Genomic DNA, 121,896 nt, shown 5'->3' with positions numbered 1-121,896 from the left:
CTGGGGGCGGCCGGGCGGCGGTTGGGCACAGCGAGGCGGAGCCGGGGGGGTGGGCGGGAAGTGGCTGCGGTGAGGCGGCGGGGGCGGAGTCTGTGAGGGGGCGGCCTGTCAGCAGAGCCGGCCCGGCCGGTTACCCCCGCGCCGGGTGAGGGCCCCGGCCCCGCCTGCTGGAGCAGAGGGCGCCGGTTGGGCCGGGGCGGGGGGCCCCTGAGGCGATGGGAGGCCCTGACGGGGGGGAGGGGTTGCTGCCTGGCTCCGCCCCCCTGGCGCGCCCGGCTGGTGGGGGTGGGGCAGCCGTGTTCGGGGCTCCCGCAGTGTGGCCGCCCCGCGCTGCGATTGGCCGTCCGGGCTGCCGCTCAGTTTCTCTTTGGGACTGAGAGGCGGGGCTAGAGTGTGCGGAAAGGGGCGGGGCCGGGCTCGGGGGCGGGGCCTGTGTCGGCGCTGCCCCCCCCCCCCCACGCCGTGGTCAGTCGGAATCGGGCGGCGGCAGGAGGCGGCTCCGCCGGGCTGAGGAGCGGTCGCAGCGCGGGATCCTGGTGCGCAGCGGGCGGGCGGGCGGACGGGCACTGTGCGGTGAGTGGCGCGCGTTGCTTCGTGCAGCTAGATGGGGAAGAGGGAGCTGGGTGCGGGGAGTGCAGGAGCTGGGTGCAGGGTGGGGAAGAGGGTGCGGGGAGTGCAGCGTGGGGTGGGAGCTGGCCGCAGGGTGCGGGAGCTGGGTGGGGAAGAGGGAGCTGGCCGCAGGGTGCGGGGAGTGCAGCGTGGGGAAGAGGGAGCTGGCCGCAGGGTGCGGGGAGTGCAGGGTGGGGAAGAGGGAGCAGGGTGCGGGGAGTGCAGGGTGAGGTGGGAGCTGGCCGCAGGGTGCGGGGAGTGCAGGGTGGGGTGGGAGCTGGCCGCAGGGTGCGGGGAGTGCAGGGTGGGGAAGAGGGAGCAGGGTGCGGGGAGTGCAGGGTGGGGTAGGAGCTGGCTGCAGGGTGTGGGAGCTGGGTGGGGAAGAGGGAGCTGGCCGCAGGGTGCGGGGAGTGCAGGGTGGGGAAGAGGGAGCAGGGTGCGGGGAGTGCAGGGTGGGGTAGGAGCTGGCCGCAGGGTGCGGGGAGTGCAGGGTGGGGAAGAGGGAGCAGGGTGCGGGGAGTGCAGGGTGGGGTAGGAGCTGGCCGCAGGGTGCGGGGAGTGCAGGGTGAGGTGGGAGCTGGCCGCAGGGTGCGGGGAGTGCAGGGTGGGGAAGAGGGAGCTGGGTGCGGGGTGAGAAGGTGAAGGCTTGGGGGAATGTTAGAGCTGCATACGGGCTGGTGGGGTGATCGCAAGCTGCTGCGGCTGGGGAAGCTGGATGGGTTTGCTGGGGTGGGATAGGAGCCAGAGGCATGGAGGGGTTTGATGTTTAAACAGGTTGCAAATGGGGTGGGTGGGCTGGGGATGGAGCTATGTGCCTGTATGTGGATTGGGGGCTTTAGGAGCATTCACTCTACTGTGATGGGTGAGGGAGGAGATGGATAGTGTATGTGCTGAGGCAAAGTATGTCTTCCACCGGGTTTAGGCTGTATGCATTATAAGGACAAAGCTGGGAATGGCTAATAGCAGGGACAAGCAAGGGGAGGTAGGTTCTCTGCTGACCAAGGGAAACAAAGGGAGGTTTTTGGAGACTGAGCTGGATAAATGAGATGCTTAATATTTGCTGCTGAAATTGAATGAGATCTTTCTGTGGGCATCCTCACTGCAGGTCAGGCTGGTCTAGCTGTGATTATTGAAGCTCTTTCCATATTTAAAGGTGGGATGCTGTCACAGCTAAGTGGCTCTGCTGAGATTCTGAATGGGGGGGAGATTTCTGAAAAGTGTCACTGAGCCTTTAAACGTCTCATTGAACACACAGCAGAATCTTTCTCCCCAAGAGAGATGCAATAAAATATTACGTAAAATTAATTCACAATGAAGGCTTCCTATAGATAAGTGAGACTTGGCAGGTTGATTTCTGACTTTTCTCATGGAGGAGAGAAAGAGAACGAGTGTCTCTTTAAGAAAGAAAGGACTATGAGGTGCAGATTCATAAACTCCGAGAGTCCAAGGCCAGAAGTGACCATTGTGATCTAGTTGGCATTGTATAAGGCAGGCCGTAGAAGTTGCCCAAAATAATTCCTAAGCATATCTTTTGAAAAAAACATCCAATCTTGATTTAAAAAATTGGACACACACATGGTAGAAAGACTAGCCTTTTTTTCCCTGTCCATCTTTCACACATGACTTTTGCACTGCTGTTTGCTCATGATGATGCATTCTGAGCCATACATACATCAGGCTTAAGGGGTGACATAACATATATTAGTATGTGAGAAGAAATCTGATTCTTTTGTTCTTCAAATTGTTGACTACGTACAAGCGGAGGTATTAGTCAACACCACATAATGTGTATGTCACCCTGTGGAAGGCTCTTCTCTCTCCCCCTAGGACATTACACAGCAGCAGCAGCAGATCAAGTTCCTTAGGCTTGTTTTGGTGTAGTAGATGTCATGCCATATTGATGCCTATTCTAAATCCTCTTGAAAGCTAAGGAAAGCACAAAACTATGTGAACAGTATCCTTTGGGTTTGATTCCCTTACCAAAAGGTACTTTCTGTGAATGCTGCCAAGTGACAGATTGGAATTAAAGGGGTGTCAGTTGTTAGCCCCAATTTCTGCTTTTTTGAAAAAAGTTTCTACAAAATTAAAGATCAATAGAAATATTTCCAATAAATCAAAATACAATAGCTACCATTTTTAAACAAATACACATTCCATTGTCGGGTTTCAGCTGCAGACAATGGAGTATTGTGACAGTGCATGAGAACCTGATAAAGAAATGGACTAGAAGCTGGCTGGAAACAAAACTAAAAATGATTGGTGCACTTATTGTTCAAAACAATTGACGTGATTTTTTTGTATTATTAATCTAAAGTTTCAATCCTGGAAATGCATACACGAGTAGAGTTATTGGAACTATGCATGCAGGTTTGCATAATCAGGCCTAAGAGGTTAGCAACACATAAGAACTTGTTTTTGAAAACTGTTAACTGGTGCGGCCCATTTACTAATGCCAGTCCTTGCTTAGCCGTTGGATGGGTTATAGCTAAACTATTTGAAGTTAACCTCTATTTACATACACGTGTAGAGAAGAGCATGATGGTAGAAGCCATGTGTGTACAGTGCAGTTTGGGGAAAGCTGTGTGAATTGACACAGTGCCTGCCATAGGAATTAAATATGCCCATATGTAATAGGGATGTGTGGCTAGAGAAAATGGCAAATACCTTAGTTGAAATGCTTTCATGCACCAAAGAGAACATCTTGTTACCACCAATATTCATGTTTGCTAAAGGTTGTGTGCACGCTACAGAGGTAAAAGATCAATTACTGTTGTGACAAAGCCAAAGCAAGTTTATTTTTTGTGTATTTGCAATAGCAACAGTAAGACCCAGTACCCCATAATATGCATGTGGGAGTATGTGCCTTGTGTGTGTTTTTGATATCACTCTTCATAATGGTAAATTTTTAATGGTCATTTGTAGCCTTGCGCACTGATTGCTTTAATCAGCATATGTGTCTCCTTTTTATGTACTGTGTTGGGATTACAGTACTCTGTCTTCTAGTGAGCTGCCTTTCCAAACATCATTGGGTTTTTCAAGTTAAATCTTCATGCTTATTGCATCTGTCACTTCTGGGATTCACTCCAAGCACGAGGCAGATATTCAGTGTAATAGCAATGAAATGGAATGCTCGAAAGAATAAAATATCTGCTTTCCTTAGTGATATAGCACAGAGAAGTATGAAGGATATATACACTTAACAATCAGTTAACTTAAAGATTTTAATGGCGACTTCATGAAATGTCCCATTTAAGCACAATATGGCATTTTAGTTGCAAGAGCATGTAAGTGACTGTTTTCAATTTCACTGTTGCCTCCGTGGAATAAAATGAGTTTGAGTGCCGGCTTCCTATTTTGAGGACATGAGCAAAACACTTCCTGGCCTGAGTTTTCTGCTTGGTGAGGTCATCAGTGCACCACTCCCAGGGTTAAGAATGTTGTTTCATGCAAACTCACAAGCACATTTTCCTGATATTTAAAGAAATTTTTGTATGTTTATGCTTAATTTTTTTAATAAATATTTCAGTCCCTCCTTAAGGATGTAGTAGAACAGTAAGTCACTGAGGGATTTAAGTGCCCTAGTTTAAAATCTTTAAGTGTATATGAACAAAATTTTAATGTACAGTGAAAAGAAAAGGAGGACTTGTGGCACCTTAGAGACTAACCAATTTATCTGAGCATAAGCTTTCGTGAGCTACAGCTCACTTCATCGGATGAAGTGAGCTGTAGCTCACAAAAGCTTATGCTCAAATAAATTGGTTAGTCTCTAAGGTGCCACAAGTCCTCCTTTTCTTTTTGCAAATACAGACTAACACGGCTGCTACTCTGAAACCTGTCTTAATGTACAGTGTTTCTCCTGAAGTCCCCCTCTCCCCGCACCCCTCCAAAGAAAAAGCTTGAACCTACTTGCCTTGTGGTGACTATTGAGTCAGGCTGGTTAGAACTGCTTGTTTAAAATCTACCACCAGATCAACTATTTCAAGAATCAGAATGTCCAACTGCTCCAGGCTGGTGAAATGTGAACTGATATTTCTTTGTAGTGCTATAATTGATAAGGGCAAGTGATGCTGAAGTTATTAGGATTAGCTCTTAATAGCAGAACTAAAATAGTACAGACTTAGGTTAAATGAAGTGACTCTGGCCGGCTGCTTTTTGAAAGTTGGTTATTCTAGGCGTATATTTACATGCCATTAGGTAGTTCCTGTCTGTTCTCTAAACTTATCCAAAAGAGGATTCAGATTGGTCAATTCATCCCATGCTCATATTGACAAACTTAAATAAAACCATTTAGATTTTTTTAAAAAATGTTTTAATTTTAGTCCTTGACTTTTGATCCGCTTTAAAAAGTGACAGTGATGCTCATGAAAGGTGTCTGCCTCACAGGTACAGTGGAGTCGCATCTTACGCGGGGGTTCGGTTCTAAAGTCAGCACATAAGGCGAAAATCGCATATAGTCAAAATTGCCCTTGAAAATCCCTTAAATTGCCCATAAAGTACAGTATACTGTACATGGTTTTGTGTATACAACCCTGTACAGTAATATGTATAATGTGTACAGTATTCTACAGTATATAATAGAGTACATATGCAAAATATAATTTTACAGTACTGTATTTTTAATTAAAGGGGGTAATTACAGGGGGTTGTCAGGGCTTGATGTTGATCCAAGAGACGGACGTGATGGAGAGCATGGGTGACAGAGAGCGAGTTGTAGACGAAGTGGTTGGCTCTGGTTCAGCTCGAGAAGTTGATTGCATAGGCTCATCTGCTGCTGGTTGTTTTTCCTGGAAAAACATGGTGATCGGCAACTGTTGCAGTTGTCTCTTGAGCTGCTCAAACATTTCTTGATACGGTCTCAAATAGTCCATAATGCTACGTGTGTGTTTTGAGGCTTCGTTCCATAGGGGGATCGTATTCAGAAATTAAATCATTCAAGTGTTTCGCTGCTTGGACCACTTCAGCAAACTTATGAAGATTCCAACTTGCTGGCTCTTCCTGTCATCATCTTCGTCTTCTGTAGACGATTTTATCAGTTCCTCTAATGCTTTGTGAGTCAATGTTTCTCTATGGCTCTCAATTAATTCTTCAATTTCTTCCTCAAGGATGTCGACGAAGCCATCACCACCAACTTGCCTGGCCACCTGAACAATGCGTTTCACTTCTTTGTCAATGGTTGGAAAACCCTTAAAATCATTCACACATTCTTTCCAGAGGTTTCGCCAACATGCATTGACTGTTTCAGGCTTGATTGCATCCATTGCCTGTTTAATATAAGTGATGCAATCGGCAATGTTGTGGGACTTCCAACACTCCATCACATTAAGATTGGGATCAGCATCCATAGCGCTACGTATCCATGAGAACATAAGCCTCGTGTATGTGGCCTTGAAACAGCGGATCACGCTTTGGTCGAGAGGATGGAGGTGGTATGGGGTGGGAGAAAGATGACTTCAGCGTTGTTATGCGCAAACCGGAGTGCCGCAGAGTGGCCAGGAGCATTGTCAATGATCAGCAACGCTTTAAAGTCAAGTCCTTCCTCTTATAGATTCATAGATATTAAGGTCAGAAGGGACCATTATGATCATCTAGTCTGAACTCCTGCACAACGCAGGCCACAGAATCTCACCCACCCACTCCTGCAAAAAACCTCTCACCTATGTCTGAGCTATTGAAGTCCTCAAATCGTGGTTTAAAGACTTCAAGGAGCAGAGAATCCTCCAGCAAGTGACCCATGCCCCATGCTACTGAGGAAGGTGAAAAACCTCCAGGGCCTCTTCCAATCTGCCCTGGAGAAAAATTCCTTCCCGACCCCAAATATGGCAATCAGCTAAACCCTCAGCATATGGGCAAGATTCTTCAAGGTACCGCTTGACCTCCGGAATGAAACACTTGTGGAACCAATCCAGAAATAATGCTGCCTTCGCCCAAGCCTTTTTATTTGATTGCCAGAACACAGGCAGAAGATTTTTGTTCTTGCCTTTTAGGGCACGGGGATTTGCAGCCCTGTAGAGCAAGCCCGGCTTTATTATATGCCCAGCCACATTGCCACAAAACAACACAGCCACATGGTCGTTAGCTACTTCGAAGCTAGGGGCTTGTCTTTCTGATTTCAAAATGTAAGTGCGGTTGGGCATTTTTTTCCAGAAGAGCCCAGTCTCATCAGCATTAAAAACTTGTTCCGAAATATAGATAGCCCTTTTCTTCTATGATTTTCTTTAATTGTTCGGGGCAGGTTTTTGCTGCCTCTTCATTGGCAGATGCAGCATCACCAGTAGTCTGCACGTTTTTGAGGTTGAAGCGGTTCCTAAAACTCTTAAGCCAACCTTGGCTGGCTTTGAATTCCTTCTCATCAAAGGCTGTCCCTCTTCAGTGGCAGGTTTGAACAACCCGTAGAGGCTAAGAGCTTTTTCTTGCAACGTGTTGCCCTCGATAGGCATACGTTTACAATTCATGTCTTCTAGCCATAAGTTTAATGCCTTTTCAGTCTTCACTAAAGTCTTACCATGCACCTGGCTCATCACCTTAGCAGTCATTGGAGCACTTGATGCCACGGCTTGATGAATTTCTCTCTCTCGAATCTTGATGGCATGGATGCTAGATTAGTTGCGGCCACATTTACGCGCCACGTTGGAGACTGACATATTATTGACCGTCTCTCAATAAGTCCAACACAGCCAGTTTTTTCTCCAGCGTTGGAACAGATGGATGTTTCTTTGGTTGAGCAACAGGTGAAGTAGTTGGCTTGCATTTAGGGGCCATGTTGTATGAAAAATATGTATCTTTAAACACTAGAATCACACTCAGTGCAGCGAGATGCTCACACTATGAGAGGCACATGGGAACTGAAACCGACCGACTGATGGAACAGTAGATTCACGTCTCCCATCTCGCGCTCACTCCAGGGCATACACTCATTGAGTGGAATGGTGGGCAGAATTCCACCTGCACTATTTACAGGTATCTTGTTGTTTGTTCGTTCGTGTGTGTGTTTTTTTTTTTTGGCCGAGTGCGTATAGTTGAATTTGTGTAAGTTAAATGCGCGTATGATGCGACTCACCTGTACGGCAGTGACAGGTCCAAGGTGCCTCACCATTGTCTCAGAACTGTGTTCTAGGAGACCCACCTGTAGGGTGGAAGGCAGCTGTATCTTTAGTCTTGAAGATTGCTAAAAGGGGACTAGTTCTGGTTTATGAAAAGTTCATAACTATCCAGTAGGAAATGTGCTGAGACCATCTAACTCCTCTCATATTGGCCACTGAACAGATGGCAGATAGTAGTATGCCCTGGTCAGGATTGACCAGTGACCCAGATGTGAGAGGCTCTGTAAAGCTCTGCTTACTTTTTAGAGCATCAGCAGGTTATGTTAGTAGGTGTGGTTTGTTACTTTAGTTTAAAATAAAGTGTATATATACGTTTTGTAAGTAATGAAGCAATGCAAAGTGACTAGAATCTCTGCAGGATCTCTGCATGTGATAGTGATGTGATGTACAATGGTGTTTGCTAAATCTTTGAGATAGATATCCTTTATTCAAAATGTTAATTAGTCATTGAAGTTAAAGGATGAAGGTGTTAACAAAACAAAAATGTAAACAATGACTAAAAAGCCCTTCTTGACTCTTGGGATGTCACTAGTCCTCAGTCTTCCAAGATAGACAAGGCCTTAATTTCTAATATTAAAAATAAGCAGAAAAAAACTTTAAAAATGAGCTGTGAATCTCCCGCCGCCTCATTTTGACTGCTGTTAATGCATCCAAAAAAATAAAAGGCAAGAGACGGCACAAGCTTGAATTAAATAAGATAAGGTTAAATATGCAGTTTAAAGGAAGGGCCAACAAGGAAAGGAATGAGAATTTCTGTACCTTTTTCAAGGCATCATATTCAAAGGTTGAGTTGCCTGAGTTTATTTTGGGGTGTCTGGAAGGAAGGAAGAATCCTTTTAATTGCACTTTTGGGGACTATTTTAATTCTACAGTTGGAATAATTAGTCTGCAGTTCAAGAACTATAAATTCTGTGTTTCATCCAGATTATAATATCTTTTTAAAACTATGCACACTATCTTTGCAATGGACTGATGTAATGGTTCTGTAGGAGGCATTCTGGTGTGTGGTGAAAGGCTACATCTGGTCTGAACATAGCTGGAAGTCCCTGTGATGGTCCATGGTATCCTGTGTTTGGAAGAATCAGAATGATTTTTGTCACTGAGCTGGGTCTCTCTTAATCCATTATAATTAGTTTTTTCCTTCTTTTCTCCTTCAGCCATCCACTTTAAAAAGCAATGGAAATGAAATTAAAACAATTGTGATTCAATCTGATTAAAACACGGGAGTCTGATATGATTGTGTTTGCCTGGAATTCTCTGGCTTTTGTTGGTTCACATCTGATTCTAAAGTTTAACGTTGTCTTAAGAATGGATTAAGAATTGTTAAGAATGGATTTTTGATTCCAGTTACCTTTCGGTTTAACTTGAGTTATAATCACTATGATCTCACTGTTTCCTTGTACTCCCCTGTCTGTTTGTATCCATCGTTTCTCTCATTTCTTAGACTTAGATTGTAAGCTCTCTGGTGCATGGACCATGTTTTTGTTCTGTTCGTACAGCATCTTGAACAATGGCATCCTGGCCCATCATGGAGCTCATAGGCTCTACGGTATAATATGTGGTTTCTATACACATCCTATAGGTCTAGTTCCACTTTGGAATTGATGTGACTTGCCTCCAAACGATGCCATGGCTATTACCTAGTATTCTGTGGATGTTCAGTAGTCTGCCTTAAAGAGGACCATTCCCGCATTTTCTCTCTTCTCTACCCCCCTCCCCCTGTTCCCATAACCACTGCTTTCAAAGGCTCTTGCTCAAGATTCTTTTGAAAGCTCTTTACATCCTTCTTCACCTAAGAAACACACGGCACACACCATCCCTGAGACAAGCTGTCTGTAGAAATGAGACTTCAGGTCACTCTTGGTCAAAATATTTAAAATTGTGGAAACGCTCCCCCCCGCCCCACTGCACATCCTGTCCTCCTATTGTTGCCATAGTTACTGTGTTCTTGAGTCTTTGGAAACCCATTATGTCTCATGTGAATGTACAAAGGTGATACCTTGCAATGCTGCATTTTGAAAGATTTCTTTACCATACGAAACTAGCAAAACATTGACATCCTAAAATATTCCCAACTTGGAAATTGGACATGGGGCAGACACAACCCAGTGCTGATGCATCCGTTACAAACTGTGTGGTTTAATTAATATCAGTAGAGGTTAGCAGGAGGTAACTGGTTCAAAGCAGTGTGTGATCTGTCTCCCTTGAGAGACAAGACAGACTGGCAGTACATACAGATGATAACCTAGGGCTAGTCTACACCAGTGGTTTTCAAACTTTTTTTCTGGCAACCCAGTTGAAGAAAATTGTTGATGCCCGCGACCCAATGGAGCTGGGGATGTGGGGTGTAGGAGGGGGCTCAGGGCTGGGGCAGAGGTGAGGGCTGCGGGGTGGGGCTGGGAATGAGGGGTTCAGGTGTGGGAGGGGGCTCTGGGCTGGGGAAGAGGGTTGCGGTGCAGGAGGGGGGTCAGAGCACTGGGCTGGGGGTGCAGGCTCTGGGGTGGGGCCAGGGATGAGGGGTTTTGGATGCAGGAAGGGGCTCTGGTTTTGTGGGGGCACAAGGCTGGGGTGCAGGCTTACTTCCGGCGGCTCCCAGTCAGCGGCGCAGAGGCAGGCTTCCCGCCTGTCCTGGCACTGTGGACCGCGCTGCGGCCATCATCAAGTCTGGCTCCTAGGCAGAGGCGGGCAAGCAGCAGGTCCGGCTCCTAGGTGGAGGCGTGCAAGTGGCTCCGCGTGGCTCTCGCATGCAGGCACTGCCCTCCCCACCCCAGCTTCCATTGGCTGGAAACTGGCCAATGGGAGTGCGGAGCCAGTGCTTGGAGGGGGGGTAGTGCGTGGAGCTCTGTGGTCCCCCCTCTGCATAGGAGCTGGACCTGCTGGCCACTTTCGGGGCGCAGCGCAGTGTCAGAACAGGTAGGGACTACTAGTTTTTACTGGCCGGCTGCCAGAGTCCCTGGGTGCTGAGCAAGGCGACCCAGTGCCTTGCATTCTGCCACCCGGTACTGGGTCATGACCCGAAGTTTGAAAACCACGGGTCTACACTACAGTGCTACATTGGCGCAGCTGCTGCACATCTGGTGAAGACGCACTGTGCCGATGGGAGAGCATCTCATGCCGACAGCATGCATCTCATGTAGCAGCAGTATGGTCAGCGTGTCGTTCGCTGTAACGGGTGTTGCTTGGGGGATGTCTTTTTCACACCCCTGAGGGATGTAAGTTACATCAACTTAAGAGTAGTCTAAACCAGCCGTTCATGTAGAAGATTGTCATCAACAAAACATCAGTCCTGGAGCCCATAGTAGAGTAACTGATGTTTTCTTTAGAAACTGTTCAGAATTTTTCTTTGCTTTAAATACCAACAAAACCAGGGTGTTTCAGTTCATCCGAGACACTTTTTAACTACTTGACTGATGCAATCTGCACAGTGTACACTTAGGATACGTTTACAGTTGTACTTTGCATTTATGTAACACTTTTCATCAAATTATCTCGAGTTAATCTTACAACTAGATTTTACGGTATCCCAGTGAAATAGATAAATATTCTCAGTTTACGGATTGGGAAATTGAGGCATAGAGTGATTAAATGACTTGCTCAGGGTCATTCAGTGACAGGGTTGGGACTAGAACACAGGAGTCCTGGCTGCTGGTTTCTTGCTCTGAACTATAGGCCACATGCCCTAATTTGCAGGTAATTTTCTCTGTACCATCCCAGTCACCATGGTATCTAAGTGCTCTTAATACAGTATAGTAAAGAGGCAACTAACTTTGTATTCAGGAAATTAAAACATGAGAAATGGTCATTTATCTTCCCATGGTATGTAACAATGCAAATATATAAACTGTCTCCCCCAAGAGGATTGGCTTATTGAGTGGAGAGAATTGCTGTGTAAGCTAGATGCCATAATGGTTATGGTTAAAGTATTTACAGTTTCAGACATGCTGTATTTTTTGCAAGTTGGGGAGACACTGGTGCCAGTTTATGCTAGCGTTACTCGTAAGAGATAGTGAAGAAAAGTTTTACTGTCTTCGCAAAGCGTGAACCACAGTGCTAAGCTTTCCTAATCCGAGGTGTATGGTGCTTTCCAGGGGCCATCTTTGTGCTAAAGATTTCTCCAGAAAGGTACAGTAATAATCTGTTTTGTGTTGTATCTTAACGTGCTCTGCTCAAAAAAGGGTGTGCAGCTTCATTTGGCCTCCTCTTTCCTGAGACAGCAGCTGCATATGTGTATCTCTGTACTGCACACCTTGCCCTGTGGCATTGCTTTGGGACAGGGACTGTCTTGGGTCTGTGTTTGTACAGTATTTAGCACCATGGGGTCCTGGTCCATGACTAGGAATCCAAGGTGCTATGGCAGTGCAAAAATAAATAGCAAATACTGAAACCCTGTACTTTTCGGTGTAAATGGTGTTGCTCACCTCCAGTGGTCTGGCCCAGCAACCCTCGTGGTACTGTAGAAAACGGTCTCACAGGATCAGAGTTGTCTGTCTAGATACCAGTGGTTTCCAGTTGAAAGCGTGCCTTGAAGGTTATCAAATCCAGGCTGTGACCCACCAAGGAGAGAAACGGTTTCCAAAGCCGAGGGTCCCTCTTTGAGACCACCTTGCTGCCCAAGATCAGTCCGTGCCGGCAGCAAATCAGAGCACAACTCGGTGTGCTTGCTGAATGAGACTTTTCATCCCGTTGTTGGGATGGTGACAGACTATCAGGGACCATCCAGCATGCTCTGTGTTGGATTGCCATAAATGGGCTTGTGGGTGCAGGAAAATTCCTCTGTCTCCTGCACCTCGGATATACTTTCCTCTTGTTTGTAATGCACCATCCAGGCTGCTGCCCAAGTTAGCGTTGCTTTGTGGACTATCTTGTAGTTGTTACCATGTAAGTATGTTGTTAAAGGCTGAGGTAACTAAATGTGCATCCATAAGCCAAAATGTTTCTTTCCTGCCCTCTGAATGAGGTGGCAAATGTGCTTGCTCTTACACAAATATTTTGGTACTTGCCTGCTTAGGTAGCTGAACTCTTAGGGTATGTTTACACAGCAAAGAGAAACTCACAGCTGGCCTGGTGTGCCAGCTGATGACTCCGGCTTGTGCTGCGGGGCTGTCTCATTGCTTCCAGGCTTGGGCAGGAGCCTGGGCTCTGGGATCCTGCGGGGTGGGAGAGTCCCAGATCTTGGGCTCCAGCTTGCGCCCAGAAGTCTACACAGCAGTAAGACAGCCCTGCAGCCTGAGCCCCGTGAGCCTGAGTCGGCTGGCATGCGCCAGCCACAGGTTTTTCTTTGCTGTGTAGACATACGCTTAGCTAAACTGAACAATATCTGTAGTGTGTATGGGTGGGTTCTGTACTTCAGTAGTTCAGGATAATAACTTTGGCCTGAAATGGGAAAAGGTTTGAAGATACAGAACATCTGTAAGACAAAAAGGAAGTATGTTTTGAACTTGACAGTCTTTGTTAAAACAGATGCTGGGGGAGCTGTAATTAGTACCAAGATAAGGATTTTAAAATCAAGTTAATGCATTGAAATATCTGGATGTTAGTTTTAGTCCAGCCCCCACCCCCCAAACCCCTTACTGCAAACTGCATGTTTTGGTACCATGACACAATGACAGTTTTACTCTTTGACTTATTGGCTGCTTGACCGGAGGAGCTGGCAGGATCTCAAGTGGAAATCTGAAGAAATGTGTGACAATCCCAGATGGGACAGCTGAGAAATTCATTTTGCAGTTTGTTTGTACATATTAAAGTTTAAAAACACTTACTCATTCACTTACGCAATACTTGCATTGTCAGACTTGAGCAGTTCTTTAGGTCATCTACTGTCTTTCATATTGAAATTACTATCTTGTATCTGGCAGTTAGTGATTGCTTTTGCTTCAAAATATACTGAACAATTGCAAGTGATGGTGCTTCATCTATAGATGGCCTTAGCAGTCAGGATGGGAGGGAATCTGGGAAGTTTAGTTCCCTAAACGAGGTTCTAATATACTGAGCGTTTGGATTAAGAAATTACTCAGAATGTAGTAGTTCAAGACTGTTACCGTTTCTTAGAGTGGGAAGATGTTTTATTGTTAATTTACCCTGTTCACTGTTACAGCAGGGGTTAATTTGACCCAATGTAACTCCAGTCTGGCCAAGTGGCACATTTCGGGTACATTGGCTTATGTTGGACATTTTTGGATTGCAAATAAACCGACAACTCTGCATAGCTGTAGGACTAGCCCAACAAGTTGAGGCTAGTAGCAAATACATCTCGGTGGATTTCAGAGGCAGTGTGCTGGAAGGGGAGCACTCTATTCTTTTGCCCCTGCCTGCCCACTTTTCCCTACCTCCCCTACAGGTGGGTTAGATAACATTCATTCTTCCTCTCCTATATTATTCCTCTACCTGTAGCGCTGGGTGCCTCACTTGTTGTTCTGCCTGATACACCTCTACATCAGGCAGGGCTGTCTGGGGAAGTGTCTTTACTTGGTGAGTCTGACTCGGTGTCGGTTTGTATGTTTGCAAGCTCTGGCTGTGCTAGATTGCGTAGTTGTTGCTTTGGTTTCCAGGCTGTGATAAATCTGTGTCCCACTTATATTTGTAGTAGAGGTTCTTGGATAGTAAAATTTTAGTGCATCCAGAAAATTGACACCTGTAACACCTTCACAGTCAGGCAGGTTCTGTCTTTAGAAATCTGTTGAAGTTTGTTCTTGTAGACATTAAGGCATGTTGCAATTTGGGGAGATAGAGCAGTTTGTTATCAAGCCCCCAGTGGCTTTCTCCCTCCTATGCATTTTCCAGTCAGTTCTCAATTGGTAGCTGGAATGATTTAGTTGATTGTGTAACTCAAGAAGCATTTCCAACAATACCTTGAAGCCAATAGGGTTTATATTCTTTTCTGTGGCCATTACTCTTGTTAAGCTTAATCAAACTAGTCACATCTGTTTCTTCACTAAGTGTTTGTTTGTAAAGTGAGAAATCCTACTGTTGTATAAACACCTCAAGAGAATAACTAGGCTCATCTCTGGTGTCTGAGCACCTGAGTGTATCTGTCATAATTTGGCTTCAGACTTTATTTACCATGGGAATGGCTAGATTGGATTCTGATCAGCAGTTTCAGGTGATGTGGCTAGTGCACCTTCTTGTTTATCATTTTATAAAAAGCCTGAATTGCTTATTAATCAAAATTGATGTGGGCATGTATGTTTCCTGGGAGGAGATATAAGAGAAGGATTTTAAACCCTCTTCCGCTATCATGACTCGTAGTAATGTTGCAAACGAAGTGTTCAGACCTTAGATGATTGGCCAGAGGTGGTTGGAAAAGGTAGGGTTTGAGACTCCAAATGAAGTCCAAGGCTGGTGCCCTGGTAGGAAACCACCTTCCGTCATTTGGGCCATTGGACCAGAGTTTTTTTCAAACCTAGTAAGTGCATGTTGTGGGGAGACCAGAGCCCACGTTTGGCAGTATGTGTCTAACAATTTGCTTCCTAGGTAGAAAATTTCTTTGATATGCTCATTAAAAATACAATCTGGAAGAGACCCATATATATAACTTTCAAAAGAGTGAGAAAAGCCAGCAAGTAGAGTAACAAAATCAAGCAGATTGATACTGCCTTGTTAACTTTGTTGCCTTGATAAGAAAACTAGGTCAACTGCATAGAGGAAGGCATTTTATTATCTATATACCCCTCTTGACTGGAGTCCTGGGCTTATTTTTCTAGTAGGGTTGCTGAATGGTAGTTTTGCAGAGAGGATTGTGTGCTCTGGCTATCTAGGGTTTTCCTCACCACAGAAGGTGGAGTCAAGTTCTAGTCCTGAGCTCTGTTTCTGCAGAGGTGATGTGTTCAGTCCCTTGGAGTGTAGGTAGCACCTACCTTTACTCTTGAGCAATGCCTCTGGCAGAAGCACAGAAGAACATTGCCTGGGTTGGGAAGGATACCGGTCTGTTTCTGGGGGGTGGATGAAAATGTGAGAGGGATTCCCCTCCCCCCCCCCCCAGGTTTCTTTCCTACACCATTTAAAAAAACAAAAACAAGACTGTACGAGAGCTAATAAGTCACCCAGATTTCCCATCTGTCCCAATGTGGGAAAGGCCTTTCGTGGTCTTTTGTGGGTGTTGGACATTTGCCCTCAGGACTCCTTTTTTCTTTTGAGTAGTTCTTTCTTTGTTCATAGTCATTAATCTAGAGGTCCTAAAGAGGTGGTTGAAGGCAGTATCCCAATGGAGGGATATAGTTTCCTTATCCTGTTAGGCTTTGTCTAAATGAGCACGCTTTATAGCCATAGCTCATCATCGCTGGTGCAGCTCCCCTAGTGGAAGCAGAAGTGGAAGTAGTAGCATAGATTGGGCTTGGGAGCTTTTACATTTGTCTAACCCAGGGGTGGGAAAACCTTTTTGGCCCAAGGGCCACATAAGGGTTGCAAAACAGTATGGAGGGCCGGGCAGGGAAGGCTGTGCCTCCCCAAACAGCCTGGACCCTGCCCCCTCTGGGGACAAACCGCCCCCCGGGACCCCACACCCTATCCAACCCCCTTGCTCCCTGTCCCCTGACTGCCCCACTCCCTATCCACACCCCTGCTCCGTGACAGGCCCCCCGGGACTCCCATGCCTATCTAACCCCTAATCCCCACTGCTCCCTGTTTCCTGACTGTCCCCCAGGACCACCGGCCCTAACTGCCCCTCCACCCCATCCAACTGTCCCCTGACTGCCCCCCAGGACCTCCTGCCCCTTATCTAACCGCCCCTCCTCCTGCCCCCTTACCAGGCTGCTCAGAGCAGCAGGACAGGCTTATTTGAAAGCCTGGGAGGTGGGCAGGCGCAAGGCAGCGTAGCTGAAAGGGAGGGGCCGAGGGCAGCCTCCCCGGTCAGGAGCCGGGCAGGATGGTCCCACAGGCCGTAGTTTGCCTGCCCCGGGTCTAACCCAACGTTTGCAAGCACGGATGCAGTGTAACTGAATGTCTCTGTTAGATTTCATTGTGTGCACAAGTGTTTGGGGTTTCATGAGTTGTTTTGCCCTCATTGCCTGGGTCTTTGTTGTGGGGTTTATTGCTTTATTTATAATATAGCTCACTCCCCTCTTCAGTTATCTTCTATTTATTATATTGTTCATCATTAGCAGTCTTTTTATTCATTTCTTTGTCCAACTGATGTGATCAATATATGTTCCTAAGTATGGCACAAACTGGCTTCTGTACAATAGCTTATTTCACTAATGATTTTTTTCAGCTGAATGTAAAAGGTTAAAAATCGTATTTTAAAAAACAAATTTCCTTACCTTCTTGACAAAGAACACCTGATCTTAAAATTGAAAAACAGCCTTGAAAATCTGCTTTGCTTTCCACTGGTTTTGCTGTTTGCATTTTGGATGGTCACTTATCTGGGATGATGAAAATAAAGAGGTTAGTTTCAGATCTGTTCAGTCAATTTCTGGTCCCATTTAAATGTCAGGATCTCATGCAGGCACAAAATTACAAAGTGGGGATTCAAAAATACTGAAGGGGATTTTTTTAAACAAGTTTTATTGAAAAGTTGGAGAAAATGAGTGAAGGTTATGTGTTTAAAAAAAAACAGAATAGACCAAACTGACAAAAGGAAAAGATGGAAAAAAAATGGTACTTTGGTATGAGGTTAAGCAATGGTAAACAACAAGATTTAAGCGTGGCTCAGATTATGAAAAAAGCACTCTAGTGTCCCTTTCCTCCTCCCCCTTTGTAAATTATCATATTAGTTTATAAGCTCTTCATAAGAACGTCCATACTGGAGCACGCCAACGGTCCGTCTAGCCCAGTGTCTGACAGTGGCCAATGCCAAATGCTTCAGAGGAAATGAACAGAATAGGGTGATTTCAAATGATCCATCCTCTGTCATTCCAGTCCCAGTTTTTGGCAGTTGGAGGTTTAGGGACACCTGGATCATGGGGTTGCATCCCTGACCATCTTGGCTAATTGCAATTGATGGACCTATCCTTCATGAACTTTTCTAATTCTTTTTTGAACCCAGTTATAATTTTGGCCTTCACAACATCCCCTGGCAATAAGTTCCATAGGTTGACTGTGCGTTGTGTGAAGAAATACTTGCTTTTGTCTTAAACCTGGTGCCGGTTAATTTGAGTGACCCCTAGTTCTTGCGTTATGTGAAGTGGTTAATAACACTTACTTTCTTTACATCATTCATGATTTTATAGGCCTCTATCATATCCCCCCTTTACTCATCTCTTTTCTAAGATGAACCGTCACAAGCATTTTAATCTCTCCTTATATGGGAGCTGTTCCATCCCCCAATCACTTCTGTTACATTAAAATTGGTAAAGGTGCAGAGAAAGGTATCTTTTTTTGAGATGGGGTTATCAGAACTGCGTTCCATATTTAAGGTGTGGGGTACCATGGATTTATATAGTGGCATTTTGATATTTTCTGTCTTATGATCTATCCCTTTCCTAAGGATTCCTAACATTTTGTTTGCTTTTTTTACTGGTGCTGCACTTAGCAGATGTTTTCAGAGAATTATCCACGATGACTCAGTCTTTCTTGTGTGGTAACAGCTAATTTTGACCCCATCACTTCGTTTGTGGAGTTGGGATTATTTCTTCCAGTGTGCATTACTTTGCACTTACCAAATTGAATTTCATCTGCCATTTTGTTGCCCAATCATCCAGTTATATCATAGAATCTCAGGGTTGGAAGGTCATCTAGTCCAACCCCCTGCTCAGAGCAGGACCAATCCCCAATTTTTGCCCCAATCCCTAAATGGCCCCCTCAAGGATTGAACTCACAACCATGGATTTAGCAGGCCAATGCTCAAACCATGTTCAGTGAGATTCCTTTGTAACTATTCACAGTCAGCTTTGGACTTAACTAGCTTCAATAATTTTGTATTGTCTGCATATTTTGCCATCTCAGTGTTCATTCTCTTTTCCAGATCTTTTATGAATATGTTGAACAGCACAGGTCCTTGTGGGACCCTGTTATTTACGTCTCTCCATTGTGAAAACTGACCATTTAGTCCTATCCTTTGTTTCCTGTCTTTGAAGCGGTGGCTGATCCATGAGAGGACCTTCCCCCTTAACCCATGACTCCTTACCTTACTTAAGTGCCTTTGATGTGGGACCTTGTCAAAGGCTTTCTCAAAATCCAAGTATACTATATCAACTGGATCACTTTTATCCATGTATTTGTTGATTGCCACTTGAAGAATTTTAATAGATTTGTGAGGCATGATTTCCCTTTATAAAGCCATTTTGGCTCTTTCCCAACATATCATGCTTATCTGTGTGTATGATGATTCTGTTCTTCACCATAGTTTTGATCAATTTGCCTAGTACTGAAGTTAGGCTTAAAGCCTGCAATTGCCAGGATTGCCCCTGGAGCCTTTTTTAAAAATAGGCATTACGTTAGCTACCCTCCAGTTTTCTGGTAGAGGGGCTTATTTTAGTGATAGGTTATATACCACAGTTAGTAGTTCAACTTCATATTTGAGTTCCTTCAGAACTCCTGGGTGAATACCATCGAGTCCTCAATTTCAGTTTGTTCCAAAGTCTTCTCTATTGACACCTCAATATGGAACAATTCCTCAGATTTGTCACCTAAAAGGAATGGCTCAGGTGTGGGGATCACCCCCATAATCTCTGCTGTGAAGGCTGGTGCAAAGAATTCATTTAGCTTTTTTGCAACACCCTTGTCTTCCTTGAGTGCTCCTTTAGCAGTTTGATCATCAGATGGCCCCACTGACTGGTCGGCAGGCTTCCTGCTTCTCATGTACTTTAAAATACTGTTTGCCATTAGGTTTTTTCTATGTCTGTAGGTAGTTACTCTTCATATCTTTTTTTTTTCTTGGCTTGCCTTATAATTTTGTGCTTGACTTGCTGATGCTCCTTTCTATTTTCCTCAGCAGAATTTAACTTTCCATCTTTAAAGGATGCCTTTTAAACTCTAAATACCATCTTTAGCCATGGCAGCATTTTTGGGCTGTTTATATTTATTTATTTGGGGTATACATGTAGTTTGAGCTTCTATTGTGGTGTTTATAAATCATCTCCATGTGGTATGTAGGCATTTCACCCTTTTGACTGTTCTTTTTAATGTCCATTTAACTATCTTTCTCATTTTTTGTAGTTCCCATTTTTGAAGTTAAATGCTACTGTGGTAGGTTTCTTTGGCATTTCCCCCCCTGCAAAGATGTTAAATTTAATTACATGATGGTTATTATTGCTGAGTGGTTCAGCTGTATTCACCTCTTAGACCAGATCCTGTGATTCACTTAGTATTAAATCAGGAATTGCCTCTCCCCTAGCAGGTTCCAGGACAAGCTGCTCCAAGAAGCAGTGGCCCAACCTGATGATCACTTTAGATAAGCTATTACCAGCAGGACAGTGGGGTGGGAGGAGGTATTGTTTCATATTCTCTGTGTGTATATAAAGTCTGCTGCAGTTTCCACGATATGCATCCGATGAAGTGAGCTGTAGCTCACGAAAGCTCATGCTCAAATAAATTGGTTAGTCTCTAAGGTGCCACAAGTACTCCTTTTCTTCTTGCGAATACAGACTAACGCGGCTGTTACTCTGAAACCTGTCAAGATTTTATCTCTGCATCCCTTCCTGAGGTGACACATACCCAGTCAATATGAGGATTGTGGAAATTCCCCACTATTATTCCAGGCAGGAACTTTTCATTGTATAGGTCTGTAAAGTTCCTAGAACACTCTTAGGTGTTAAATAACAATTGGCCTTTTAAAAAAATTCGTCTTCTTAGAAATGTTTCCCCCCCCCCCCAATAGTTTGTGTTCATAAAACTTAAATTTTGTTCTAATATGACCTGATAGTGTCCCTTCAAATTTGAAGAGACAAACTTGGGAAGTGGGTTATTTTCCATCATTTCTCTGTCAGTTATGAAATCTGAAAGTGCTTGTCTGTGGAAGTATTTCAGTGATTGTACGGTCTCCTACATCATTTTTCCTAAGAAATTAGTACAGGCTTTGTTATATATTTTGTCCACATAAAATTTGGGGCCAAGGATTTTTAAGTAGCTTTTTTTCCTTGCCTTCTTTCCATCAATATCCTCGTGATAACTTACTTTAATGATTTTGTGTGCACTTATTGCAATGGAATTAGGGCAAATGACACAGATTAAATGCAGCTAGATATGCTGTCTTGTCTGGGTTTTTAAACAGTCCAATGCCTGTACCACCCCAACTAACTGTGAATGGCCCTTGAAGGCCCAACGTGAGACCACAAAGGTGTCCTGCACCATGCTGTAAAAGGTCACTCACTCCAGGACCTCTCAAGGAAATGAAATTTGCAGAATCACACAATGTCCAATCTGCAAGTATGCGCTTGCTAGTATAGTCAGCAACTGCATTTCAGATCACCACCTTAGCATAGCATGTGTACGTACGTTAGTCCTAAGGTACGCAGTTTGCAAGCCATGTAGTTGTTACTGTGTGTATTTATAAGAGTTAAGCATTATTATACAGCCTTGTTAATCTGCAACTCTCCGAAGAATGGTGGTCTCATTGCTATTGTATCTGGGTATAGTTATAGGGATTCAATGATACCAAACAGGAATTTCTAGGTTAGAGCCAGTAACCTTGAATTGTGCCCAGAATAGCAATTTTAGCATTTTTAAATGATTAAATTTAGTACAAATTTTACATTTCTGAATTTGTTACACTTCCTATTTGGGGAAAAAACCAAATTTCCTGCTAGTTTACGTGACTTAGGTTCTCATCACATAACAGAATCTTGCCAGGGTTTTTTTTGTGTTTTGGTTTTTTTGACAGCTGGAAATTTCACTGTTGAGTTTATAGTCTGGCTTTTTGTCTTTAAAATGAACTGAAGTCGGGGGGTGGGATCATCTTGCTCAACCTAGACTTCACTTCACCAGGCAGATTATTTGTCAGTACACAAATAAGATACATCCTAGGGCTGTGATGTGTGACAATGTGCAGCCTGGATTAAATTTTTCTGAATGTCTGAAAATAAAGGTTTAGTCACTGCTGCAGTGGGTTTGAATAGTCCCTTGACATGGACAAGCTGCCTTAACACAAAATGATGAGATGCAACAGGAAGAATGGCCTTGTGTTTACAAGCACAAGACCTGGGACTTGGGATATTTGGCTTTTAGTCCTGCCTCTATCGGCGTTCATCCTGGGTGATCTTGGACAAGTCACTTAACCTCCTTGAGCCTCGATTGCCTCATCTGTAAAAAGAAACTAATAAGGTGAAGTGAGCTGTAAGTGATTAATGTTGTAAGATACTTTGTAACCCTGCAGTCCCGTCCATCAGAGGATCTCAAAGCATGAATCTTGATATAATGCTATACAAGTGTATTGCATGATGTACAGATGTTAAAAAATGACAACCTAGGAGTTGCCATATCAAAACATTCCAATCGTCTATATTCTCAGTCTCTGATAGTGGCTGTTTTGCCAACCCTCAGCATTCAAAAATCATGAGTCAAGCCCCAAGAAATTGTGTAATTTAAGAAAGAAAAAACATCATAATTTTGGGCTCTTCTTATTGGCTTTAGAGTCTGTTTTCAAGCTTTCCTCCACAACTGCCGTGGGCTAAAAGCTGTCTGCTTTTTAAAATGAAATCTGAGATTCTCATGTATTCCCATGACCGCAGGAGCTGAGGCTTTAGGGAATCACAAGGCTTGATAAAATGGAGACTTGGCATCACTGATTGAGTGGCCTTTGTGAGATGTTGCTGTGGCAAGTGGCGAGTCCTTCAGTCCCTTTATGATCAACTTAACTGTACACAATGACACCATGTGGGTGAATGTCTTCTGACCTAGATGGTGATCTTGAAGCATGGCCTTGAAGCATGACGATTGCAATCTCTTGTTACTTACAGTGTTCCTAGTCTAACTGCAGATGCAGTTCTTAACTTTTTCTAGAGTAAACTGCTTGCTTTAATATCCTGTGGCATTGAGCTCCCGGGATTTATTCTATTGTGTTCATTCAGGATTTCGCTCTTTCCAGTGTCCCCTCTTTTTGTTAAGGTTCCATCAGTTATGCCAACCTCATGACTGCTTGTCAACCATAGACCTGCTTGTCTACCCCTCCCATGAACATTTGTGCACTTTCTCCCAAGCTGACTGTTAGGCATCAGATGCCCTCCCAGAACTGATCTTGTGAGGCTGTTACCATCTCCAGATGCCTTCTCAAAGCCCTCTTCTGCTGGACTATCCCCAAGAAATCATCCAGGGCTACATGGCTAGTCAGAGAGGTGGTTGGGGCAGGTGGCTGCGGAGCAGTTACAGAAAATCAATAATTCTTTGTAATTAAAAATATAAAAAGTGGTGTGTGCATGCGCGTGCAAACATGTGGGCGCACACAAGGTATCACACGCATGCATGTGCACACAATGTTAAAAGAGCATTTTGGAGGTTGCAAAGTCAAGCATTCAAGTTAGGAAATGCTACAATTAAGGCTTCTTGTGCAACCTTTCCTAGGTTTTTTTAAAAATGTAAATGAAAAAAACAAATTCCATCATGTGACATCATATTGACACCCATGTGGTTCATCAGCAGGGTTTGAACCTCACAGACTTCCGCCACTTGAGCTCGTGGAGTAATTGATAGTAGTAGTAGGTTGTCATCCTCTGTGAGGACCAGCACTAGGAGAAGATGAGACGCACACTTTGCCAGCGAGTTTCACAGTTGTTTGCTGACAGCAGTGGAATGGTGAGACTCTGGAATCTTGGGTTCCATTCCAGGCTCTGTACTCTCATGGACACAGCCTTTTTCGCTTGTACCCCTCCTCTCCACCTAACTTTACTCCTTCTGCTCCCTTCCCACTGACCTGTCCTCCTCCCAGTTCTGTTTGTTCCCCACCCTGGCTCCTCATCCTGGTTCCATTCGTATCTAGCCAGTCTGTCTCCACTCCTTAAGTGTCTCTTCCCAGTCCCAATCTCCTTGCCCAGCCATTACTAGCTTCCCCTCTTGTCCCTAGCCTCTTTTCCTAGCTTGTTCCAGTTGTCTTCTAACCCCCGAACAGCTCCTTGTCTGATTTTTTTTTTCTACACCCTCCCCTCCCACCCCCCCAGTCCCCAACTGGCCTCTTGTCAGCCCACCGCACATGTTCCCCGTCTCCACTGACTCTGTCTCCCTTCCCAGGCTGCTTCATTCAGTTCCAGCCTTCCACACCCCTTCTCTGGCTCCTTGTGCCAGTCTCTTTGCCCTACCAGCACCAGTTGTCCCCTTGCACTCTGGCTGCTTATCAGATCTCCTCCCCCATCCCACTGGTTCCCAGCCCTAGTCTTCTTGCCCAGCCAGTCCCATTTTTCCCCCACATCACCGCTCAGCCCCCCTCACCCCCCAAAAAAAACCCCAACCCCATATTTTGTGTCTGCATATCAATTCTACAGCATCCTCCATTGAGAGTCCAGGAGAGACAGGCACTCTGATCTTACTGCCTGGGCCTGTCATTGCAGGGAGAGTCCTGCTCAGCTCACTGGAGCCCCGGGCTGAAAAATGCTTAGTACAGATGGAATCTTCAGAGATTTTATCTATGGTCTAGTGAGTCTCTACTGAGCATGTGCAAAGTACAGTTTTTCAAAGGCTTATAACTTGGCCAAATGTGGGTGGATTTTCATGGGAATAACAAAAGACGTATCCATGACACACAGACCGCCCTACCCCTCTTGCCAGATTTTATATCCATGCTCTAAAGCCGGGGGGTGGGGGTGGGGGGGGGAGGCGGTTAACATGGACAGGACCTATCTTTCCCTAGCCTCATTCTTGGAAATGGCTGAACCATTTTGGCTGAAGTTGTCCGAACAAATTCAGCCTGAGGCAGACACCTAGGCTGGAAAAACTTCAGATTGAATGGTTAAAATCCGGCAAAGTTGTAAGCAACTGAAAACAGGGCCTTATAAGGGACTGTATTGGGCACCCTGAGTAGTAAGCAGTGCTGCCAGCCGTGCTTATAACATATTTGATTATCTCACCACTTCCACTGTTCATATGTTGCTCATTGCTAGATTGTAAACTGTTTGGGTCAAAGACCACATCTAGCTCTCTGCAGTTTCCAGCACAACAGAGTTCCAGTCCTGAACGAAGCCTTTGTGGGGGGCTACCATAAAATATGTAGTTTTCCTTATCTTTCTGGGAATCTTGCCTGGAAGGAAAAACACCCTCCTTTCACATCAAAGGTACCAACTTTTTATAAGGAGATTCTGCAAAGAAGCTCTTTCCGTAAGGTTGGCGTGTAAATTGGTTTTACTGAAAATGGCCTCTGGCTGAATTAATGTTTTAAACCAGCCATTTCTTTTGAGTGTCTGGCCCTCCCAAAGGATCACATCCATGTGGGTTGAACAGGATTTTGTCATTCGCAGGGGGTTTTCCTGTAAGCTGTTCCCTAGCAGGATGTGTTTCCTCTCACATAAGCAGGCTGAAAACCCTGCAACCCACAGAACTATATCTGGACTTTTTAGACAGATAAGTCCTTTATAAACAGGATGATGGGCAAATCCAGGGTACTTTTTGTGACTCTTCATGATGGAAGATCAGAAGGAAATTGAATGAATGGTACTGTGCAGGCGTGCAGTGTCAACTCCTAGAATCTTAGAAATGTAGGTCTGAGGCTGGAAAGGCCTTGAGAGTTCCCCTAGTTCAGCCCTGCCATGCTGAGGCAGGACCAGGTATACCTAGACCGTTCCTGGCAGGTGTTCATCTGACCTGTTCTTAAACATCCAATTGATTTCTAAGGTCCACTTGAACACTGTTGCAAGGTGCCAGATTCTATGCCTCGTACTCTGGGCCTGTACAATGGCTTCTGCAATCAGTCAGGTTTGGATGGATGTAGCCAAAGGTAGAGTTTGGCCACAAGTCTCTCCGCATTAGAAAGCTGAAGGGTGTTTATCCAGATGCGCCCCGTACAACATGAGTTGTAAGACGCTCTGCATTATAAAGCATTGAATGGGAGCTCCATGTATAGCTAGAGGTCTGTCAGCACTTCCATCGATACCCTCTTGGAAGGGTATATAAAGCTTCCATTTTCATTTTGCTGAGGGTTGTAACGCTAGCAATATTAAAACACTTCCAAGTAGGAGTGGTGTCTTTAACCCTCCTAATTTGTATACTTTGCTGAGACAAATATCCAATATTTAGCACACATGCCCTGATATCCTCTCCCCACTTCTCAGCAAAGATTTAAAATGAACAGTGCTGTAATGAGTCGTCTCTGACGTCAGAGACGCTCTTAGGAGACGCTACAATATCCTTACTGAAATAGCGTTGGTAGGTAAAACTGCAGTTAGCCAAGCGAGTGAACAAAGGACATTTCATGATGTGCTACCCTGCCTAAGTAATTCACCCAGGCTCCCTGGTCGTTAGCCTGAATTAGCCAGGTCCTACTATGTTTTGCTTATTTAATAAAGGGCTGAATCATCTTTTAAAATGGCGATTAGGTGCCACCTTTTAAAAGGTGCACATCAGGGTTTATCTAATAATTGCAGAGGTGAAAAGCCTATCCACTTTGCTAGACAGAGTAACTTTTTTCCCTAAGGGTTGCCTTCTGTTCCTGCAGTCTGCCTTGTTTGACTCTGAACTAACCCTGGGAAGAGAACCAGTGGCAGTCAGGCTTCAGCTGTCATTTTTTAGATGGTGGGGGAGGGGATCCTTTGCTGCACTTGACTATTGGGAAATTAATTAGGATACTAAACCCTCTTCAGGCTGGAACTGCAGGGAAAGAGAGCTCTTCATTGGCTTTCCAGGACCAAGCTAACCCTACTTATATTTTTTACCTGATCGCTTTCCTTGGTGCATTGAAGGATCCATAGTCACTGCTCTTTATAACTAGAGCCTGCATGTCTCTCAGCTCCCCTCCGCGCCCCGCGCCCCCCCCTGGAAAAGAACCAGATCGAAATGGCTGTGATCCAAAGCTGAGAATCACTCACTAAGCCCTCATTTCCATAGCAAAGGGAGCCTGTTCAGCGTAGGCTCATCATAGAGAGGTTCCCATTGAGAACAGGGCATTTTGGATTGAGGGAAAGGGTGGCAAAGGTGTGCTTCTTGAGCAGAAAGATCTTAAATGAGGCTAACTTCTAAAGATGACTAAAATGAGGGAAATTCACCCTGGGGACTGGGGAGAAGGGAATTTTTCAGCAGTTGGTCAGGGAAGAATAGTAGAATTAAGGGCATCAGATTTGTAAGCTGGAGAACTTGACTTTTTTTGGTGGGGTCTCCTTGTGAACCAGGTGAAATTTTTGTGCAAGCTGTATACACAGTAAATCTTACATTTTACTAGCATGTCCCTGTTCCCAGTATTAAAGACAACAAATTGAAAAATTCCTGTATATGGTGTGCTGAGATTGGGCAATTTGGGGTTACTTGCAGGAACATAGATTTTAAGTACTGGCTTTACTTTTCTAAAACAAGATTTTTAATGTTTTGACCCACCGTGGAGTGGGAAGAATGCTAAACAATGAACAGTATTGCAGTGTCTTCCTGAAAACATATACAAAGCCTGCCCTGCTCGCCTGTCTTACCTGGATGACTAATATTTTAGTTGCTCATCAGAAGAAATTACTCACCCCAGGTAAATGAGCAAGTAAAACTTTGCTGCAGAGCATTGTACCTGTGAGATGTGTTATCTGGTGAGAAATAGTTGAGCTGAGTGTGCACAGTTCCGGTTGGGTCTAGTTATTGCAACACATGGTGTTTGAGAGCAACCCTCTATCTTCTCCCCATCAATGGGTTTGGCTAATTCCTAAGTGCAATACCTGTGTGTCCTGGCAAGATGTGAAGCGAGTGACTGTTGAGAGAAGAAAGTTTCATCAAAATTAGAGCAGAGGGTTATAAAAATCTGGAAAGCTGCAGTATTGCCAACCCCAAGCATTTCAAAATCATGAGATTGGCTTAAAAACAATGATACTTATAAAAATAAATCTGGGGAGTTTTATAGTTACCTTCTGGTTTCTGAGTCCCTAGAATTCATGTTTTGAGGCTTTTCTGTGCAATCATGAGGGTTAGAAAGTCTGGGGGCAGGGGTAATTGGAAAGCTGTAATCGTAACATAATCACAGGACTCCAGGAGCTGAGGCTTAAAAATACACATTGAGAGACTTACTGTAAAATTGTGAGAATTAGCAATACTTATCATATCTTTCATATAAATTGTATACCAGAATGTTTTACAGCAAGTCAGGGTCAGTTTAAGTGTTGAATAATAGCAAAGGGAAAAAAGAAATGAAGATATTGAGCTCTCATGTTTGGAGAAGAAGATTTTGGGGGCAGTAATACTCTTGTTTGAACATTCTACCTATTTTGAGGTATTGTCTGTTTTTAAGGTGTAACATAAATAAGCCAGGGTAAAAGCAGGTGTCTTAATTGTGCATCTCTCCAAGTTGCTGGCATTGTGCAATTAACTGCTGATTGGAATGATGACATGGCCTCCTAAAGGTAACTTTTTGTACTGAAACGCCCTATGTTTGTACAGCTCCTAGCACAGTGGAGTTCTGGGCCATGACTAAGGCTCTACCACAGTACCAGATAAGGGTCTTTTTAGAAGTGCTGTTGATCAGATCTAAAAGATTTAATAATGTGAATTACTAGTTAGGTGAGATACTGAATTTTTTACATGACTCATCATCTTAACTGAGACCCAGACAACTTACTTGTACAATCCTTGGCCCTTCCTGGGGGCATTCATTCCAGCAGCTGGAAATGCTTACGACAGGTGCGTTTTGGCACAGACGGTATAAGTGATTTGCTTGAGATCACACAGTGAGTCTGTGGCAAAACTGGGAATGGAACCAGGGTCTCCTGACTCAGTCACCTGCTCTGAACACTCCTTCCTGTTTGGGGTCATTAAAATTCCCATGCCACTTCTCAAACAGTAGGCTTGCCTTCCTGTTGTCTTGGCAGAATCCAACCTTAAATTATTACATACAGGTCTATTTAGCGTATCTCCCCCTGCCAATTCAGCTTGGGACAGCTTGCTTTTCCCTTCCTCTCTGAAAAAACTGCAGCATTGTTAGCAGAGTAGCTGTGGTATTTCATCGCACAGATGAGTGTGTTTCAGTGATAGGGGATGGAATATCTGCCAGTTCGTATATTAGTTTGTTTCTAATGTGCTCTGGACTCCTGCTGGATGAAAACTATTCTATATGTCAGGCTTCAGCGGTTCCATTGCGGCTGCTGCACAGATCTGAACGTTTTCTGTCATGGTGCTGCTATGGCTTGTGTGTGTAAAAAAGTTATTCGTGTTTGTGGGTCACTTGGGTTTTTCATTCTGATTGCACAACTTATGTCAGAGGTGTGTGGAGCTTGGGATAAGGCCCCTTCTTAGACTTTTTGCTACACATACTGCATGTTTTAACAAACGTTTGGATATTAGCTTGTTAATTTTCAGTTATTCACTTCGTAAGTGTTGAGGAGGCATAACCCCATCTAATAGTACCATCCTTACTTTTTCTGCAGTGCTGCCTTTCTCTAGATCTCAAATTCACCAGTTCACAAAATTTTATTTTTAAAACAGCTGCTTTTCTTTTAAGCTACAGGCATTTGTAATAAAGTGCTAATTGTGGCACTTCTGTCGTTCAAAACCAGCTAATTTATTGTGGGAAATTTAGTGAAGCTCTGATGAAAATAGCCCTCCCCCTCCTGTAGATTGTGTGCTGTCTTAAACAATCACTTAGGTTTCCTGGCTGAATTGGAGAGACCTGAAAATAGGTGAATCTATCCACGATCTAGTGGTTTGGGTTATGTTATCTGATGGAGAAGAGACTCTAGGAAGCTGAGCTGTAAATCTGTCTGGTCATCCTTAGTTTTCTTCAGAGTGAGGGCAAGGCTAACTATTTGGGCAATTTCATTATGTTCTTGATAGATTGAATAGCTGCTTGATGCTAGTACAATAAAACTAATACTAATGAGAAATACTTTTTTTTAAAAAAAAAAAGTCTGGACTGGATAGGTCAAGAGACTTGGAATAATTTCGAGAGGTTTTTGCCTCTAGGTCGCTGGTCTGAACTCAGTTAAGGTCATCAGTGGCTGCAAGTCATTACCATCCGACAGCTGTTTGGCCTGTGTGAAAGCCGTTGGTGGTTTCTATCCTATTCCTAGATAGACGGAGATCCACATTGCAGAAATCACCACTGTTACTGGGACATGTATTATCCATATCTGAAAGGAAACCCATGAGTGCCTGGGCATGGAGGCGAGCTCCTGCCTTATTCTGGCAATGTGTGGCATTTAGTAGAAGCTTCTGCTCGCTGCTTTGGCTTTGCTGCATGGGGTATGTCTCTGTGAACCAGTGGCTTCGTTCTCCAGTGCTGTCAGTCCAGCAGATTTAACCAACGCTACCATTTCACTTTAAATGTATGGTCTGCTTAATCTGTAGATTTTTAGATTTGGGGCAAGTCTGCTGTGCAGATGTCCTGCTCAGAGTTCTGGTGCTCAGTGTTTGACGTTGTCATCCCAGGCATGGGGATTTTGCAGGAAAGAGACAAATTGCAGAGAATTTCTCATATTTATGTGGAAACTTGAGGTACTTCACTGAGTAATTGAGTTTTCTATTAAGAGTGATATAAATTTTCTTTTAATTGTACAACTACTTGGCCAATTCTGGTGAGAGCTTTACTCCAGATGTACAGACCATTAACTTTTTAGCTCCCAGACTTTTTACAAATAAGCAGTTCTTAAGCCTGTCTTGCAGTGTACTTGCGTGCAGAGTTCTGGAAGTAAAAATGGGATGTGTTTTGAGTAACCTTTCACAATTTTTGCTTGCAGGCAGACTATGCACACATAAGTACACCCACTGTGTGGTGTGAAAAAGCATTTCAGTTTACCACTTCACTGCAGGAATAATCAGAACCAGTATTTCCTTAACAAGTAGCTTTGTGAACTGGAGCAGCATTTTCCCAATCCTGGTGTGTAACCATGGACTTATGGAGAGGCAAACTTAGAGCAAGACTCTGATTTCTGTTGCTCAGAGATTGGGCATTGCAGAAGTCCTTTTCACATCTCTAAAGGCAAGAAGGTACGTGGAGGTTCCTCACGTACCTATGAACTGATAAATTGTGGAGGAGAAAATCTCCTACGATGGGAGGACTCCTTTGATGTTTTTTGGTAAGTTTCAGAAGGGATCAATCTGGAAGCTGGAGATGCTAATGGAAAATATACTGCCACTCACTCCCCTTGAGACCCAGTGTTCCTATGGAGTGTTACCCCCCTGCGGTCTATGCAGAGGCAGGGGGCTGGAATTTTCCATGCCAGTCGACTTCCCTCTATTCTAACTCAAGACAATTAGTTTCTTAGGCAGAGGAGGAGCAATGCAAACAAGCTAACAAAGTTAATTCAAGATTTCAGAGTAGTTAATTCAAGTCATTAGCTTGCTTCCCTTCTCCCTGCTTAGGAAAGAAATTTATTTTCAATGAGATTTTTGAGTTAGTATAAAGTAAGCTAGCTAGCTTGTGAAACCATTTCACAGAAGTACCTGTTTCTGAGAGTTTTATCTACATCTCCTGGAAAGTAAATAAAGTAATCAAAAAACAAAATACATTTCTCATCCCGTGCCCCCAAATGATTTTTAATTATGTAGAAACTTACCTTAAAAATCCATTGAGTTGGGTGCTTTTTTTACTGGAATAAAAGGAAAAAAAAATCACAATAGGGAAAATGCCATTCTTTGTGGAAAATTAGTCTTACCATTTTTGTTGTAAAATACAATATTGGTTTAAAAAAATCTAATTCTGTTATGCTTGGTACAAGTCAGTGTAATTCTGAAGTCTTATTTAAAAAAAAAATAGAACTTAGCCTTTAAAACCAGCTGTTACGAGCGCTATTTGAACTGTAGAGTGGTCAGGATCTGAAACTGGGCATCTGTATGCGTAGGAGTAATGAATGGAAGCTGCTGCATCTCCTGCAATACCGGGTACTTGTCTGACCCTTGGAGTTCGCTAGCGCATGCAGGCAGGTGGGTTCTAGAAAACCAGACCAGGGCAACACGCACTTAACTGGCCAAGTTTTTCCGAAACTCCTGTTCTCTTTCTCCGCAGACGCAATGAGGCGAGTGGTGCGACAGAGCAAGTTTCGGCATGTGTTTGGGCAAGCAGTGAAAAATGAGCAGTGTTACGACGACATCCGGGTTTCCCGCGTTACCTGGGATAGTTCCTTTTGCGCAGCGAACCCCAGATTTGTCGCAATAATCGTAGAGGCTGGCGGCGGTGGAGCGTTCCTGGTGCTGCCCTTGCACAAGGTGGGTGCTTTTGAAAGTTTCTCGTTACTGCCTCTGCAGAGCGACGCTATCATCTCAACCCTCTTTGTGAACCAGACTGAGCCTGGGAGGTCTTCCTTCAGAGCTGGTTTTTGGAATGACAAACGCCAGTTTCTGATGCCATTAGATGGAGCCGTGCGTGCCTCGGTAATCATTCCAATGCTTCCTTTAAATGAAACGCAGTAAATAAAAATGGTTTGCTTGACTAAGTTGGACCAGCTCTGTATGAAAAAAGCGCATGATTGGAATGATGTGCTACCACAAAGAAATTCTGTTTACTATAGTGATGGTCCATCCTTTTACCATCAGGAATTTAGCTTTCTAAGATACCCAGGTATCTCCTAGGTCTCAGTGCAGCATTGCATTCATTACTTTCTGCATTTGACAAGCAACAGCTAGGTGGCAAAATAAAGTATAAGAATCAGCCTCCTTTTTCAGTCTTCAAAGACCCTGTTGCCATGAGGTCTTTGAGTATATGTCTGCACAGGCATAAAAGACCTGCAGCATGGCCATGGCTGGCCCGGGTGAGGTGAGTTGGGCTGCGGGGATAAAAATTGCTTTGTAGGCAATCAGACTTGGGCTGGAGCTCAAGCTCTGGGACCTTTCACCCTTGCAGGGTTCCACAGCTCAGGTTCCAGCCCGAGCCTGAACATCTACATAACATTTGTTCAGTCCAGAGCCCGAGCGTTGCGAGCCCAAATCAGTTGACCCAGGCTAGTCGCTGTTTCTGTTTTTAAATCCATGTATAGATGTACCCGAAGAATCAGATGACCACCTCCTGTTCAAGCTACTGTTTGGCTCTTTAGGGTAGTCTTTCACTCTAGGCTCTACTTGTTCAGTGCTGGTATAATACCAGAATAACCCAAGTGAGATAACCGCTCCTGCCACATCTCCAGCCATTCTCTGAGATCACATGAATGATTCCCTGTGCAGACTGCTACTGCACTTCGGCGAGAGCCCTGTTATCTTCAGCAGCTGGAGTATGATGGGGGGAGACATTCCACATATCTCTGACAGAGATATTTTAAGATTCTGTACAAGCAAGAGGCAGCTATAACTGATAAATTACCATACAGGGAAGCTGTATTATACGACCACCTCTGGTTCCCTACTTCTTCATTAGACTTATTTCTGTAACCTCATAAATATATGCACTCACTTTACAAAACCTATTGTCCCAAAGGCAAATACAGAATGCAGGATAAGTGCTTAGATGGAAGGCCGTGGGGAGAGACGGTTGGAAGAGATCAGTGCTGGGAGGCTTCATGACAGCCTTTGCAACTATGGCATGAGAATGTATAAAGCAGTAGGGTGGTGTCTCGTGGATATATCAAATGAAAATAAGGGTATGTCTATATGTAAAGTGCTGCAGCTCTGCTGCTGCAGCGCGTCCGGTGAAGACGCTCTATGCCGACGGGAGAGAGCTCTCCCATTGGCATGAAAAGCACCTCCGCGAGCGGCAGAAGCAGCTCTCCCACCAACATAGGACTGTACACACAAGCATTTATTCGTGTAACTTATGCCGCTCAGCGGGGTGGAATATTTACCCCTCTGAGTGACATAAGTTTTGCCGACATAGGCTGTAGTGTAGACATACCTTGGGGTGATTGTGTGTAAGGACTGAGGCTATCTCTGCAGTGGGTCACAAAATACCTTTGTTTTCTGTGCTGGAAAGAATTATTCAAAGCTCCCCTTTTGATTGACTTTTATCACAGTCAGTTGGTAAGTCTTTCATAAACTCATTTAAAGGATTTGTAACTGAAATTATCAGCTTGATCACTTCATGTGCTATCTATTTAAAAAAAAACAAACAAACCCTAAAACCCTGAATACATCACCATTGACTCTTGTTTCACAGCACTAGTTTCTCTTCAAAAGAGGACTGTCATTTTGGAAGAGGGCTAAGATTATGACAAAACAAGAGAATACATTGGTCCAGGATGATTGGGGGGAAACAGAAAAAAGAATAGCCCAGTCTGCAAAAGTGTGTATGTGGGATCTCTAAGTGAGCTGTAGCTCATGAAAGCTTATGCTCAAATAAATTTGTTAGTCTCTAAGGTGCCACAGGTACTCCTTTTCTTTTTGCGAATACAGACTAACACGGCTGCTACTCTGAAACCTCTCCAAAACTGTAACTCTGGCTTCATGGAAACATTAGTTGGGAGCATAGGCCTGGTCTTACCAGCTCAGACAAGTGGTCCATCTAGTCAAGTATCCCATCTGACACTTAACTGAACCTGGTGTATTCCTCTGCTTGACTGGGGAAAGACATACCAGGCAAGAAGTATCTTCCTAACCCAAGCAGTGATATATAAGCGCCACTAGGCCAGTGGTCCCCAAACTTTTCAGGGTCACCCCCCCCACACACTACGCTCAGTGATATCTTGAGGCAGTGTGTTCCATAAGTTAATTGTGTTGCATAAGTATTTCCTTACGCGTCAAAATTTCTTTCAATTTCATGGCATGTTCCCTTGTTCTTGTTTTAGGAGTGTTGTTTTTTACTTGTTTGTAACTCATTATTTTATATTCCTTTCATCATGACTGCTCTTGCACTTCTCCTGTCTCAGCTAAACACTTCCAGTGTCTTCAGTCTTTTCTTATCAAAGTCTGTTCTGGCTTCGAATCTTTTTATTGCCCGTCACTGGAGCACTCCTACTTCAGCTATATCTTTTGAGATAGGGTGACCAGAATTAAGCACAGTGTTCACATGAAGTGTCTCTCATACCATTGATTTATATATTCACATTATAATATTTTTACTATTCTCTTCCATTCCTTAAACATCAGAGCGTTTTATTTTCTGATTGCCACCATTCACTGAGCAGAAGTTTTCACTGAGCTGTCCGCAAATGGCTTCCACTAACATCCTTGCCGTCATGTTCACTTTCAAAAGGACTGATTTAAATTTTTTGTTTTTTGATGATTTCCAGAAAACTACACTCTGTGCAATCCTGAGAGACCAGGGAGCTGCCAGAGTCAGTAGGGAGAGAACCTCCTTCTCCGCTTAATTGCAACGTAACTATCAAATTCCCCACTTAGCGTGTGGGTCTCTGCAAAGTACTTTTAATGTGGCTTAACCTATTATGCAGGGTTAGAGCAAACTCATGTTACAAAAGGTCTGTATAATCTTGAAAGTAAACAGCTTATTTTCTCAAATTTGTCTTTTCCTTTACGTTTTCAATAAAGTTTTTTGTGTTAACAGTTTTTGGTTCTATTCAAGTGGCTGTCCACAGTCTTACATGGACATTTGACATAATTTAAAGTGCAAAGGTTAAAGAATGGTAAATGTTGAGGTGATGGCTGATTTATCAATTGTTAAACATTATCAAGGCCTTTTTTTATCAAGGCATCTGTCATGCCCTAGAATACCCCTCCTTTTAAAAGGAAGTGAAACATTTATTTCTTCTTCCCAGCATCTCTACTTGTTGTTGCTGTCAGTTGATAAGCAAAGCTTGTGTAAAAAAACAATCTTTGATTTGTGGCTTCTGCCATGGAACATTGTTTTTCTCTGACTCTGCGGAAGCCTGACTGGTTCAGGAGCAAACAAGTTTTGAGCCCCAGCACCTGTGAAACATCTGACTAGCTTGGAGCAAACATGCCTCCCCCATCTTCTTGTGTATAGAAGGCCCACATTGCTGATGCCAAGCTGACTCATCTAGGCCATGCTGGGAGAGAACAGCTACGCCAACACAATTCGGAAAGCACCCAGAGGCTCAGATTCAGCATATTTGCAGCCTTCTACATTCAAAGGGGACCCTTCTGCTTACACCAGCCTCTCTAAACTCTGGAGCATGATGGCTGCAGCCAGTATGGTGGTCTTTCTACCTGGCTTCAATGCGTTCTTGCCCAGTCGGGGGTTGAGAATGGGTCCGCCGAAAACAATATGTTCAAACTCCCAGTTCAGCTCTGATACCCTTAGTTATTCTGTCACCATGAGAGAGAGTTTTCTGGAGTGGATTGTATATGTGTTTGAAGATCACCACCAGCACAGCTAAACCAAAATGCCTGCCCTGCAGCTCTCTAGGATCGTGTCACTGGTTTGGCAAGTTCTTCAGAGATTTTTCTGCTGTTCTTTGCATGTGAAGGAGATGTGCAAAGCTGTGTGTGGAATATATACAAATTAATTACCTAAATACACTACACTCTCAAATTTTTTGGTTAAAGCACTTCGGTAAACAAATCTAAAATTGCTTATGAGTTTAAAACCTTTATAATTGATACTCTGCAAGCAGAGTATCCTATCAGATGCTTGACTTGCAGCAGTTTTGTTTGCGTGGTGCACATTTAATGCATTCAGGGCCAAAACCAGATCCTAGCACCTAGCCAGACCACAAGTGGGAGCATGAAGAAGGGTCAATAGTTGAAGTAGCCTACATGGAATAGTGACATGCCTTTCACTGTGGGGGGAATGGGAGGATCAGTGAACCAGATCCTCTAGGCTGTCTACATGCTGCCATATGAGGGGCTCCCTGATCAAGTATACATCTCCATCCCTGCATGACTCCCCCACACTCTCATCCCTTGTCTAGAGTCCTCTGTGATGGCCAGGATGGATTCCTCACCTGCTTCTGTAGAACTTCAGAAGTTGTTTTTGGCCCCTTCTGTGGGAACTTCCTGTAGGGAGACACTCAGGAGCTGAGCCCTAATGCCATTGGTGGCCAGTCCCCACCCAGAACTTGAATCATCTTCACACAGGACACCTTTCTAAAGAAGTCTTAGGAGCTTTCCAACCAAACCTGTTTCATGGTTGCTCTTGGGTTCGAAGTGAAAGTGTCGCACTGGGGACACACAGAGATTTGAACTGCCTCCCACCCTTCCTCGTGGAGGCTACATCGTATTCTCCCACTAGTCTTAAGGTCCCGGCTGGTTAGGCAATACCAATAGCATGTCTTGTGCCGTAGGTGGGAGATAGATGCATCCTCTTGAACTGTTTTAGCAGCATGGGGGGATGACTTAATGATTTTAAATACATCTAGACTTCCTGAAACCACCTATTCAAATCCCAGCAGGGCCAGCCCTTCATCCTTCCGGGGAGGAACAACTAAGTACCATGCACAGACTTTAAAAGCCATGGCCCTCTGTACGAAGATACCACGGAACTTGCAAGAGAAGGGGTTGCCCAAAAATTCCTTCTCCCGCACAGTTGTGCAGCAGGCTTTGCTTGCTGTCCTCCGCTCCCGAGGCAGCTTCCTTTCAGTGGGTCTGCCTGCATGTGGCTCGCGAAGCACTTTGGGATGAAAGGCAGGCGCTGCAGTGAAATAAAACGCTACTGTTAGTGAAGCGTGCTCAGCGCCCGCCTGCCCTTTTGATTCTGGCTCGTGGCTCCTGTAAATCTGTCTGCTCCGTGGTGGCACCTGGAAATGTGAAATGGACGGTGGCGGGGGTGAGCCAAGGGGATGGAGGAGGCACCAGGTGCTGAATAATTAGGGCACGGACTGGCACAGTCCCAGCGTGCTCTAGTCTCATTACCATAAGGTGCAAGCAAATGGCTTTTATATTTGCTCCCAACGAATGTGTTTGCCGTATTTTTAAATAAAAATGGTCTCACTGAGCCCAAAGTCCGGGCACAGAGCCCCACGCAGTGTCCCCCCGGGGGTGATTTTTGATTATACTGAGTGATTTTTGCCTGTGCCCTGGCAGATGAATGGCTCTTCCCTCCCCCACCCCACCCCAGTGATGAGCGGCTTATTCTTCTTTGTGTTTCTCCTTGGCCCTGCCTTGGCTGCTGCATTTCACTGATATGTCTCACAGCAGCAGCGCTGCAGGGCGCCTGACAGTGGTTTTTACCATATATGGTCATCACGGCTCTTTGGGCTGTCAGACATCCCGAATAATTTCCACCCTTTGCTTTGATTGGCCACGTTGGGCTAGGACTGGAGGATGGTGGGATAGGGGCTGTACTGTACCAGAGACAAGTGTATGGGCTAGTTAACTCTTAGGTTCCTGGATCGGATCACTTGCCAAAGGGGTTATTGACTGCCCTGTTTTGTTTTTGTTTTTTTTTTGTGAGTTTCTGCTGTCCGTAGAAAGAAAAGGAGTACTTGTGGCACCTTAGAGACTAACCAATTTATTTGAGCATGAGCTTTCGTGAGCTACAGCTCACTTCATCGGATGCATACCGTGGAAACTGCAGCAGACTTTATATACACACAGAGAATATGAAACAATACCTCCTCCCGCCCCACTGCCTGTCCGTAGGCGAGTCTTCACACGTGAAGAGCTCTTGGCAGTGCCTCTTGAAATGTAATATGGACAGGGATTGGGAAAAATGAGTGGAGATCAATACTGTTAACACATCCCTGCTGGATCCTTGGCTCTCCCTACCCTTTTGAGGAAGGGAGGGATGTGGCTGATGCCCGGAATTGCAGCAAGCTCTGCTTAGCAGTCTAATTACACTGAGTTGTTTTAAAACCCCACGTTTGTTCTTCAGATGCCTTTTTGGGGTGAATGGTGGTGCTGCCTCAAGTGGGAGCTGGGCTGCTGGTGTAATCCCTCTGTGCCCCGCCTGGGTTTCTTTGCCAGCACAGTTCAGAGTGACAGTGTAACCGACGCAAAGAGATTTTAAACCACGCTTTCCATTTTTATTTAGAACAGCTGGCTGGATGTGAAGTGCCTAGTGATTTAGTCTCTGAGCCACGCAAGCCCTGAGTTTGCTGCCAGTTTTGGGGGGAGGGGGGAGATTGTCATGAGGCCCCCTCTGGCAGCTACTGCGTGAGTGGGTGGAGATGCGTGGAGGCCGGAGGCCTACAGATTGTCTCCATTCATGCTGTTTTACCAGCAAAACAAATCCTGATGCTGGTTTAGTAGTCAGACTTGTGCAGCTGATTCTTTCCTTTCTGGCTTGCTGTTGAAATGCTTTGTCTGAGTTTCTTGTAATTTTTGGTGCATGCATATGTAGGGAATTCACCATTTCCCGTGCTAGAGAGAGAGAGACAGCCTGTTTTAGACCATAGTTTGGTCTTTAAAAAGAAGTATCAAATGGAATTACCCACATTCAGCTACATAATACTATAATACTAAGACTCGGATTTTATACTGGCCATAGCCAGGAAATTATGGAACCAAACGCCTTAGTTTCCCACTGCGTTGCATAGATGCTTGAGATGTGATACTGTAGGTTTTACCACTATGCAGACTGCAGAAACAAAGTGCAGCATGTTGTAGCTGCCGTGTCTTTAACCTTGGAACTTCCTTGCTTTTAAGAGTTAGTCATTCATTTCTTTTGCCTCTCTTCCCAACACATCACTTTGGGTGTGTAGGAGAGGACACCTCTGATAAACGTCACTAAAGATCCCCATGAATTGATCTCTAATTTTTAATCTTTGTTCCATGAAATCTAGCCAGGCATCGTCGTCGCCCAGATATCTCTATCCAAAATCCATGTATGGCCCGAGCACCATGGGATCGGAGATTTTTGACCTAATCCACTTTTATCCTTAATCTGCTGCAAGGGGTCGCTATTGAGCTTCATCAAGTCTTCTGCTGAAATGAGCATGCTGCAAATACAGTAACTTCAGCTCCTGCTTGCTCCTAGGCACGAACTGTTGGGCCCGATTTACAGCTACTTCTCCAGCGTAGCAAGGCAGGACAGTTTGTTGTCATTCATGGAATTAAGAACCAGTAAGGCAGACAAGTGGGGAAGAAACACTCCTGTTCACACCCAATTGAGATCTTTGATGTGAATGGAATTGAGGGGTGCTGGGATTTTGTCTAGTTAACTTGCTGTTCAATTTTCTGGGTGTTCGTTAGGAGTGCTTTCACAGCTCATTGCATAAGACCACAGAGTCATTACTGTACCAAAGACCCTAACTCATTAAGGGTACATCTATACTGCAAAAAACAATCCCCAAACCGAACAACATGTGCAACCCTCCGGTAGCTAGTCTCAGACCCCGGATCAACTGACTCAGACTCATGGGGCTCAGGCTGCGGGGCTAAAAATAGCCATGTAGATGTTTCTACCCTGCGCTCTGAAACCTGGCCTGGGGGATGGGTCTCAGAGCCTGGGCTCCAGCCTGAGTGGGAACATCTACACCGCTATTTTGAGCCCTGTGAGCCCAAGTCAGTTGACCCGGCTCCGAGACTTGCTGCTGTGGGTTTTTTGGCAGTCTTTCATAGGTACCACCATCTGTAGTGGATATTTTAAGCAGCTGTGTGGTGATCAGCTGCTTTGAATAAAACATTGAACTTTGAACGATGAACTTGGTCTTGTCTCTTACCCACGTTGGGGCAGAGGCCATGCCTCCTCCTTTTCTGTGCAGTGCAATGTACTTATTTAGCTTTGTACAGAGGATTGAAGCTGAGCAGCATCCATCGTTGAAGGAACTGGGCTGTGTGGGATATACCTGCCTAATCCTGACAGATCTCTGCCCTAGTAAAAGGGGGAAAGCTCTTATATTCCCTGATAGACTGGGGGAAGTGACTTGAAAATATCTGGATTTAACACACCTGTGTACTGTAACGGTTAAGTCCACACATCCCCAGAGTAATTTGAGATACATTTTTTATATCTCTTTACAAAATCTTTGCAGCTTGCCTTTTTGAAAAAAAGCTGTGGCAAAAGGTTCCTCCTCTTTACTTAAACTGATCTCTCCTAAGAAGGCTGCCAACAGCTGAAATCATGTAGAGTAAAGTCTGTGAGAGAGAGGGATGATGCCTGTTGTTTGTGCATGTGACTGAGGGCTTACTCAGACCCATTTGGCAAAACCTTTTGTTAGATTTGTCCTTTGTGTGTTTGCCGCTTTATGACTGTGTTTCTAAACTGGCAGCATTTCCACCGAAACCCTGAACCTGCTATTGCAAATAACATGTATAAGGTGCTTGCACACCCAAGAAATGCTGATAATCTGTCAGTGACATGTTACTGTGTCTCAAGATTCAGCCATGGGGTGGGTGTGTGTGTGTGTGTGTGTGTGTGTGTGAGAGAGTGTGAGAATGAATCAAGTGTTTCTGCTCTGGCCGAGATTCACTGAACCCTTCTAGCTGTTTAGATGGAGTGGTGATGGAAGGACATAAGTTTTGTTGCCATTGAGGGGCTCTCAACACTTAAACTTATCCATGAAAATGTCTGGTTTTTTTAGGTTAAAATTTGGCATGCGAGATTGAAGCCCAGGGGAAGGTTCTTCCCTAATTTTTGATTAAACCTCTGTCTAGCTGTGCACCTTTGTATTTTAGGGGGAAGAGACCAGAATTAAAGATTTGCATCTTTTTCATCCACTTATTGGAGAAACTTGGGCAACTTTAAAATACTCTGCAAGACTGTCTCACTTGCATTCAGGCAGCAGTCAGGTCGAAAGCAACGACCAATGTTAGATTACTTCAGAGTCTTAAAGCCTGAGGAACAAATGGAAGTAGTCTGAAGGAGCTGCTCCTGACAGTTTATGGGCATGTTGGCATGAAGGGGGACTGGCATGCTGAGAGTCAATACATGGATACTTGCCCAACCTGGAATTATCACCTGCAGATCAGATTTCTCGGTCTCTGCCCTCCTCTCTCATACGTATTTATAGCAATGCTGGGAATGCTGCTGAAGTTGACAGTAAAATCTTGAAAATCCTGGTCCAGTGCTTCAGCCATTTAAAATTTCTGGTATAAGCAAACTGCAAATCCAGATGCAAAACTAGTTTTACAGAACTGGTTAGAATTTGATACTTTTGTGATCTGTCCAAACATATCCTGTTTTTTCAGCCCGCTCCCTCCTTGTCTGCTTTTTTAACAGCCCTATATTGGTCCAGCCTGGCCTAGTAGACAAGTTGGATTGGATATGGCTCTCACTGGAGCATGTGAACACCACTTGATGGTCACCTAGATGGGGTGGCTCGAATGACTTTCTCCTATAGTGCTTCCAGCCAAGTTAAGAGCTCAGACAGATTGGGCAACATGGTATTGCCATGTACGGGAAAGCCCAGTGGTCTATGTTGAGTCCAAGAATGTTTTTCCGCCCAAACTCTAGATGATAAACTCAATGATCACTTCAAAGAATTTTCAAGGTCTCCTTGTAGCAGTAGAATGGGCTTTAGAACTCAACTCTCCTGACCCCTGCTGTCATCACTGGACAACACTTTTTCCTCTTGTGAGTTTGTTTCTAAACTCCGTTGAAGCCCTTTTGGTGGGATGTGGAAGGGTGCAAATTTAAACAGCTGAGAGGTTTAATTCTGGAAAGTTGTGCAGGGTTTTTCTCCAGAATGCAGGAGTAGCAATCAGATGTTCGGTAGCTGAACTGGAACAGCCAAGCTGAACACCCAGTTCACTGCAGAGGGAGCTAGCCGTTTGTCTTGTTTAAAAAGCCAGCGTATGTGAGAGCAGCTGATCGCTACAGCTAATTTTGTGGAGGATTCTGGGGATTAGCATACATTTTCCAGTGCAAAGCATCCCTCAGAACTATTTTAGTTGTAGAGTCCATTGTAACCAACCCTTATCTATCTCTCCTTTTCTGGTCAGCTATGAGCACATGGCACAAACAATGAAGTCATCCCACTGCTGCATTTCTAGTCTCCCTGCAGGCATGAAATAAACCTTGTTTCTGCTGCAAACTACACTAGGCTGACGACACTCCTGAAACTCTCCAGAGTACCTTGAGCACTAATACCAAATCTGCTGGGGCACAATCATAACATGGCTTTAAAGCTCTGCATCTCATTCAGACTGATCAGAGTGGATTTGTTTGGGAGAAACATTCCTGTCCATTGCTGCAGCCCTTCTTCCCTTCCTCTTTTGTCTGTATATCAGCTTAGATTTAGGCACTTCAGAGCACATACCTGAAGTACCATGTACACCTGTGGAGCTGTAGAAATAACGAACCATCAACCGAGCTGGAGCAGAGCATTGTATATGGATTTCTGGAAGATATAAGGAAAATCCAACTGCAATATTTAGCTATGAATGCTTTAAAGGCTTCAATAGCTTGTTTGTCACTGTGACACACAGCACAGTGGGCCTTTTGGGAGTAACAGTCCTCATTTTGAGGATTAGCCATGGATGCCTTGGTTGGTTGGCTGGATGACTAATAGCCATTTGTCATGGTCAGGAATGAGCAATACACTTTCATTACATCCTGCCATATTTTTTTTTTTCATTCTAACAGCCTCTTATGTGACCATCTGGCATGGCTATGGATGGGTGTTCTGTGGCCACAGCAGTTCACATTAAGCTTCAGTGACAAGTTCTAGGTTTGTGAGACTGAGTTTATTGTAGGGAGAGTAGAAATAAAGTCCTGTCCCAGTCTGAGCAGTGCATCTCTGAAGTAAAAAAGTTACTGGTCAATTAGCATTTCAAACCCAGCCTTTGTGATCTGATTTCCTTCTCCAAACCCCTTCCTCAGCATGCAGATAGTGGAATCGCTTTCACTTGTGCAATCTGATGCTGCTTCCCTGTTTTCAGTTGTGATCTTACTGAGCACAACACAAAATCAGAGGAAGCAGCTGTTCTCTGCACATATTTTTACTGTAATCCATGAACTGTTTCCTCTGACCAACTGCCCTTTCCTGGCAGAGAATCAATTGTAAAAGACATTCAAATGACTTAATAACACTGTCACTTTTAGCAGCTATTTTTCTGTGCTGCTTATCCATCTCTTCTGGACTTAATCACAGAAGTTTCTTGCTCATCTCTTTCAGGAACTTTGTTTTTGGAGGCATGAAACAGCTAGATGACTTTATTTGGTAAAGTTAACCTACTGCCTGCTAAAGGACTTGAATATTGAGCATGCATCTCTTAGCCTAAACCATCCAGCCTGCTAAAATCTTAATCTTTTAATTCGCCTTTCTGGATTGGCTTCATTATGTACTAAATGTAAAACCACATCCATTGAACTATCATAAATTGTTACTGTGATGTATTGCTCATCCTAAATAGTAATGGATTATGAAAAGGGTTTAATTTCTCGTAGTTGTACTGAGTTAATATTAAGCTGTGTATCAACACTTGAGACTTACTGTAAATCCTTAACTAATTAAAAGATTACATTTAAAAAAAACCTGCAAGGATTATGGCAGGATGAAAACCCACCAGTTTGGCATAGAAGATGCAAACTTTGTACTACACTTCACTATCATGTAGTCTTGCATGTATTTGAAGAGTTTTAAAAACTTTGAATGTGGCATCCCTCAACTGTAGTGGCATTTCTAGTATCGAAGTCCAAAATGACTCTCCCTAGATTCTTCATCTTGGGTCTTTCATTTTTGTGAATGTTTCATAATGTAGTGTCCTATATTTAATTCACCTGTTTGTAACGCTTTCCTATAGTGCTTTACTTTTTCAAAGCATGTACAAATATTCACCTTCACATCGCAAAGGAAGTATCCTATTGTCTAGCTGGGGAGACTAGGAACAATAATTGACATTTTCCAAACCCATGAAGCGGCAAAGCTGGGATTAGAACTAGGGAGCTCCTGACTTCCAGCCTGCACTTTACTCCACTAGATACAATATCCTGCTGTCTCCCTCTTCTATTTTTGGAACACTCCAGAAGAGCAGTTCAGCAGAAAGGGGATTCTTCAATGGATGACTCCCATGTCACTAAACTGAACCAAAACCCCCAAACTCTTTCAATGCCCCTTTCCACCCAAGTGTTCCCAGAGTGCTGTAGACTCATCCAAAGCTCGGTTTCTCCTATTGCTGGAATGGGGCCCCCAAGGGAAGAGGCAGCCAAGAACATTTTGCACCAGCAATCTTACAAAACTGGTTTAGAGATGCAGCCAAGGTTCAATATCCAGTTGAAAGTAGAGGGAAAGTACTGACTCCTAACAAGGTTAACCTTGGTAGCCTGGATCAGTTCTAAAGCCCCTATTCTTGTGAATAGTGCCCAGTGGTCCCAAATCTCAGTCAGGCTCTCATCTGAAAGGTGGCCCCTTTCCTGACCACCCTGAACCATGCTGGGGCACTGGCTCAGTGTTGAGTAATAAAATAAAATATGGCAGTTCCTGAGTTTTCTTTAGAAGGCTCCTGTCGAGCAGTAACAGTGTTTGTTCCTGCTTAGCTTTTGTGACCTGCCTGCCTCTGTCCAGTGTCTTGTGGCTATAAAGGAGATGTTGCGGATCTAGCTCTGAAGGGGTTACATGAATTTTGGCTTTTGACAGCACTGCTGATTCCGTTCTTGAGGGTAATCCTTTCAAATCTAAAATATTTTTTAAAATGTAACCCTAAAGAGAACGTATCTGTGAGCACGGCTCTTCCTCTTTCACTAGGGTTTTAGGAGAATCTCCTGGTTTCCTATGTGCTGTTTTTTAAGACCGGCTGTTCTTGTTCCTGACCACAATTCAGTAGCTCCTCCACAGATGTTCAGACCTCTTCTTTCATCTTTACCGTACTGTTAGACACAAGGGCAGTATTTCATTCAGTCAACCATTATGTCCATTTACATTGTCTTGCTTAGTTATTTTTATTTGTGCTTTTGGGAGAGCATTCTGTGTGGGCCAGAGTCAGTGACTGTATTACCCTTTCAGTCTAGTAATGGCTCAGTTATTCATGGCAGCAGCAGGGTCTTCTCCCTAAATGTAAAAATCAGTGATCTATGGCCGTTTGTACTGCTGAGATAAGTTTCCTTTTGTGTCTGCTAGAACATCTAATGTAACTGCGTAGTGTGGAGCCTGTGATCCTGTGTTATGTATGTGGGTGGCATGGTACGCAGTCACTTGCTTGCACTGTGGGAATGCTGGTCACCTGCACTTTTGTAAATAAATACACTGCACATCACTTGCCGTGTAGCTCTCCCAGCATCTTCCTCCAAACTTGTTAATAGATAAACATTTCTCCCCGCCAGTTTGTGGCTAATGGCCTTTATTTGTTACTTCCTAGTCGCCTCTTTTTCCATCTTTATGCTCCTGCTTGAGGTGATAAGTGTTTCTGCTATAGTAATAATCACCCTGATGGCTTCCGTAAAGGAAAGGGGTATGCATTATAAATCGTAGAGAGAAATGACTGTTCACCTGTAACAAAGGAACATTTCTGCAGACTTTTGACTGACATCTTCACTGTATAACTCAGTTATTTTCTCCTCTCAGTTTGAACACTTAAAGTGCAGCTCTGCTCTGAAAAGAAACTAAAAATACCACTTTCTTACTGTTGCTGATGGGTGCCTCTGGGTGGCTAAGGTCTGCAAAGTCAATGGGGTGCCACGGTCCGTATGAACAGTGGTCTGTCTTATCAATACTAAACTATACCAGAGAGTCTGTCTGCATTTTAAAGGGATGGGGGCTGCTGGCTCCCACTCCCCACATCCTTTCAGTGGAGCCCCAGATTCACTACCCCCAGGGACAGCTGGAGTACCAAATGCAGTGGGGGCTTGCTGGGGCTAACCTGCGTGGCTGGTAGACTGGAGTCTGCTGCCTCCTTGTAGGGGCATGGCACTGGTGAGTACCCTTCTTGAGGGCAGTTTCCCTGAAGCTCTTCAGGGATTCCTCTTGGGAGCTGTAGAGCTAATGTCCATGCTCTTCCAGAGCCGCCTGCCAACTGACTTGAACTTCCTGCTTTTAAACACTCTTGCACCCATTGCATGATTGACAGGGCTGGAGGGGTGGAGTCAGCCTGGCTCACTGTAGCTCTTTAATCACTTGTCACCATGTGGGGCATCACACTTACCAAGAACAGCTGCTCCCCTGTGTTCTGGGTTATATCTAGTCACTTAAGTGACAAGAATGAGTTTTGCTACAATTTATTTGTTACATTTTCTTAGTTGCAACATGGTTAAGATGGATTTATTTTCCCCTCCTTGTGCGTTCTGAACAGAATTGTTTCCGGGGTTCCAGTTACAGAACCAGTCAGTTCCATGTGTTAATCCTCACTGAAGACCATGGGTTTGCACAGGTGTTGCTGAGCTGATAATGTGAAGACGGTGGAGTTTGGCAGGAATCAGTGGCCTATTTTGGCTCCCAGTTCTGTTGTGGCTATCAGTAGCCAAAAAAAGAAAGAATCCATTTTGATTCTCAGAGCTCAGGTGGTTTGCAAGGCTGGGTATAAAAAAATAATCTTTATTTGTAAATGGAGCACATTTAATTCACAAGTCACTGATAGATGATAAATATGGAGACCAATCATGTCCTTTTTAATGTCATTTCAGAGTACAACAGCTTATTGAGCTAATGGCACTACAAGATAGCTAGTTTTAAAATGAGCTGCATTTTAGAAAATGAGAAGCATGAAGTACAATTATTTAGGAGGATAAGCTTGTAACACAGTCTCCTGTTTGCTTGCAGACTTGGTGTTCAGGCTTTATCTTGATCATGCAGACAGGAAAAATTTTCTAGTTTAATTCATTTGTTCAAACTGATATTTTTCTCCCAATAAGAATCTTGATGATGATTGTTAAAAACCCAAATCGAGACTGGCAAGTGCTCACTTTTCTCAGTCTGCAACTAATCATTATAGCCCCCTCTTTTGCTAAGAAAATTAATTAAAAGCCTTACCTAGGAATAGCCATTTATTTATTTACATTTGCAGACAGTACCTTACATGACCATCTATTCCTTTTGATTTAGCTCTTTAGTTTGGATTTAATTTGTGGCGTGTCTTTTAAAAGATGCTCAGTCTTGAAATGTTACTGTTTTTTTTTTTAAAAGTTGATATTTTAAAATGTGGTGACTTCATACATCAGTTTGTTGTAACCTGTTTATACGTTTTACCTTGTTGCATGCAAAAAGGCATAAGTAGATTCTAGCTCTCAATTTGAGAGTTTCTGGTTTATTATTTGTATTGTTTGTCTTCAACATTTTAATTTTAAAAGGTTTCAGAAGCAACTGAGGAATTGAGACAAGGACACCATTGTTTGTTGAGCCTGAATTTAGGTTTTTAGGAAATAGTTGCGCCTTGTTTTTATAACTGCGTTGACTTGTATTCCCTTAGGATCTACATCTTGTTTTATTCTTGACAAATACATCTTAATGTCAATAGTACTTGAAAGCTAATGTCCAGCCCCTTTGTAAATCCTTCTATGTAGAGAACTTGGAATTGAATAATCATCTCCATGGGAATTACTAACAGTCATGTGAAGGCAGCTCGCGCCCCAGGGTCAGGAAACTACCACACAGTAGAATTGAGATTAGATTGCAGCTCTTTATGTGTAAAGAAACTAGAATCCGGTCAGGAACTTCGCTGAACCCCTTCTTATAGGTTATAACTTTGCAAAAGGAAAGGATATGGTCCGCTTGAAATCTAGTCAGTTTTAAAGAATGAGTTGAAGACAATTTCAGGTACTGCACCTGCCCAAATCCTCCTTCCAGTCTTTCCAATTTATTTGAGCATAAGCTTTCGTGAGCTACAGCTCACTTCATGTAGCTCACAAAAGCTCATGCTCAAATAAATTAGTTAGTCTCTAAGGTGCCACAAGTATTCCTGTTCTTTTTGCGAATACAGACTAACACGGCTACTACTCTAAAACCTTCCAATCTTTACGGTTTTTAGTCACATTTCCCTATCTGAAAAAATATTGATTTACTTGTTTTTGTGTGAAAGACCAAAAGGAACAGAAGAAACCGTGCGAATGACTTAATATAAAATGTTTCTTTTTTAATTTTCACTTACAGCAAGCTCAAGTGTTTTGCACCAATAGTAGGTAATAAAAGATTATCAGACAATAGAGCGATGTCGAAGCTGCCAGAGTCCTTTTATTGTAGTACCAGTGAACAATTTGAGTAATTGAAAGAACTATAAATTACTAGAATTCTGTCTTCTCAAACTCAGATGAACACCAGGCAGTAGCTAATTTTCTTGTAAGATTTATCCTTCCAATTGGCTTGATTTAGGCAAGTGCTCTAGAGATTTGCTAACCTCTTGATAGAAATGTGAATAATTTTTGTTGCAAATAAGTGTGGAAATTGTTTTTATAGAGAATCTTGTCACTCTCTTGGTCCCCGTCCAGTTCCTAGTGCAGAGAGATCCACATCACAAATGGCACTAATTGATGGTCTTGTCAGTCAGCAGTTTGGGCAAGGATTGAATGGGCTATGCAGACAGAATTCTCACCGTAGACAAACTCCTTCCAGTAGAAGGCAAAGATGTCTCCTGGTGGGTAGGTTGGTGTATCTATGGGAAGCCTGCATGGGTGACTTTTCTTTTCTGGGAATAGAGGGGTACACTCTGCACAGCTGTCATGTGTTTTCCACAAAAACTAAATTCATGAAAGGTGACAACAGTTAAGCTGTGAAGAAGTTCCAGTGTCCAGAACGCCCCTTTGATATAACTCTTATCTCGGGTATCTGTAACTGTTGCCAGTCTCCACAAAAAAAATTTAGGGTGGCAAAATAAGAACCTTTTTATATTCTCCTTGCTATGTGGAGGACACAACTAAGCAGGTGCCACCACTCCATAATCCCACACAGTCAGGAGAACTTGAGGGTCTAACTTCTTTTGCCAGAAGTATGTCCCAGTAACACCCATTGGAGCTGGGCTGGCAAAGCAGACACGTTGCTGAGAGAAGAAAGTCCCCAGGTTTGCTGCAGGTCTGTGTATGTACATGTCTCAAAGTCAGAAATTGTCAGGATATTGATGAGTTTGGGGCAGTGCTGCATGAGAGTCATAAACACACGAAATTAAGGCTTATGAAATTGTTGTTTGGAGGAGATGGTGGAGTAGAGTGTGGGAAAAGTTCTTTTACCCTGTGAAATGCTGTGTGTTGCCTGGTTTGGTCTGCACATTACAGCTCTCCCTCTTTCTTTCTTTAGACAGGTAGAATTGACAAGTCATACCCAACAGTATGTGGTCACACAGGACCTGTGCTTGACATAGACTGGAGTCCCCATAATGATCAAGTCATTGCCAGTGGTTCTGAGGACTGCACTGTCATGGTAAGTTAATAAAAAGCATATTTAAAAGCCTGAGACCTGGTTTCTATTTAGAAAATTTCACTTGTTTGATCTTCAAATAAAATTTCTTTGGAAAAGTATTGGGTGAGCTTTTATGGTACTGATGCTTCATTGACTTCAGAAATAATTCCACTAGAGAGGCTATTCCAGCTTAAGAGTTGACTGTGCAGGTGATGCTCTGCTTCCAAAGACAGGTAAGTGTCTCCTGTAACAGCACTCTACTCTCAGCACCCGCTGGAAGTCTCATTCTGCAATCTGCTGAAGGCCTCCGCTCCCATTGACTTCGGTGATAGTAGTGGTCACTCTGTACTTGCAGGATCCAACCCTGGCTAAGCAATGACATTAGTGTATCTGGAGGAGCCAATTAAACAAATTGGAATGAAGAGGAGGGTGTTTAACAGCCCCATCAGTACTGCACAACAGGATGGATGAAGTGACCAAGGAGCCAAGTCCCCCTTTGGGGATATCAATGCTCTATTGTAGTTAAGTGAGACACTGAAGGTTATAAAGGGAAGTATGAGACAGGATGCAGCAGGTCAGATAACATATTACCATGATCAGCGTTCAGAACAATACTGTGTGGTTTTTACATATGATGGTCACCCAATTATTAACTGGGAAGAAACCTGTAAATTTGAACTCTATGTGAAAACACAGATTACAGGATTTTGAATTTCCATAATTGTCCATTTGACATTTCATTGCATTGTTCAAGAAAATCAAAGCCCAAAACTCCTAGAGGAACCTTCTCTTCTGAGAATCCAGATATCGGGTCTGCCTTGGCATAATTGGTTTGGCCTTTCTCCATCCTTCCTAACTGTTCCAAAAACAAAACCTATAGGTAAATGCAAGTCTCTTCCCTGGTCTCACAGACAGGGTCTTTAAGGGTGAGGAGGAAGAAAGAAGTGATCATGACCAAGCCAGTCATGGACATGTATCCTTTTATAGTGCTTTGAAGAAGGCAGATGTGGCTCCGACCCCCAGAGCTCGCAACTGGAGAGGTGTTGGATTGAAGAAGAGTCAGGAGGGTGGGAATGGGGCAAAGGAGGACAAACCCAGTTTCTCTTAGGACTGTTGCAGCCCTTGATTTAAGGGTGAACACCTTACTTTTGTCTACATCCACAAGATGTGTAGATATGTCAAAACTTTAACAGGGTTCTAAATTTTGCACCTGCCAACCTTGAACATGGGTTCCCTTTTAGCTTGGGTTAGAGCACTTTGAACAATAAATGGCCTTGATCAGAGATAGGCATTGACTCCATAACAAATATAAGAAAATCCTTCCCAAAAAAAAAAAAGTATTCACACACCAAAAAAACCCTCAAACTTGTGATTTGTAAAGTTCACAACCGATCTAGAATTGTTTGAAATGGTGTCAGAATGTTCACAATTCAGAAGGTATGTGAAATGGAACAAATACTCTCTGAAATATAAACATCAGTAGAACTGGTAAACCTTAAATCTAGAACTTCTTTGTAGAAGAAGAAATAAGCCCCTAATCCAAGTTGCAATGAGAAGCACGTTGGAACATCCAGAGGTATTGATTTATGTGGAAAGATCAGCGAAGTGCAATTATAGCTTGTCTAAGTAACCGCTAATGTAGGGACAAACTGTCTACAAATACCCGGGTAGGATGGGGGGAAATGGCGAACTGCGGCCACTGGAAGCTTGGGGCATCCGTGCCTGCGGACAGTCAATGTAAACAAAAGGTATTGCGACCCACCAACGGATTACCATGACAGGCTGCAGGTTGCCCACCACTGATCTAATGGGTCTCTTTCCATCTCTAATTGATATTATATCTTGGCACTGGTAATTTAGCATTGTCTTCAGTATCGGTTTCAAATTCCTGCTTCCTAAACTGTCTGTCTTATTAGTTTGAATAAATGCCAATATATCTAAGTTGTCAGTTAGTTCTGAACTCTTCATTAATGACTAAAATGAAGCAAGAGAAACATGCTGGTGCCCTGACAGAGAAATCCACACAGGCTTGTGCAGGAGTGTGCAGTTCACTTTTGGAAAATTCCATTTTTAATTGACTCTGAATTTGGGGCACACTGTTCAGGAATCTGTACTACCTTCAGTCCACAGCAGGTCTCCCACTGACATCAATGAGATGTTTGCAAGGAGATGCAGGATAGAACATAGCCTACAGGTAGGAAGTAACCTAATAATGAAAAAAGTCACATTGTCTTTTGATGGAAATATCATTCTTACCTATAGGAGTCCTGCCATTTCTGCCTTATGTTCCTCTCTTCTCCATCCTTCTTTTGTTTTTTCTGTCTCCCCTCCATTTTTGCCTCTGCATTTCCTTTCCTCCAACAGTTTCCAACCATGGGTTTCACTCTGATGTCTTTTCCATCTGATAAAATGATCAGCAATGAAATAGTTAATGACATGTAAGCTGTCAGTAGGCTTTAGTTAGCATCCTGTTAAGATAAAGGGGGTGGTGGAGTTCGTGCCTCCCATAGCCGTTGTTTCATGCTCTCTGCAGACTCAGGAAGACGCCATTGCATCGTTGACATTTGTGTTCCATTGCGATGGTTAACTTTGCATGAAGGCTAGAAACTTTTTATTGAAATGAAAGCTCAGATTCTGCAGACTGGAGATGCAATAAGAAGAGCTGCCTTACTGGGTCAGACCGTGGTCCATCTTGCCCAGTATCTTGTCTTCAACAGTGACCTGTACCAGATCTTCAGGAGGAGTGTACAGAACAGAGCAGTTATGGAGTGATCCACCCACTCCTGGCTTCTGGTAGTCAGAGGTATGGGGTTGCATCCCTGGGTATCTTGACTAATAGTCATTGATGGACCTATCCTCCTTGCACTTATGCAGTTCTTTTTTGAACCCAGTTACACTTTGGCCATCACAACACGCAATGGCAATGAGTTCCACAGGTTAGATGTATGTTCTTTAAAAAAGTATTTCCTCTTGTTTGTATTAACCCTGCTGCCTCAGTGGGTGATCCCTGGCTTTTGTATTGGGGTGGAAAAGGTAAATAACACTTCTCTCATAACTTGCTTGTACACCATTCATGATATCAGACCTCTCTAATATCCCCCATTAGTCATCTCTTTCCTAAGATGAACAGCCCTAATCTTTAAAGTCTGTCCTCATATAGAAGTCATTCCATACCTTTGATCATCTTCATGGCATTTCTCTGAACTGTTTCCGGTTCCACTATATCTCTTCTGTGAAATGCTCAGGGGGATTAGAGAGGCTATTAAAAGAAACTCAGTAATAATGGGGGATTTCAACTATTCCCCATATTGACTGGGTACATATCCCCTCAGGTAGGGATGCAGAGATAAAATTTCTTGACACCTTAAGTGACTGATTCTTGGAGCAGCTAGTCCTGGAACCCACCAGAGGAGAGGCAATTCTTCATTTAGTTCTAAGTGGAGCACAGGATCAGGTCCAAGAGGTGAATATAGCTGGACTGCTTGGTAATAGTGACCATAACATAATTAAATTTAACATCCCTATGGCGGGGAAAACACCACAGCAGCCCGACACCGTAGCATTTAATTTCAGAAAGGGAAACTACACAAAAATGAGGAGGTTAATGGAACAGGAGGAGACTTATCAAAGGAGACTCAAGGAGCTTGACTTGTTTAGCCTAACTAAAAGAAGGTTGAGGAGGGATATGATTGCTCTCTAAATATATCAGAGGGAGAGGAATTATTTAAGCTCAGTACCAATGTGGACTCAAGAACAAATGGATATAAACTGGTCATTAGGAAGTTTAGACTTGAAATTAGACGAAGATTTCTAACCATCAGAAGAGTGAACTTTTGGAATAGCCTTCCAAGGGAAGCAGTGGGGGCAAAAGACCTATCTGGCTTTAAGATTAAACTCGGTAAGTTTATGGAGCAGGTGGTATGATGGGATAACATGATTTTGGTAATTAATTGATCTTTAAATATTCATGGTAAATAGGCCCAATGGCCTGTGGTGGGATGTTAGGTGGGTTGGGATCTGAGTTACTACAGAAAATTCTTTCCTGGGTATCTGGCTGGTGAATCCTGCCCACATGTTCAGGGTTCAGCTGATCACCATATTTGGGGTCGGGAAGGAATTTTCTTCCAGGGCAGATTGGAAGAGGCACTGAAGGTTTTTTGCCTTCCTCTGTAGAATGGGGCATGGGTCACTTGCTGGAGGATTCTCTGCTCCTTGAAGTCTTTAAATCACGATTTGAGGACTTCAATAGCTCAGACATAGGTGAGAGGTTTTTTGCAGGAGTGGGTGGGTGAGATTCTGTGGCCTGCGTTGTGCAGGAGGTCGGACTAGATGATCATAATGGTCCCTTCTGACCTTAGTATCTATGAACAGAAATTAAAATGTACAGCACCAAAAATAAAATCCCTGCAAGCTGCATGGAAACTTTTTAAAGACACCATAATATAGGCTCAACTTAAATGTATACCCCAAATTAAAAAACATAGAGAACCAAAAAAGAGCCACCATGGCTAAACAACAAAGTAAAAGAAGCAGTAAGAGGAAAAAAGGCATCTCTTAAAAAGTGGAGGTTAAATCCTAATGAGGAAAATAGAAAGGAGCATAAACTGGCAAATGAAGTGTGAAAATATAATTAGGAAGGTTAAAAAAAGAATTTGAAGAACAGCTAGCCAAAGAGTCAAAGTAATAGCAAAAAAATTTGTAAGTACATCAGAAGCAGAAAGCCTACTAAACAACCAGTGGGGCCGCTGACAATCAAGATGCTAAAGGAGCACTCAAGGACGATAAGGCCATTGCAGAGAAACTAAATGAATTCTTTCCGTCTGTCCTCACAGTTGAGGATGTGAGGGAGAATCTCAAACCTGAGCCTGAGAGTTTTAGGTGACAAATCCGAGGAACTGTCCCAGATTGAGGTGTCATTAGAGGAGGTTTTGGAACAAATTGATAAACTAAACAGCAGTAAGTATTCACCCAAGAGTTCTGAAGGAACTCAAATGTGAAATTGCAGGACTACTAACTGTCATCTGTAACCTGTCATTTAAAGCAGCTTCTGTACCAAATGACTGGAGAATAGCTAATGTGACGCCAATTTTTAAAAACGGCTCCAGTGGTGACCCCAGCAATTATAGGCCGGTACTCCTGACTTCAGTACTGGGCGAACTGGTTGAAACTATAGTAAAGAACAAAATTATCAGACACATAGATGAACATAATTTACTGGGGAATAATCGACATGGTTTTTGTAAAGGGAAGTCATGCCTCGCTAACCTACTAGACTTCTTTGAGGGGGTCAACAAGCATGTGGACAAGGGCGATCCAGTGGATGTAGTGTATTTAGATTTTCAGAAAGCCTTTGACAAGGACCCTCAACCAAAAGCTCTTAAGCAAAGTAAGCTGTCATGGGATAAGAGGGAAGGTTCTCTCGTATTGGTAACCGGTTAAAAGATAGGAAAAACAGGGTAGGAATAAATGGTCAGCTTTCAGAAAGGAGAGAATGTACCGACCACTGTGATGGTCAGTACTGGGACCAGTCCTATTCAGCATGCTCCTAAATGATCTGGGAAAGGGGGTAAATAGTGAGGTGGCAAAATTTGAAGATGATACTCAAGATAGTTAAGTCCCACGCAGACTGCGAAGAGCTACAAAAGGATCTCTCAAAACTGGGTGACTGGGCAACAAAATGGCAGATAAAATTCAATGTTGATGATAAAAAAAAAAAGTGTAATGCACATTGGGAAACATAATCCCAACTATACATATAAAATGAGGGGGTCTAAATTAGCTGTTACCACTCAAGAAAGAGATCTTGGAGTCATTGTGGATAGTTCTCTGAAAACATCCACTCAGTGTGCAGCGGCAGTCAAAAAAGCGAACAGAATGTTGGGAATCATTAAAAAAGGGATAGATAATAAGACAGAAAATATCAGATTGCCTCTATATAAATATCCATGGTATGCCCACATCTTGAGTACTGCGTGCAGATGTGGTCGCCCCATCTCAAAAAAGATGGACTTGGAAGAGGTTCAAAAAAGAGCAACAAAAATGATTGAGGGTATGGAACTGCTGCCGTATGAGGAGAGATTAATAAGATTGGGACTTTTCAGCTCAGAAAAGAGACGACTACGTGGGGAAAGGATAGAGGTCTATAAAATCATGACTGGTGTGGAGAAAGTAAGGAAGTGTTATTTATTCCTTCTCATAACACAGGAACTAGGGACCACCAAATGAAATTAATAGGCAGCAGGTTTAAAGCAAAAAAGTATTTTTTCATACAACGCATAGTCTACCTGTAGAACTCCTTGCCAGAGGATGTTGTGAAGGCCAAGACTATAACAGGGTTCAAAAATTCATGATAGATAAATTAATGGAGGATAGGTCCATCAATTGCTATTAGCCAGGATGGGCAGGAATGGTTTCCCTAGCCTCTGTTTGCCAGAAGCTGGGAATGAGCCACAGGGGATGGATCACTTGATGATCACCTGTTCTGTACATTCCCTCTGGGGCACCTGGCATGGGCCACTGTCAGAAGTCAGGATGCTGGGCTAGATGGACCTTTGGTCTGACCCAGTATGGCCATTCTTATGTTTTGATGTGGGGCAAACGGAACTGAACAGAGTGTTCAATATGTGCGTGCACCATGGACTTAATTATTGGCATTATGATATTTTGTCATATTTTCTATTCCTTTCCTAATAGTTCCTAACACACCGTTAGCCCTTTTTGATGGCTGCTGCATATTTGGTGGAAGTTTTCAGAGAACTATCCACAGTCACCCCAAGATCTTGTTCTTGGGTGGTAACAGCTAATTTAGAATCCAACATTGTATATATATAGTTGGCATTATTTTTTCCAATGTCCTTTACTTTGCATTTCTCAGTGTTGAAATTCATCTACCATTTTGTTCCTTTGACACCCAGTTTTGTGAGATTCCTCTAACTCCTTGCAGTGTGTTTTGGACTCAACTGTCTTGAATAATTTTTTCTTCCGCAAACTTTGCCACTTCACTGTTCGCACCCCGTTTTCCAGTTCATTAATGAATCTGTTGAACAGCAGAGGTCCCAGTACAGATCCTTGGGGGACCCTACTGTTCACCTCACTTCATTATAAAAAAAATGATGTATTCCTACCCTTTGTTTCCTGCCTTTTAACCAGTAACTGATTTATGAGAGGACCTTCTCTCTTGTCCCATGACTGCTTAATTTCCTTAAGAGTCTTTAGTGAGGGACCTTGTCAAAGACTTTCTGAAAATCCATGTATGCTGTATCAACTGGATCACCCTTATCTACAGACTTCTTGATTTCCCTCAAATAATTCTAATAAATAGGTGAGGCAAAACTTCCCTTTATAAAAGCCATGTTGACTCTTCCCCAACATATCGTATTTATCTGTGTGTCTGATAATTCTGATCTTTACTACAGTTTCTGCCAATTTGTCTGGTACTTAATTCTGGTTCACTGGCCTACAGTTGCCAGGATTTCCTCTGGAGCTCCTTTTAAATATTTGGCATTCTGGTCCATCAGGTTCAGAGGCTGATTTCAGTGATAGGTTACATATTACAGTTGTTCAATTTCATATTTGGGTTCCTTCAGAACTCTTGGGTGAATACCATTTGGTCCCAGTGACTTATAACTTTTTAGTTTATACTTTTTTTTTTAATAAAACCTCTTCTATTGACACATCAGTCTGGGATGGTACTTCAGAAAGCTGATTCTGCAGCCTGAAGATGCCATGTGGGCCCTATATATGCCTCAAGCACGTCTGATATGTGAGACCGCTAGTCCAAGTGGTTAGAGCAGAGGACTAGGAGTTACGACCTCCTGCATTCTATTTCCATCTTTGCCACTGATCTACTTTATAGCCTTAGGCAAGTTATGCTGAGGTTTAACTGTTTGCAGGGTGCTTCGAGAGCCACAGATAAAAGGTGCTGTACATCTGATCTAAGTGAAATATTTGAAGTACTTACCCCAGGTGTAAATTTTCCACCAAAAATTTGTATGAAAATGCTAAACCTTTAGGCCAGCTCATCCCTGTAAGACCTTCTTTATTAAGATGGATGCACTAGCCTGTGTAAACATACACAATTAGGCCTGATTTACTCGTGGGGGGGGGGGGAAATCTATCTAAGTATGTGAATAATGTAGCTGAAGTCAGCGTACTTAGATCTACTTACTATGGTGTCTTCACTGCAGTAAGTCGACGGGTGACGCTCTCCGGTTGACTCCACTTGCGCCTCTCGCCCTGGTAGAGTACTGGAGTTGATGAGTGTGTGCTCGGCAGTCGATTTATTGTGTCCCGACTAGACGCGATAAATCAAACCCCACTGGATCGATCGCTGCCCGTCGATCCAGATCCAGCAGGTAATGTAGACAAGCCCTTGGTGTCTTTGCTTTGGGTGCAAAGAAATGAGAGCAGGAAAAATTCACATGCCTGTCTCTAGTCTATAGAAATAGGTCCTCAATATATTGGAAGAACATTCTTCTGTGTCCCCATGACACAAAAACAAATCATGCCGAACCAACCTTAATTTCTTCCTTTGATAGAGTTACTAGCCTAGTGGATAGGGAGAAGCAGTAGACATGATATATCTTAATTTTAATAAGAGTTTTGACACAGTCCCACATGACATTCTCATTAGTAAACTAGGAAATGTGGTCTAGATGAAATTATTATAAGGTGGTTGCAGAACTTGTTGAAAGACCACACTCAAGGAGTAGTTGTCAATTGTTTGCTGTCAGACTGGGAGGTTTCAGAGTAGCAGCCGTGTTAGTCTGTATCTGCAAAAAGAACAGGAGGACTTGTGGCACCTTAGAGACTAACAAATTTATTTGAGCATAAGCTTTCATGAGCTACAGCTCACTTCATCAGATGCAACAGGGAGGGGTTATCTAGTGGGGTTCTGCAGGGATCAGTCCTAGGTCCAGGCCTAGTCAGTATTTTCTTTAATAACTTGGCCAATGGAGTGGGCAGAATGCTTGTAAAATTTGTGGATGATACCATGCTGGGAGGTGTTGCAAGGGATTGGAGGACAGGATTAAAATTCAAAATGATCGTGACAAATTGGAGAATTGGTTTGAAATCAAGAAGATGAAATTCAGTAAATAGAGATCCGAAGTATTTCGCTTAGGAAGGAAAAACCAAAGGCACAACTACAAAATGGGGAATAAGTAGCTAGGTGAAAAGGATCTGGGGTTATAGTGGATCACAAATTGAATCTGAGTCAACAGGGTGATGTTGGTAGAGTAGGTCCCACTCTACTTGGCCCTGGTGAGGCCTCAGCAGAAGTACTGTGTCCAGTTCTGGGTGCCACGCTCTCTAGGAAAGATGTGGACAAATTGGAGAGATTCCAGAGGAGAGCACCAAAAATGATAAAAGGTTTAGAAAACTTGACCTGTGAGGAAAGGATAAAAAAAATTGGACATGTTTAGTCTTGAGAAAAGAGGGCAGAAAGGGGACCTGCTAACGCTCTTCAGATGTTAACTGCTATTTAGAGTATGGTAATCAGTTGTTCTCCATGACCAGTGAAAGTAGGACAAAGAAGTAATGAGCTTAATCTGCAGCCAAGGAGGTTTACATTCAGGGTAGTTAAGCTTGGGAACAGGCTTCCAAGGGAGGTTGTGGAATCCCCATCACTGGAGGTTAATAACAGGTTGGACATACCCCTGTCAGGGATGGTGTAGGTTTACTTGATGATTTCTCGAGGTCCCTTCCAGCCTTACATTTCTAAGATTCTATATTGGAAAAGGAGCATCAGTGGCAAAGACCAGCCTAAGTCCCTCCTCTGATCACTGATACTTATTAGGATGTTGTGCTAAGACTCCCTGCGAGTCCGCCATGTGGCAAATGAAGCCTATCTAGGTCATACTGGCATGTGAATAATCACACAGAATTACGTATCTCCTTTTTAATACTGAGACTCTAAACTCTACAGAGTAGGGCCCATCCTTTATTCTGTGTTGGCATAGTGCTGATTTACAATGAACCTCAATCTGAGATCTGTTGCAATGCAGATCTATTGTTTAAATAAATTCGTTAGTCTCTAAGGTGCCACAAGTACTCTTCTGTTTTCTAGTAAGTTACCTTCACTTTCCTGCTCTCTGACAGAAGAATGAGATGAGCAGTTCCTATCATTTCCTCCTCTCTGAATTGCTTTCAGAGAGACTTCCTTTAAAGTGCTGTGCTATGCAGATATGTTGGATGTTTCCTTTGAAGAATGATTCTCTTCTGCCAGCAAATGAGGAACTACTTAGATATTCATGCTTAAGAACCTTGTGAATGACTGTAATGTACTGCAGGTTTTGTATTCAGCTGGAAAATGTTTATTATGGAAGGGCTTATAGAGGATATCAAATGGCTCTTCTCAGATGGGAGGAATTAATTCTAGCATAAGCGAGCAGCCTTTTAAATAAGGTGAACTGGTAGGTGGTTTTCATGGATTGGCCCATAGAAGTTGATTTGGTAAATTGTTAAATTATTGACCATTGAATGTGTTAAAAATTTAAACCAGAGCTCTTGCTCTAACTAGAGGCACCAGATAGCTTAGCTGGAAGCACCACGCTAGAAATGCCAATGACCCAAGTGGTGGTCTGTTAGTGTTTTTGTGGCCTTTAATTACCATAGTATCCAAGCACCTCAAACAATGAATTAATCACTCAGATCCTGTGGTGATGGGCATGGTACAAAAATCTAAATAGGACAGTAATCCCCCTTCCCCCCATGAAGTAGGGAAATAGTCTCCTCATGTCCCAGATGGGGAAATTGAGGCACAGAAAGACATAGTGATCTCCCCAAGATGATGCAGTCATTGGCAGAGCTGGGACTTAAAACCCGGGCCTCCTGATTCACTCCTTTACTTCAACAACCATATATAACAATTTTCATCTCTGAAATGTTTGTAGTAATAAATCTGTCACTTCGAGAAACTGACTCACTGAGTTTCTGTTCACTAATTTAGGGAACATGAGCGAATAGCCAGTTATTAATACTCTTTAAGGGTATAAAAGGAAAGCAACCACTGAAAAATGGTGGAACTATCCTTATTCTCGTGTGTGCTTTTAGTGCAAGAAAACCTTCTCTCTCCTGCTGTTCTTCACCAGCAAACTTCCTGGTGTTGCTTCGCTTCCTGTATTGAAAGCTGATGCAGAAATGCCAATCTAGGAAATGCAACTGATGATAGAAAAGACAACTGATGTCAAAGCAACGACTCTCACAACATTTTAAGCTTTCCTTTGTGTGCCTCATTCTGGGCGATTGTCCCATGTCTCAATGTGTCTCATGTCTGGGTTTTAGCAGGCTAGATCCTGTGACCAAACTGGAAGCTACTTAACTTGCCCCACAACTGATTTCATCCCACACAGAAGAGACTCCCCGCCCTGCACTGGAATGAGTTGGCCAGTTCACTCTAGAGCATAGTCTGACCTTTTGCTTTCCCTGTGTTTTGCAATACCAAGCAGGATTATTAGACCAGTAGTTTTGCAATTTGCAAAGGATTACAGTGCTCTACGACTGCTGTGGAATGCATGTGTCTCCCCCCGCCCCAATAGTTCTCCCAGTTTCAGAATTTGTTTTCTGTAGCTTTTTAATTTGTTTCACTGGTATTTTCTGTGGGTAACCCCTGTTTATACCTGATACGTGAGCTCTCCAGACCAGTACCAAATGATTTTCTAAAATTCACTGTGGAATTTTTTCCCCCATAAAAATGCAAACCAAACTAGAGGTGGGTGGGTTATTTTGAGGTAATCTGATTTGCTTTGAGCATCTGTGTCTCAAAGTTGTGGGGGGGTGTTTTTGTTTTTTGTTAGTGTCCATGCTCTGTTGGAGTGGAGAAATTGGGATTAGTGCTAACGTCCACGCTGGCCCCGCTGTGTGAATCTACCACCCCCATTTTATTTCCAAAATCTGTTTGAATCACATCTCATTCTGGCTGACTGTGGACTTGACTTTGACAGCTTGCTTCAGTATTGTGAGCAGAATCTGACAATCCTTAATCAATCCTTCCAAAAAAACAAACAATAGAAAGTTGAAGCAATTTGCGGTTATGCTGCCATCTGTTGGTAGGCCGTTATAGTTTGTTTTGTTACATGTAGGTCAAATTTGGTTGAGAAATGCAAAACACCGATGAATCACAGAAACCACCTTTATTAAATGTCCCGTCTCACCTCCTCACTTAAAATTTCAAAGAGACATGATCTTTAATGTTTGGGATTTCATGATCTCTGCTGTTTCCTCCTTCAGACGGAGTTCTTCAGGTGCCTGGAGACATCTTGCCACACCTCTAGCACACAAATGTGGTGCTGCAAATTGGAAGTGGAGTAAATCGGCAGCTCTTTGTGTAGACGCTTACACGGTACTGACCTGCACCTCTCTAACCTCCACCAGCACCGAACTGCACTCCCCGTGTAACCGACCACAGAAATCAGACCTTGAATTTTAACATAGAAGCCCCTGTGAACATTCTTAATCCAAGTATAGCCACCTCTATTAAAACTAGGGAACCCCCATCCTAAAATGGCTGCCTGTTTTTCCCAACAAGAACAGATGCAGTAAGGAAATGGATCAGTTTATTCAGATGCAGTTTGAGATGCAAGAGACTTTATTTGAATCCGCTTATTTAGGAGTGTGTCTAAAATGAAGCGTCTCCTTGGACGTGGAAATGTGGGAGATGTGGATTCAAAATATTGCTGGCCAAATTGTGTGCCCCCGAGACACTGATCTACAGAGCTATGTTCCAAGCAGCCCAGTCATTGCACAGACTTATTTGGGACTGTGAATGAGTTCCTCGCTTTCTTACCTTCCAGCCCAGATCAAGAGGGGTGAATTTGGACTTCTGTTAATGGTACAGTACTCACAGAATGACTGGTGTGTCCTTTAAAGTTGACGGCCCTTCAGTAATCATTTTTACCTACCCCTTTGCAGGTCTGGCAGATCCCAGAGAACGGACTCGCCCTCTCCCTGACGGAGCCTGTGGTGGTTTTAGAAGGCCATTCAAAGAGAGTTGGCATCGTTGCTTGGCATCCAGCTGCGCGCAATGTGCTGCTCAGTGCAGGTAGGAGGTGTAAGCATTGCGGGGGGATGAATGAGACTCGCCTACGGCTTGTTCGTACACCAGGTAATTGGAGGGGAATGGATGACCCTTCCCTGTTACCATTTGCCTGAGTTCCTTTGGTTTCTAGGACTGGGTCACTCACGATACTGTTCTTGTATTACCATAAGGCCTGGGAGCCCAGTCATGGACTCCATTGTGCTAGGTGCTGTATAAACGGAATAATACTCCCCCCCCCCCCCCCCGCAAATGCAGAGGGTTACCATCTTATCCCACTCTGTGCTGAGTGCGTGCCGTCTCTGATTTGCAGATATGAGACCTAGGAAATTGTCTGCAGGAAACAGTTGTATTTAAACCATTCCAGACTTTATTGATAAGCAAGTATAATGACCATTTCAGGTTCAGCTATCAAACAATTCACCCACTACCCCTGCCCTCCCCCCCCCCCCACAGACACACTTGCTTTTAACAAAAGTGTAAACGTTTCTCTTTTCCAAGTCAGTTTCTCATATACAAACAGAAAATAACAAATGGGGGTGGTGTTATCTTATTTTACTGATAATCCAGGGTATCAAAGCAAAGGTGTCAAAGATTATAACCTACATATTACAGGCCTCCTCCGTCTGTCCACTTCCATCTTTGGCCCTGTCCACTTTAGCAGAAGTTTGCAACAGTGTTGGCAACAATTTTCAAATACTGTTAGGCTTGATGTGGTTTGTTTTCACACTCAGTGCAATGTACAACTATATGTGAATAAACTACGATGGAAACCTGGTAGGGGACTGGATCTGCAACTCGGGTGTCTGCTAGCAGGGATACCTAGGAAAGCAAGTACCTCTGCATGCTGGTGAGAACAGTATTGAAAACCAGCTGTAGCTAGCTACAGTGAGATCATGTAAGGTTCTGGCAGGACCCTGCTTCAGATGTGTCGCTGCTGTGGTTTTGTTCCCATGTGGACAGCACCTAGGGTGGGGTAATCGATTATTTTTTGTCACGGTCCAAATTTCTTGTTTAAGGTATAGTCGAGGTCCAGACCCCTCCCCAGGTCCCCTCCCCTCACCCCTGATTGCCACCAGCTCGCTGCCCGGAGCGCAGAGTGACCTTATTTCCCTAAACTGAAAACAGGATACAGGGGGCTGGCCTGAGCCACCTGGTGTTGCCGCTTCCTCCCCTCCCCCCAACGTTCCTCCGTGTCCCCAGCTGAGCCAAGTGGCAGAGATGGGGGCAGGTGGAAGGGGAATGGGTATGGGCTGGGATCTGGGCAGCAAAGCAAGGTGTGAATTTTGAGCTCGAAGCCAGGAGGTGAAGCTATTAGACTACGATCCAGCTAGCGGTGAAATGCCCCTTTGGAGGCTGGAATAACCGAGGGGCAGGAAGTGGGAGGGACCAAGGAAACTCCAGAGAGCAGACCCAGGGAGGGGTCGGGAGGCCAGGATGTGGCCGTAGTGGGTGACTGGAGGCAGACTGGGAAGGGAAAGAGGCTGGTTGGGGGGCGAGGGGGGCTGGAGAGGGCTCTGGGGACTGGCCCTGAAGGACGGGGTGGGGAGGAGATAAGGCTGGGGTGGGGGGCTCCGGGGAGTGCCCGGGTGTGGGGGTGGGGGTGTGCTGCACTTGGTGCCCCGGCACAAGCGGATGCTGCAGGATCCCTTCAGGCACTTACCAGCTGGGTGGCCAGGTAGGGCCCGAGGCCCATAAGTTGCAACTCCATGGCCCAGCCAACCCCGCCATCTCCAGGAAGAGCAGAGAAGGATTTGAATTGGGGCCCAGACAGTGCTGCCCTCTGCTTGGGCTGCAGAATGAGCGTGTTACACTCCATCGCTTCCTGATTGGAGGGGCAGGGCATAGTGGAAAGACATTAGGCTGCCCATGGGGGTGCAGACATCCCTTCCTAAATGTCTCCACTCAGCCCCACCCCTCCACACCTTCCCCCAGGCTCCATCCCTGCACTGCCAGTGGGGCTGAGGCTGCACAAGCAACCGCCCAGGGGAACACTCTGCCCCGCAGCCAAGGCCAGCCACCAGCCCCCTGCTGGGGGACTCTGCGCTGGGGAGTGGACACGGCTCCACGCGGTTCCAGCGTTGGCTCGGGTTCAGCCTGCGCAGTCCGCTGAAAAGCGTCTGGTGGACGGGATTTGGCCCACGGTCCACCTATTGACTACCCTCGGCCAAAAGCCTTGTCTGCACGAGAATTGTACTGGTGTAGTGAAATCTGCAGCCCTGTTGGGAAGATGCTTATTTTGGTTTAAGGATGCCATATCAATTTAGCTGAATGGATATAACTTTCCCATGTAGACAAAGCCGAAATCCCTATATGAGACTAGCCAAACAGTCTTGCATGTACATCTGAATGGTACCTGCATGTGTTTGGAGAGTCTTTTCACAAACTCCTATTTTCAGTACTTACTGTCCCCTTTATTTGCGCAATCCATCCAACGGGATTCTCTTAACCTCTGTTACAATTACATTCTTTGACAGGCATGCCTAAGAAAACAAGATGAAGAAATATTTTTGTGGTCCAAGTCAATATCAGTAAAAGTGGCATGAGGACTTTATTGCATAGCCTGAAACTTGTGCGAAACTTGGCTAGGTTAGTTTTGAGCCTAGTAATGGAAACTAACGGAGTTTCACTGGAATCTTTTCTGGGTCATCAGATCCTCTGTGTCCTCTCTGCATAGGCCGATGTCTTCTGAGACTTCGGTTTGGTTTCAAACTTGTCTCATAACCAAAGGTTTGACTGACCGCATTGTTGGCCTGCTCAGGCCATGACTGGCTGAATCTACCTGCAGCATTGCTTGAGTTGGGGCCTTGTTGAGACAGCTTGTGCCTCGTGGAGCTCTGTGTTCCCCAGTGTCAGAAACTGGGACCCAGCTTTGAACACACGAGCCATGCCTTTTGTTTCGGAAGGAGGCTGTCGGAGGCTGAAGGGAATCAGGGAGATTGGTGGTTCTGTTTTGCAGGTCAGAGGCCTGGAACACAGTCCAGACCGTTCATACCAGGTCTTAAAATATTGCTTTAGTCACCTGCCTGGGTGTTGATCTTAGTCTCCCAGCATGGGCCTAAAGCCCAAGTATTCCTACACAAAATGCATGGGGAGATCAGCAGCTGAGGCCAGGGCGCTCTCCCTCTCACATGTGCCTTTCAGCCGCACCTGAACCTCCTCAGCCTTCATCTTCAGCACCCTCTCTGTCAGAGACCTCTCCTCCTCTTCCACGGCCCTCTCGCGCCGCTCCACGGCCCTCTCGCGCCGCTCCACGGCCCTTGCCCTGCGTTCCACAGCCTTCTCCCTCTTCTCCACTTCCCTCTCCCGCTGGCTGGCACGCAGAGCCAGTGCCCCCATCTGCTCCATGAGCTGAGCCCATTCCCCCTCTGCAACCGGCTGGTGCTGTACCACGGGCAAGTGCGCCACTGGGCATTGGTTGACCTGCCTGTGCCCACTCTTCTCCAGCTCCTCTCTGTGCATGCTCCGCAGGTGTTTCCACAGAGCGGTGGTCCCAACGTTGAGCCCTGGACCACGGCTGACCTGTCGGCCGCACAGCCTGCAGGCAGCATATTGGCTGGGGTGGTGACCAGTCCGGGGTGGGGCAATGTGGAAGTACTCCCACACCTCAGAAAATCTCACTCCTCTGCCATGGTGTGTGTGGGTGGGCACTGCACCTCTTCGTCCTCCTGCGTTACCAACCTCTTCCTCTATCCTCACAACCACCTCCTCCTCTTCCTGCTTCATCCCCTCTCGAGAAGTTCAGTACACAAAGAAGTCCAAAGTGCGACCAATGTGCTAAAACCCCTGCACCCCAAGTGTGAAACCTCTTAAACCTCAGAATGCCTCAAAGAAACAAATGCATCAAATGTGACCAGTTCACTCCAGGACCGTCTCTCCTCTCCTTATTCCTCCCATAGAGAGAGGGAGTGATTCCGTCTTTCTCTTACGTGACCGTTGTCTCCTGAGTAGCTGAGTTCCTGTTCAGTGCCACCCACTTGTCCCCTCTCCCCCTGTTGGATGAAACCCCTCTCACCCATAAGTGATGCAGCAAAGCTGAGCAAAAGTCACTTAGATGTGTCTCCAGTTTTGGATTTGAATGAAACTAAAGCTTGGAGGGTCCAAAACTGTGTGAACTGAAGTTGCTGCAATAACCAAATCTCTGCGGGCTAGAATGGCAGAGTCTTTTAAGCTTTTTTTCCTCCTCAAGAAATTCTCAGCACTTACCTAGTGCTTTTCATCCACGCCCTTCACAAATGTGAGCTAGTCCTCATGACACCCCAGTGAGGTAGGTCACGTGTCGATACTTAGCCAGTTTGCAAGGCCTCTGAGTGCTTTGGTAACACAGCTGGGGTTACAGGTTAGAAATTGCTGGCTCCCAGTCCTTTGCTTGCCAGGCCACACGACTCCCGCAAAGCATATTCCAAACCAGTGTGCAAAATCCTCCGCACTTTGGTTTCTTACACCGGTCTCGTATTCTGGAACCCAGGCTCTCTGTGCGATGGCTCCTGGCCCGGCGCAGTCTGCAGCAGTACAGTCACAAAGTGGGCAGGATGATTCCTCTTTCCTTTTAATAAAAGCAACCAAAGCCCACGTGTAACAGTTCATGATATAGCCATGGCTGCGTGTCTGTCTCTGCCCAGCTGGGGGCCCCCTCCCTAGTCCCTTGGGTTACTGTAATCCGGAGCCCCAGGAGTTCTCAGTCAGCACCCGGTGCTCTGAGTCAGTCTGTACCTTTCCCTGGTAGCCAGTACCAGCCGAGGGTCTCTCCCATTATCTTTCCCACGGCACCTTTCTCTGCCCTACCAACCCCGGGCTGGGCCAGACCGCTTTGCTTCCCTTCCCGCTGCTCCAGCTTCTCATCAGCTGAGATACAAACTCCAGGCAGGCTGTACAGCCATGGAGGCACAGACCCCTCTCTGCAGGGTTGGGGAGGAGGAGGTGGAGCCGGGGGTTCCTCTTCTGGCACGCTCTTTGCCTTGGCGAAACTCAGCTTTCTGCAGGTGGGGCGTGGGGAGCCTTGGTGCCCAGATCCTTGAGGATTCGCTGGCCCCCAGGCTGGCTTCAGCCACTGTTTTCCCTCTCCTCTGCTGCTTCCTCCCCCAGTTACTTCTTAGTGTGTGATCAGACCAGGAAGTGCTGGCCGACTCCTATGTCAATCATTCTCTGCACTGGAGAAATTTTAAAGAGACAGGATCCCAGGAGATCTGAGGCATTGCTAGAAGCAGCTGCGAGTCCCAGGGACCGGATTCTTCTTTCACAGGATGGCTGCTCTAGCCCAGTGTTACGCCGTTCAGTGTGGCATGCGGAGCAGTGTAACCGGCATTTCCAGCTGTTCAGGCTGCACTGGAGACCAGCTAGCAGGGAGGATATTGGTGTGACTATGTATTTGGTGATGAAACAAATCTGGGACCTATTTTGGGTGGCTCCAGAAGAAGAGGGTGGGAGCTGGGTGGATTTTGATAGCTGGGCAGGGGGCATGTATATCTCGAAGGCGGGAACAGGGAGTGTGTGGCTGTTGGGTCCAGGGTTGTATGTCTTGCTTGGGTTCGGGGGTTGGGAATGCATATCAGTGAGGGAGAGGATGGTTTCTGAAGGTGCCTGTCTTAACTTCTCCCCTGACTGAGCTTTGCCCAGGTGCCATATTTGAAGTGTTCAGGACATTCTGGGCTTGATTTGCTGCCCACAAACTGATTCTTAGTGCAATGCCACACTAGGAATTAGGGGGCACAGTTGGGATATCCAGGGTCCGTAGTGCTTGAAAAGGGAGTGGCTAGCTGGGCCTGGAAAGGGCCCCGCTGTTCTAGCCGTGCAGTGTTTATAGTAGAGGAAGGGTGCTGCGGGAGGAGGCAGAATGCCAGGCCAGGAGGAGGTGGGGAGAGCAGGATGAGCACAGGGCAGACAGGCTGGGAGGGCACAGATTAATTAGAACCAGGTGGGAATCTAGGTTTCAGAACACTACATCCACCCCCACTAAACCTGGGATCTGGCCACTGGATGGGAGACACATTTGTGTCCGGGTGTGAGGCTTATGAAGTGCTTTGAAGATAGCAAGTATGAAAAAATCAGGACCGAGTGTGGGGGGTAATCCCCAAATATTGGGACTGTCCCTATAAAATCAGGACATCTGGTCACCCTGTTTGAAGATGACAAATGCTGTGTTTGTGCTGAGTATTATTGCCTGTGTGGAACGGCTTTGCGGTGCGAAAGTCTCCATTCTTGCTAGCCCCTTACTGCTAACCTGGGTCGTATGGAAACTGGGAATGGGGTGGGATAAAAAGCTGTCTCAGCAGAGGTGGGGGAGGGATCTTGGAGAGCCTTTGGGGCTGTTCTCTTTATCCAAGTGTGGCGGCTGAAGGTCTAGCACAGGAAGGGAAGAACAGAGCACAATAATCTAAGTGGCAGATAAAATACCAAGAAGTGGCTTTTTACTTCCCGTGTCTAAGAAGGGGAAAGTTTCCATGCCTAGGTGTTAGAGGCAGCCTTGACCTTGCTGGAACCATGCAACAAGCCAGCTGAGCTAAGCATAAATCTGACCACAGCAGAAAGCAAACCCTGCCGGCCTTTCGCCCAGTCAGCCTGTATAGTCATCGTTGCAGCAAATGGAAGTGTCCTCCAGCCTGACACCAACTTCTCAATAGCCACCTTCTGCCTGCAGGTTACCCAGGAAGTCTTCAAATTCTGCTCATTAATTTGTATCAAATGTTCATCCCCAGTCCACTAATAATCTACAGGAAGGGTTCTGTGTGAATTCTCCTGAAAGCTGCTTACACCTGTGAATCCTTCCTGTTTTGTTCTTGCATTGCAAGCACTGGGAACAGATTGTACAATGCTCCTTATCAGGCACCTAGACATTGTACCTTCTGTTCCTGGCCTCTGCAGGACATCCTTAATGCCACTGACCTTGAGAAATGTTCTTCATCCCAAACACAAAGCTTACGGGCATCTTTAAACATGCCCAGGTGGTGATTCCTGGAGGGTTCAGGTGGCTCTAACCTGCTTTGCAGCTTTGATTTAAATACCCCCTTAAAATGGAAGCTGACCTTCCGCATGTTCTACCCATGGCATGGCTACACAGATTGATACTGACTGTGCATCTGCAAACCATATGAAGTGTGTGTGTGGGTGGGTGGGTGGGGGTGTCTCTTTTTACTCTGGAGAATCTGCTTTTGTTGCTAGCATCATGGGGCCTTGGTCTGTTACTAGGGTTCCTCGTCTCGTAATGATGGAAGCAGAACATCAAGTTTTTTCCTCTTCCTGAGAATAGAACTGGCTGCCCTTAGAACTATCCATTGTTTTAAACCCCTCTGAAAACCGGCCTGTGTGCTCTGTATGTGGGTTGGCTCTAAGGTCTGGTTACTGTTCTCCTTTAGGTTGTGATAATATAGTCATCATCTGGAATGTGGGAACAGGTGAAGCCCTCATAAATCTGGATGACATGCATCTGGACATGATTTACAATGTGAGCTGGAATCGCAACGGCAGCCTGATTTGTACAGCTTCTAAAGACAAAAAAGTCCGAGTGATTGACCCTAGGAAACAAGAAATCGTTGCTGTGAGTATGCTAAAATCAGTGGAGTGTTAGTGCAACAGATGCTTAGCAAAAAAAAGCATGTAGACAAACTCAACGTTTGCGTTTTCTTTAACGGAGTGAGAGATTTGCAAAGCGGGTGAAATGTTACAGGAAGGGTAGCAGTGCTGAGGTACTCCACCTAATTTTATTGGCATTTATGCTTGAATATCAACATTTTGGGCCCAGTTTTTCAATCTGCACAAGGGTAATTTCACACGTAATTTTCAGGCACAATTATAGTACCACAATAATGTGTGGAAAATTGGGTACCTGTAGATGCAGAGGGAGGGTTGGTGGCATAGCTGTCTATTTTCATGTGCTGTAGCTTGCTGAAACATCAGTTTGTTTTAATCTTGCTTTTAGTATATGTGATTCTGCATGGTTAGCGTAGCTGAAAGAAACCAACTGAACGGATGCCGCTTCTCTTGTACATTAGTAATTATTTTTTCACCTGGAGCTTTGGGCAAGGACCTGGTGGCTGTATCTCATCTGGTCAGCTTCCTGGGGCAGTGGTTCCATGCAACTCGACAAATAGAATTTGGGTTAATTCATCATGAGTCTGGATTTCTGTTTAGTGCTGAATCTTGTTCTCTGAAAATCCATTTCAGGAGAAGGAGAGGGCCCACGAGGGAGCACGGCCTATAAGAGCAATATTCCTCTCCGATGGCAATGTCTTTACCACCGGCTTCAGCCGCATGAGTGAACGGCAGCTCGCCCTGTGGAATCCTGTATGTGCCCATCCAGCTTGTCCTTTGTTATAATGCTGTCATAAGTTACTGGCCAAGACAGCCTGCTAATTACTGCAACACTTTACGTTTTATTAGTGAGATTATATTCCCCTTCTTAACTCTCTCATCCTGCCCCTACATGTCACAGCCGAGCACAGCGCCAATCTGTTTAGGCCCCAAATTGTATCTGTAAAGGAAATTTACTCTCGTATAACCTCCTTGGAGGAAGTCTACTGTGTCTTCCCAGGAACAGTGAAGACGTAACAGCAGCTAAATGTTCAAAGCTGCATTTATTATTGAACAGATCAGGAAAATATATGCAAAGGAGTGATGTCCTAGAACAAGCCAGCTGAGCCAAACGTAAATCTGACCAAAGCAAAAAGCAGATCCTGCAGGCCTTCCGAGAGGGCCAGTTCCATCCAAAATCTTTCATGTGCCAATGTAGTGTGGTACCTAACTGTGACGTGGTCTGTTTCCTCGACTGTGCAATAGACTTAGTACCATGATTGTGCGTCTAATCTCTTCCTTAACTTTGTGTGTGTTTGTGGGGGCCTGTTAAAAACAACTTTTGATGGAAGGTCCTCAGAAAACCAGTGTACTCTCAAACAATGACCGTATGTGCTACAACGTCAGGCGCTTCAGAGTAGTGAAATTACCGTTGGTCGTTCCCCTAAACAGTAGGAATCTCAAAGGATTTAGCTAATGAATTTACTGGAGGTTTCTGTTCTCTAATGATCTGATACAAATCTCATTTGCAGAAAAATATGGAAGAGCCAATAGCCCTGCACGAAATGGACACCAGCAATGGGGTGCTGCTTCCATTCTATGACCCAGACACCAATATCATTTACCTGTGTGGCAAGGTAAAGAGCAACTTCCAAGAGGAGTGAAGTGGTTGCAGCCGTTTGCTTGTGGTGCTGGTGACTGGGTGCTGCTGGTGAAAGGCGTTCCGTTCAGCTGGAGCGCACAAGGTCCTTCACTATGCGCAAAAGCGTTTCTTAAAAACCACGGGTTGGAAAGTTAAACAAAATGTTGCACCTCGGCGGTTGTCAAGGCTGCAGATGAACCTGCAAGGATCTGGGACTTGGAGTGATTATTCCAACTCCATAAGACTTTACGACAGTCCCATGGAGCCTAAAATATGATTGAGGGATGCTCACCTAGCCTTGTTTTTATTTTGGCAGGGTTTACTTAGGCCAAACAAAGCTGTATGGGAAGAATACAAGTTAAACTTGCCTTACAGCCAGACTCACCCCTTTGGATGGTGACCCAAGTGACCCCTGGCATTAATATAGGATGAAGGCACCCACAGGTGGTACCTTCACTGCCCTTTCAGACACCTGAATGTGTACAGAGCCAACTTTGTTTTATGGGTCAGTTACTGGAGTTGTGCATGTTGCTTCTGAAAGTGATTTACTGTTGGTGTTACGTGCTCTAACGTGCCCACTGCTGCTCCAGGTTTCCTGCAAACACGCAGCTTAAAGATGAGCAAGGTAAACGAGCAGTTACCGAGAAGGATCCATACAAGCAGATGGAAGAACATTTTCATAATAAGCAGCTAACAAGAGAGACTCATTTTCCATTCTTACTACCTCTTCTGCTGCTTTAGAGAGACAGCTAGAATCCCCTGGAACTCATGAGGAGTAATTGTTTTCTAGCTCTCCTGTCCGATATCTCCAGACCACCGACCCATTTTTATTAGTCTGTACTTTCAGCCAGACTCAAACATGTGCCAGATGCTTCCTTGTCAATGCTGCATGTTATAAATGGCATGCTTTTGCACATCCTTTTCAATGCAATACTTGTTACAAGATGATGACTCCATATTATATAGTTAAATACATGGCACTTTCAAAGTGCTGTGCAAACAATCATCCCCTTCTACATGCTTGCAGGGAAGGCAAGAGTTATTCCCAGTCTGCTGATGAGGAAACTGAGGCAGGGAGGTTAATTCTTACTTGCCCAAAGCTACAGAGGGTGGTAGAGATGGAACTGGACCATGGAAGTTCCTGGTGTCCAGTCCTGTGCTGAGATTATGACACCACTTAGATTTCTAAATCCAGACCGTATCCCTCACTTTTGAGAGCCTGTTGAGATAATGAACCGTGATTACACTGGACATCTGTTTTATGATCGCCATGCTAATAGGTCTATCTGAATGCAGCAGCAGACTGATAGTGATTGAGCTGGCTGAGATGAGGCCATTAGCCTGATGATCAGTGAAAGTTTCACCTGGAGAAAATTAACTATAAAATGTACATTACTCTTGGGGCAATTGTTTCTGATGCTTCTCTCCTTTTTATGTGATGCTTTTTGAAGGTCAGATTGTTATGAGATATTCCCTTTGCCTCCCATGTAATGGAAACGCCACTGGTCCCTGCAGTTAACCCCTCCATTGTGGCTGCCCGCATCTCCAGCACTGCCTCATTCACGTCCGCTTTGGGCTGCTGCCGTTCCAGGGCAGCACTGTGTTCCTAGTATTGCCATTGTGTCTGACGGCTGCATAGAGGCAGCCAGTGGGCTGGAGGCTGCTTGTGCACTGGCATGATGCATTTCTTCTCTCTTCAGGGAGGGGGATCGATAGCAGACTTCAGCCTGCTTTTTGTGTAAAGGACATGGTGCCTCATTAGGAAGGGAGCCCCCTCCCCACATGCTAAGCACAGTATCCCATAGCCAAGAGGGGATCCCAGGGCCATGGAGTCGTCACAGTCCCTTTTATTCGCCTTCGTTTTTGTTCCCTGTAGGGTGACAGCAGCATTCGCTACTTTGAGATCACCGATGAATCCCCGTATGTCCACTACCTCAACACCTTCAGCAGCAAAGAACCGCAGAGAGGGATGGGGTTCATGCCAAAGAGGGGCCTGGATGTGAACAAGTGTGAAATAGCCAGGTAACTAGAAATGCTGAGTGGCTGGCATGTGGATGTGAGCAACGCAGCTAATTTGAATTCCTGCTTTTGGTACATGTCCTGGGCCGCGCTGGCCAGGTTCATATAGTACAAAGCAAAACAACCTCACAGAAGCAAGAGGTGCATTTGGTACAAGAACTGATAGAGTTGAGAGCACTTAAAAGCTCAATTTGATGTGTGGTCTGACATAGTGGCACAAATAATGACTGACTTAGAGACCCCTCATTTGAGAGCAAGCGAGAGAGGAGTTCCATGTTCCAGCAGGATTTCTGTAGTACCCTTCGCTCCCAGTGACAAGTACTAATACGTCTGCTAGGGATAATACGATCTGAACTGAAAATGGATCAGTGTTTCGGCTGAGACCGTAACAGACTGATGAACAGTATCTGACACAGCAAGCTGCTGGAATCAGCCTTGCTAAAACCAAGTGTGTTCCATCTAGGCAGTTCTGATCTATATTGGGTCGGACATAAGCCTGGTTTACTACAGGGTTTAATATTAAGGGGATATCTCTTTGATGGTCTAGCATTAATCTCCTTCCAGGCTGCACAATGCTGCTTCATAAACTTAGATAGAAACAATTTCGGACTCTTGGAGAACAGTACAGCAGCACTGTCTTAACCAAAGATTGCTGACATGACTGAAAACTGCCAGCGAAAGCCAGGCCAGGTAAACATCCCACGACAAGGAAGAGGCACCCACTGTAAAGGTTTAATTGGTGATGGTCTTCTAGCTCAAAATACTGAGTAGAGGTGGAAGATGGGGGTGGAGATAGGCAGTGTGTAATGCAGCAGCCTGGTGACCAAAGATACAGTGCGTGTAGACGATATCTGTATAGTGCTCATCGCCATAGTCTCGGCAGCACTCTGTGACATGCTGAGAGATCGTCAGGCCAGACTGAAGACTGCCTAAAGAATCTTGTTTCCATGTGCTGTTCTCTTCGCACAGGCTGCCCTTCAGTCCACCCAGTCATTAAAGGTATAGAAGCATTGGCGCACAAAGCTGGGTAGTTTTCACCAGCCCTTAGAAAAGCCCCTTCAACTGCTGGGTGTAATGGAGGGGGGGAGAAATTACCCAGCTGAAACCTCTTAATCATTCTCACTTGTCCACTAGTATCCATTTGGGTGAACAGAGGAAAGAAGCCCAGCTTTCATGTGCCACTGGCATTTGCTCCCACTAAGTTGTGCTTTTTCTTTTTGAAAGGTTCTTCAAACTTCACGAGCGGAAGTGCGAGCCCATTATCATGACTGTCCCCCGAAAGGTGAGGTGCTCCCTGCAGTTACGCGGTGGAAGTTATATAGGGCCTTCCAGCCCAAAGCATGTTACTAATCAATTCCTTCTGACTTCTAGTCTGACCTTTTCCAAGATGACCTGTATCCTGATACTGCTGGCCCAGAAGCAGCTCTGGAAGCTGAAGAGTGGTTTGAGGGGAAGAATGCTGATCCCATTCTCATTTCTTTGAAACATGGGTACATTCCAGGCAAGAACAGGGATCTCAAGGTGGTCAAAAAGAACATATTGGACAACAAGCCTGCAGCAAACAAGAAAAGCGATCTCATTAACACCCCAAAGAAAGCAGCAGACACCTCAAATATTGTGAGTAACATCTCACAGGCCATCAGGGAGTGGCACTGGAGTCTCAGGCAGGGCTGCTCTACCCTCTGACTCAGTAAAAAACCAAATGCCCTCGTTACACTGGGCCCATCCCTGTAGTAACAGCTTAGCTAGTTAGCATGGACGTAGAGCCCAGGTGCTACTAGGGTATGTGGTTTCCTGGACAAGAGGTAAGTCTAAGATCACTTGTAGCTATTGAAGTGCCCTGTGAACCTTCTGCACAAATGTGTGCTAGGCCTGGTGATCTGGTCACACACGTACGTGGGGGATTTACATTCCCTCAGCCCAGAGCTGCAATGGGAGGAATGGTTTTGTGCTGTTAGGCACTGGAAGTGTTTGAAATGGCTTGTGACACTAAAAGTCCTGTTCCCACACTGGGAACTCGTTCCAGGGGTGGCGGCCACAGCAATCTGCCTTTCGTATGTAATTCAAAGAAAGCAGCTGGTTAACAGAGGAACTTTGGATCCTAATTCATGAGCCCATCATTTGTCTAAAACCAAACACAGCAAATCAGACTGGATAACCCTGGCAGAGTGGACTGCTGAGAAGGAGGGTGTGAAATGCCCTGTGCTCTGGTGATACTGGCTGACAGGTGCTCTAATAGCGTTGGTTATAAGAGCAGATTCAGTGTATTGGGCCATTGAACTGATGGCTATTAATAAAGGAGAACATAAACTCCATTAAAAAGCAAACCATGGCCCAGTGTACCCTTTACATTCACATTAACTCCATTAGAAATGCTGCTGTGCCATTAGCATGTTACCCTGTGTCAGAAGCTTCATGGTAGCACTCAAGAGCACATGATTCCCAGCCATCTCAGCTGGTTTATCTGTAAGAATCTCCCTTTGAAATCCCTTTGTGTTGGAACACGTTTGCTTTGGAAACCTCAAACTTGAATATGCAGAATTGCTCCTTCCAGGCCAATTTTTAATGAATCCTGGTTTTGTTTTTTGTTTGGTTCCAGCAAAACGAAGCCAAATTGGATGAGATTTTGAAAGAGCTTAAATCTATAAAAGACACAATCTCCAATCAAGATGAGCGCATTTCCAAGTTAGAACAGCAGATGGCGAAGATGACCGTTTGAGAGCAAAGGGAGCAGAACTTTAAGCTGGAGCAGGGCTGGGCAGGCACTGCACTCAAGAAGACATTCCATTTCAGAAGTTCGTCAAGCAGCAGCGTGCAGCATTCCAATAAGAACTTTTTATTCTCCTAAATTAACTTCAGCGAAAGCCGATGATTAAAAGCCAAGCTTTTTAGTGAAAGATTTTTCTGATGTTTTAATGTGTTACATGACTTGGTCAAAATTAAGTCAATAGCCTAAGTGCTACTTTTACAATTTGTTTCCAGATGTTATGAATTTTTGAAAACAAACTATTCTGACTTTGTGTTGTGCCCAAGTCTCCATAGGGACCAACACCACATTGTTCTTAACCATTTTTTTTTTAAAAGTTGCCACACACAAAAAAGTAGCCTTTTATTTTTCCTATTTGGCATTTTGCAGTATTTGTTTTTTAAATCTAAAGGAACAGCACTGTGTGAGTGTGTAGAGGTTGGGGTGTGGCTGTGCATGTGTGTGTTTATACTGTGTGGAGAACAAAATGAGGCTATTTTGTATAAATCTTCATCTTTGAACAATCTGATCCGTTCCATTTGCAGTGTGGACAAAGCAGTTTATAGAGACCCTCCCATAAACCCATGTGAGTTGACTTTACTGCCTTTTTAACAGTGTCCCAGTCACCATCAGCACCTCGCTAAAAAACTTGGTTGTGAGTGAAGTGACTCATGTCACCACATAACTCTCTTCCCCTTCTACATTCGAGAGACTGAACCCTTGTCCTGGAGTCATGCTGTCCTCATTCCAACACCCTGTGCTTTGGATTATTCTAACATTGTCAGAATGGGCATTTTGTTTTTTAAAGGCCAAATATTTTTACACCGCAGACATGTATTCTGTTTATCAGCTAACATAAGGTGTAAGGGTGCGCAGCGAGATAGCGAAGATGAATGCCCAGAATTCTGATTTGCAAGCAAGCAGGACATGAGCATGTAGCCAAGTTTTCCATTATGTCTATTCCAGTCCTTTGCCTAGCTGTACATTTTTGTGTCTGTATTAAATGCTGCAAGACCAGGCTCCTTTGCTTTGCAAAGAAGCTCTTAAATTTGTGAGCTTAAACTATTTCTGCCCCCATTTTTGATTCTGAGAAGTTCCAGCCCAAGTATGGCTTTCAAAGCAGCATTAGAAGCAGGTGGGTAACTTTACAATGACAGGTCTCCAGAAATAAAACCCCTCCAATACCTATCCTCCCTCTCTCTCTCACTCCTGGTAACCCCACCAGCTATAATAAAATCCCATCCCAGGGAACACAAGATTTCCTGAAATATAAGTAACCTTTATCTCCAGTCCCATTGCAGTCCCAGCTTTTCTGCCCTGGTCTCAGAAACCTTTGAGATCCCCAGGTGAAAGACTTCGTGTAGGTGCATGTTAATCCAAAGCCAACATGCTGACTTGGGTGTGGGGCTCCGAGTGTCCAGTGACTGCCTAAGCCCAGTGAACGTCTGCTTACCATGAGGGTCTGCGTTATGAGAGGGAGCAGCGTTTGGTGACAAACGCAGCTTCCCAGGTGGGCCCTGATCAGGCTTGCAAAGGATTTACCTGCAGGGGTGAGCAGCTTCAGCACCTGTTGGGGCAAAGGGTGCTAGACCTCTGGTAGTCTGCACAGTTTGCTGTGATGCGTGTCGACCTTCGTTTGAGCCATACCCAGGCCAGTATAACCTGCCTTGGCACCAGGGGAGGGGCTGATCAAACACAAGTGCAGTTAAAACCTGTCTGGGGGCCAGAGCAGTGAACCAGCTGATAAGCCTAAAATACCCTTTTCCACCTGAGGTTTGATCCTTGAATCACCTCACTGCAGCTTAATATATATATATGCATATGCCCGTCAGACACACACGCACACGAGGGCTGCTTTCCCAATTAATGAGGGAAGTGCCAGACAAGAGGCTGCCTTTGCATGGGACAGGTTCACATTCCTTCATCTGGGCAAAAGAGTGAGTGCTGAATTTCTCTTCAAGTAGTTTAGCTAGAATTTCTTAAGTTCTCCATTTTCTTGTATTTGCATGTTCAACACTTACGATGAAGGAGTCTCTTGTTCTGGAAGACGTGAGTGTTCCTGACCTAAGGTGAAGTCGTACCATTGGGACAGTTAAATGAACTTTTAGCAGGTGAAGCATAAGAAATTGATGAGAGGACAGAGAACGTGTAGTGTCACGAGGTGAAAGCTTCATAAAGCCAGCTCTGGGTTATTTAAGGCAGCGAGCCAATGTTCTTGGCATTGTGCGTTGAAAATGGAGTTTGCAGCCTAGACAATTCTGGGGTATTTGAATGTTTGGTGTTTTTTGTACTGCGATCAATGGCTGGTGGGGTGGGGTGGATTTTGGCAAACAAAATCCCCTGGGTAGCGATCTCCTTGTTAATTTGTATGTGTGGCGTCAAGTCTGTGTGCTGGGGGTCTTTGTATTTCTAACCCGAGGGAATGAAGTTCCTGAAATGCCAGATTTAACTGCCCAACCAACCCTGGTGTAAGGTAGCGTGATGGTTTGAAGAGAAGGGGGCGGGGGGGAAAGTCCTCCGTGGTTTTTTAGTTTGTAGCTTGTATTTTATTTAAATGAACGGATGATGCCTAGCCAGGCTCAAACGGAGTCAGTGCCTAAAGCTTTTTTTAGCCGTGCTATCCCAGAAGAGAACCAGCAAAGTATTTGAGAGATGCGCTCTTATAGAGCAGCCATAGTACCCTGTCCAAATATTTGCTTCCATTTTCAAAGATAAAATCATTGATTACAAGTTCCAGTGTCTGTTGTTTTTCTTTGACACCTTGTTCCTGTGGCATTCTGCGCTGCTCAATTACATTTGAATGCGTGTCAGCAACCTGAGCTTGTAGGGAGCAGCCAGTGTTTTATTTCTGGCTGGGGTTAGGATTTTTGTAAACTAGCGGAGGACGCAATAGTCTAGACGCACAATAGACAGGGTGAAACTTTCACAAATGTGCCTGAGTCCCGTCTTCAAAAGTGACCTAGGCACTGAATCTGAGCCCTGCTGACTTGCAATGGGACTTAGGCACATTTGAAAATTTTACCCACAGCCATTTATGAGAGAATCTTGGTCCTTCTTTTAGTTTGATGCTCTTGGAAAGAAGCCCAGAACTCACAAACTGCTTTTGTATTTTCATGTATTTCAAACATTCCCTTTTTCCAAGCAGGCCACGAAGGCCTTTCATTTCCAGTCAACTTCCAGCTGTGCAGAACTGACGCTTCTCGAAAGGAGCTTTGCCCTCCAATATCTGTGGGTAGGTGGCTGAGGAGTGGGTATTGGAGCCTGGAGCTGTTCACCTCCGGCTTGCTCATTTGAATCCAAGCCACATCAGCAGCGACTGAAAATTGTACCCGTCCCACGGCTGCTTAGAGGCTTTTGTGAAATGGCTTGTTTCTCAATCCAGTTCCTAGCAGCAAATAAGTGTGTGCACCACACATCCTGCCACGCCAGGATGGCATACAGCCCATGCAGACTCCCTTGGCTCTCCAGAGTACGGAGTAGACACGATGGTAGAGCCCAATAGGGATTCTTACCCTATGCCCCTTGTGTAGGCAGAGCATCATGTTCTCGGGGGCTGCCACTACCCCAGCACCTTTCAGATACTTGATCAAAGGAAAGTTCAAATCGCTGTGGCATTCCTTGCTGGGAGTTACTCTGGGGATGCGAAGAGACACGCAATGTCTTCCCCCTGGAGTCTGTCTTCCTTCAGTTTTTGTGCCTGACTTGGCTTAGTGCCTGTCTGCCTGCAGACTGCAGTGTGGTGGCCAGGGCAGACCGTCTGCAGAGCCTGGCCACTCCGCTGTGTGATTTACTGCAGGGGCCATCTTCACAATCTGCAGCTGTTGAGAAGCTGCCCAGCCTGGAGGATTTGGGAGCAAGAGGCTGTTTAGAACAAACCATGTTCTAACTTCTCTATAGCCCCTAACAAACCTGGACCGGGTGAAGACAAATCAAAGGTGATAGATTCTGTAATTCTACAGGTTAAGACTGGGGTGACTGTTTTACAAGCTTTACAAATACAGTATGTGGATTTGGGTTATCCAGCCACATGGCAGAGTCATACATTGTCAGGTGACCCTCAGCTCCTTTTGCCCTCCCCCAGTGAGGTACCCCTACGTCCCCCCACAGGCTGCTGCAGCTGGGTGCAAGAAGCATTCAGCCAGCTGCGCTGGGTGAAACCTCAGCCAGTCTCCATGCTCCAGGGTTTGCCTGTGCCAGCTGAGACTTTGGTATCTAGTCTGTTTGTTCCAAGGCAGAGTTTCTCTGTTTGTGCCAGTGGGCCCAGCTTCTCCCCACTCTCACCAGGCAATTTCACTCCAGCCAAACTGGTGGCTTCCCCAAAGTTTAGGGGCAAATTTCAACTTTCCCATGTGGCAGTTTCCTGGCTGAGCTGAGAAGCCGGGGTAGGTGAGGGGGTGGAATCCAACCTGACCCTGCATGCTGCTGTCATGTCTTTCTCCATGTCGCTCTGCAGAGCTTAACAGATGCCAGAGAGAGTGATTCTTAGTAGGTCTGTCAATTAATCACAGTTAACCCACGCGATTAACTCAAAAAAAGAAATTGCAATTAAAAACATTAATTGCGATTAATCAGTTTTAATTGCACTGTTATCAATTGAATTTTATTAAATATTTTGGATGTTTTTCTTTTTCATATATATTGTATTCTGTGTTGTAATTCAAATCAAAGTGTATATTTTTGATTACAAATATTTGCACTGTAAAAATGGTAAGCTAGTATTTTTCAGTTCACCTCATACAAGTACTGCAGTGCAAGTTTTGTTAAAGTGCAACTTACAAATGTAAATATTTTTTGTTACATAACTCCACTCAAAAACAAAACAATGTAAAACTTCAGAGCCTACATGTCCACTCAGTCCTACTTCTTGTTCACCAATCGCTAAGACAAGTTTGTTTACATTTATAGGCAATAATGCTGCCCTCTTCTTACGGACAATGTCACCAGAAAGTGAAAAAAGAAGTTTGCATGGGACTTTGTAACTGGCATTGCAAGGTATTTACATGCCAGATATGCTAAACATTTGTATGCCCCTTCATGCTTTGGCCACCATTCCAGAGGACATGCTTCTATGCTAATGACGCTTGTTAAAAAAAAAAAAAAAGCATCAATTAAATTTGTGACTGAACTCCTTGAGGGAGAGTTGTATGTCCCCTGCTCTGTTTTACCCACATTCTGCCATATATTTCATGTTATAGCAGTCTCGGATGATGACCCAGCACTCGTTCATTTTAAGAACACTTTCACTGCAGATTTGACAAAACACAAAGAAGATACCAATGTGAGATTTCTAAAGATAGCTACAACACTCAATCCAAAGTTTAAGAATCTGAAGTGCCTTTCAAAATCTGAGAGGGACGACATGTGGAGCATGCTTTTAGAAGTCTTAAAAGAGCAAAACACTGATGCAGAAACTACAGAACCCAAACCACCAAAAAAGAAAATCAACCTTCTTCTGGTGGCATCTGACTCAAATGATGAAAATGAACATGCATCGGTCCGCTCTGCTTTGGATTGTTGTTGAGCAGAACCAGTCATCAGCATGGACGCTTGTTCCCTGGAATGGTGGTTGAAGCATCAAGGGACATGTGAATCTTTAGCGCATCTGGCACGTAAATATCTTGCGACACCTATTCTCACTTTCAGATGACGTAAACAAGAAGTGGGCAGCATTATCTCCTGCAAATGTAAACAAACTTGTTTGTCTGAGCGATTGGCTGAACAAAAAGTAAGACTGAGTGGACTTGCAGGTTCTAAAATTTTACATTGTTTTTATTTTTGAATGTAGTTATTTTTTTGTACATAATTCTACATTTGTCAGTTCATCTTTCTTGATAGAGATTTCACTACAGTACTTGTATTAGGTGAATTGAAATACTATTTCTTTTGTTTTTTTACAGTGCAAATACTTGTACTCAAATATAAAGTGAGCACTGTGCACTTTGTATTCTGTTGTAATTGAAATCAATATATTTGAAAATGTAGAAAACATCCAAAAATATTTAAATAAATGGTATTCTATATTAACAGTGCGATTAATGGCATGATTAATCGTGATTAATTTTTTTAATCTCTTGACTGCCCTAATTCTTAGACTTACTGTGCCAAGAGATGGAGGAAACTGTTCCCCTGTAACAGAACCAGAATCCATGCCGACGGGCTTAACTCTTCCCACCCTTTGGCCCTGCCAATGTGCCATGCATCAGTTCCCCTCTGAATATTCATCGCCACTGAGCAAAGTCGACTTGTGGCAAAATCCTATTTTGGAAGCATGTATTTCTGGGGAACTGTTTCCACAGATACCAGAAGCACTCCTCTGGATCTATCTTATGATTCATGTGTGGGTTTCCATGTCATGGTGGAGCGCTTACCATGAGGGAGCTGCTCAAATTCGATGGTGATGGGCACGGTACAGGGACCTAGATAGATGGCTGCCATGATAGAAAGATGGACCCTGCACCTCACAGGTGCGACTGGCCTGTTAAATTACATGATCAGTATTAAATCATATCGATACAGCTGTAAACATAAAACCATTCCAGGGATGAGGGTGGGAGGAGCCAGCCCACTGGGATTTCCCCCCGTTTCCTTCCCTTCTTGTCCAGGAGTCTCCTGAGAGAAGAGGCTGGGAGGGAAAGCAAAGCTCATGTTGGATGTGAACTGCCCAACAACGTCCTTTAACTGAAGTAAGCTGCATGGTGTTTTTCCATTTACACAATCCCCACTGTATTACTGCTGGCTCAGCTGGATTGGTGATGCCTTCCAAGGTCGGCAGAACAGTGAGTGTGAGGAGAAAGGAGAACAGAATCGGCCCACTCTGGCTTTTGTTGCGTAGAGCTAGGACGCAATGTGCTGTCTACTACCTATTTCCCAATTTAAATCTGTTTGAAATTTACCACAGGGAGAAGAGAAACCTGGCAATGTCAAAGTTCAAGGCTGGGGTTAGAAGTTGTGGGGCTAGGTTCCCACGTCGGCTATGAAAATCTCAACTTGAAGGAAAAGTCTACAACAGGGAGCCAGTTGTATATTTTCAGGATAGCAGCTGCCGTTTAGCAAACGTACTGGCACTCACTGCTGGCTTTGTTCTCCAAGGACCCTGGAATTTACAGTAAGTTGCAGCAAAGCGTTTCACAACTGTGTCTGTGCACTTCCTCCACTCTGATACCCTGAGCCAGCCTTGTGTTGCAACTGCCAGCCCTGCTGACTCGTAAAGGCCTGTGTTCCTCCCAGGTTGGAGAACGATGTGCCAGGGACAATATGGAACCTTGTTAACGCTGGACACTCCTCGTTTGTGCAGAACCCCAAATTCTTTAAAGCAGATGCAGGTCCTCTTTCACTGTGGCAGCTGTTCCCCAAGAGCTTGGCCTCTGCACAGCTGCGCCATGTCTGGAGAGCTCAAGTTTCACACTAAGTAAATCCAGGGTGGGCAGAAGGAGTTCAGAAACTAATGGGAAATCTGTTCACAGTTGAGTGCTGGAGCAGGCTGGGTCCTGCTGGGTGAAGCAGGGAGCTAGGGGTCCGGACTCCTGGGTTCTGTTTCAGGTTGTGCCACAGGCATGGGGCACTTGACAGCTGTCTGTCGGTGCCAGCCTTTGTAAGATGGGGGTGATGCCTCCATCACTGAAGCTCTGAATGAGAATGCCGGCGAAGGGTGTTGAGCTAGTCATGGGGAGGGGCGGTAGAAAGGCCAAGTGTCATAAGGAAGTCCGCACGTGGAGAGGCCGCTCTACTGTCATGGAAATGTCGGGCTGGAAGTGACCTCGAGAAGTCGTGTCCAGCCTCTCGTGCTGAGGCAAGACCATGGAAACCTAGGCCAGTGCTGACAGGTGTTTGTCTAGCCTGTTCTTAAACACCTCCCATGACGACCATTCCACAACCTACTCTGGACGCCTGTTCCAGAACTTAGCTAGCCTTAGAGTTAGAAAGCTTTTCCTAATATCTAACCTAAATCTCCCTTGCTGCAGATTAAGCCCATCACTTCTTGTCCCATCTTCAGAGCCTGTAACATAATTGAAGATTGTTCTCAGGTCCCGCACTCAGGCTACTTCTCTCAAGACTTAATCATGCCCGTTTTTTTAATAGGGCAGGTTTTCTAAACTTTTGATCAAGTTTGTTGCTCTCCTCTGGACTCTCTCCCGTTTGTCCGCATTTGGTGCTCAGAACTGGACACCGTGCTCCAGGTGAGGCCTCACCACCGCCGAGCAGAGCCTTACGTAGAACGCTCCTGTTAAGACACCCCAGAATAACATTAGCCTTTTTCACAACTGCATCACGCTGCTGACTCGTATTCGGTTTGTGGTCCACCTGTAGTCCCCAGATCCTTTTCAGCAGTACCACCACCTTCCCAGGTAGTCCCTGTTTTGTAGTCGTGCATTTGATTTTTCCTTCCTCAGTGAAATACTTTGCACTTGTCTTTAAATTTAATCTTACTGATTTCAGACCAATTCTCCAATTTGGTCATTTTGAATTCTAATTCTGCCCTTCAAAGTGCTTGCAACCCTTCCCAGCTTGGCGTCGTCTGCACGTTTTAGAAGCATGTGCTTTATTCCGTTAACCGAGTCATTAATGAAACTATTGAATAGTACCAGACTCAGACCCTGTGGGAGCCCACTGTTGAGTATCTGCTCACCATTAACCTTTATAGAAAAGACTGAAGCAAAATATGCATTAAGTACCTCGGTCTTCTTGATGTCATCAGTTATTAGCTCTCCCTTGGAAGTAGACCTACCTTCTCCTTGGTCTTTCTCTTGCTCCTAATGTATTTAAAGAACCTCCTCTAATTGCCTTTTATGTTCCCTGCTAGCTGCAACTCATTTTATGCCTTAACCTTTCTGGTTTTGTCCGACATGCAAAGGTTTGAAACTTCTTGATTTCACCCAAACATAATTTTGGGAAGTGATGTGTGGGCACTTCTTAAAGTTCCAGCAGGAGCTAAATTATCCTTGCCTGCTTAGTGTTGCATTGGAAACATACCCCAGAGATGGATTTGTTTCTGGATGGGCAGGGCAACCAGCTGTGACCTTCCTTCATCTTTTTCTTGCCAACTTGCCGTTTGCTTCTGCTGTTGTGATGTGGTTAAATAGACTGTTTAGAACAGTCAAAACCAGAGAGCCTCTTCCAGCTAATGAACTGCTGCTTATCTCTCCACTATGCTCGTCTCGGATGTGAGAAAGGCAACACCCAAGCCTATCTGAGGTTCCCCCATCATTACAGTAGCTACATTAGCCATGCCAGCTTTTTATGGGGCATATCTCACCCCCCACCCCTTCCCCCCCCAAAAAAACCCCCAACAACCTCAAAATACCAATAACACTAATCCAGCCCTCCAGCCTTCCCAAGAGGGCAACTAGAGTGATTAGACAGCAAGTGTGGAAAACTGGGGTGGGTGGTAATAGGCGCCTGTGTAAGACACAGCCCTGAAAATTGGGACTGTCCCTATAAAATCAGGACATCTGGTCAGCTGAGGGCAACATGGGATGCTCAGTGCAGGGCGTGAGCTTTGGACGATCTCCTTTTCCTGGGGTGTATAGATCTGCCCCTTCCAATTGTGGGGGGGTGGTACGTGCCGGATGTGTGATCCATATGGAAACCATTTTTTAGATATTCTAAAAAGAGAGGCCCCTCCAAAACAGGCCAATCCTCCTAAATGCAGTGCCCTGCTCCATAGAGGGAACTCCATGCACCCAGCTACTGACACCATTTTTGGCCTCACTTTCAAATCTATTAAGAGTCCCAATTCCCCAGCTTCCTTGTGTCCTGCAAGTTCCAGCTTGAGGGTGAATGTTACTAATTGCGCAGCCTAGGTACCACCAACCAGGCAAATGCAGTGTTTTCCTAGCTGCTCTCCAGGATTGTCCCCTTTCCCTGTTTTTTCTATTCTGAGTAACACCTGAAGGGCCCCATTGTGCTAGGTGCAGTAATATACTCAGGTTACAAATCGTGAAGAAAGAGGTAAAGGGACTTGCCAAAGGTCACACACTGTGTCTGTGGCAGATCCCCTCCCAGTTCCAGTCTTAACCGCACTCTTGTTGGTCTGATCTCAGCAACAGGCTTTAACTCTAGCTCGTCCCTGGCCTCAGCCTTCCCCCACAAGCCCTGGGAAATCCTCAGCTTTGTGCTGCAGTAACTGAGCGGGGCGTGCACAGAGGAAGCCTGGTGCTGAAGCACTTTCCAAATGCCTGGATTTCAGTTCCTCATTCAGCTTGGGGATGATGCTGCTGGTCCAGACTCAGATGTGTGAAATCAGGGACAAAGGAGGAAGGTGGGTGTGGAGTGGGGAAGGGATGGCACCGCCTGTGTCCTACCGGCTCCTGCTGTTCCAGCCAGCAGCCAGCCAGTTGCCCTTCCTGACCAGTCAGGTGGCGAAGTCAATCGGGTAGCCTGCTGCTGGCCAGCTGTTCTTGTTGGGAAGCCTGGAGACTGACTCTGCTGCGGGTCCTGAGCGGGAGTTTTAAAACACATCATTGGGTTCATTGTTTTCCCCTTCTGCTTTTCAAAGCCAGGTTCCCTTCGTTGCCATGAATCCAACCAGGCAGGACTCGGAGAGCCCTTAACGGTAAAGATTTACCTGCTGCATTTCAACGGCCACTGCAAAACTTGCCCTCGTTCCCCATTCGAAGCCCAGGGAATGCTGCAAGTACCAGTAAATGGCAAGAAACTAAGAGCGCCCACAGGCCACCCTGTACATAGTGTGTAGGGATGGTCTGGTGCCAGCAACGTACGTACTGTTCAGACTAGGAGGAGTGAGACGCTGCCTCCATCTGCCGTGGGCAAGGAAAGGCCGAGGCGTTGCCCAGTTGGAGCAGCCTTGCAGCTGACTTTGTAACGTGTTTACCCCCTCGAATTCTGACTCTCCTGGGCCATTTAATCGGGGCTCAGCTGCAGGGTTTCCATCGTCTCCTGCCTCTGCCATTGCTCTGGGTAAGGTTGATCATGCTGCTAAGCCCAGCGTGAGTCTGAGATGCCCTTTACTTGCTGGCTCCCTAGCTAGTGAAGCATCCATTAAAAGCCGGCCTGCGGGCCCGGTGGCGATTCTCCTTTTCGGCTGTGATGCACTCTTTCTGGGAGAGGCGTCACATGTTCTCTCCAAACCACAACTTCTCTTCCGCCTTCTTCTCTTGCTTGTACACTGGCAGGGAGGCTTCCTGAATTATTGCAGGTAGCGCAGAGACCCAGTCGGGCTTTGAAAGGGGTGTTAAGCATTTCCCCTCGACACACGCTGCACTGGGTCTCTGAGTGATGCCTGCGCCCGTCCTTCGCTGGCAGCCCTCTTCAAGCCAGGGTAAGCGGCTATCGGGGTGGGGAAGGCGGCGCTGGGTGGGTGGGTGGGCTTGGAGCTCAGTCAGCCAGGGGCATGTTACAAGCACACCGAGTGATCTTCCTTAACAGCTGCAGTGCCTGGAGCCGCTCAGCCAGCAGCTCCTTGAGGGAGATGCAATCAGCGAGGCACAAGGCAGAGCTGTGGATCTAGTATGACGATAGGCTCAGGTTTATTTCAAATGCCAAACCTAAGACTTACCCTAGACCCACTGGGCTGATTTCCATGCAATGGGGTTTCATGGCTGTAGAGGAGGGCAAAAACCTCGTTCTGACTCCATGCCATTGTGTAGTTAGTATCTGGGTAGGGCTCAGCTGTGGATCGCTGTGTGCTTTACTGAGCTGGGTAAGTGCTGTTCTTCCTGCCTTTAGAGATGGGGAAACTGAGGCACACAGGGTGCAAAGGCTTACCAGTGTAAAATATGTGACCTTTTCCAGGTTAATCCATAACACAAGTTGGGGCAGAGCTAGGGTAGGACCTTGATCTCTTAGAACCCAGTCTGGCACCTTGATCATTGGAGAGCGCTGCCTGTCTAGACGGGGATCTTGATGCTTAATAGAACGTGACCTGGAAGGCTCTGGAGCTGTTAGCCTCTGTGCAGATGTGACGGGTAATGGATTTCAAAGCAGCGCCCATGTTACCAGGGCTCTATGGCAGCTGCATGAGAGTCCAGCTGTGGCGGTGGAGCCATTCTGCCATGATAAGGGACCGGAAGGGCTGCGTCATGGGCAGAGATTTATTATCTTTTGGCCTAAGACATGGGTGACATCCTGGTGATTGAATTCTTGCTGGCTTTGTAATAGCGTCTTCACCTGGCCCTTTGTAAGTGTGCTGGCCTTCCTCCAGCAGATCTGCTTGTCCAACCTGAAATGTTTAGGGCTGGATCCTGAGCCAGTATAATTCAGCACAGCTCCAGTGACCTAAACCTGCTCAGCGTCCCCCTACTTCCGGGTGTTCTAGGGTGCCCTGAGGTGGGTTCGCACTGGAAAAGCTCTTTTAGATCATGGAGAGCTCTGTTGGGAGACCCCCGGAAGGTACATCCCTGTAAGGGTCTAAATTTGGCCTAAATTCTGACCCACTGTGAATGTGGAAGTTCTCTGGAAGCATTCTGGCAAGGGAGACTGAACAAGGAACAGAGAGGGGAGGCCATGCCCAGAGAAGTCGATCTCTTAGCTGCTCATGCTGCATTCATATTGCACCCCCACCCCGAGACGGGAGGACACATGCGTCCTACCCTTGCTAATCCAGGGCCCACGCTTCTCATTAACTGGGAACTTTAACTTTCATTTTTAGTTGAAAGTTAGCTGCTTCTGCCAAAGAAACCCCCTGGCCTTAAGTTATAGGGAAGTAATTGTTCATCAGCTCTTCATGGTGCCTCAAAATGGGGTGGGAAACGAGGGAGGAATTAAACTAGTGATTTAACTCACCTGTTCTAATCACAGTTTAAAGCAGCGAGTAGGAAAACTTGATTTAAGTGATCAATTTTAGTCTGGTTTTGAATTTGTGCTGTAGTTACCTTTTTTCTCTTTAAAAAAAAGTCTGATTCCCACTAATGGGTATAATTTGTTATTACTTTTGCTAAGCAGGAGGAGACACTATCTCTATATCACTTAAGCAATTAGGTAGCTTACTGTACATTTATTCAGATTCTTAATTTTTACATTTTTGATGGTAAGGAAATAGTGAATGATGCATTTCTTATTTACGAGGCGATTAATTTTTTACTTGTGGTTTGTGTCCAGCTGCATTTGTAGAGAAGTTGGAATTAAATTAAAAATGCACAAAGCCAGCATTTTAAAATTTTTTTTTAAATAAAACTACATTAAATGTGCTTGATGTATAAGAAAAAAAGTACATTTCTCAAACATCTTTTGCACTTAAAACTAAATGATTTATTAAACAAAGGAATTATTATCTGTAGTTAATAAATTGAACTAATTATTTCTGGTCACCAATCCCTTCAAGATTTTAGAACTAGTAGATCTTATCCTCTCATGCTTCATTTTTATTCATAGATTGGAAGCAGAAAACAAGCTTTTCTGCTCTTTCAACTCCCAATCAGTTTCTCGACTTCAAATGAGCTGGTCATTGAACTGAGTAAACTGAAATGAAGGAAGTATTCTCTCTGAACCTGCAGAAGAGATTAGTGCTGTCAAAAGCTGCTTTAGCACTTCAATGAACTCTGGTTCCAGGTGCTTAGCTAGTGACATCCACCAGTTCAGGAGTTTGACTTTAAAATTTTGGCAGCAAACACGTACTGCTTGATTACTATTTATTTAATTTACATTATTTAAATAGATTATAGTGAATTTAGGCCTTAATACAGGTTTTCATAATGTCAAATTTAATTTACATAGGTTTAGTTTTAAAAAGAAAAAAATATTTAAATAATAAAAGGACATTTTAAATAAAAGCTTCTCTGATTGATGATTTTATTTTTAAAAAGAATGGATTTTATCCATCGTGTTGCAAACCTTTCACCTCCCTGCAGCTGGCTGCCTGTCCTGGTGTCAGAGTAGCAGCCGTGTTAGTCTATATTCGCAAAAAGAAAAAGAGTACTTGTGGCACCTTAGAGACTAACAAATAACCTCTCTGACAATAGGCCTGTGTCATGTTGGGTAACTCCCAGGAGTTACTCCTGATTGCCACTGGTGTGAAGGAGAGAGAGATCAGCCTCAAGACCTCTTCTCTGTCACAATATGTGCAACCATAGTGCAATGCACCCCATCTTGGTCCTGGACTCTTGTCTGCCCTAGAGAATCTCCAGCGGAAGTTCCCAGTGGTAGCTCCCAGCAGCATGCATAGACCAGGCTCTGGTGGGCTCCTGTGCTGCTGAGATCTGCTCCTGAGCACCAAACCCAGGGTGGAGTGCTCACAACCGGGGTCCTGTTTGTGGCAAGCGGAGACGCCCCTGATCAAAAGAGGGTGGAGTGCTGCTCCTTGGGTTTTCCTCCTTCACAGTAGCCTAGCTGCTGTTCACATCTGAAACCTGGCTCTAGGCGTGTTTGCCGTTGTATAAACCTCGTCTTTGTGGTTTGCCGTATCTTCCTGCCCATTCTGAAAATGTTTTCTCTCTACCTCTGAGTGGAGCCACTGTAGAGACGCAAACACACACCCAGGCTCCTTGCTGGGCCACTTTCTTGCTCAGTCCCTCTAGAAATGTACCCAAATCTCTCAGTCATGGCTTCCCTCTCCGCCCACAGCCTTCCAGTGTGTGAACTCTGCAGTTGGGTCTTTGCTTGAATATTGCAAGTCAAATGGCTGCTGAGGATCAGGAGCAAACAAGCTGCACCTAAACCATGAGAATAAGATGGGTGTCCTCTGCTGGAGGATTTAGGCAGCTGGAGCACAGTGTGCTGGAGGATCAGTGGGTGGGACAGCCTTTCCCCCTGACAGGACAGTGAATGGCATGTTTTACAAAATCTGCGTTCTGCCCCAGAGGAGGGTACCTTTCAGTGGTGACGTGGGTTTTTTATATGTACACAGTTTGAGTGCTTCGGGAGCTACCTGGAATGCCAGTGCTACCGCAGAGCAGGCTGTTGTGTTACATCTAACCCTTTTAACACCGCTACTCGTGCGTTAACAGGACTCCAGAGCTTTTACACAGTTATTTTTCGAGCTGCTTTGAGATTCTACTTCCTTAAAGTGCATTTTCTTACTTGCAAACTTTCTCCAGTTCCCCAGCAGAGATGTTATCTGCTCTCCATCATAGCTACCTTCTCTCTCTGGGAAGGAAATCCTTGTAAGGTAATTAGTCCGTAAATTAAATTAAATTACATCTGAAAGGGACATTTAAAACCACTCAGGAATAACAGCCATTTAGACTCAAAACAATCTAATTATTTGGCCTCCAAAGGCAGTGATCTCACTAGCCATGTTAGAGAACCCCCCCCAACACACACACTCTTTCTCTCTCTCTCTCTCCTTGTTTTCCATTAACCCTCTTTCCACAGCACTTGATTTAGGCTTTGTCTTTACGGGGGTTTGGCCTAGTGACTGCTCCCCACTTGGTTGCACTGGTACCAGACCACTCATAATTGGGTTCTGAAAGCAATCCTGCAGCACTGAGAGGAGGTGTGGGGAAAGATCCACTCAACAGAACGGCTGCAATTACATCTGTGAACCCCTCCACAGGTCTTAAAACTCCTACAGTGCATGGAGCCGGGGGGGGGGGGGGAGGAGAGAGGAGGAAGAGGAACGCTGCAAAACAGGACGCATACGAACCCACTGCTTTTATCTGCAGTTTCCATGGGTGGAGCTGATTCCTGTTTTGAAACGGGGTTTGTGGCACTGTAGTCAATTGTAGCTGATAGTGTCATGGTTTCCTCTGCTAGGGGCTTGGAGCAGTGCAGGTCTTTTCACACAACACAGTCAACCTGTGGAACTCTTTGCCAGAGGATGTTGTGAAGGCCAAGACTATAACGGGGCTTCAAAAAAGAACTAGATAAATTCATGAAGGTTAGGTCCATCAATGGCTATTCATCAGGATGGGCAGGGATGGTGTCCCTAGCCTCTGTTTGCCGGAAGCTGGGAATGGGTGACAGGGGATGGGTCACTTGATGATTACCTGTTCTGTTCATTCCTTTGGGGGCACTTGGCATTGGCCACTGTTGGAAGACAGGATACTGGGCTAGTGACCCTTTGGTCTGACCCAGTATGGCCGTTCTTATGTCTTCTCTCCCCTTAGAACTGAGCCCCCACAAGCCTGCCTGTGAGTCCAGCTCTTCAACACCAGCCCCAAGCTGGGTTTTCCTGGTAGTCCAGGAGGGAGCTCGTCCGTCTCCCTTTTTAAATTTATTTTATCGTGCTCACAACCTGCCCCTCACCCCATCAATACTATAAATTGCTTGAATCAGAGAGACTCTTGTATGGGTGTAAGGGCAAAGAGGCAGCACCATAGATCAGTGCCACAGGGAGGGGACAACACACCCACCTCACAGAGCCAGTGGGGGGCATGGAATTGAAATTGGGGGGGGGAGTTCAGAAGTCTGCAGGAGACGAGCTCCCCATAGGACCCCACAGAGTCATTCCACTGTCCTCTGCCAAATCCCCAGGGCACTTGGCAATGGCTGCGCAGAGGGGTGAAGGGAGGCTGACTCTGGCTGCAGCATTGCTCCCTTGGGTGCCCCGCTCCTCTCCCCGGGTTTTTGCGGGTCACGAGGTAGCCAGCAAGCTCCGTGAGGCAAGGCCTATCTCTTCATACTGCATAAACACCTAGTACCATGGGGGCCCTGATCCTCGACTGGGCTCCTAGGCCCTATCAAACAGAGAAGCGTTGCCTAGCCACCTCCAGCTCTGAGCAGCCGCAGAAGTCATGCAAGTGACCCATGACTGGGCACAGGTAGCTGGCGTACAAATCCCACTCAAGGCTCATCGGTTTTCCCCGAGGGTAAAATATCCCAGATTTTTGCAAGCTATCTGGGGCGGGGTTAAGGTTTTTCTTTCCCAGCTGCGAATGTGGCAAAGCTCCTTCACCAAGGAGGGCGGGTCCCTCATGGAGTGGCGGATGATACAATCCATTCATTTAAAATGCAAGTGTAACGTGTTTCCATCAGCAGCCAGAGTCTTTGGGGTTTTGGACAGTTCCAGTTGCTATCAATCAGACAACAGGCACTGCTCTCTCTAGCATGGCTCCCTGATGGAGAAGCCCATTCTCTATAGCAGAGGTACTCAAACTGGGGGGGGCGCAGAACGTATTCTGGCAGGGCATGAGAAGCCTTGGGGGAGTGGGGGGCGGAACTTCCCGTGCACATTCATGCTCTTACACCCATGAAAGCTGGGTGGCTGGAGAGCGGTGGCTGCTGGCCGGGCGCCCAGCTCTGAAGGCAACGCCGCTGCCAGCAGCAGCGCGGAAGTAAGGACGGCAATGCCGTACCCCGCCACCCTTGCTACAACTGCTGGCGGTGGCGTTGCCTTCAGAGCTGGGTGCCCAGCCGGCAGCCGCTGCTTCTCCGCTCTGTCTTCAGAGCTGGGTGGCTGGCGAGCGGCGGCTGCTGGTTGGGCACCCGAAGGCGGGGGGGGACGCACAATCTACTACAACAGACACACAGAAGTGGGGCACAATCAAATAAGTTTGAGAACCTCTGCTCTGTAGGAAGAAAAGGAGTACTTGTGGCACCTTAGAGACTAACCAATTTATTAGAGCATGAGCTTTCGTGAGCTACAGCTCACTTCATCAGATGCATATCGTGGAAACTGCAGCAGACTTTATATATATACACAGAGAATATGAAACAATACCTCCTCCCACCCCACTGTCCTGCTGGTAATAGCTTATCTAAAGTGATTATCAGGTGGGCCATTTCCAGCACAAATCCAGGTTTTCTCACCCTCCACCCCCTCACACAAATTCACTCTCCTGCTGGTGATAGCCCATAGGGTATCTGTAGGGTAGCTGGAGGGAGGGAGGAGCCCTACAGAGACTGGCACATGGTTAACATACCCAGACTGCCTTCTGCATATGCCTGCAAACTGAAGGCCCATGCTTGTTAGGGTGCTGAAGGCAGCGGTTTGCAGGTGGCATACTGGGGTGGCAGTCAGGCAGACATACCTGTTTGCTAACAGTTCCCTGGTGGCTCTAGCATAGGGAGAGGTCTAGATCCCACTCTGTCATTGTGCAAAATACAGTTGTTGTTCGTAAACACTCCTCCTGCGGAGCGGCCTGGAGCAGTTCTCTGTGCCACCTAATACCCCATGAGTGACCTGGACAGCTTTCTGGAACCCCGGGGCTGAGACTCCATTCTGCAGCCAAACACTGTTCATTGTCTCCCTCCTCCCCCGCGCCGCCGCCCCCCCCCCGGGAGCGTACTCTCCCTTGGGCGGAGACAGGTGTCTTTCTTTATCTGGACAGCACCTAGCGCAGGGGGGCCTTCGTCCAGGGTTGTGGTTCCTAAGTGCCACTGTAATCCTCCTCCTCCTCCCAAATTGCACATGCTGGAAGCGACAAAGGGGTTATCAGGCTGTGAAGGCATGAGGTGGGGAGAAGAGGCAGCGAACACATTCTGATGTAGGGACGCTTTCAGCCTGCAGCATTGCCACTGGCCATACCCAGTTAGCGTCAGGGCAACGGAGAATGGAAATGCAGCGCTGAATCCTCACAAATGTTGGGATCTAATCTTGCGTCTCGAGCTCATCTCTAGGGGGATGTTTGATCAGCTGCTTCCTCTTACCTCCTCAGCCTTTTCTTTTTTTACCTTTAATTTAATTTACCGTTAATTTAATTAATCTCTTTGTTTTCTCCTCCTAGGTCAAATGGCTCCAATCCGGGCCACGCTGCTGCTGCTGTTTGCAAGCCTGCTCCAGGTCTCTGCCCACAAGCTGCCAGCCATCCAGCTCAGTGGCCGAGATGGCACAGTTCGAGAGAGCCCGGCAGCAGGCGGGCTTCCTGCGGCTGGGGGCTCTCAGCGGGGCCAGTGGGTGTGGGACACAGCAGGGGCTGGGAGCACTGACTTCCCCGTGTTTATCCGCGAGAAGAGGGAAGCTGAGGTGAAGTCATCCAATTCTTCTGCTGAAGAGACCACCACCACTGGCCACCACAACACATTCTCCATGACTCCTTCTGAGCATCCCGTGGAAGAAACTGAGGTCTCTCTAGCTCCTGAGGAGCTAGATGAAAGTACGTCCCAAGAAAACTTCTATGATGATGATGCTACCACTACAGCAGAGCCATTGTCTGCTGACAGCTCTGACGTCTCCACAGAAGCAGCCGGAGTTACAGTGGGCAACCATCTTGATACCTTAGCCAAGGTGGTTCCAATTCAGGGCTCCAGAACCGTCTCCTCAGAAGCGGCAGCCACTGGGATAGAAGACATCCTCACGAGCAGCACGGAGAGTTGGGAACATGGCTCCTCCATCAGGCCAGTGGGAATGAAGGGGCTGGGGGAAAGCTCACCGACTTCACCACCTGAATCTCTGACACAGTCCTCTGAAGGGGACCTGCCTGTGAAAGAGTTGGCCACTTGGAGGCATGGCCTCTCCAAGGTGGGAAAGACCCATTCTCCTCCCACGAGGCCCCCGGCAGGTGGCTCTGTCACAGCAAATGTCCCCTTGCAGAAGCTGCCGATTCACACAAACATCCTGGTGGGGAAGTGTTTGCTGGCCATCTTCATCCTAGCCCTTGTGGCTGCCATCTTCATCGTCTGCACCACCGTCCTCGCCACCCTGCTGTGGCGCCAGAAGCGTGTCTGCCAGGTGCGCCAGCTCAACACTGAGATGGTGTGTATCTCAGCCCTGCTGCCCGACAACGAGCCGGTGGCCAACGGGGAGAAGCCCAGCAAGGTAAAGAGGATGAAGATGCCCACAGACAATAGCTCAGAGACCGAAGGAGACAACCTGACTCTGAGCAGCTTCCTGCCGGACCATTAATAACACCTTGCCACCTGCCCAGGGGTTCTCCGATTCTCATTTCCTGGGCCATCCAGCCCCCTCCTGGGCACTGGAGTGACCCTCTCCATCCCGACATCTCTTGGGTGCAGTGTCCTAGGTGGCCATCTAACTCGGCTTAAGGTTGCCTCAGTCTGTGTTACGTGAGTAGGAGATGTACTATACTTAGCTGAGCAACCACAACCCCAAAAGGCACTTGGCATCTGGCAAGAGAGTCTTCAGCGAAGAGCATTTGCCAGGAGCAGACACTGCTGAGCATATGGAATGGGGGTCCTGGTGAACCTGGTTGGATTTTCCATCTGGCTTGGGGATTTTGAAACTGCTGTTCTGTCCTCTTGACCTTTACCTGCCTGCTGCGTTTTTGATGTTCTCTCTAGCATGGGCACAAGGGGCCAGATCCTTAGCTGGCATGAATCAGACTGCTCCTGGGAAGCCGAAGGAGTTACCCCCAGCTGTGGACCTGGCCCAGACAGTGTTACAACTGGGACGCTGCTTTAATTTATACTAATGTACAAGGGGCATGTTACTATTTTGCACTTAAATGGGTGAAGGAATCTCAATTTAATGTTCTTTGTTCAAATGAATAACATAAAAATCTCTGTGTACCTGTCTGTGGTTAAGTCTCTTCTGTGAACGCCTTCTGGCATGGCCTGGGCCCTTTAAGACAGTGGCTCTTAACCCTTCCGTACAGGGACCCACTTCCCATTCAGCAATCTGGGAAAGTCCGGGTGGTCATACCCCTGACACCTCTTCAGGGGTCATGGCCCTGGGCTCACATGCCACCACTCGGAGGGGAATGGCAGGGCGGGCTGCTCAGAGACAGCCCTGGGCAACGTCACCTTCCAGCCCACTCTTCAGAGCCTGTTCCCTCTCCAGTGCTGCGTGACGGGCTGTGGGCATCCCAATGCTGAATCCAGGCAGTCGCTGGCGGTAACTGTAGGTATCAAACACAGGGCATGTACTGTTCTCAGCACCCCACACTGGGAGGGAAATGTAGGGTGATGTTTCTTTGACCCCATTCCTCTCTTGACTGTCCGAGTCATGGGGCTTTAGGTTCTAGTCTTTGTAATGTGTCCCTGCCACACGGTCTCCAAACAGTGGGCTTCATGGTGACACTGGGTGTGCTTTCCTCATAGGAAGGGACAGGTCAGAGGACAGTTACTGTTTGCTGCATCTTCTCTTGTAATGAACCTTTTGCTCTGTGGGCTGTAGTGCGCTATTCACAATGAAATTGCAGGCTTGTAGCTAAATGCACTGTGATTGGTTTTATGCCTTATGTACCGAGTTCACCACTGTTGAAATAAATATTACGGGGGCTTCCTAGTTCCGTTGAACGCTGACTCACTGAGCCCTATCTGATCAGACACAGGGAAGGAAACGGTTCTTTGCACAGGATAGTCCTAGGAGCTTGTGGTTAGTTAGGGCCCAACATGGCAAATTGCTGAGCCCCTCCCTGCCTCATCCGTGTTGAGCTGTACGTTGCTCTTTTTTGACCCGCTCCGTGTGGCATCATCTGTTTCACCATCAGCAGGAGCCGGCCTCCTTTAGCTTCAGGAAGATTGTAAGCATGCCCATGAAATGTCTGCCTTCATCACTAGCTCACCTGCACTTGCAGCGGCTAGGGAGAAAAAGGGAGGGAGGGTGGATTCTCCAACAGAGCAGCAGCTGAGCAGTGAACTCCATCTGGCCTCTCTGTGGCAACTCAAAACCGGGGCGCGCGGGCGGGCCTCTTGGGCGGAGCAGGAATCAGGTCTCCCGGGTGGAGCAGGAGTTGGTAAAGTGGCATTGGAGCCTGGGGTCAGAGATGGAGTCAGAGGCCAGGTGCCCGAGGTCAGAGCCACAGTCAGGAATCGGAGCCGAGGGTCAGGACCGGGTTACCGGGAGTGAGGCAGGGCAGGAGCAAGGCTGGGAACAAGCGTGCGCTAACTCAGCCCTGGACGAATGCTCTGAGCAGCCGCTGCCCTGCTGCTGCATGGCTTAAGAGCTGGGCTGCTACCTCTTCTGACCAAGCCGGGCCGGCTGCCTGCTGCAGGCCACCGCCACGCACTCAGTTGCCTGCAGACTGGCTCTGCTGCAGGCCCTGACTCCAGACAAAAGGGTGGGCTCGTGGTTAAGACGCTGGACAGGGAGTCAGACGATCTGGGTTCAACTCCCGGCTGTGTGCGACTGTGAGCAAGGCAGGTCATCTCTCTCTGCCTCAGTTTCCCCATCTGTAAAACAGAGATAACGGCACTTCCTGTTCCCGGAGTGCCTTGTACATGTAAATAGCTAATCGAGAAGGTGCTGGTAGCAGGCGCTCAAGAATAGGTTTGGGGTTTGCAGGACGAGTGCTGCTCGTGGTGGTTATGCATCTGCAAATGGCTTTCTCCAGCAGCTCCAGGATGTGCCCCTCCCTCACCAGGGAGCCTCAGCTGATCCAAATCAGGTTTCTCTGCAAGCACCACAGCCGCTGAAACCCAGATTAAACACCACCCTATGCTAGTCCGTCCTCTGCTCTGATCGGGGGCAATGGCTTGCGGCGATCAATAACGGTACGAGGAGCCCGTGTCACCTGCCTGCCCCGGAAGCTGACGAAGGAGATGATTAAATCTCCATCCTGTGGACATTCGAATACTCCCCTGCCTGAAATAGGGGAGATGTCGCCCAGGGCTGCATCAAATGGAAAGTGAGCAGCTTGGCTGAGAAGGCAACAGTGACATCTAGGGCTCTCCAGAGGGACAGCCTGGTTCCTAGCTCACCCATCTGCCCAAGAGCTGTCCCGCTGGTGGACCGCCCCTCCGGGGTGCCTTCCTCCCCTCTGTCTGTTAGGGCTCTTTCGGGCTATCCCCACCCACACGGAGGCCCTGCTGGATCTCTGTGCTTTCCCGGGCACGCAGCAGGGTTAGCTGGGCCGCTCTAAAGGCCAGTCAAGGCACGGCCCGTCTCCTGCTGCTCCTGGGCCTCCGTTCCCGCCCCACCCCTCCTTTCTAGAGCCCCTTCCCCAGGATATGGGCCCGGGTTACCACCTGGCCAATCACAAGCCCTGGGCACAGAGAGCTCCTCTGAGATTATGCCACTGCTGCGTGCCAGCCACCAGGGGCGTACCCGATGCCAAGGGCACCGATTCCTCTAACGATGATCGTCTCCTAACGTGGTGCATGGCTCAGAGCCAGGCCGCAGGTGGCGACCTGCTGGCCACGCTCCCCCGCTGCATGCTGTGCATCGGCTCAGCGTCCCTGTGCAGTGGGAGCAGTGATTCTGGGAGGGGGGATTCTGAGAGGCGCACACCAAGAGAGACACCTGAGACAGTTCCCGAGGGACTCACGCTGGCTTCTTTCTCTCTCTCTCTCTCTCTCTCTCTCTCTCAAGGGAAGTTTTGCAGCCCTGGCACCGTGTGCCAGCTTAACTCAACATGGGCAGGTTTGGGGCCCTGTGTTCGAAGGGAGGGGATGCTGTGAGAGGGGAGAGCCTTGCTGGGGCAGGCAGGGGATGCAGGGAGCAGTGCGATTCCGGAGGAGAACAGGGTGGGAGGCTACGTAAGGTTGGTGTGCGAGATGCACCCTCCCGCAGAGACAGACGTCAGCAACGGCTTCTGAACGGTACCCAAGTGGCGGTTTGGATCAACGCTGACTCTGTCTGAACCGGTTCGTGCAGCTGTCCAAGAGCGCATGCAGAAAGCCTCACTCTTCCGAGCACAACGGCACCCAGGAAACTGCCCCTTCCAGGAACCTGCCTGGGCCCCACCTTCCCACCATGGGCACCATGCATCGGTGGCTGATGCAGCAGGGTTAGATGTTCCGACTGTGAGGTCTACAAGCACCCCCAGAAGCTGCATGCATGCAGAGCAGCGCTCCTGAATCTGCCAGCACTCTGCTGGCTTGCGCCTGAGCAGCATGTGCTTTGGAAGACGGGGACCACATGTCTGCTATGAGGGGGGGGCACAGCTGGCCTTGCAAAAAGAACCCCTCACTGGCACAATCCTTTGGCTTCTTGGGGAAAAAATGACTGGCCAGTGGGGAGGGCTTTTGTAACAGTCGGTGGCTTGTCATTCCAGACTGGACGGGACGGACATACGGGTGTTGAGGAGGACAGATGTTGGAAAATGCTTAGCAATAGCTGACTTCTGGCTGCTTGCTTGAGTGGTTAACCACAGCAGTAAGCCAGCTCCCTGAAGGAGATAACTTTGCAGGCTTTGCACCTCTCAGCACAACTCGGCAAATAAGCTGAGTATGTCCTAGCCCCGTGTAATCTCATATGAAGCAGGCAATGCGTGAGCCATTATGGTCTTCTGTTATAGTGGGGAGCTTTGAAGCAGGCAAAGCAGTGGGACAGAGGCCACTGAATTTAGGTAAGAGCGATGATCTAGGGGAGATATTCTGCGTGTTCCTGAGTAGGACTTTGGGTCACAGACTAGACTGACCCAAGAGAATCTGTCCCGGCTTTTATATCACATGGAACCCCTGCATGCAGGGACAGGACTTTGGGAGTGTTATGGGCTCCCCTATGCGGCAGACGTAACCAATAAAGCCCATGGTTAATGTGTTTCAATAGAGAGTCTCAGTGTCTTGATTTAAGGAGCTTCTCAGTAACCTTGGAGAGAACCAGAATGCTCTTGGAACCTGCATGCATAAGCACCCCCAAAGGTCCAGTAATTCCCTGTCTCCCTCTGAAGTGCAGATCCAGGGGAAAACAGCTCTTCCAGTCTTGGCTGTGCAGATCTGAGTGCCAGGGGAGCAGAGATTAGCAAAGAGGAGATCTCAGAGGGTTTGGAGGCCAGCACATGGAATTTCATTTTAGTTGCACAGAGATGCCTGGAGACAGCATGGTGCAGAGATTGCTGTTCTTGGCTTTCTCTGGGGAAACGCATTGGAGACCAATGTTTTTACTGAGGTTTGAAAGCCAAGAAATGGCATTTGACAGTAGGAGCTTTCCAGTGTTGGATATTGTTCATCTACCTACTAGCTGAAATGAAATGCAGGGAGCAATAGTCTCTCTTAGCCACGCTGTTCATGCCTTAGATCTGCAACTTTTCATCGGACTCGTGCAAAGCTGAGACCTCTGCCTGTGTCCAGGGAGCAAAGTGACTCAACGTTTCTCTGGATGCCCACGTTGGTAGAGTTTTCAGACTGAGGGCAGCAGGAAGAAATCACCTGGTTTATTTTAGGTTTCAGAGTAACAGCCGTGTTAGTCTGTATTCACAAAAAGAAAAGGAGTACTTGTGGCACCTTAGAGACTAACCAATTTATTTGAGCATGAGCTTTCGTGAGCTACAGCTCACTTCATCGGATGCATACCGTGGAAACTGCAGCAGACTTTATATACACACAGAGAATATGAAACAATACCTCCTCCCACCCCACTGTCCTGCTGGTAATAGCTTATCTAAAGTGATCATCAAGTTGGGCCATTTCCAGCACAAATCCAGGTTTTCTCACCCTCCGCCCCCCCCCCAACTCACTCTCCTGCTGGTAATAGCTTATCCAAAGTGACCACTCTCCCTACAATGTGCATGATAATCAAGGTGGGCCATTTCCAGCACAAATCCAGGTTTTCTCACCCCCCCCCACCCCCATACACACACAAACTCACTCTCCTGCTGGCAATAGCTCATCCAAACTGACCACTCTCCAAGTTTAAATCCAAGTTTAACCAGAACGTCTGGGGGTGGGGGGTAGGAAAAAAACAAGGGGAAATAGGCTACCTTGCATAATGACTTAGCCACTCCCAGTCTCTATTTAAGCCTAAATTAATAGTATCCAATTTGCAAATGAATTCCAATTCAGCAGTTTCTCGCTGGGGTCTGGATTTGAAGTTTTTTTGTTTTAAGATCACTTTAGATCAGCTATTACCAGCAGGACAGTGGGGTGGGAGGAGGTATTGTTTCATGATCTCTGTGTGTATATAAAGTCTGCTGCAGTTTCCACGGTATGCATCCGATGAAGTGAGCTGTAGCTCACGAAAGCTCATGCTCAAATAAATTGGTTAGTCTCTAAGGTGCCACAAGTACTCCTTTTCTTTTTGGTTTATTTTAGGGGCTTGCTCAGCTCTGAATAAGATGCTGGTTGGGTTTATGCAAGAACATGGTATTGTCACTAGAGGGTGCTTAGACTTTGCCCATTTCAGGGCTGCATCGGTGAGGTAGCTCCGTGCGCTAGCAATGCATGGAAGGGGAGCACCGGGGCTGGATTCTGGTAGCTTGAACGTTTTTCAATTATATTTTTAAAAAATCATGTACTGAATTTAAAAATACAGCTCGTTAAAATATGCAAAGGGGTTTTCTGCTCTGCTGCTAATGTTAGGAGGGTCTTTCTGTGTGGGTGGCTGTGACAGACCCAGACCAGTGGGGTACAGGAGTCTGGTCTTATTGGGATCCACGAAGTGAGCGGGCGAAGCCCGTCCACTGCTAAAGGATCCCCCCCAGCCTAAGGGGGGGGGTCCACAGGACCTGGAAAACCAAACAATTACGGGGGACAACTAATGAACAACAGGGACAGGAGTGCGGTCAAAGGGTCAAACGAAGGGAACCGGACGGGGACACCGAGCAGAGAACCCCGGACAGCACCCACCGCTCCTCAAAGGCATCAAGGGAGTCAGTGGACACCGCCCAGAGGAACTCTGCCCGAGACCTGAACGGACAGAGGATCGGAAATCGGCCCCACAGTCACAGGAGACTCCATCGGCCAACCTCCTCACCCTCGTTTTATAGATGGCCACTTTAGCCAGGGCCAGAAGGAGGTTGACCAGGAGGTCCCGTGACTTAGTGGGGCCACGGACAGGGAGTGCAAGGATAAGGAGGTGAGGGGAGAAGTGCAACCAAAATCTTAACAAAATATTCATGGGGAGCCAGAATAGGGGCTGCAGCCTGGCGCACTCCAGGTAGACGTGCACCAGGATTTCCCTCACGCCGCGAAAGGGGCAGGTGTCCGGGACTGGGGTGAACTGCACCAAGTACACGCCCTTGCTCACGGCCCCGTGAAGGAGCCGCCAACTGATATCCCCGGCGGGCCTCGGGACTAAGGTGGAATATAGGCCGGCCCACCGGGGCTCCTCGCCCTCTAGAGGTGGCAGGAGGTCCCGCCACTTTGTGTCAGGGTGGGATGCAAGGCTGAGGACGCGAAGGGTGTGGAGCACGAGTGTGTAGAGATGTTTCCTTGGCGCAGTCTGGAACCGGACCGGCTGCAGCTTGTGTAGCCGGCTCATGGTGAAGGGGCGGGGAGGTCGGTCGGGTCCACGGGGCAGGGGCCCGATGAAAAGGTCCAGAGGGCCTGGGGTGGAGGGTGGGCAGGGGACGCCCTCCCTTAGGACCCAGTCAAGGTAAACCCAAGCAGCGGGCGGCGAAGTGGCCCTCACCTCCTGAAGTACGCGCAGGGGCGTATGAGGTCTGGAGAGCCCCATGCGCTGAGCGAGCGTCAGGGGATCCAGCCAGTCTCCCCGGTCATAGTCCAGGAGGTCTCCGACTCTGGTGACTTCTGCCAGGACCGACCTCTGGTGCACCAAGGGGGACTCTGCCACCTGCACATGGAGCTGGGGGTTGTGTAGCAGGGGCTCCGCGAGGAGATCTGCCCCCACGGAGGCCGCCACGGACCTGGTTGCTGTGCACAGTTTCCAGGTCCAGAGGAGGTCCTGGTAGAAGACCGGCAGCCCGGAGAGGTCTCGCGGAAGACCTCTCGGGTGGAGATAAAGGAGCTGCCGGTCATATCGGAGCCCTCGGAGGCGGCGCAGGAAGGCATGTGCCAGTACACTCCACGCCGGACTACCTGCACCATAAAGGAGCCTCTGCAGGGCCTGGAGGCGGAAGACACGGACTTGAGTGTGGAGACACTTCAGGCCCTGCCCTCCCTCCTCCAGGGGCAGATGGAGAACCCCTGCAGAGACCCAGTGCAGTCCTGACCAGAAGAACTCCAGAATCAATGTCCGGAGGTTGGCCAGGAAACCCGGGGCCGGGACCAGGGTGTTGAGCCGGTACCAGAGCGTGGACAGGACTAGCTGATTAAGCACCACTGCCTGCCCTCGAAGGGAGAGACACCGGACTAGTACAGGAGTCTGGTCGAAGGCAAATATACCGGCCACTGGATGAAAAGTTTTCTGTTCCCTGAGTGACCAGAGCAGGGGCTGCCCTAGAGCAATCAAGAACCTGCTAGAACCAATTAAGACAGCAAGCTAATTAAGACACCTGGAGCCAATTAAGAACATACTAGAATCCATTATGGCAGGCAGGCTAATCAGGACACCTGGTTTAAAAAGGACCTCCCGTCAGTTAGGGGAGGGTGTGCAAGGAGCAGGGAGTGAGAAGGCGTGCTGCTGGAGGACTGAGGGGTACAAGCGTGATCAGGCTTCAGGAGGAAGATCCTGTGGTGAGGGTAAAGAAGGTGCTGGGAGGAGGCCATGGGGAAATAGCCCAGGGAGTTGTAGCTGTCATGCAGCTGTTCCAGGAGCCACTGTAGACAGCTGCAATCCACAGGGCCCTGGGCTGGAACCCGGAGTAGAGGGCGGGCCCGGGTTCCCCCCATTCCCCTCAACTCCCTATTTGAGACAAGAGGAGGTGACCTGGACCGTGGGTCACACCAGAGGGGAAGGTCCCTGGCCTATCCCCCGACCCACGAGGTGGGACACAGAGACTGCGGGGATTGTTCTCCATTTCCCTCATGCTGGCCAGTGATGAGGTTAGCTGAGTGAACGGCAGGTTTGAGCCACTAGCAAAAGTGGCCAAACTGAGGGCGGCCGTGAATCTCTGAGGCGAGCAAATCCGCCAATAAGCGCAGGACCCACCAAGGCAGAGGAGGAACTTTGTCAGAGTGGCCTAAAGCCACTCCTACCCTTCCACTCTCTTCACATGCCTGCCTGCAAGTTTGAGCTTTACTGCTCCTGGGAAGAGCCCCTTGCAAGGCCTGGGGCATAACTTGGACATGAGCTTCTCCAGGGCAGCATGGGAACGACAAAGTTACACTCGTGCAAGAGATGCACAGTGCAAATGGCCATCAACTGGGGCCCAGCGTAGTCCGGGAGCAGCCATAAAGCTGAGATGAGAAGAGTGAGAGCTGGTTGTTAATACAATCCTCTTCCCTCCTCAGATTGCCAGCTGGTACAGATGGGCTCTCAGACCAGAATATACCCCATCGGTACATGTCCACACACGCTCCCTCCATGGCTTTTGGTGATAACTGGAATGAAAGTAACGTGATTGTTAACCTCAGCTGATGCTTTATGCCCATGCCTGCTCATTCCTAGGATTTTCCTTGTAGAGATCTGTCTTCTCCTGTACACCTGCCCTAGTGCCCTCCCATCACCACTTATCCCAAGCAACATGCCTCCCCCATGATCTGCAGGCACCACCTACCTAACCAAACCGTGGGTCTCTCTAGCCAGAGGGTCTGGCCTTCCCCTGAGCTAACAAGCCCATACCTATCTCAAAGAGCCAGCAGAACTTACTCGGAAGCTAACTCCTGCTAACAGGTCGGGCCCGGTGAAGACCTCGGGCTATGCTGACACCCATCGTTTTTTTAGCCCTCGTGATGCTATTATGTGATGTCTGGTTACTTGCTATGGCCCCAATTCAGTAAAGAATCCTTATTCAGCTTCAGTGGTTTGCTGAACAGGGATGGGCATGAGCATATCTTTCATTGCTTTCCTGAACCCTGGGCGCTGAGTCTGTTGTCTACACACTCCGACAAAACCAGCTGCTTCTCGCACCTGTGCTCACATGACTGCCGCTGACTCGGAAGAACAGGCCATGTCCTGGCACGACACGATAGCTTGGCATGAATCGTCTTGTTTGAGGTCACTGACTGCGGGTGAACAGCTGCATTATTTGGAGCTGTATTTTCTTCACTAACTGCATAATTTTAAAAAGCTTTTAAACTCCCAACCCCTACCATCCACCCAGTTGTGTGGAAAGGACTTAGCCACTCACAATGAGGCTCAGATTTGACCCTTTAATCTTTGAGTGTCAAAGCATTTTCCATCATAGAATATCAGAGTTGGAAGGGACCTCAGAAGGTCATCTAGTCCAACCCGCTGCTCAAAGCAGGACCAATCCCCAATTTTTGCCCCAGATCCCAAATGGCCCCCTCAAGGATTGAACTCACAACCCTGGGTTTAGCAGGCCAATGCTCAAACCACTGAGCTATCCCTCCCTCCTGCTTTCCTCCTGCTTTCCCCTCTACAACAGCGCCTACCTGCTTTGTTTTGTCCCAGGATAGCAGCTGCTTATCTGAGATCACTACCATCAAAGGCCTGCTTTGCTTTCTTGTTTAGCTAACTAGTAAATGTTTCGAACATCATGCAGTGCTTTCACTCTTTGTTTTTTGTGAGGAAACTAGATGGGGAGACGTGGCACTTAGCCCTACTTTTAAAAAGCCATACTGATCATTTTAAAATAATGACTCTCTCCTGTGGGGCCAGTTACATGTATGCACTAAATAATCGCTACCTCTTATACGGCATTTTTCATCCATAGATCTCAAAGAGATTTACAAAGAGTGTTATCTCCATTTTACCAATGGGGAAACTGAGGGACAGGAAGTGACTTGCCCAAAGTCACCCAACAGGCCAGTGACCAGGCCAGGAATAGAACCCAGGTGTCCTGAGTCCTAGTCCAGTGTTCTATCCACTAGGCCATACTGCCTCCCACCTACAGGCCACATCTGAAATCCAATGAAAGCAGTGGCAAGACTCTCATGCGCTTTAGGGCATCGGATAAGGCCCTGAATGGGAGTTTTTCTACTTTTAAGGCCTGCTCCTCCTTCCGCTGAAGGTAATTAACAATCTCCCACTGCTTTCAGCAGAAGCAAGGTGAGGCATGAATACTTGTACAGTCAGTGCATCCAGGCCCTGTGCAAGCTTCTCCCGTGTTGCTCTGCAAGCCTGGCCCAGGATGCTATCACTCCTAGGCATCTCTTGTAGGCATCCCAAAATCGGTGGGTGGGCAGGAGTTCCTCAGTGTGATACAAGGGGGTTCAACCAGGAGCCTGGGGCTGCAATAAAGGACAGGAAATGGAAAGGAGATAGCAAGAAAAATGTCCCGCCAGTGAGATTGGTTTGACTGTGGAAGAATCTCCTAGGGGAACTGGTTAAATGAGATTGGAACGACACCACCCTGACCCTGCTCTAGATGGGGTTCCTCCAGGTCTCTGCCTCTGAAATGCCCATTGACCTTGAGACCATCAGACTCCTTTCACTTGTGGCTGATGCTGGGAGAGGAGGGTCTAGGAGAGGGTTTGGAGACAGGATTTCCTTTCCTGTAGCCATTGCAACGTGCATCCCACCCCAGACGAGGGTGGAACATGTGAGGCCTTTCCTGCTGTTCCAGAAACGCTGCCTCTCAGGCCTTGTGATCGTTGGGAAGCTGCAGACCGAGGTCGGGACAGCGGAAGAATTTCCCCAGTCAGGCTAATGAGGAGAGAGCGCGCTTTGGGTGTCTGCCACGTGGATGCCGACTGCAGAAGTCACAGTGGGTCTATTTGGAGCATTTCCTTCGTCAGCTGCCATCCTGGCAGAGTTTGCGCGCGCCTTAGACCCATGCTGGCTGCGTCTGGCAGACAGTGCCAAGTCACTGGATCAGAGAAATACGGAGGGAGGTTACTGTGTGTCAGGTTTGTGCGGGGTGAGCAAGCTTGCCTAGGTTGGTTCCTGACACTGTTTCCTTGCAGTATGTTGTTCAGCCACTTGGTGACTCCGCCTTGTCTACAGCGCCCCAGATGGGGTGCGGATCGCGGTACATGGTGAACAAAGGAGGCCAAGCAGGAACCTGAGGCCTGTTTCCATGTGTAGTTGTAGCTGTCTTCTGTAATAAATGCCTCCTGTTTAAGATGGACTGAGGGGCCGAGACTACTACAGTACAAAAACACAAAATAGCACACAGACGCTCCACCCAGGGTAGGAATTCCCCATGAATTGTCCAAACTCCTCCTTGCCTGGTCTCCGGTTCAAATCCGGCATAGCCTGTACCACCTCAGAACTGGTTGGGAGCTTGTGAGAAGGACAGAGGGATGGGTGTGTCTAAAACCACAATGGCTAGCATCAACTGTTTCTCCCTTTTGGGTGCTCTCAGGCAAGAAGCCAAGGAATGAATGGGACATGCAGCCAGACGTCTCCTTTCACCCTCAGCAGCTGGTGCCTGCAGATCAGAGGTGAGCCCTATTGCCTGGGATGAGTGGGGATGGGCAGTATGTCTACTGGCTGCATTATAGCTATACCATCGAGGTACGGAACAATCCAGGGCACATCTGCAGCACCTTCCATCTAGGAGCTGAGTGCTTTGGAAAATGTAACTCATTCTCACAGCTCTCCTCGGGGTCCGATCCCCATCTCGTTTGCAGACGGCTCTGCCAAGGTCGCATTGCGAGTCTCCGGCAGATCCAGAGAACGAATCCAGCTCTCTTGATTCCACATTCTAGACATAACCATCTTCTCCCCCTCTTCTCAGTGTGTAGATAAAACTTCCCACTCCAGGACTGTCAACCAGGCACCTTTTGCTGAGAGAGGAACTGAACGAGACAAACTCAGATCCCAGCTGTGGTGCCCTCTTATCTAATAGATACGTGATAGATGTCCTGTTCCCTAACAAGCCCTTCCGTTCTTGGGCATGAGCTCTAACCCTGAGATTCCGCTCACAGACCTAGACTTAAATTCAGTCATTTAGTGTTTCCATTTCTAGGGGTTTTACTTTAAATGTTTCCTTTTTAGTGCTACTTAATAGAGGCCATGGTTTGCTCCTGAACTCGAGCCAGATGTTGGGCACATGACACCAAGGCTGTTGACCCCAAAGGTGGCCAGGTAAGTAGTCCTTTGTCACCAGGACTAAGCTCTGAGCTGGATTTCTTGGTCAAAGTTGGTAATTACACGTGTTATTTCTGGGTCTAAAGCAGCATTGCCACATGGCTGGGAGTGCTGGGCGGGGCCCAGCAGAGAAAGCTGCTGGGGGGTGATCCTGCATTTAATGTTTGTAGCAGAAATTGTCCCATGTGTGACCGTGTGAGGGGGCGGGCAGGAGACGAGAGAGACTAATGCCCTGTGACGCAGATGCCACACTCGGTCAAAATAGGAAGGAGATTTAGGACTATGGCGGGGCTGCAGACTGGGCCTGGATACTGTGGGCCAAACTCTTAAAAAAGCCACGCACCGCCTGTGCCCTTCCTCTTGGCATTGTGTCTGTTCACCCCATCCAAGCAGCTGGGTGTCTGTTTTCCCCGTGCAGCTCGCGTGCCTGTAACAGTCAGTGTTCTGGTGGGGGTGTGAAAAGTTGGCCCTGGCTGTCACTGAGCTCGCAGCCTTAAACCCAAGAAGTGCCAACTGGCTGACTCTAGCTGACCCTCATGCTGATTAACAGAACTACTAAGTATGTGTTTTCCCTGTTGTTCAGATGGGGGAAGCGCCATACAGTGGTCACCAGCAGCATTTCAGGGGGAGGCAAATTGGAAAAGAAAAGGCTGATAAAGGTTGGTCGTCTTTTTCTTACTAATACACCGATTAACGTCTAGGGTACTTAGTCCATGTAGAACTCATTGGCTTAGGTCATGTGACCTTGTCTCCCTCTAGTGGCGGCATCAGCAAGTACAATAGGGTGCCCTTTACCACTATCCGCAGTTACTCCTCCAGCTCCAGTGGGAGGAGCTTGTGCTGTTTGGAGGCAGTGACGCCCAGTGGAGAGGCCACTGAGCTGGGAATTGAGGGACCAGGTTCTATTCCCGTCTCTGCCTTGACTTGCCGGGCAACCTCAAGCAAGTCAACTCCCTGCTCTGCGTCTCCGCTTACCATCTGTAAAACGGGGACCGTGATGCGGCCCTCCTTGTCTGAAGTGCCCGGAGAGCTGTGAAAATCTGCTCTGTTGGAGCTAGCGTAAGTTTAGTGCTAAGGATCCCAGGGTCAAGCTCCATTTACAGCCCATAGCACGTGGCTGTGGTTTGTTAGACAGTCAGGCCAAATTTCTGTTGCAGATGATACTCTCCTGCTTCGGCTTCCATGGAAGTTGAGGGGAATTTTGCCTGAATAAGGCATGCAGGGCTCGGCCCAGAACTGTAATAAATTGTGAGATTCCGTTGCTGAAGTGGCCTTCAAAGGGATGTGGGTGAGCACAGGAAGATGGTCTGTGATGGAAACTTTGCTCGTAATAGCCTTGCAAAGAATCTTCCTGTAAATAGAGAAGTGAGGCCAGTTTGGTTGTTTATGTGGGCTGAGGATTGATGCTCCTTCCCCACCCTGCGAGTTAACGGCTTATGTCCGTTACAATGCGACTCGGAGGTCAGCTGTGGTCAGCACCGTCGAGGTCCTCAGAGCTCAGGAGCAGCCTTCGCTTCAGGGGAACTGGTTTTGGGTCTGTTGTGAGTGGGATCGAATGCTGCAGTCTTTCCTCAGGCAAAACTCCTCTTGAAAGCAACAAACTCCTCTTGTTTGTTTCCCCCCACCAGCTGCGAGCTACCGAACTTGACCTGTTAGGTGATTGCTAGTGTCGCACGCTCACCAGTGGGTTCAGCACTAGCTCCTGGTGTGAGTGATGCAGTGCACACCCACTGTTCTGGGTTGCGGGATCATTTCACGGTAAAGGGATTTCCAAGGACTCTTGTGGATATTATTAACCGGCCCCATGGCAGGCTGCAAATTGTAAAGTCTGTTAAAATACCATGACCAAGTTCCCCTCTGAGCTCCAATACCAGTCCTGGCCAAGGGAACTCCATGTGTGCAGAGAGAGGCAAATATTTGCATTGAGGTGGGAGGGGAAATTGTGCCCTGATGTATTTTGGGCTAAATTTGGGAACTTAAATCCCACTGCGGTTTTTTTTGTTGATTTAGCCCGATGTCCAGCTTGAACCAGCTGTTGCTATTTCGGCTTAAGCTCAAGTCCCGTTAACTTTAGTGAACAGTTTTTAAAAGTGCAAAGCCGTCTTAGATAGTGTTTTGTGTTTAGGGCATTGGCTGCAACAGAGATAAAATCTGCCTGCTTTATGAGCTCCATCTCAGAGGCCTAGGGGCTTGTAGGAAGCCATAAAATGCACAAGGGAAAGAGATTCATTAGCAAGCTCATTGGTGTTATTTTTTTAGCCCTCCTCATCTGGCAAGACCGGAGAGATTAAAAACCAGGACAAAACAGCAGTTGGGGAAGTAAAATAACCTTGGAGAGTAATTTTTCCCACCAGGACACAGAGCAGACCCAAAGGCTGTCTCTTTTGGCACATCGCCTCTGTGATGTCTATGAATTTTTCTCGCAGCACTGCTCTTCTTAGAAGTGGCTCTAAAAACGGTGTGGCTCCCTGTTTGTTGTCATCTTGACTCCAGCTCTCAACTGCGCTTCGCTGACAAGTCGAAAGATGGCAGGGTGGGGGTTCTGACTGCCAGCCCAGCAAACTTCTGCGGGGATCTCAGAATCAAGCTGGCTCCTTCGGGTTTCTGCACCAGGGTCCTGTAGCTGGAACTTAGTTAGCAGTTTTGCAGATGACATACGAGACCAAATAGAATCCAGCTCCCTTTCCGCTGCTGCAGAGCGAAGAGGAGTAAAAAGGGGTGTCGACGTATTTATGTCACTGATGTCATCAGCTGTAACTGCACATTATTAGTAGGCCTGTGGAATAGGAAAGGCTCGTTTCACTTAGTCCCGTTCCAGATTAGAACCACATTTCAAACGACTGTCTCTGCGTTAAAAAAAAGTTGCTTTTAACTCAGCTGCTTTTGCCTTCCTGGCCATGCCACTGACTGAGACCCTGGGGAGGCTGACTGAGGAGCGTGGTATGCTGCTAGACCACAGTGGGTTTCGCAGAGCAGCGTAAGACATCTGATACAGCAGCCGTCTCTAAAGTGTCTGGGCTGTGGGTGAATTTAAGGCAGCATTTTTTGCTTTCAGGGCTGAGAGTCCTTTAATTTTGGTGAGGGCTGGGCTCCCATCAAAGATCCAGCCCATCAAACCAAAGACGAGAGAAAAATCACATATTTTTTTTGAGAGGAGCAGTATTTGCAAGCTTTCCACTCACCTTCTGGTCTGACATTCTCAGAATTCAGTCGAGGGGCATCAGAACAAATTGCTTGAAGATCACACTTGAAGATTTTGGTGTTTACATTCATACTCTGCTTCAAATATTTTCCATCTGAGGCTAATAAACCTCACTCTCCCCTTGCTTTATCCTGGTGAATGTAAATGTTTATAAATGAGTCAGCAGCTGGTTAGCCTGTGGCCACAGGAAATGGGAGCTTTGAGCTCGTTAGTTTAAGCCCTGGGTCAGTAGGAATCTGCAGACTGTGATTTTTCCATTGCAGGAATCGAGCCTTGAGCAAAGCTCTGACTTTGCAAATTAAAGGAAAACTAGAGGTGATCCAGATGTTGGCCATGGCGACTTCCTCCCCGGGAGGAGGGGGTAGGGGGTAGATAATTTGCTTAGTTGTGCAGCCTTGTATTTTAAAGCTGGGGCAAACTGGTTCTAAAACTGGTTCTGATTGGCACCTGTGCTCCTTCTGAAACCTGCTCTGTCTGCCCTTTTTGAAAGATACAATCTGCACCTCCTCTCGGTAACGAGCCCTTTCCTAAGAGTCAGGCTTGTCTGTCTGTGTCAGTCTTTCCCACTGCTCAGGCATAGATCTGTTTGTAATAATCTTGTCCTCCAGAGACTGGAGTCTTACTCCTTCTCCTTGAGCTCAAGTGGCAGAGTTTGGTGATTTGGGAGCAGTGAGGTGAGAGTTCTGCTCCCTGTGCCACACAGAGGACAACTCTGATGTCTCTGTTTTGTACGGAGCCATGGACCCCTTCACATTGTTTTGGATTGAGGTTGTCTCTTTGTTAACGCTACTTGGCTGCCCTGGTGGTGGTGGTCCTTGCATAGGTGTGCAGTGGGTATTTTAGGTGCATCCATGAGTACAGGAGTACTGTATTTCAAACCTAGCCAGATTACAGATGAACAAAGGACATGGTGGAAGCATCATAGCTTGAGCCATTTGACACTGGCCTGGAGAAGGCAGTGGGGAATATGCTGTAGGGAAGGATGCTGTATCTGCTGAGGTTTTAAAGGGTCATTTGCATACCCAGCTAATGCACAAACGAGCAACCAAAGTCCAGAGCTGACTCCCGTAATTTTGTGAGCTGGGGTCTATTTGTGTGGGGTTTTTTTCAGTACACAATGTTCCCATTCCCTTAGTATGTTGAGGGCCATGGAATATTGATTCAGTGGAGAACTAATGCAAGTGGTACCTGAATCTGGAAACCCAACCATCTCACCTGCACTTCGAGTTAGAGTCTGAGATGAACCCCTAGGCTTAAAGCTGCCCCTACGGTTCTATCCAGGGTCAGATCCCTGCCAGGAAGGGGCTATTTTCCAGCTCTGATTAAGAGCCACCTGCAATCTCATGGAAACTGTTCTCATGCGATTTGGACTCCAGGCTGCAGAAATCTCAGATCAGAAGACTTCTACTATTCGGGCCAGAAATCTCACAAGAACAGCTTTTTCTTTTCTTGGGACTTTTGTGGCTGTTGAATCTGGACCTTTTATCCCTGATATGGACTCGGCTCTGAATCCCATCCTAAAGCTCCTCCAGATCCCAGCACCACCCGTTTGGTCATCCACTAGTTAATTACACCACCTCCATCTTCATCAAATGTCCTAGTTTTTTTTTTTTACAAGAACTCTCTTCCCTTTACATGATCTTTTTTAAAACAACCTTTCTTCATCACCTAGACCTTTCTGTCCACATGAAAAGTCTGTGGTTTCATAATGAAAGCTCCTGCTAGTTGTTGTTATACTGTGTAACTGCCGTCCACCCTGCTCTGTGTAGTGTATTTCTGGACTATAATTCAGCCATGTTTCCATAATTAAAGTGTTCTCAGCTGAGACACACATCAGAGGAACTCCTGCTACTGGAGACGGCTCTTAGCGTTTCTTCTTTTAGAATTTGTTTAAAAGGCCTGCACTATAATTTCCTAGCCCTCTGAAATACAACATGTGTTACAGAAAGCCCGTTGTCCAAAGATAGATGGGAACACAGTTGTTTCTTGCCAGCTGAAGTTTTTGTCTCATGATGCAAGAACATTTTTTATATAGAATATTTGTTAATTTTGTAGAAGAATTTTCACCACTTTGAAAATAAATTCCCATTGTCGGTCAATGCCAGACAGATTCTTGAGTTTCTCTCTCAGCTATATTCTCCTTTCCCATTTTAACAGGTCCGGCAGCTCTGTGGAGCTCATTCAATATTCCTGGGGACTCAGTTCTCTGTTTGGAAGTCACTGGAGTGTGATGGGAAAAGTCCTTCCAAGTTACTTTCAGCAACACTTGTTAGTTCCCATCAAGTCCTGTCATGCCAAATAATTCAGCTTTAAGAGGCAGCTCATATTTTTACAAGGCAATCCATGAAAGCTCTTCTGTGGAGAGATTCTGAATGCCTTTTGCTTTATTTTCTGCCCCTTCTGTTCAGAGTCCTTCTCACTCACTTAGAAAGGGTGCTGAATTCTCTCCCCAGCCTTTTGGATTTACCAGTCTCTTACCCACACCACACCTTTGCTCTGGCAGCTTTAATTTGCTGTTGTCTCTTTTATCCTGCAGCCACTGATTGTTCATGTTATATTGGACTTTCCCTATCCGGTACAATAATTCCTTCATTTACAAACATGATCACACTTTGATGCTTTGAATTCAAATACTCTAGTTGGAATTTTAAAAGGACTGGACAATATAGTCACATGTGCTCCACTAAGCTCAAGTACTTTCTAAACAGTTCCTTACATAGAATCATAGAATATCAGGGTTGGAAGGGACCTCGGGAGGTCAGCTAGTCCAAGCCCCTGCTCAAAGCAGGACCAATCCCCAACTAAATCATCCCAGCCAGGGCTTTGTCAAGCCTGACCTTAAAAACTTCGAAGGAAGGAGATTCCACCACTTCCCTAGGTAACGCATTCCAGTGTTTCACCGCCCTCCTAGTGAGAGAGTTTTCCTAATATCCAACCTAAACCTCCCCCACTGCAACTTGAGACCATTACTCCTCGTTCTGTCATCTGCTACCACTGAGAACAATCTAGATCCATCCTCTTTGGAACCCCCTTTTAGGTAGTTGAAAGCAGCTATCAAATCCCCCCTCATTCTTCTCTTCCGCAGACTAAACAATCCCAGTTTCCTCAGCCTCTCCTCATAAGTTATGTGTTCCAGTCCCCTAATCATTTTTGTTGCCCTCCGCTGGACTCTTTTCAGTTTTTCCACATCCTTCTTGTAGTGTGGGGCCCAAAACTGGACACAGTACTCCAGATGAGGCCTCACCAATGTGGAATAGAGGGGAACGATCACGTCCCTCGATCTGCTGGCAACGCCCCTACTTATACATCCCAAAATGCCATTGGCCTTCTTGGCAACAAGGGCACACTGTTGACTCCTATCCAGCTTCTCTGTCCACTGTAACCCCTTGGTCCTTTTCTGCAGAACTGCTGCCGAGCCATTCGGTCCCTAGTCTGTAGCCGTGCATGGGATTCTTCCGTCCTAAGTGCAGGACTCTGCACTTGTCCTTGTTGAACCTCATCAGATTTCTTTTGGCCCAATCCTCTAATTTGTCTAGGGCCCTCTGTATCCTATCGCTACCTCCAGCATATCTACCTCTCCTCCCAGTTTAGTGTCCTCTGAAAACTTGCTGAGGGTGCAATCCACATCATCCTTCAGATCATTTATGAAGATATTGAACAAAACCGGCCCCAGGATCGACCCTTGGGGCACTCTGCTAGATACCGGCTGCCAACTAGACATGGAGCCATTGATCACTACCCGTTGAGCCTGACAATCTAGCCAACTTTCTATCCACCTTTATAGTCCATTCATCCAGCTCATATTTCTTTAACTTGCTGGCAAGAATACTGTGGGAGACTGTGTCAAAAGCTTTGCTAAAGTCAAGGAACAACACATCCACTGCTTTCCCCTCATCCACAGAGCCAGTTATCTCATCATAGAAGGCAATTAGATTAGTCAGGCATGACCTTCCCTTGGTGAATCCATGCTGACTGTTCCTGATCACTTTCCTCTCGTGTAAGTGCTTCAGGATTGATTCCTTGAGGACCTGCTCCATGATTTTTCCAGGGACTGAGGTGAGGCTGACTGGCCTGTGGTTCCCAAGATCCTCCTCCTTCCCTTTTTTAAAGATGAGCACTACATTAGCCTTTTTCCAGTTGTCCGGGACTTCCTCCGATCACCATGAGTTTTCAGAGATAATGGCCAATGGCTCTGCAATCACTCTGCCAACTCCTTCAGCACTGGTCTATAGCAGACTCCCACCACGACATCACCCTTGTTGCTCACACTTCTAAACTTAATCCAGAGACTCTCAGGTTTTTGTGCAGTTTCATATTTGAGCTCTGAGCAGCCATACTGCTCCCTTACATACAGTGCAACTCCCCCACCTTTTCTGCCCTGCCTGTCCTTCCTGAACAGTTTCTATCCATCCATGACAGTACTCCAGTCATGTGAGTTATCCCACCAAGTCTCTGTTATTCCAATCACATCATAATACCTTGACTGTGCCAGGACTTCCAGTTCTCCCTGCTTGTTTCCCAGGCTTCTTGCATTTGTGTATAGGCACTTGAGATAACTCGCTGATCGTCCCTCTTTCTCAGTATGAGGCAGGAGCCCTCCCCTCTCGCGCGCTTCTGCTCGTGCTTCCTCCCGGTATTCCACTTCCCCACTTACCTCAGGGCTTGGTCTCCTTCCCCCTATGAACCTAGTTTAAAGCCCTCCTCACTAGGTTAGCCAGTCTGCTTGCGAAGATGCTCTTCCCTCTCTTTGTTAGGTGGAGGGCGTCTCTGCCTAGCACTCCTCCTTCTTGGAACACCATCCCATGGTCAAAGAATCCAAAGTCTTCTCTCCAGCACCATGACACAATGATCGGTGCTCCCATGCTCACTAGCCAGCCTGCAGGTAATGGGGTGGAGAGCCTGGGAGCCCATGGTGTCTGGAGGCATTTGGACACAGACCTTCTCGGTCAACCTGTGGAACTCCTTGCCAGAGGATGTTGTGAAGGCCAAGACTATAACAGGGTTCAAAAAAGAACTAGATAAATTCATGGAGGATAGGTCCATCAATGCCTATTAGCCAGGATGAGCAGGAATGGTGTCCCTAGCCTCTGTTTGCCAGAAGCTGGGAATGGGTGACGGGATGGATCACTTGATGGTTACGTGTTCTGTTCATTCCTTCTGGGGCACCTGGCATTGCCCACTGGGCTAGATGGACCGTAGGTCTGACCCAGTCTGGCCATTCTTATGTTCTCCAGAGAAGTTGTGCAGGTGGCTAGAAGGCGTTCCAATCCAGCTGTCATTGCCCCTGGCTCGAGAGCTCTGAGTGCTGTTTCAAGTCTTAGATTGGTTTCTGCCTTCTGAGGGTCTGTCCAGGGCCCCCCTGAGTTTTACAAGCCAGCCAGATGGGGAAGGAATCGGCTCTTTTCCTTAAGGATAACATCAAAAGGGGGCCCTCCCTTGAGGGGACAATGCCAGAAAGAGGGGCAGATCTCAGAGGGTTGGTGTTTGGAGCAGCACCCAGGAGTGCTTCTCTGGCCAGCCCAGAGCTCCAGAATAGGGCAAACCCACGAGAAACAGGCCCTGCCTTCTGAGCTTGCTGATTTTCACCTCCTTCTGTGGCTTTGGAAATGGCCCAAAAAGAGTCCCTTGCACCGTGTTTCTGGTCCCGCCAGCGCTGAGCGGGGAATGAAAAGCAAAGGGGAAAACGGGAAATTAGAGGCTAGGCCTGATGGCAGCTCTCACTGGTTCTAAATTAGCCCAGCTTGTTTGCACATCCCTTTTTACTCTCATTACCCCCCCCGGGGCCGGCCTCTCTGCAGCCGTGTGTTTCTGCCCCACATCTCCTCTTTGCATCGCTCGATCCCTTACCACGGCTTTGCCATTGCAGTTCTCTGTTGCAAAGCGAGCTCAGAGAACTACAGTATCCAGACCCTGGGCTCAGCTCGGCTCCCCGGCTGGCCCATTCCCCAGCTACTCTGGAGTCTCAAGCCCTGCCCTGGGGCTGCTCCAGAACACTGCTGGCTTTCCCAGTGGGGCCTTGTCCCCTCGATTTCCTGCTGATAGGGATGTGTGGGGAACTGGTGCTGAACAATCTGATCCTGCAAAGTGAGTCTCTGGCAGAGGATCAGACCGAGGAAGCTGCAGGAAACCCGGCCCCCGTGTGAAGCCACAGGGGAGCAGGAGCTGGTGGGAAAGAAACCCCCACATAACCCCACAGCTGGTCCGATTAGCAACGGGCAGCCCCTGCGCTGTGCGTGCGGAAAGCCCCCAGGGAGGCCGGGCGGGTGCCCCTGTGAACTGCCTGGCCTGTGCCACCCCCAGCGAACGGAGCAGGCTGCTGATAGTGCAGGAGGACGTTTACCTGAACCGGAGACTGCTCAGCATGACAACAGGAGCTTCGCTAAGTCCCCTTTCCACTCCCAGGAACCTTCCTCACACCCAGGACTGTAGCCAGGAACTGGGCCCAGCCCCATCCCCAGCATTAGGGCCGGAGGGGTTCAGCACTCACATAGGGGGGCCAGTCTCCCCAGCTCTGTGCCGGCCAAACCAGCGGCCGAACTCGCCGTGACTTCAGGCTATTCTAAATCCGGCCGGGAATGTGTATCGCTCCCACCATGGTGAGCCAAGTCCAGCCCGGCTGGGGCTCAGCAGAGGACATTGGTTGAGAGCCTGGGTGGGAAGACTGATCAACGGCCGTTGTGCGATCCAGCCTTGAGGCTGCTTCAGGGAACAGGCCCGCGGTGTCCACCCCCTGGGATTTCTTGGGGAGTGGAGCTGGCCGGGGGCGTCTCTTTAAATTCCCGCAACCGATTTTTACCCACTGCAGGAGGAGACAGGTGGGGATAAGACGTGATTCTCCGGGGCTTTTGTGGGGGGGCAGCTGCCAAAGGGTGGAGCTGTTGGCCATACTCTTGTTTCTAGCGGATCCTGCTGATGAATTGTTTGATCTTCGGATCACCGAGATCAGCCCTGGTGCGGATGTTGGGATAACAAGCTAGATAGCCCCAGAGTGCTGAAGTGGTGTAACACCCAGGCCTCCGGCAACGTCTCCTGTCCTCCCCTCTACCTGCAGCTTGCTCAGTGATTCCTTCCTGGGGCCTGCTTAGGTGCTGAGAGGGGCCTGGGATCCCGCCCCTCCTTCCTAAAGACATGTTATGGTGCCAGGCAATGCGCCCACCTGGTTTATCCTGGGAGCGAGTGCGTGAGGCTGACTTAATGGAAGCAAAGACCGTGATGGTCGAGAGTGCGGCAGTGTGTGGAGGGCAGATCATGTTGGGGGAGCGAAGAGAGCGGCCTCCGGCTGCAGATGGTGGCGCTGGTTCTCTGCCGCCGCTCAGAGCGATACAAACGCCCTGCTCGCGTGCAGGGCCTCCAGCAAGCATCGTTCAGCCTGCCAGGCCTCTTTGGATGGGGCTTTAGGAAAGTCACTGAACTGACTTTGCTTTCCCAGTAAAGTCACCCAGCGTGTCAGCTGCAGAACCAAGAACGGAACTCAGGAGTCCTGGCTTCCAGCCCCCTGCCCTGGCTCAGAGCCCCTGCGCTCCCTCCTTACAGTCGCGATGGTATGAAGGATCCTAGTCTCAGACTCCTGTTCTAAGCCCGGGAACCCTACGCTCCCCCTTAGGGTCAGGACAGTACCCAGAAGTCCTGAATCCCAGAGCCAGCTCTAACCCATAGTCCTCACTGGCGCTGCTTGCTCTGTTGGATTATTATTAAATATTTGGGATGAATGTAACATCAGGGAAAGGTGCTGGACTGACCCCTCCGTCAATAGCTCCCCCGCCTCTGCCAGCATTCCTGGGCCCGGAGGGGCCATGTTGAGCTTTCAGAGGGCAGCTTACTCTGCAGGCCCATCAGTCCTTGGCCTTTCAGCTGAAATTGCCAACAAGGGAATTTTTCTGGCGTGGCCACCTTTGCCTGGGTCATGCACTGAGCTCATTTCACTCAGGCCCCCGATTAGGGAGAGTCACTGCTGACTTAAGCTGGGTTTGAACCGGCAATTTAACACCAAAGGGCTCTGTAGTCTATCCATTTCGTGGAGGTATCCTGTCCCAGCTGCCAGCCGGCGTGAGTGGACAATACCCAGCTGAGTGCTGCCTGGGTTCAGAGACCCTCACATTCCTCTAAGGAGTGTGTGAGAGGGAAAAGGCCATTTTGTGCTGAGCCCCACACATCTGGTTGTCACTTTTTCTGCGTTAGCCACATGGCCAGCCGCAGCATTCCTCAGGGTAACGTGTAAAAGCAACCAGTGCAAACTGTGATTTATGCAGGGAAAGTGACTGAGCTGGAGCCTCAGCTGGTATGAGTCCGGACGGTCAGTGGAACGACAGTGATTTCCACCAGCTGGTCCGGTGTTATTGTTTATACACATCCCCTGGGTGCACCTCTGTGGCCCAGTAGCTTCCCCTTTGTGGTGTCAGAGTATGGAGGGCATGTGACTCGAGCCTGGAGCAAGAGGCCGCTGTTCGCTCGGAGAGCCGTGAGTAATACTCAGACGGTGACTGTCCAGCGTCATTCGGGGCGGTCTGAGCCCCCATGGCTTCATTCAGGGCGGTCTGAGCCCCCAGGCCATGTTACTGCCGTGGACTATTGACGATGCAAGAGAAACATCCGTGAAATCCTCGGGCCAGATCCCCTGCTGGGGTCAGTTGGACTTCAGCTGGGTTCTGCTGATTGACACCCTACTCACGGAGTCGTCCATCCTTCCATCTTCACCCATTCTGTTGTAGGTGTTTTCATAGAGCCTTTCACTGGGGCGTCTCAGGGCTGCTGCCTAGGTGAGTTTTCGAACCTGGTAGTGGGCATTTAGCAATGCAGCCGTATGGGCAGCTATCACCTGGGGGGCTTCTCTCGATGATCCTAGAGCAACGGAGTCCTGATCTCAGCTGAGCCCTCAAGGTGCTAGTGGAATAGTAATAATTCTCTTTTAATACAGTAGCTGGCTCATGGTCAGGTCCATTTGTTCCCTGGAAAAATCAAGAACCAAACCAAGGGCAAACTGGGAGGACTGCAGAATGTCACTGGCTGATGGCCCATACCCAGCGATCCCAGCTCTACCAGGTTCAGATAATGGACTCTTTGTGCATGGGGAAAGGAATCTCTCTGTGCCCTGCAAATTACTTTTCTACCTTCAAGTAATTAAAAATCACATGCTACGAATATTCCATTGTGAGAGTCATGGATAGACGCCAGCGTTTGTTTCTGCCCCTTTATCGAAGGCTTTGGCTAGCGAAGAAGCAAGTTTCCAGATAACCCCCCTTGAATTCTTTCTGTAAGTCAAAGCAGCCTGGGTCCACCTCATACCCCCAATGCTGTCTCCCTTTCACAAAGCACAGGACTCTGTTACTGTTTGCAGGAACACAGATAGTGGCAAGCCAGCTTCTAGACATAGAGAAATGCAAAGCTATTAATTACAATTTGCATTTTCAGCTGGGATTCATGGGTGTGTGCTATCAGCAATGCAAGGCAGTGATATGGCCTCCATCACCATCGCATCAGAACCCCATGCATGCTTTACCTTGTGCTATTATCCCCAGTTTACAGATGGGGAACTGAGGCACAGAGACTAAGGGACTTGCCTAAGTTCACACCAGGAAGTCAGTGGCAGAGGTAGAAATTGAACCCAGGTCTTTTGTGATCTTGGCTAGGGCCCTAACCACT

The 121,896-nt window shown here is 46.6% G+C and overlaps 3 protein-coding genes across 3 annotated transcripts; 2 read left to right on the top strand and 1 right to left on the bottom strand.

Annotated features, from left to right (window-relative positions):
• Positions 1–438: 438 nt before the first annotated feature.
• On the top strand, positions 439–79,333 carry CORO1C (coronin 1C). Its single transcript, XM_073313435.1, has 11 exons — positions 439–573; positions 31,684–31,883; positions 49,556–49,678; positions 62,567–62,696; positions 70,043–70,224; positions 70,851–70,970; positions 71,729–71,833; positions 73,715–73,860; positions 75,082–75,139; positions 75,229–75,474; positions 76,457–79,333. The coding sequence occupies exons 2-11, from the start codon at positions 31,689–31,691 to the stop codon at positions 76,574–76,576; spliced, it is 1,425 nt and encodes a 474-aa protein (XP_073169536.1). The 5' UTR covers positions 439–573; positions 31,684–31,688; the 3' UTR covers positions 76,577–79,333.
• ZBED2 (zinc finger BED-type containing 2) lies at positions 63,145–67,945 on the bottom strand. Its single transcript, XM_073313436.2, has one exon. The coding sequence runs from the start codon at positions 66,414–66,416 to the stop codon at positions 65,766–65,768; it is 651 nt and encodes a 216-aa protein (XP_073169537.1). The 5' UTR covers positions 66,417–67,945; the 3' UTR covers positions 63,145–65,765.
• Positions 79,334–87,719: 8,386 nt separating the features above from the next.
• On the top strand, positions 87,720–96,906 carry SELPLG (selectin P ligand). Its single transcript, XM_073312877.1, has 2 exons — positions 87,720–87,881; positions 95,164–96,906. Exons 1-2 carry the CDS (start codon positions 87,839–87,841, stop codon positions 96,279–96,281), a joined length of 1,161 nt encoding a protein of 386 aa, XP_073168978.1. The 5' UTR covers positions 87,720–87,838; the 3' UTR covers positions 96,282–96,906.
• Positions 96,907–121,896: the final 24,990 nt, after the last annotated feature.

The sequence above is a fragment of the Lepidochelys kempii genome, chromosome 15 (assembly GCF_965140285.1).
Source record: "Lepidochelys kempii isolate rLepKem1 chromosome 15, rLepKem1.hap1, whole genome shotgun sequence".
NCBI lineage: Eukaryota > Metazoa > Chordata > Testudines > Cheloniidae > Lepidochelys > Lepidochelys kempii.
This window is presented reverse-complemented; position numbering and strand designations above follow the sequence as displayed.

Excerpts from the sequence above, each read along its gene's own strand:
- CORO1C (XM_073313435.1), top strand. The coding sequence starts at position 31,689 with ATGAGGCGAGTGGTGCGACAGAGCAAGTTTCGGCATGTGTTTGGGCAA. Across the intron at positions 62,697-70,042 it reads CAATGTGCTGCTCAGTGCAG|GTTGTGATAATATAGTCATC; the intron begins GTAGGAGGTGTA and ends GTTCTCCTTTAG. Across the intron at positions 71,834-73,714 it reads TCATTTACCTGTGTGGCAAG|GGTGACAGCAGCATTCGCTA; the intron begins GTAAAGAGCAAC and ends TGTTCCCTGTAG.
- ZBED2 (XM_073313436.2), bottom strand. The coding sequence starts at position 66,416 with ATGAAGCAGGAAGAGGAGGAGGTGGTTGTGAGGATAGAGGAAGAGGTT.
- SELPLG (XM_073312877.1), top strand. The coding sequence starts at position 87,839 with ATGCCTGCGCCCGTCCTTCGCTGGCAGCCCTCTTCAAGCCAGG. Across the intron at positions 87,882-95,163 it reads GCAGCCCTCTTCAAGCCAGG|GTCAAATGGCTCCAATCCGG; the intron begins GTAAGCGGCTAT and ends TTCTCCTCCTAG.